Genomic DNA, 144,179 nt, shown 5'->3' on the forward strand with positions numbered 1-144,179 from the left:
TTTCTACTAGCTCGTTCTGATGGCCGTGAGAACGTAGCATTGTAAGGTGGGATGTTCCATGACTACCGCTCTACTGCACCTGGAGACACAAACGTTGAAGACTGCACCTTGGCCCTTGCGTCCCATGAGCTTCTGACAAACATGTCTAGTGAGGATGTTTGTAACTGTATCTGCAGGCAGTTTGGAACTGGGAAGGACCATGTTTCAGCTTATCTCCGAGCGGGAAGTTCCCCAAGAGAGAGCTTTCAGCTACGTTCTCAGGTTGGATGTTAGTATGTAGCTCCCATCTTAGGGAGGAATTCCTCAGAAGTCGCTGGATTTTACTAAGAGACACTTGGCTCTTGCAAAAATTGCATCCCGAATCGAACGAAATCCTTTGGAAGTGAAGCGTACAGGCGGTCAGCTTGTGGAAGGTACAAGCCATAAGCTCAAGCCAAAGGAGTGTGCATGCCTAGTAGGCAGCTGTCCGCTAGGCGCGATATTGACAAGGGAGACACTTGGTTTATACTCCGCTTCTCTCCCGTATACAACGAAATGCTGTGGAAGCCGAACTTTCAGGCAGTCAGGATTGGGGAGGTACATGCCATAAGCTCAACTCTCAGCAATGTGTATGCTTTGCAGGCTGATGTCTGCTAAACACTTATCGAAGCGAGGTATAGCCAAGCTACACTGTAATTGAACAAGGACGTTGGCAATCGCTGTATTGAAGTCAGATGCACGTGAGTACAGTCCTGGCACTTCCACTTGCATTTCTCCAACCTCTCCCATCATCTCACTTAAAGATGTTATCAGGTATGACTCTGGGCAGGCAGGATGCGGGAGGGTCCTGCCCTGAGCTCAACTCTCACAATAGAGCATGCCTAGAAGCCAGCTTTCAACTGGCTGCATTCTAATGGCCGTAAGATCATAGCAGTCTTCTAACTCAGGAGGTTCGAAGAATACCACTCTACTGCACTTGGAGACACCTTCCAGGCCTGCATTATTCCACTTGCTTCTCAGAAGCTTCTGACAAACGTCTCTGGTGAAAATGTTCAAAACTCATTTTGCAGGCAATGTGGAACTGTGAGGGTTTGGGTGTGAACTCAACTCTTGGAAGAGGGATGCTTTTGGACTTGGGGTTCAGCTTGCTCTCACGTATGGAACTTAGTATGTAGCACCTGTCTAAGACATGAATTACTAGGAAATCGCTGGATTGAGCTTCGAGGCCCTAGTCTTGTGTGCCAGGACTTTCGTCTTATCTCTCACAACACTTCAGTCACTCATCAAGCCTAGGTCTGTTACCAGTGCAGTGTACTTGGAGGAGGATGTGGGAAGTACAGGCCATAAGCTCAACTCTCAAAAGTGTGTACGCCTGGGAGGCTGATGTCTGCTACCCACTCGTACATTGGAGTTAGAAACTAGCTACACTCTGATTGAAGAAGGCCGTTTGAAATCGCTATATTCAACTCTGATAATGGTGAGTAGAGGCCTGATACTTCCACATGCAAATGGAATCGAAACAAATAGAATCACATCGAATAGAATCGAATAGAAAGAATCGGAAACTATCGTATCGATACGAAAAAAATGGAATTGAATCGAATCGAATCCAAAAGGATCGAATCGCATCGAATTGAAAAGAATCGAATCGAATCGAAAATAATTGAAACAAATCAAATAAAAAGGAATTGAATTGAAAAAATGGAATCGAAAAGAAATATATTGAATCAAATCGAAAAGAATCGAATTGAATCGAATCGAAAAGAATCGAATTGAAAAGAATTCAATCGAAGAGTTTCCATTCAATTCGAATTGAATCGAAAAGAATCTAATCGAACCAAAAAGATTCGAATGGAATCAGAAAGAAACGAATCAAAAAGAATCGAATCGATTCATAAGAATCAAATCTAGGGATCCCTGGGTGGCGCAGCGGTTTGGCGCCTGCCTTTGGCCCAGGGCGCGATCCTGGAGACCCGGGATCGAATCCCACATAGGGCTCCTGGTTCATGGAGCCTGCTTCTCCCTCTGCCTATGTCTCTGCCTCTCTCTCTCTCTCTCTCTCTCTCTGTGACTATCATAAATAAATAAAAATTAAAAAAAAAGCATCGAATCTAATCGAATCGAAAAAGTTTCGAATCCAAATGAATCTAACCGAAAAGAATGGAATCAAAAAGAATCGAATTTTTTCAGAAAAAAACGAATCGAAGTGAATCAAATCGAAAAGAATTGAATCGAATTGATTTTAGGGATCCCTGGGTGGCGCAGCGGTTTAGCGCCTGCCTTTGGCCCGGGGCGCGATCCTGGAGACCCGGGATCGAGTCCCACGTCAGGCTCCCGGTGCATGGAGCCTGCTTCTCCTTCTGCCTGTGTCTCTGCGCCTCTCTCTCTCTCTCTGTGTGTGTAACTATCATAAATAAATAAAAATTTAAAAAAAAAAAGAATTGATTTTAAAAGAAAGGAATTCGAATTGAAAAGACTCGAATCGAAAGATTCGAATCAAATCGAATCGAAACCAAAAGAATCGAATCGAATAGAATCGAAAAGAATCTAATCGAAAACTATCATATCGAAAAGAAAAAAATCGTATCGAATCAAAAAAATCGAATCGAATTATATCGAAAAGGATCTAATCAATTCTAAACGAATCAAAAAGAATCGAATCGAATCAAAAAGAATAGAATCGAATAGGAAACAATCGAAATAAATCAAATAAAAAAGAATCGCATAGAAAAAATCGAATCGAATCGAAAAGAATCAAATCTAATCGAAAAGAATTGAATCAAATCGAATCGAAAACAATCGAATCCAATCGAATCGAAAACAATTGAATCAAAGAGTTTCGAATCGAATCGAATTGAATCGAAAAGAATCTGATTGAACCGAAAAGATTCGAATGGTTTCAAAAAGAAACGAATCAAAAAGAATTGAATCGAATCGATTTGAAAAGAATCGAATCTAATCGAATCAAAAACTATTGAATCCAAATGAATCTAATCGAAAAAAGTGGAATCAAAAAGAATCGAATTGTTTCAGAAAAAAACGAATCGAATTGAATCGAATCGAATAGAATTGAATGGAATCGATTTTAAAAGAAAGGAATTCGACTCGAAAAGACTCGAATCAAAAGATTCGAATCAAATCTAATCGAAACAAAAAGAATCGAATAGAATCGAAAAGAAACTAATCGAAAACTATCATATCGAAAAGAAAAAAATCGTATCGAATCAAAAAAATCGAATTGAATCGAATCGAAAAGGATCTAATCAATTCTAAACGAATCAAAAAGAATCGAAATGAATCGAAAAGAATCGAATCGAATAGAATAGAAAATAATCGAAACAAATCAAATAAAAAAGAATTGAATAGAAAAACATCGAATCGAATAGAAAAGAATCAAATCGAATCGAAAAGAATTGAATTGAATGGAATCGAAACAATCGAATCCAATCGAAAACAATCGAATCGTAGAGTTTCAAATCGAATCGAATTCAATCGAAAAGAATCTAATCGAACCAAAAACATTCAAATGGAATCAAAAAGAAATGAATTAAAAAGAATCAAATCGAATTGAATCGAAAAGAATCGAATTGAATCGAAAATAATCGAATCCAAATGAATCGAGTCGAAAGGAGTGGAATCGAAAAGAATCGAATAGTTTAGAAAGAAACAAATCAAATTGAATTGAATCAAATAGAAAATAATTGAATCGAATCGCACCAAATCAAAAGAATTGAATCGAATGGAAGTGAAAATAATCGAATCAAATCGAATCGAATCAAAATAATTGAATCAGTGATCCCTGTGTGGTGCAGCGGTTTGGAGCCTGCCTTTGGCCCAGGGTGCGATCCTGGAGACCCACGATCGAATCCCACATCAGGTTCCCTGCATGGAGCCTGCTTCTCCCTCTGCCTATGTCTCTGCCTCTCTCTCTCTGTGATGACTATCATAAATAAATAAAAATTTAAAAAAATAAAAAATAAAAAAAATAATCGAATCAAATCGAATCGAAAAGAATCGAATCGATTCGAAAAGAAAGGAATTCAAATCAAAAACATTCGATTAGAAAGATTCGAATCGAATCGAATTGAATAGAAAAGAATAGAATCAAATCAAATAGAAAAGAAACGAATAGAAAACTGTCGAATGGAAATGAAAAAAATCGAATCGAATCGTATCGAAGAGAATTGAATCGAATCGAAAAAGATCGAATGGAATCGAATATAAAAATCTAATCGAATCGAATAAAAAAGAATCGAATCGAATCGAAAAGGATCGAATCGAATTTTATCGAATGGAAAAGAATCAAATCAAATCGAAAAGAATCGAATCGAATCGAAAAGAATCGAATCGAATTGAATCGAAAAGAATCAAATCAAATCGAAAGAATCGAATCAAATTGATTCAAAAAGAAAGAAATTCATATAGAAGAGGCTAGAATCGAAAAGAATCGAAATGAATCGAATCGAAAAATATCGAATCGAATCGCACCGTATCAAAAGAATCGAATCGAATGGAAGTGAAAATAATCGAATTGAATCGAATCGAATAAAAAAGAATCGAATCGAATCGAATCAAAAAGAATTGAATCGAATCGAATCGAAAAGAATCAAATCGAATCGATTCGAAAAGAAAGGAATTCAAATAAAAAACACTCGAATAGAAAGATTCGAATCGAATCGAATCGAATCGAAAAGAATCGAATCGAATAGAAAAGAAACGAATAGAAAACTATCGAATGGAAACGAAAAAAATCGAATCGAATCAGAGAAAATCGAATTGAATCGAAAAAGTTCAAATCGAATTGAATATAAGAATCGAATCGAATCAAATTGAAAAGAATCCAATCGAATCGAAAAGGATCGAATCGAATTGTATCGAATAGAAAAGAATCGAATCAAATCGAAAATATCGAATCGAATGGAAAAGAATCGAATCGAAAAGAATCTAATCGAATCGAATCGTTTGGTAAAGAAAGGAATTCGAATCAAAAAGACTCGAATCATAAGATTCTAATCGAATCGAATAAAAAAGAAACGAACCAAAAACTATCGAATTGAAACGAAAAAATCGAATCGAAACGAATCGAAAAGAATCGAAGAAATCTAATAAAAAAGAATTGAATCGAATCAAAAAGAATTGAATCTAAGAGTTTTGAATCGAATCGAATTGAATCGAAAAGAATCTAATCGAAACGAAAATATTCGAATAGAATCTAAAAGAAACGAATCAAAAAGAATCGAATCGAATTGAAAAGAATAGAATCTAATCGAGTCGAAAAGAATAGAATCCAAATAAATCAAGTTGAAAGGAGTGGAATCGAAAAGAATTGAATCGATTCGAAAAAAACGAATCGAATTGAATCTAATCGAATCGAAAATAATCGAATCAAATCGAATTGAAAAGAATACAAAAGAATCGAATCGAATCGAAAAGAATTGAATCGAATGCAATCAAATCGAAAAGAATCGAATCGAATTGAAAAGAATCAAATCGAATTGATTGAATCAAAAAGAATCGAATCGCATCGCATCGAATCAAAAATAATTGAAATGAATAAAAAATAATCAAATCGAATTGAATCGAGCATAATTGGAATTGAATTGAATCGATAATCGAATCGAATCAAATCAATTCGAAAAAAATCGAATCAAATTGCATCGAATCAAAAGTAATCGAATCGTATTGAATCGATTCGAATTGAAAAGAATCAAATCGAATCAAAAAGAATCAAATCGAATCGAATCAAAAAGAATCGAATCCAAAGAATCGAATTGTAGAGAATCTAATCGAAATGAAAAGATTCGAATCGAATCGAATAAAAAAGAATCGAATCTAAACGAAAAGAATCAAATCGAATCGAATTGAAAAGAATCGAATAGAAAAGAATCAAATCGAAAAGAATTGAATCGAAAATAATTAAATCAAATCAAATCGATTGAAAAGATCGAATCAAAAAAATCAAATAGAATCGAAACGAATCAAAACGAATCGAATCGAATTGAAAAGAATCATATTGAATCATATCGAAAAAAATCTAATCGAATCGTATCGAATCAAAAAAACAAATCGAATCAAATCGAAAAGAATAGAATCGTATTTAATTGAATCAAAATAATCGAATCGAATTGAATCGAAAAGAATCGAATCGAATCAAAACGAATCAAATCAAATCGAAAAGAATCGTATTGAGGGGATCCCTGGGTGGCGCAGTGGTTTGGCACCTGCCTTTCGCCCAGGGCGCGATCCTGGAGATCCGGGATCAAATCCCATGTCGGGCTCCCGGTGCATGGAGCCTGCTTCTCCCTCTGCCTGTGTCTCTGCCTCTCTCTCTCTCACTGTGTGCCTATCATAAATAAAAAATAAAAAATTAAAAAAAGAAAAGAATTGTATTGAATCGAATTGAATCGTAAAGAATCCAATTGAACGTAATCGATTCGAATTGAAAAGAATCGAATTGAAAAGAATCAAATCGAACGGAAAAGAAAGGAATCGAATCGAATAGAATCGAATCGAATGGTATCATTGAATCGAAAAGAATCGAATCATATCGAATTGAATTGAAAAGAATCAAATCGAATAGAATCGAAAAGATTCGAATCGAATCAAAAAGAATCGAATCGTATCGAATCAAATCGAATAGAATCGAGTCGAATACAATGAAAAGAATCAAAATGAATCGAAAAGAATCGAATCAAATCGAATCAAATATTATCGAATCGAATCGAAAAGAATCGAATTGAATAGCATCGAAATGAATTGAATCGAAAAGAATCAAATTGAATAGCATCGAAACGAATCGAATCAAAACGAAAAGAATCGAATCAAATCGAAAAGAATCTAATCGTATCGAATGGAATTGAAAAGAATCGAATCATATCGAATTGAATCGAAAAGAATCGAATCGTATCGAATTGAATTGAAAAGAATCGATTCCAATCGAATTGAATTGAAAAGAATCGAATCGAACAGTACCGAATCGAATTGATAAGAATCGAATCAAATAAAATTGAAAAGAATCTAATTGAAACGAAAAGAGTCGAATCAAATCGAATTGAAAAGAATCGAATCGAAAAAATCGAATCGAATAGAATCGAGTTGAGTTGAATCGAATAGAAAAGAATCGAATCGAATCATATCGAATTGAAAAGAATCGAATCGAATCGAATTGAATTGAAAAGAATCGAATCGAACTGAATCGAAAAGAATCGAATCGAAATGTAACAAATTGAATCCAAATGATCGAATCGAATCAAATCGAAAAGAATCGAATCGAAACGAAAAGAATCGAATAGAATCGAACTAAAAATAATAGAATCTAATCGAATCGAATCGAATAGAATCGAACAGAATTGAATCGAATGAAAAGAATCTTATCGAATTGAATCGAAAAGAATCGAATCGAATCAAATGGAGAAGAATCAAATCGAATCGAATCGAAAAGAATTGAATTGAAAAGAATCAAATCGAAGAGAATCTAATTGAAACGAAAAGAATCAAATCGAATCAAAAAGAATAGAATCAAAACGAAAAGAGACGAATTGAATCAAATCGAAAAGAATCGAATAGAAAAAATCGAATCGAATCGAATCGAAAAGAATCTAATTGAAAAGAATAGAATCGAAAAATTTGAATCGAATCGAATCGAAATGAATCGAATCGAATCAGATTGAAAGATCAAATCAAAAAACATCAAAGAGAATCGAAACGAATCGAAACGATCGAATCGAATTGAAAAGAATCGAATCGAATTTAATTGAAAAGAATCGAATCAAATTGAATTGAGTCAAAAAGAATTGAATCGAACAGTATCAAATCGAATTGAAAAGAATTGAATCAAATTGAAAAGAATCGAATCAAAACGAAAAGAATCGAATCGAATCGAATTAGAAAGAATCGAATTGAATTGAAATGAGAAGAATCGAATCGATTTGCATCGAAACGAAAATAATTGAATCGAATTGAATAAAAAATAATCGAATCGAATCAAATCGAAAATAATTGAAATTGAATCGAATCGATAATCGAATTGAATCAAATCGAGTCAAATCGAAAATAATCGAATCGAATCAAATGGATTCAAAAACAATTGAATTGAATCGAATCGAAAAGAATCGAATTGAATCGAAAAGAATCAAACCGAATCAAAAAGAATCGAAAAGAATTGAATCAAGAAGAATCGAAATGAATTGAATCGAGTAGAATCGAATCGAAGCTAGGGGAAAAGAATTGAATCGAATCAAAAATTATCTAAACGAATCCAATTAAATCCAAAAGAATTGAATCGAATCGAATCGAATCGAATCAAAAAGAATCAAATCGAAATGTAACAAATCGAATCCAAATGATCGAATCGAATCTAATCAAAAAGAATCGAATCGAAAAGAATCAAATTGAATTGAATCGATTCGAGAAGAATCGAATTGAATGGTATCGAATCGAAAAGAATTGAATTGTATCAAATTGAATCGAATCGAAAAGAATCGAATCGAAGAGAATCGAATCGAAACGAAAAGAATCGAATCGAATCGAATTGAAAAGAATCGAATCGAATTGAAACGAAAAGAATCAAATCGAAAAGAATGGAATTGAAAAGAATCAAATTGAAAAAATCGAATCGAAAAGAATCGAATCGAATCGTATCGAATCGAAAAGAATCAAATGGAATCGAATCGAATGAATCGAAAAGAATCAATCGAATCGAATTGAATAGAAAAGAATCGAATAGGGGATCCCTGGGTGGCGCAGCGGTTTAGTGCCTGCCTTTGGCCCGGGGCGGAATCCTGGAGTACCGGGATCGAATCCCACATCGGGCTCCCGGTGCATGGAGCCTGCTTCTTCCTCTGCCTGTGTCTCTGCCTCTCTCTCTCTCTCTCTCTGATGACTATCATAAATAAAAAATTTTTAAAAAATGTTTAAAAAAAGAATCTAATAGATTCGAATCGAAACGAATCGAAAAAATCGAAATGAATGGAATCATATCGAATGGAAAAGAATCCAATCGAATTGAAAAGAATCGAATCGAACGTAATCGAAAAGAATCGAATCGAAATGTAACAAATTGAATCCAAATGATCGAATCGAATCAAATCGAAAAGAATCGAATCGAAACGAAAAAAATCGAATAAAATCGAATTGAAAACAATCGAATCGAATCGAATGGAATAGAATCGAACAGAATTGAATCGAACGAAAAGAACCTTATCGAATCGAATCGAAAAGAATCAAATCGAATCGAATGGAGAAGAATCAAATCGAATCAAAAAGAATCGAATCGAAAAGAATCTAATCGAAACGAAAAGAATCAAATCGAATCGAAAAGAATCGAATCGAAATGAAGAGTCGAGTCGAATCGAATCTAAAAGAATCGAATAGAAAAAAATTGAATCGAATCGAATCGAAAAGAATCGAATTGAAAAGAATAGAATCGAAAAATTCGAATCGAATCGAATCGAAATGAATCGAATCGAATTAAATCAATTGAAAAGATCGAATCAAAAAACATCAAAGAGAATCGAAACGAATTGAATTGAATCAAATCGAATTGAAAAGAATCGTATCAAATCAAATCTAAAAGAATTGAATCAATCAAATCAAAAAGAATGGAATCGAATTGATTCGCATTGAAAAGAATCAATCGAATCATAGAATCGAAAAGAATCGAATCGAATCGAAAAGAATCGAATCGAATGGAATCGAATCGAATCGAATCGAAATTAATCGAAAAGAATCGAATCGAATCGAATTGAATCGAAAAGAATTGAATCGAAGAATATCAAATCGAATTGAAAAGAATTGAATCAAATCGAAAAAAATCGAATCGAAACGAAAAGAATCGAATCGAATCAAATTCGAAAGAATCGAATTGAATTGAAATGAGAAGAATCAAATCAAATTGCATCGAATCGAAAATAATTGAATCGAATTGAATAAAAAATAATCAAATAGAATCGAATTGAAAATAATTGGAATTGAATCGGATCGATAATCGAATCGAATCAAATCTAGTCGAATCGAAAATAATCGAATCGAATCAAATGGATTCAAAAACAATTAAATCGTATCGAATTGAATCGAAAAGAATCGAATTGAATCGAAAAGGATCAAACCGAATCAAAAAGAATCAAAAAGAATTGAATCAAGAAGAATCGAAATGAATTGAATCGAGTAGAATCAAATCGAAGCTAGGGTAAAAAGATTGAATCGAATCAAAAATTATCTAAACGAATCCAATTAAATCCAAAAGAATTGAATTGAATCGAATCGAAAAGAATCGAATCAAAATGTAACAAATCGAATCCAAATGATCGAATCGAATCAAATCGAAAAGAATCGAATCGAAAAGAATCGAATCGAATCGAAAATAATCGAATTGAATCGATTCGAGAAGAATCGAATCGAATGGTATCGAATCGAAAAGAATTGAATCGTATCGAATCGAATCGAAAAGAATCGAATCGAAGATAATATAATCGAAACGAAAAGAGTCGAATCGAATCGAATCAAAAAGAATCGAATTGAAACGACAAGAGGCGAAGCGAATCGAATCGAAAAGAATCAAATTTAAAAGAATCGAATCGGGGATCCCTGGGTGGCACAGCGGTTTGGCGCCTGCCTTTGGCCCAGGGCACGATCCTGGAAATCCGGGATCGAATCCCACATCAGGCTCCCGGTGCATGGAGCCTGCTTCTCCCTCTGCCTATGTCTCTGCCTCTCTCTCTCTCTGTGACTATCATAAATAAATAAAAAAATAAAAGAATCGAATCGAATTGAAAAGAATCAAATCGAAAAATCGAATCAAAAAGAATCGAATTGAATTGTATCGAATCGAAAAGAATCGAATCGAATCGAAAAGAATCGAATCGAATCGAATCGAAAAGAATTGAATCGAATTGAATAGAAAAGAATCAAATAGATTCGAATCGAAAAAAATCGAAACGAATCGAATCATATCAAATCGAAAAGAATCGAATCGAATCAAAAAGAATCGAATCGAACTGAATTGAAAAGAATCAAATTGAACAGACCGAAAAGAATCGAATCGAAAAGAATCGTATCGAATCGAATCAAATAGAATCGAAAGAATCGAATCGATTCCAATCGACTTGAATCGAAAAGAATCGAATCGAACAGTATCGAATCTAATTGAAATGAATCGAATCAAATAAAGTAGAAAAGAATCAAATCGAAACGAAAGGAATCGAATCGAATCGAATTGAAAAGAATTGAATCGAATCGAAAAGAATCGAATCGAAATGAAAAGAATCAAATCGAATCGATCGAAATGATCGAATTGAAAAGTATCGAATTGAATCGAATCAAATTGAAAAGAATCAAATCGAATCGTATCAAATCAAAAAGAATCAAATCAAATCGAATCGAAAGAATAGAATCGTATTTAATTGAATCGAAAAGAATTGAATTGAAAAGAATCGAGTCGAATCAAAATGAATCGAATCAAATCAAAAAGAATCGTATCGAATCGAATCGAATTGAATCGAAAAGAATCGAATCGAATTGAATAGAAAAGAATCAAATAGATTCGAATCGACATGAATCGAAAAAAATCGAAACGAATCGAATCATATCAAATCGAAAAGAATCGAATCGAATCAAAAAGAATCGAATCGAACTGAATCGAAAAGAATCAAATTGAACAGACCGAAAAGAATCGAATCGAAAAGAATCGTATCGAATCGAATCAAATAGAATCGAAAGAATCGAATCGATTCCAATCGACTTGAATCGAAAAGAATCGAATCGAACAGTATCGAATCTAATTGAAATGAATCGAATCAAATAAAGTAGAAAAGAAATCGAAACGAAAGGAATCGAATCGAATCGAATTGAAAAGAATTGAATCGAATCGAAAAGAATCGAATCGAAATGAAAAGAATCAAATCGAATCGATCGAAATGATCGAATTGAAAAGTATCGAATTGAATCGAATCAAATTGAAAAGAATCAAATCGAATCGTATCAAATCAAAAAGAATCAAATCAAATCGAATCGAAAGAATAGAATCGTATTTAATTGAATCGAAAAGAATTGAATTGAAAAGAATCGAGTCGAATCAAAATGAATCGAATCAAATCAAAAAGAATCGTATCGAATCGAATCGAATTGAATCGAAAAGAATCGAATCGAATTGAATAGAAAAGAATCAAATAGATTCGAATCGACATGAATCGAAAAAAATCGAAACGAATCGAATCATATCAAATCGAAAAGAATCGAATCGAATCAAAAAGAATCGAATCGAACTGAATCGAAAAGAATCAAATTGAACAGACCGAAAAGAATCGAATCGAAAAGAATCGTATCGAATCGAATCAAATAGAATCGAAAGAATCGAATCGATTCCAATCGACTTGAATCGAAAAGAATCGAATCGAACAGTATCGAATCTAATTGAAATGAATCGAATCAAATAAAACAGAAAAGAATCAAATCGAAACGAAAGGAATCGAATCGAATTGAAAAGAATTGAATCGAATCGAAAAGAATCGAATCGAAATGAAAAGAATCGAATCGAATCGATCGAAATGATCGAATTGAAAAGTATCGAATTGAATCGAATCAAATTGAAAAGAATCAAATCGAATCGTATCAAATCAAAAAGAATCAAATCGAATCGAAAAGAATAGAATCGTATTTAATTGAATCGAAAAGAATTGAATCGAAAAGAATCGAGTCGAATCAAAATGAATCGAATCAAATCAAAAAGAATCGTATCGAATCGAATCGAATTGAATCGAAAAGAATCGAATCGAATTGAATAGAAAAGAATCAAATAGATTCGAATCGACATGAATCGAAAAAAATCGAAACGAATCGAATCATATCAAATCGAAAAGAATCGAATCGAATCAAAAAGAATCGAATCGAACTGAATCGAAAAGAATCAAATTGAACAGACCGAAAAGAATCGAATCGAAAAGAATCGTATCGAATCGAATCAAATAGAATCGAAAGAATCGAATCGATTCCAATCGACTTGAATCGAAAAGAATCGAATCGAACAGTATCGAATCTAATTGAAATGAATCGAATCAAATAAAATAGAAAAGAATCAAATCGAAACGAAAGGAATCGAATCGAATCGAATTGAAAAGAATTGAATCGAATCGAAAAGAATCGAATCGAAATGAAAAGAATCGAATCGAATCAATCGAAATGATCGAATTGAAAAGTATCGAATTGAATCGAATCAAATTGAAAAGAATCAAATCGAATCGTATCGAATCAAAAAGAATCAAATCAAATCGAATCGAAAAGAATAGAATCGTATTTAATTGAATCGAAAAGAATTGAATCGAAAAGAATCGAGTTGAATCAAAATGAATCGAATCAAATCAAAAAGAATCGTATCGAATCGAATCGAATTGAATCGAAAAGAATCGGATCGAATCTTATATACTTGAATCAAAAAGATTCGAGTCGATTCGAATCGAAAATATCAAACCGAATAGAAAAGAATTGAATCGGGATCCCTGGGTGGCGCAGCGGTTTGGCGCCTGCCTTTGGCCCAGGGCGCGATCCTGGAGACCCGGGATCGAATCCCACGTCAGGCTCCCGGTGCATGGAGCCTGCTTCTCCCTCTGCCTCTGCCTCTGCCTCTCTCTCTCTCTCTCTGTGACTATCATAAATAAATACAAATTTTAAAAAAAATTTAAAAAAAAATAAATAATAAAAAATGAAAAGAATCGAATCGAAAAGAAAAGAATCGATTCAAATCGAAAATAATCGAATTGAATCAAAATTATTCGAATCGATACAAAACGAATCGAATCGAAAATAATAGAATCGAATCGAACCGAATCAAAATGAAAATAATCAAATTGAATCGAATTGAAAATAATCGAATCAAATCAAATCGAAAATAATTGAATCGAATCTAATAGAAAATAATCGATTCGCATTGAATTGAATCGAAAATAATCGAATTGAATTGAATTGAAAATAATGAAATCGAATTGAAAATAATCTAATCGAAAGTAATCTTATCGAATCGAAAATAATCAAATCGAATCGAAAATAATTGAACCGAATCGATCGAATTGAGTTGAAAATAATCGAATCAAACCGAATTGAATTGAAAATAATTGAATCGAATCGAATCGAAAAGAATCGAATCAAAACAAAAAGAATCGATCGAATCAAAAATAATCGGATCAAGTTGAAAAAAATTGAATCGAATCCAATCAAGTCGAATCGAAAATAATCAAATTGAATTCAAATGAATCGAAAATAATCGAATCGAACCGAAATGAATCAAATCAAATAAAAAATTATCGAATCGAATTGAATAAAAAATAATCGAATCTAATGCAATCGAATCGAATCGAAAATATTCGAATAGCATCGAATTGAATCGAAAATAATCCAATCGAATTGATAAGAATCGAATCAAATCGAATAGAAAATAATCGAATCAAACCATCGAATTGAGTCGAATCAAAAATAATCGAATCGCATTGAAAAGAATCAAATCGAATCGAATCGAATCGAATCGAATTGAAAAGAATCGATCAAATCAAAAAGAATCGAATCGAATCGAAAAGAATCGAATCGAAAAGTATCGAATCGAATTGAATCGAATCAAATCGAACAGAATTGAATCGAATCGAATCGAAAAGAATCAAATCGAATCGAAAAGAATAGAATCGAATCGAATTGAAAAGAATAGAATTGATTCAAAAACATTCGAATCGAATTGAATCAAACCGAAAAGAATCAAATCGAATCGAAAAAAATCGATTCGAATCGAAAAGAATCGAATTGAAACAAAAGATTTGAATCGAATTGAATCGATTCAAAAGGAATCGAATCGAATTGAAAAAATAGAATCAAATCGAAAGAATAGAATCGAATTGAATCGAAGAGAATCAAATTGAAAAGAATAGAATTGAATCGTATCGAAAAGAATCGAATCAAATCGAATGGAAAAGAGTCTAATCGAATCGAAAAAAATCGAGTCGAATTGAAAAGAATCAAATCGATTCATAAAGAATCGAATTGAATCACATCGAAAAGATTTCAATCGAATCGAACTGAAAAGAATCGAATTGAAACAAATCGAATCAAAAAGACTCGAATCGAATCGAATCAAATTGAATCAAATAGAAAAGAATCTATCGAATTGAAAAGAATCGAATCGATAAGAATCGAATTGAAAGAATTGCATTGAATCAATTCGAATCGAAAAGAATTGAATCGAATCGAATCGAAAAGAATCGAATCAAATCAAATCCCTAACCCTAACCCCTAACCCTAACACTAAACCTATCCTAAACCTAACTCTTAACCCTACCCCTTAACCCTAACACTTAACCCTAACCCTAACCCTAACCGTAACGCTACCCCTAACCCTAACCCATAACCCTAACCCTAAACCTACCCCGAACACTAACCCTAAACTTAACCTGTACCCTAACCAAACCCATACCCTAAACCTAACAGGTACACTAACACTAACCTGTACCCCAACCCTAACCCGGACCCTAACCCGTACCCTAACCCTAAGCCCGTCCCCTAACCCGTACACTAACCCGTCCCCTAAACCTAACCTAACCAGTACTCTAACACTAACCTGTACCCTAACCCGTACCCTAACCCGTATCCTAACCCTAACACTAACACGTACCTAACCATAACCCTAACCCTAACCCCTAACCCTAACACCTAACCCTAACCCTAACCCCTAACCACTAACCCTAACCCTAAACCAAAACCTAACCCTAACCCCTAACCTTAACCCCTACCCTACCCCTAACCAGAACCCTTAACCACTAATCCTAAACCTAACACTAACCTTTAATCCTAACCCTTAACCCTAACCCTAACCCTAATCTTAACACTAACCCAAACCCAACCCTAAACACTAACCCTAACCTTAACCCTAACACTAACACTAACACTAACCCTAACACCTAACCACTAACCCTAGCTCTACCCCCTAACCGCTAACCCCTAACCCTACCCCTAACCCTTAACCCTAACCCTTAACCCGAACCCTAACCCTAACCCAAAACCTAACCCCTAACCCTAACCAAAACCCGTAACCCCTAACCCTAACCCTAACCCTTAACCCTACCCTTAGCCTAACCCTAACCCAAACCCTAACCCCAAACCCTATCAGTAACCCCAAACCTTAACCCTAACCCTAACGCTAACACTACCCCTAACCCTAACACCTAACCCCTAACCCTAACCTCTAATGCTCTCCGTAACCCTTAAACTCAACACTTAACCCTAAACCTAACCCTAACCCTTACCCTAAACCGTACCCTAACCCTACCGAACCCTAACCGTAACCCGTACCCTAACCCTAACCCGTACCCTAACCCTGACCCATACCCTAACCCCAATCTTAACCCGTACACTAACCCTAACCCGTATCCTAACACTAACCCATACCCTAACCCTAACACGTAACCTAAATCTAACCCTGACCCTAACCCAAACAAAACCTAACCCTAACCCTAACCCGTGCCCTAACCCTTACACTAACCCCAACCCTAACGCTAACCCGTACACTAACCCTAAATGGTACCCTAACACTAACCCTAAACCGTACCCTAAACCTAACCCTAAAATTAACCCTAACCCGTACCCTAACCCTATAACATACCTTACCCTAACCCTAAACATAACCCGTACCCTAACACTAAAACTACCCCTAAACCAAACGCTAACTCTAATCATAACCCTAACCCTATCTCTAAACCTAATCCTAAACCTAACCTAACTGTAACCCTCACCCTAACCGTATCCCTAACACAGAAACTAACCCTAACCCTAACCCTAACCCATAAACTAAACCTAACCCTAACCCTAACCATAAACAGTGCCCTAACCCTAACCCTAACATGTACCTTAACCCTAACCCTAACCCTAAACCTAACCCTAAGCAGTACCCTAACCCTAACCCTAATCCGTACCCTAACCCATACCGTGACCCTAAAACTAACCCGTACCCTAAACCTAACCCAAACCCTAACCGTTACCAGTACCCTAACCCATAACTTAACCCGTACCGTAATCCATACCATATCTCTAAACCGCACCCTAAACCTAACCCGAACCCTAATCTGTACCCTAAACCTAAGCCTAAACCAAACCCTAATCATAACCCTAACACTAACCCTAACCCGTAGCCTAACCCTAACCCGAACCCTAAACATAACCCAAACTCTAACTCTAACCCTAACCCGTACTCTAACCCTAACCGTAACCCTAACCTGTAACCTAACCCTAACCCTAACGCTGAACAGTACCCTAAACCTAACCCTATCCCATACACTAACCCTAAACCTAACCCTAAACCTAACCTTAACCCGTACCCTAATCCTAACCCGTACCCTAACGCTTACCCTAAGCCTCACCCGTACCCTAACCCAAACTCTAACCCATACCCTAACCCTAATCTTACCCCAACCCTAAACCTAATGAAACCCAATCCCTAATACTAACCTTAACCCTTACCCTATCCCTAACCCTAACTCGTAACCTAACCCTATCCCTAAACAGTACCCTAACTTTAACCCTAACCCGTACCCTAACCCTAACCATAAACCTAAACCGAACCCTAACCCGTACCCTAACCCGTAACCTAACCCTAACCCTAAACCTAATCCTAACCCGTAGCCTACCCCTAACCCTAACCTGAACCCTAACCCTAACCCTAACCCTAAGCTTAAACAGGACCCTAACCCTAACCCTAACCCGTAACCTAACTCAAACTTTACAGTGTTGGAAGTCAGGTCGTTCCATGAATAAAGCTCTACTGCACCTGGAGACACAACCTTGAAGCCTGCAGCTTGCCCCTTGCGTCCCATGAGCGTCTGACAAACATGTCTAGTGAGGATGTTCGTAACTCCATCTGCAGGCAGTGTGGAACTGGGAAGGACCCCGTGTCAGCTCATCTTGCAGAAGGAAGTTCCCCAGAGAGACAGCTTTCAAATAGGTACTCAGGTTTGGAAGTTAGTATGTAGCTCCCTTCTGAGGGAGGAATTACTCAGAAGTTGTTGGATTGGGCTAGGAGACACTTGCCTCTCACAAAACTTGTGTCCCGTATCAAACGACGTCCTTTCGAAGTGAAGGTACAGGCGGTCAGCATGTGGGAGGAACAAGGCATAAGCTCATCCAAAGGAGTGTGCATCACTTGGAGGCAGGTGTCCGGTAGTCGCGAATTGACAATGAAGACACTTGGTTCTCACTTGGCTACAGTCCCGCATAGAAGGGAATGCTGTGGAAGCGATCCATACAGGCCGCCAGATTGTGGGAGGTACAGGCCATAAGCTCAACTCTGAGAAGCGTGTATGCCTTGCAGGCTCTGCTAGCCACTCTTTTATGGGAGTTAGAACCTAGCTACACTTTAATTGAACAAGGCTGTTGGAAATTGCTGTATTGAACTCAGTTACAAGTGACTACAAGCCTGAAATGTCTACATGCTTTTCACAACCTCTTCCAGCACCTAACATAAGGATGTTAGGACCTATGTCTACAGGCAGTCAGGTTGCGGGAGGGTCCTGCCCTCACCTCAACTCTCACAAGGAAGCATGTCTAGAAGCCAGCTTTCAACTAGCTGCATTCTTCTGGCCCTGAGAATGCAGCAGTATTCTAACTCAGGAGGTTCCAAGAATACCACTCTACTCCACCTGGAGACACCTTCCAGGCTTGCATTATTCCACTTGCGTCTCACAAGCTTCTGACAAGCTTCTCTGGTGAAGACGTTGGAAACACATTCTGCAGTCAGTGTGGAACTGTGAGGGACTGCGTGTGAGCCCAACTCTCGGATGTAAGTTGCCGTTGGATGCAGGGTTCAATTAGCTAGTATGGAACTTAGTATGTAGCACCAGTCTAAGACAGGAATTACTAGGAAGTCACGGGATTGACCTTGGAGGCACTACTCTTGTGGGCCTCACCTGGACGAGGTGACTGGTTCTCACCTGGGACTCAACTGGACCTGATAACTTCGCTCCACACTTTGGCCTCACCTGGCCCTGATGACTCTGGGCCCCACCTAGGCCTCAATCTGGACTTGGTGACTGTGGTCCCCACCTGGGTCTCACCAGGACCTGGTGACTCTCGTTCCCACATGACCCACACCTGGACCTGGTGACTGTGGTGTTCTTGTAGACACATTTACCTGGTGACTCCAGTCCCCACCAGGGCCTCACCTGGATCTGGTGACTCTGGCCTGCAGGTTGGCCTCACCTGGACCTGGTGAGTGGGGTTGCCACCTGGGCCTCACCCATACCTGGTGACACAGGTCCCCACGTGGGCCTCACTTGGACCTGGTGAATCTGGTCCTTACCTGGTCCTCACCCAGAACTGGTAACTCTGGTCACCACCTGGGCCTCACCTGGACCTGGTGAATCTGGTCCCCATCTGGGCCTCACCCAGTCCTGGTGACTTTGTTCCCCACCTGGACCTGATTGCTGTGGACTCCTTCTTGGCCTCACCTGGAACTGGTGACTCTGATCCTAACTGGGTCTCACCCAGATCTGGTGACTCTGGTCCTCACCTGTGGACCATTATGACCTGGATACTCTGTTCCACACCTGAACCTCACCTGGACATGATGACTCTGGATCCCCTCTGGGCCTCACCCTGACATGGTGACTCTGGTCCCCATCTGGATGTCACATGGACCAGGTGAATCTGGTACCCCTCTAGGCCTCAACTAGACCTGGTGACTCTGGTCCTCAACTGGGCCTCACCGGGACCTAGTGAATATGCTCCCCACCTGCGCCTCATCTGGACCTGGTGACTCTGGTTCTACGTGGGCATCATCGGGACATGGTTACTCTATTCCCCACTGGGACTGACCTGATCCTGGTAACTCTGGTCCTGATTTTGGCCTCTTCTGTACCAGGTGACTCTGGCTCCACCTGGGACTCAACTGGAACTGGTGACTCTGATCCTAAGCATGGCCTCACCTGACCTGGTGACTGTGGTTCCCATCGGGACCTCACCTGGACCTCATGTCTCTGGTCCCACCTGGGCCTCACCAGGACCTGGTGTCTCTGGTACCCACCTGGGTAGCATCAGGATATGGTTACACTGTTCACTAACAGTGACCCAGCTGGACCTATTAACTCTGGTCTTCACCTGGGCCACACCTGGACATTGTGACACTGGTTCCCACCTGGGTCTCACCTGGACCTGGTGAGTCGGATCCCCACCTGGGCCTCACCTGTAACTGGTGATTCTCGTTCCCACATGGACATCATGTGGACCTGGTGTCTGCAGTGTTTCTAGCTTCTCATGTGCCTCGTGACTCTGGTCCCCACCAGGGCCTCACAGGGACCTGGTGAGTGTGGTTGCCACCTGCACCTCACCTGGACCTGGTGATTCTGGTCTGCACCTGAGACTACCCTGGATCTGGTGACTGTGGTCCTCACCTGGGCTTCACCTGGATTTGGTGATTCCGATCCCCATCTGGGCCTCACCTGGCTCTGTTGACCATGGTCCTCAACTGGTCAAAATTGGGACCCGGTGACTGTGTTCCAAAACTGGACCTCACCTGGACCAGGTGACTTTGGTCCCCCTCTGGGTCTCACCATGCCCTAGTTACTGTGAACCCCACTTTGGCCTGACTTGGACCTGCTGACCCTGGTTGCCACCTGCGCTTAACCTCGAACTCTTGACTCTGGTTCTTTCAAGGGCCTCCCCTGTACCGGTGATCCTGGTCCCCACCTGGGCCTCACCAGGACGTGGTGACTCTTGTCACCACCGGGGACTCACCTGGACCTGGTTACTGTGTTCCACACCTGGGCCTCAAGTAGACCTGTTGACCATGGTCCCCAAGCCGGCCTCACATGGACCTGTTGCCTCTGATCCCCACCGGGGCCTCACGTGTACCTGGTAACTCTGGTCCTCACCTGGGCCTCATCTGGACCTGGTGACTCTGGTCCCCACCTGGGCTTCACCTGGATCTGGTGACTCTGGTCCCCACCTGGGCTTCACCTGGATCTCTTGACTCTGGTCCCCACCTGGACCTCTCCTGGACCTGGTGACTCTCTTTCCAACATGGACCTCACCTGGATCTGGTGACTCTGGTCCTCAGTTTGGCCTCACCTGGACCTGGTGTCTCTCGTCCCCACTTTGACCTAACTCAGAACTCCTGAATCTTGCCCCACCTAGGCCTCACCCAGACCTGGTGACTCTTGTCCCCAGCTATGCCTCAATTCGACCTGATGAATCTGGTCCTCTCGTGGGCCTCACATGGACCTGGGACTCAGCTGGATAGATGGCTCTTGTTCCTACAAGGGGCTCACCTGATACTGGTGACTGTGGTCTTATTCTATGCCTCACCAGGACCTAGTGATTCTGATCCCCATCTGGGCCCTGCATGGCCCTAGTGACTCTGGTCCTCACCCAGGCATCATTGGGACCTGGATACTCTATTCCACACCTGGGCCTCACTTTGACCAGGGACCTCTGGTCCCATTCTGGGCCTCAAACTAAAATGGTTACTCTGGTTCCCCCTTTGGGCCTCACCCTTACCTGGTGACTCTGGTCACCCCTTGGGCTTCACTTGGACCTGGTGAATCTGGTCCTTAGCTGGTCCTCACCTGGATCTGGTGACTGGTCACCACCTGGGCCTCACCTGGACTTGGTGAATCCTGTTGCCACCTGGGCCTCACCTGGACCTTGAGACTGTGGTCCCACCTGGACCTCACCTGGATCTGGTGGCTCTGGTTCCCATATGGGGCTCTCCTGGACCTGGTTCCTGTGGTCTCCATCTGGCCTCACCTGGAACAAAATGACTCTGATCCATATTTGGGCCTCACCTGGACCTGTTGACTCTGGTCCTTACCTGGGCATCATTGGGACCTGGTTACTCTCTTATATATCTGGGCCTCACCTGGACCTGGTGACTCTGGTCCCCCTCTGGATCTCACCCTGACCTGGTGACTGTGGTCTCACCTGGGCTTCACCTGGATGAGGTGACTGGTTCCCACAGGGACCTCACCTGGACCTGGTGACTCAGGTCCTCATATGGGCATCATGGGACCTGGTTTCTCAGTTCCACTCGGGGCCTCACCTGGACCTAGTGATTCTCGTCCCCCCCTGGGCCTCACCCTGACGTGGTGACTCTGGTCCCCACCTGGATATCACCAGACTGGGTGACTCTGGTCCCCCTCTGGGACTCACCCGGAGCTGGGGACACTGGTCCTCAACTGGGCTTCAACAGGACCTGGTGAATCTACTCCTCACTTAGGCCTTGTCTGGACCTTGTGACTCTTGTCCCACCTGGCATCAATGGGATATGGTTACTCTGTTCCCCACCTGGGCTTCACCTGGACATGATAACTTTGCTCCACACTTTGGCCTCACCTGGCCCTGATGACTCTGGGCCCCCAACCTAGGCCTCAATCTGGACCTGGTGACTGTGGTCCCCACCTGGGTCTCACCTGGACCTGGTGACCCTCGTTCCCACATGAACCACACCTGGACCTGGTGACTGTGGTGTTCTTGTAGACTTAAATTTACCTGGTGACTCCAGTCCCCACCAGGGCCTCACTTGGATCTGGTGACTCTGGCCTGCAGGTTGGCCTCACCTGGACCTGGTGAGTGGGGTTGCCACCTGGGCCTCACCCATACCTGGTGAGTCAGATCCCCACGTGGGCCTCTTGGACCTGGTGAATCTGGTCCTTACCTGGTCCTCACCCAGACCCGGGGACTCTGGTCACCACCTGGGCCTCACCTGGACCTGGTGAATCTGGTCCCCATCTGGGCCTCACCCAGTCCTGGTGACTTTGTTCTCCACCTGGACCTGATTGCTGTGGACTCCTTCTTGGCCTCACCTGGAACTGGTGACTCTGATCCTATCTGCACGTCACCCAGATCTGGTGACTCTGGTCCTCACCTGGGCATCATCCGTACCTGGTTACTCTGTTCCACACCTGAGCCTCACCTGGACATGATGACTCTGGAAACTCTCTGGGCCTCACCCTGACCTGGTGACTCTGGTCCCCATCTGGATGTCACCTGGACCAGGTGATTCTGGTACCCCTCTAGGCCTCAACCAGACCTGGTGACTCTGGTCCTCAACTGGGCCTCACCTGGACCTAGTGAATATGCTCCCCATCTGGGCCTCATCTGGACCTGGTGACTCTGGTCCCTACCTGGGCATCATCGGGACATGGTTCCACTGCATGGCCTACAGGCTGGCCTCACCTGGACCTGGTAACTCTGGTCCATACCTGGGCATCATCGGGACATGTTTCCTCTGCATGGCCTGCAGGTTGGCCTCACCTGGACCCGGTAACTCTTGTCCACACTTTGGCCTCTTCTGTACCAGATGACTCTGGCCCCACCTGGGCATTACCTGGAATGGGTGACTCTGATCCTCAGCAGCATGCCTCAAATGCACCTTTCCACTAGCTGCGTTCATATGGCCGTGAGAATGTAGCTACATTGTAAGTCAAGAGGTTCCATGTATACCACTCTACTGCACCTAGAGACACAAACATTGAAGCCTGCAGCTACCTCCTTTTGTCCTATGAGCTTCTGACCAACACGTCTAGTGAAGATGTTCGAAATTTCATCTGAAGGCCATGTGGAACTGTGAGGGACTGGAGATGAGCTCAAGTCTCAGAAGAAAGTACCCTTTGGACACTGCGTTCCACTAGCTTCTCATGTATGGGACTTACTATGTAGCACCAATCGTAGAGTGCAGCTCCTCACATATCTCTGGATTGAGCTTGGAAACACTAGGCGCGTGGGCAGGCACCTTGCACTAACCTCTCACAACCCTTCTGTCACGATTCAAGCCTAGGCCTGATAGGAGCGAAGTGTAACTGCAGTCAGCATGTGGGAGGTACAGGGCATAATTTCAACTCTCAGAAGTGTGTATGCTTTACAGGCAGATGTCTGCTAGACACTTATTGATGGGAGGTAGAACCGAGGTACACTCTAATTAAATAAGGACGTTGGAAATCGCTGCATTTAACTCAGATATATGTGAGTCAGGCCTGTCACTTCCACATGCTTTTCACACAACCTCTTCCAGCACCTAACATAAAGATGCTAGGACTTATGTCTACAGGAAGTCAGGATGCAGGACGGTCCTGCCCTGACCTCAGCTCGTACAAAGAAGCATGTCTAGAAGTCAGCTTTCAACTAGCTGCGTTCTTATGGCAGTGAGAATGTAGCAGTATTCTAATTCAGGAGGTTCCAAGATTACCACTCTCCTGCACCTGGAGACACCTTCCAGGCCTGCATTATTCCACTTGCGTCTCACAAGCTTCTGACAAACGGCTCTGGTGAAGATGATCAAAACTCATTCTGCAGGCAGTGGGAACTGTGAGGGACTGGGTGTGAGCTCAACTCTCAGAAGAGAGACTCTTTTGGACTCGGGGTTCAGCTAGCTTCTCAAGTATGGAAATTAGTATGTAGCACCTGTCTAAGACAGGAATTACTAGGAAGTCGCTGGATTGAGCTTGGAGGCACTAGTCTTGTGTGCCGGGACTATCCACTTACCTCTCACAACACTTCAGTCATGCATCGAGCTTAGGCCTTTTAGCAGTGAAGTGTACCTGCAGGCAGGATGTGGGAAATACAGGCCATAAGCTCAACTCTCAAAAGTGTGTACGCCTGGGAAGCAGATGTCTGTTACCCACTCGTTCTTGGGAGTTAGAAACTAGCTACACTCTTTGAAGAAGGCCGTTTGAAATCGCTGTATTCAATTCAGATAATCGGGAGTACGGGCCTGAAACTTCCACATGCATTTCACCGACCTCTCCCAGCACCTAACATAAGCATATTAGTAGGTACGTGTATGGGCAGGCAGGATGTGGGAGGGTCCTTCCATGAGCTCAGCTCTCAGAAGGAAGCATGCCTAGAAGCCAGCTTTTTACTAGCTGGTTCGGATGGCCGTGAGAACGTAGCAGCATTGTAAGGCAGGACGTTCCATGAATACTGCTCTACTGCACCTGGAGACACAACCATTGAAGCCTGCAGCTGGCCCTTGCATCCCATGAGCTTCGGACAAACATGTTTAGTGGGGATTTTCGTAACTGCATCTGCAGGCAGTGTGGAACTGGGAAGGACCGCGTGTCAGCTCATCTCTGAAAGGAAAGTTCCCCAGAGAGAGAGCTTTCAGCCAGGTACTCAGGTTTCAAAGTTAGTATGGAGATCCCATCTGAGGGAGGAATTCCTCAGAATTCGCTGGATGGAGCTAAGAGACACTTGCCTCTCACAAAACTTGCATCCCGTATCGAACGAAATCCTTTAGAAGCATAGCGTACAGGCGGTCAACCTGTGGGAGGTTCAAGTCCTAAGCTCAATCCAAAGGAGTGTGCATGCCTGGGAGGCAGCTGTCTGCTAGGCGCGAAATTGACAAGGCAGACACTTGGTTCTCACTCCGCTCCTCTCCTGCATACACCAAATGCTGTGGAAGTGGAACGTCCATGCAGTCAGGATCGGGGAGGTACAGGCCATAAGCTCAACTCTCAGAAGTGTGTACGCTTTGCAGGCCGATGTCTGCTAGACACTTATCGAGGCGAGGTATACCCGAGCTACACTCTAATTGAACAAGGACATTGGCAATCCCTGTATTGAACTCAGATACACGTGAGTAGAGTCCTTACACTTCCACTGGCATTTCTCCAAATCTCCCAGCACCTCACTTAAGGATGTTAGCAGCTATGACTATGGGCAGCCAGGATTTGGGAGGGTCCTGCCCTGAGCTCAGATCTCACAAGTGAGCAAGGCTAGAAGCCAGTTTTCCACTAGCTTTGTTCTAATGGCCGTGAGACCATAGCAGTCTTCTAACACAGGAGGTTCGAAGAATACCACTCTCCTGCACCTGGAGATACCTTCCAGGCCTGCATTATTCCACTTGCGTCTCATAAGCTTCTGACAAACGTCTCACGTGAAGATGTTCAAAACTCATTCTGCAGGCAGTGTGGAACTGTGAGGGACTGGGTGTGAACTCAACTCTTGGAAGAGAGATGCTTTTGGACTCGGGGTTCAGCTAGCTTCTGTCGTATGGAACTTAGTATGTAGCACCTGTCTAAGACAGGAATTACTGGGAATCGCTGGATTGAGCTGGGAGGCACTAGTCTTGTGTGCCAGGACTTTCCACTTACCTCTCACAACAATTCCGTCACGCCTCGAGCCTAGGCCTGTTTGCAGCGAAGGGTACCTGCAGGCAGGATGTGAGAAATACAGGCCATAAGCTCAACTCTCAAAAGTGTGTACGCCTGGGAGGCAGATGTCTGCTACCCAGTTGTACATGGGAGTTAGAAACTGGCTACACTCTTTGAAGAAGCCCGTGTGAAATCGCTGTATTCAACTCAGATAATCGTGAGTACAGGCCTGACACTTCCACAAGCATTTCGCCGCCCTCTCCCAGCACCTAACATAAGCATATTAGCAGTTACCTCTATAGGCTGAAGGATGAGGGAGGGTCCTGACCTGAGCTTAGCTCTCAAAAGTAAGCATGCCTAGAAGCCAGCTTTCTACTAGCTCGTTCTGATGGCCATGAGAACGTGACAGCATTGTAAGGAGGTACGCTTACAATGAATACCGCTTTACTGCACCTGGAGACACAACCTTGAAGCCTACAGCTGGCCCTTGTGTCCCATGAGCTTCTGAAAACCTGTCTCGTGAGGATGTTCATAACTGCATCTGCAGGCAGTGTGGAACTGGGAAGGACTGCGTGTAAGCTCATCTCGCAGAAGGAAATTCCGCAGAGAGAGAGCTTTCAGCTAGGTACTCAGGTTTGGAAGTTAGTATGTAGCACCCCTCTGAGGGAGGAATTCCTCAGAAGTCGCTGGATGGAACTAAGAGACACTTGCCTCTCGCAAAACTTGCGTCCCGTATTGGACGAAATCCTTTGGAAGTGAAGCATACAGGCCGTCAGCATGTGGGAGGTACAAGCCATAAGCTCAATCCAAAGGAGCGTGCATGCCTTGATGACAGCTGTCTGCTACGCACAAAATTGACAAGGGAGACACGTGGTTTTCACTCCGCTACTGTCCCGGATACAACGAAATGCTGTGGACGTGGAACATACAGGCAGTCAAGATGGGGTAGGTACAGGCCATAAGTTGAACTCGCAGAAGTGTGTTTGCTTTGCAGGCCAATGTCTGCTAGACACTAATCGAGACGAGGTATACAGGAGCTACACTCTAATTGAACATGGATATTGGAAATCGCTCTATTGAACTCAGATACATATGAGTACAGTCCTGACACTTCCACTGCATTTCTCCAACCTCTCCGAACACCTAATATAAGGATGTTAGCAGCTACAACTACGGGCAGGCAGGATGTGGGAGGCTCCTGCCCTGAGCTCAGCTTTCAAAGGAGGCATGCCTGGAGGCCAGCTTTCTACTAAATGCGTTCTGATGGGCATGAGAACGTGGCAGCATTGTAATTCAGGATGTTCCATGAATACCGGTTTACTGCACCTGGAGACACAACTCCGAGAGGGAAGTTCCCGAGAGTGAGCTTTCAGGTAGGTTCTTAGGTTTGGAAGTTAGTATGTAGCTCCCATCTGAGGGAAGAATTCCTCAGATGTTGCTGTATTGAAAAGAAAGAAAGAAAAAGAAAGAAAGAAAGAAAGAAGGAAGGAAGGAAGGAAGGAAGGAAGGAAGGAAGGAAGGAAGGAAGAGTGGCACCTGTGTGGCTCTGTCAGTTAAGCTTCTGCCTTAGGCTCAGATCATGATCCAGGTCCCAAGGCAGGCTCCCTGTTCAACAGAGAACCTGCTTCTCCCTCTCCCTCTTCCCCTCTCGCTCATGCTTTATCTCTACTCTCTCTCTCAAATAAATAACATCTTTGAAAAAGAAACAAACAAACAAATCCACAAGGAAGAGAAATTGCCCACGTAGAATAATTTCAAACAATTTGTGAAGACATTCCACCCTCAAGTTCATGAGCATAGCTTCCCACTCTTAAGTGTGGAATACACATAGTAACTTCCATCTACAAAATATAATATGAAAACTTTAAATAATAATGATAATATAATAATAATAATTAATAATAATAATAAAGATCAGTTTACTACTGAGAAAGCTGACAAACACTACTTCAGCAAGATGATCAGATCGATACCAAGACTGATAAATCATGTTGATAGTATCTATCCTTTATATGATATAATGAAAATGGCAGTATATCTCTGTATATAATCCACAAAAACAGTTCAGTCATGAGATAAACAACAGACATGTCCCAACTGAGGGAAATTTTACAAAATACTCTACTTGTCAAAGTGTTCCAGTTCAACAACAAGAAAAGGCTGAAAGACTGTCACAATCCAGATGAGCCTAAGGAAAGAGGACAAATGGAATGTGATTTGAGGATTGGTAACTTAGCAAAAACTAAGGAAATCTGAATAAACTATGGTCTTTGTTTTTTTTTTTGTCTTTGTTTAATGCTAATTTTTTAATATTGATTCATTAGCTCATATTTGTACCATACTAATATAAGATATCAATAATTGGAGAAATTGAGTGCAAGTGCATGCGAATGCTCTGTACTATCTTCTCAGTTTCCCTATAAATCTTTGTTTTTTTCCTATAAATAAGATTTATTTTGAAAATTGACTTAAATGAACCAGGCTCCAAGTGTGAAGACATTTTAAGAATAGTTGAATTAACTTTTTCCTTATTCTTAAAGAGTTCCTTTGATGGAAACAATTAAGAATTTTAGATCAAAGGAAAGAAAAACACTTAAGAACACGTATAATGCCTCCTCAACCTGAAAAGCAGGAAAGGATAATAAATAGCAAAAATCAGATAAAAATACTTCTAGTATAATAGACACCATATGCAAGTGCATTTAAAATTAGCAATGCATAACATTTATTTCCTTGACATTTGACTTCCAAAGAGTTCAAAGTGTTTCAGTGTCAGTTGAAACAGGGGAAGAATCTCAGGGAAGGATCCTTCACATAAATAATAGGACCATTGGTAATAATGTCTCTCAGTTCTTTCCAAATCGATAAAGATGCATTTCCTGATGAGTGACTGAGCTGTGAAGAAAGAGATGAGAAACCCTCATCCCTCTGAATTACTTGTGTCAGAATATTTTGACCATAGTACCACGGATAGTAAATTATCCTTATTAACAGGAAATATGTCTCAGATTGGAATCTGAGCAACCAGATGGGCAGAGAAAAAATGCTTTGACTCGCTCTTCATCTTTTAAAGACAAAGGAGAGCTTTTTTATGTACAAAGTCTATTGTCAAGATAGCCTTAGGGAATAAGAGTCTGCAGCATCGAATCCCCCTGCACATCTGGGAAGCCCGTGCCCCAGGTCTTCCTGATTCGAAATCCCTGGGCCTGTCCCCCAACACAGGCTGCCAGGCTGAGGTCATTTGCAATTGCTCTCTTAGGAGCTCTGGGGAAGGGGGAAGGAGCTAGATAGGATGTTACTGGAAGCATGGAGGCCTAGAAAATTAAGGCCATTCCAATTTAAATTCAGTGTTAGCACAAGTCCAGCCATCCCAGGTCCCTGTGAAGAACAGCTGAAATTAACATTACTTCAGTTACCGGAAAAAGCAAAAGTTTACAGCTTAATGTCCTAGAAAGCCCCACAATAGAAACAAAACTGAGTCAAGGCCAAGGACAGGAAGCCTCTATTAGAATGAGAACAGAGCTCAATGCCCTTGAATGTCCCATATCAAAATGTAAACAGAACTTGAGGAATTGCTCCACCCCTTCTGGAGGTCCCTTTAGCCAGCCCTTAATACTAAGCTAAAACCCACCTCGGGGTCCAAGTCCCTGCTCCACTCTGTCCGGTATACTTGCACACAAGCTCTAGCTTGTAAATAAACCCTCATGTGTTTGCATCAGTGTCGGCTTCTCGGTGGTTTCTCGGATTCACAATCTTGGGCACAACACTCTGAGATAAAAAAAACAAAGCCAAAAGAAGCTCAGACGCAGGTAGAGTAAATGCAGGGTTCTGAGAGAATCGGCGGAGACCCAGGGGCTTGGGAGCTCTTCTGTGGAGGCCCATGCAGACTGGGGGGCAGGATGCTCAGCCCCAGAGCCAGAGGACCCAGAGACCCCACCCGCATCCGGCCAATCAGGGGGGGTCTCAAGGAGCAGCACTGTGCTGCTCACTGGAGGCCAGAGGTGCTGATGCCCACCCCACCTCTGACCCCGCAGGTGCATCTACCACACAGATGTGCACCTGATAATCAGCGCCAGAGCCCATCCCCAGACCCTGCACAGACCACTCACTGCCACCAATTTGTCGGACCACAGAGGATGCATAGATTCAGCTCTGCCTGGAAAGTAGGATATAGCTTCCTTTGTACTTTGTGCTTTATTGTCATTTATTTTCCTTGATTTTTTTGTTAATTGACTTATTTTAATTTTATGTATGTACTTATATATTTCTTTCTTTCTTTTTTTTACCTTATATATTTCTTAATTTTACTTTCATGGTACTTTAATTGTGTTTCATATTTGGGGTTTAGAATCTTTTGAAATGCAGGCCAAAATAATCTGGTGTTTTTTTTGGAGAGCAGTTGTTATTGTTTTCCTTGGTTTTTCTTTTTCTTCCCTCTCTCTTTTCTGGAAAAGGTAATGAAATGGAGAAATTCACCTCCATAAAATAACATGAGATAGTACTCACAGCCAGGAAGTCCATCAATACACATATATGATGTCTAACTACATTTTAAAACAATGATTATGGGATCCCTGGGTGGCGCAGTGGTTTGGCGCCTGCCTTTGGCCCAGGGCGCTGATCCTGGAGACCCGGGATCGAATCCCACGTCGGGCTCCCGGTGCATGGAGCCTGCTTCTCCCTCTGCCTATGTCTCTGCCTCTCTCTCTCTCTCTTTCTGTGACTATCATAAATAAATAAAAATTAAAAAAAAATAAAACAATGATTATAAAGATAGCAGCTGGGCTGGATAAAGAGCACAGAAGAAAACTAGAGAATCCCTTACTGTAGAAGTAAAACAACTAAAATCTAGTCAGGCCAATGTTAAAAATGCTATAACTGAGATGCAGTCCCACGTGGAAGCCATAAAAACAAGAAAGGTTATGGACCACAGAGACAGACGTAGGGAAGTCAGCCACTTATTAAAAAATAACATTCATATCTTAGGAGACTCAGAAGATGAAGAGAGAGAACAGATGGGCCTTGCTCAGCCATTAAAAATGACAAATACCCACCATTTGCTTCAACGTGAATGGAACTGGAAGGTATTATGCTGAGTGAAGTAAGTCAATCAGAGAAGGACAAACATTGTATGTTCTCATTCATTTGGGGAATATAGATAATAGTGAAAGGGAATATAAGGGAACGGAGAAGAAATGTGTGGGAATATCAGAAAGGGAGACAGAACATAAAGACTACTAACTCAGGGGATCCCTGGGTGGTGCAGCGGTTTAGTGCCTGCCTTTGGCCCAGGGTGCGATCCTGGAGACCCGGGATCGAATCCCACATCGGGTTGCCGATGCATGGAGCCTGCTTCTCCCTCTGCCTATGTCTCTGCCTCTCTTTCTCTCTCTCTGTGTGTGTGACTATCATAAATAAAATTAAAAAAAAAAGACTCCTAACTCAGGGAAATGAATTAGGGGTGATGGAAGGGGAGGAGGGCGGGTGGTGGGGGTGAATGTGTGATGGGCACTGAGGGGGGCACTTGACGGGATGAGCACTGGGTGTTATTCTGTATGCTGGCAAATTGAACACCAATAAAAATAAAATTATTATTAAAATAAAAGAAAGAAATAAATAAAGAAGAAAGAAATAGAAAGAATGAAAGAAAGAAAGATGAAAGAAAGAAAGAAAGAAAGAAAGAAAGAAAGAAGAAAGAAAGAAAGAAAGAAAGAAAGAAAGAAAGAAAGAAAGAAAGAAAAAGAAAGAAAGAAAGGAGTGGCACCTGGGTGGCTCAGTCAGTTAAGCTTCTGCATTGGGCTCAGATCATGATCCAGGTCCCAAGGCAGGCTCCCTGTTTAGCAGGGAACCTGCTTCTCCCTCTCCCTCTGCCCCTCTTGCTCATGCTTTTTCTCCTCTCTCTCTCTCATATAAATAAATAACATCTTTGAAAAAGAAACAAACAAACTCAGAAGGAAGAGAAATCTCCCATGTAGAAGAATTTCAAACAATTCGTGCAGACATACCACACTCAAGTTCATGAGCATAGCTTCCCACTCTTATGTGTGGAAAACACATAGTAATTTCCTTCTGCAAAATATATTATGAAAAACCTAAAATAATAATGATAATATAATAATAATAATAATAATAATAATAATAAAAAAAGAATCACTTTACTACGGAGAAAGCTGACAAACACTACCTCAGCAAGATGATCAGATCGATACCAAGACTGATAAATCATGTTGATAGTATCTATCCTTTATATGATATAATGAAAATGGCAGTATATCTCTGTATATAATCCACAAAAACAGTTCAGTCATGAGATAAACAACAGACATGTCCCAACTGAGGGAAATTTTACAAAATACTCTACTTCTCAAAGTGTTCCAGTTCAACAACAACAAGGAAAGGCTGAAAGACTGTTACAATCCAGAGGAGCCTAAGAAAACAGGAGGACAAATGGAATGTGATATGAGGGATGGTAACTTAGCAAAAGCTAAGGAAATCTGAATAAAGTATGGTCTTTGGTTAATGCGAATATTTTAATATTGATTCATTAGCTCATATTTGTACCGTACTAATATAAGATATCAATAATTGGAGAAATTGAGTGCCAATGCATGCGAATGCTCTGTACTATCTTCTCAATTTCCCTATAAATTCCCTCAATTCCCTATAAATCTTTGTTTTTTTCCTAATAAATAAGATTTATTTTGAAAATTGACTCATTTCTTGATGAGTGACTGAGCTGTGAATAAAGAGATGAGAAACCCTCATCCCTCTGAATTACTTGTGTCAGAATATTTTAACCATAGTACTTCGGATAGTAAATTATTCTTAGTAACAGGAAATACGTCTCAGATTGGAATCTGAGCAATTAGATGGGCAGAGAAAAATAACTTTGACTCGCTCCACATCTTTTAAAGATAAAGGACAGCTTTTCTATGTACAAAGTCAGTTGTCAAGATAGCCTTAGGGAATAAGAGTCTGCAGCATGGAATCCCACTGCACAGCTGGGACGCCCATGCCCCAGGTCTTCCTGATCCCAAATCCCTGGGCCTGTCTCCCAACACAGGCTGCCAAGCTGAGGTCATTTGCAATTGCTCTCTTAGGAGCTCCAGGGAAGGGGAAAGAGCTAGCTAGGATGGGACTGGATGCAAGGAGGCCGAGAAAATGAAGGCCTTTCTACTTTAAGTTCAGTGTTCGAACAAGACCAGCCATCCCAGGTCCCTGTGAAGAAGAGCTGAAATTTACATTACTTCAGTTACAGGAAAAAAACAAACAAACAAACAAAAGTTTACAGCTTAATGTCCTAGAAAGCCCCACAATAGAATGAAACTGAGCCCATGCCAAGGGCTGGAAGCGCCTATTAGAATGAGAGCAGAGTTCAATACCCTTGAAGGCCCCATAACAAAATGTAAACAGAACTTGAGGAATTGCTCCAGCCCTTCTGGAGGACCCCGAGACAAGCCCTTAAAACTAAGCTAAAACCCACCTCAGGGTCCAAGTCCCTGCTCCACAGTGTTGGGTGTACTTGGACACAAGCTCGAGTTTGGAAATCAACCCTTGTGTGTTTGCATTGGTGTCAGCTCCTTAGTGGTTTCTTGGATTCGCAATCTTGGTCACAACACCCCCATGTCCCCTCCCACCTTGGTTGAACCGCTATCCCCTCCCACCCAGGGTGACACTCAGTCACCTCCCTCCCTACAACAGCTTGGCACAGGCTGTCACACATATCCCATGGGCACGGTGGGCACTCTCACCGTCCCTGGCCTCCCAGAGGAAGGAAGGAGGTTTTGGCAGTACCCACTCCATGGTGGCCCCAGGGCTCCCTGCCCAGGACAGACAGGTTAGGGTCTGTGTCCCTGATGCCAGCTCCTCCTCCCCGGTTTTCCCACAGGAAATGAAGGAGGAGGCCCTGGTCTCCTCTAGGGACATCACGCTGGGGGACCTGGACGTCAACAGGATATTCAGCAGTCACGTCATGTTTTGGGACTACTATGGGTTAGGGTGAAGCTGAGGGGCCAGGGGGATTGGGACCCAGGAGGACCGGGGGCTTCTGGGTAGGGAACATGGGGCTTCAGAGCCTGGGAGAAGAACAGCAGCCAACAACACACGGCTGCATGGTAGGTTGTTGGGGATAAACACTGTGCCCCCACCCTTGGGGTCTCAGGGATGAGGAGGCCACTAGGACGGGGCCTCCAGGGATTGCCATGTTAGCTGAACCCCAAAAGGGTGAGGGACAGCCCCCTGAAAAGCAGGGGGCTGGGGTGGGGGCCGTCGGGCCAGTAAGGGGACCTGGGGGCAGGGTGCATGGCCGTGACTGGAGGAAGACACACATTGATCTGATGAGGGTCGGACGGGTCAGGGTGATACCCACCCTCAGGACTTCATATATTTCTAAATTCTATGCATTAAATTTGAGACAATTTGAAATTTGTAAACATACATTGTATGATGACCCCCAGATAATGCCCCTGGTCCAGCCAGGGCCCTGTACTCACCACACGGGGCCCCAGGGGCAGGTGTCACAGCATACCCCAGACTGGGGTCGCCTTTATCTGTGGACGTCTCAGTGTGCATCTTAGAGAAAGAGGATGCCCTGTGTCCGCCGGCCCCCCACACCATCCTCCCATTCCCCAGACCCACACCATCCCCTAACATCATCATCCCCCATGGCATAGACCCTACACCATCCCCCTCACACACACACAGCCTCACACAATCCCCACCCGCACTATACTCAAACACCATCCCCCCTACACCATCCCCCACACCCCACCACCATCATACCCATGCCCCCACACCATCGGCCCTGAGCAAGGACCCAGTGCAGCTGCACCCTGTGGGACATGCTCAGACTCCCCGGGGTTCTCTGGATACCTGCTCCCATCAGAAGCCTAGGTGTCTCATTGAGTACCAGGGGTTGCAGGGAGGAGGGAAGGCAGCGAGCCCTGGACAGTGTGTGTGCAGGAGAGTGGTGCAGAGGACACACTGTGCCTGCCTCCACCCTCTGTCCCTCCTGGATGGTGGGACACCCTGCACAGGACACCAGGCCCTAACCCAGAGGGACCTGGGCTGACTTGGGCCCAGGTTCTGTGGGCGCTGGGTTGATTTGAGCCCACACCAGTCCCAACTCAAAGACTAATGGAATCAGGCCCCCATGGCCCTCGACAACCCTGGATTCTGGCGCCGGGCTCAGTGAGCCCTCTCAAAGCTGGATGTGGCCTACTGGGCCCTGGACATGTCACACAGATACAGGTCGCTTATCTAGGGCAGCCCTGGGGATCCCAGGACACACCAGTGTGGGGAGTGGAGGGGTAAGCCGGTGGGCCACACCCGCACCCACACCATGAGGCAGGCTCCTCCAGGTGCTGGGACCCTAGAGGGCCCGAGGCCGGGGTCCAGCTGCCCTGCGGGGACCCAGAGCAGGAGCCCATGAGCTACAGGTCCAGGTCAGCTCTGCTGTCCTCAGAACCGTCACTCAGGCTGAAACCTCAGGACACATGCCCCTACCCAGAGTCCACACATGCTCCCAGGTGGGGGACTCCAGCACCAGCCCACCCACCCCGTGTGATTCTTGCTTCCACTTAAAGGACAGAAAGGTCTCCTTCTCCAGGGGAAGGCACGCACCCACGGCTCTGAGCCCGTTTGCTGTAGAAAGTCAATAAAGTGATGTGGTGCAAAAATGCACAGCCAGCCCATTTTTGTGTCTCCCAGAACTCTGTGAACGGGGAGTAGAGAGACCCCCAGAGACGAGGAGGGGGCACCACCTAGGCCCCAACCAGCCCCTGCAGGGCCACCGCCAGGCAAACACAGCTGACGTCCCCACGTGCCTTTCAGGGAAGGCCTGACCCACTGCCGGACATGGGAATGTGGCCGAGCCGGAACTTCCAGCTCAGCTGACCCTCCAGCTGAAAGTTCCTGCACAAGTTAGCCCCGGCGTAGCCAGGAGAGCTCATCTAGCCGCCAAGCGCCAGCATCAGAAATGATATTCTGACAAACATTTTGGTTTTTTTTTTTTCCATTTTGGGGTTTTGGGTGACCCAGACAGAGGATCCGATAGCTGCATGGGATAGCTGCATGTGATAGACACACATGCACCTCAAAACCAACAAAAGTCAGAATCCCCCCAATGTTGTCAAACAGCAGCCAGATGGTTACATACACTAAGCCGTGGTCCCCAATAGGATACATGGAAAACGCTATAAGCCATGACTGCAGAGGTGCTGGAGGCACGTAGATGTGCCTGCTTGTGTTCCAACAAGGAGGGCAGAGGGGCAGGAAGCATCCTCCGGATGGGGGGCACTCCTAGGAAAGGAAATCAGGTCCCTATGAAGGCTACGGAGGGTGAAATCTGTCCTCCTCTCTTTCTGCTTCTGGTTTTCCTCCTAAATGCCATTTTCCTCAATCATATTAGCAAGAATTTTTTTTGTTGTTTTTAAATTTCTTTTTATTGGAGTCTAATTTGTATGAATTCTTTCTTCAGCAAGTGTGTCATTCAGGAGGGAAAGAGAGATAAAGATTTTCCCAGACAGGCAACATATAAAGGAGTTCAGGACCACTTAACCAGTCCAGTAAGGAATTTTAAGACGGACTCTTCTAGTGGGGGAAAAAGAGACAAAAAGCAACAAAGACGAGAAAGGCCCAGAGAACGTCACCAGAAACACCAACTCTTCCGGTAACACAAATGCACAAAGTTCATATCTTTGAATAATCACTCTGAATGCTGATAGACAAAATGCTTCAATCAAAAGATATAGGGTATCAGAGTGGCTTAAAAAGCAGGATCTGGGATGCCTGGGTGGCTCAGGGTTTGACCCTCTGCCTTTGACTCAGGGTGTGATCCTGGAGTCTGGGATCGAGTCCCATATTGGGCTCCTGGTGGGGACCCTGTTTCTCTCTCTGCCTAATTTTCAGCCTCTCTCTCTCTCTCTCTCTCACACACACACACTATCATAAATAACATTATTATTAAAAAACAACATCCATCTGTACGCTGCCTACAAAATGCTCACCTTAGACCTATAGACACCAACAGATTGAAAGTCAGGGGACAGAAAATCATTTATGATGCTAATAGATATCAAAAGAAAGATGGAGGACCCATACTTATATCAGACAAACGAGATTTGAAACCAAACCCTGGGGGACACCTGGTGGCTCAGTGGTTGAGCATCTGCCTTTGGCTCAGGGTGTGATCCTGGTATCCCAGGATCGAGTCCCACATCAGCCTCCCTTTGGGGAGCCTGCCTCTCACTCTGCTATGTTCCTTCCTCTGCTTCTCTGTGTATCTCTCATGAATAAATAAGTAATTTAAATTTCAAAAAAGAAAGAACAAATACTGTAAGAAGAGATGAAGAAGGGCATTATTTCATAATTAAAAAGACTCTCTATCAAGATCAAACAACTAAATATTTATGCTGCCAACATGGGAGTATCTAAATATAGAAACCACTGTTGGTGGGAATGTGAACTGGTGCAGCCACTCTGGAAAACTCTGTGGCAGTCCCTCAATGAGAAAAAAATAGACCTGCACAACGACCCAGAAATTGCACTGTTGGGGATTTACCCCAAAGATTCACATGCAATGAAATGCCGGACACCTGCACCCTGATGTTTATATTAGGAATGTCCACAATAGCCAAACTGTGGAAGGAGCCTCGCTGTCCATCAAAAGATAAATGGATACAGAAGATGTGGTTTATGTATACAATGGAATATTACTCAGCCATTAGAAATGACAGATACCCACCATTTGCTTCAATGTGGATGGAACTGGAAGGTATTATACTGAGTGAAGTAAGTCAATCGGAGTAGGACAGTGTGTGTTCTCATTCATTTGGTGAATATAAATAATGCTGAAAGGGAATATAAGGGAATGGAGAAGAATTGTGTAGGAATTATCAGAAAGGGAGACAGAACATAAAGACTCCTAACTCTGGGAAACGAACTAGGGGGGCTGGGAGGGGAGGAGGGCGGAAGTGTGGGTGAATGGGTGATGGGCACTGAGGGGGACACTTGATGGGATGAGCACTGGGTGTTATTCGGAATGTTGGTCAATTCAACATCAATACAAAATAAATTTATTAAAAAAAAAGATCCAACAACTAAATATTTATGCTGCAACATGGGAGTACCTAAATATAGAAACGAATTAACAACAAACATACAGGAACTCACTGATAATAATACAATGACAGGGGTTTTAACACCCACTTATGGCAATGGACCGATCGTCTATGCAGAAAATCAACAGGGGAACAATAGCCCTGACACACTGGACCACAGGGACTCAACAGATATAGTCTGAACATTTCTTTCTAAAGCAGAATACACATTCCTTTCAAGTGCACATGGGACATTCACCAGAACAGATCATATCATGGCCCACAAATCAGACCTCAACAGGTACAGCAGGTACAAGAAGGTTGATATAACATGCTGTACATTTTCGGAACACGATGCTATGAAACTCGAAGTCGACAGTAAGAAAAAAAAATTGGACAGACAAAAAATACGTGGAGATTATGAACATCCTACTAGAGAATGAATGGATCAACCAGGAAATTAAACAGGAAATTTAAAACAAATGAAAATGAAAATATGTTTTTCCAAAATTCTGGGTGTAGCAAAGGCAGTCCTAAGAGGTAAGTACATAGCAATACAGGACTACCTCAAGAAACAAGAAGTCTCCAATACACAACCTAACCCTACACCTAAAGGAGCTGGAAAAGAAATAGCAAACAAAGCCTAAAGCCTACAGAAGAAGGGAAAAAATAAAGATGAGAGCAGAAATAAACAATACAGAAACAACAAAACAGTAGAATGGAATAACGAATCTAAGAGCTGGTTCTTCAAAATAATTAATAAAATGGATCAAGCTCTAGCCAGCTTTATCAATGAGAAAAGAGAAAAGACCTAAATAAATAAAATAACAGATGGGAGAAGAGAGATCACAATCAACACCAGCAAAATTAGACAATTATAAGGGAATACTATGAAATTATACGCAAACAAACTGGAAGACCTGGAAGAAATGGACAAATCCCTAGAAATGTGCAAACGAGCAGAAGTGAAATAGGAAGAAATAGAAAATGTGAACAGACCCATAATGAGCAAAGGAATTGAATCAGCAAGGTACCTGGGTGCATCAGGGGTTGAACATCTGCTTTGGCTCAGATCATGATCCCGGGGTCCGGGGGAATCATGTCCAACATCAGGGCCCACTGGAGGCTCATTTTCCCTCTGCCTTTACCTCTGCCTTTCTGTGTCTCCCATGAATACATAAATAAAATATTTAAAAAAGGAAAAAGATAAAAAGTGAGAAAGGACCCAAATAAAATCACAAATAGGAAAAGAGAAATAACAACCAACACTAGAGAAATAGAAACGATTATAAGAGAACATTATGAAAAATTATATGCCAGCAACATAGAACCTGGAAGAAATAGATCAATTCTGGAAATATATAACATAGCAAAAATGAAAAAGGAAGAAATAAGGAACTTGAACAGACATATAACCAGCAGAGAAATTGAATAAGCAATCAAGGATCTCCCAACAGGAGACACTTAGATCAACAGAACAGAATGGAAAGCCGAAACAAGATACAAACCTGTAACTCTGTGATCCATTAATCGACAACAAGGCAGCAAGGAATATCCAATGGCACAAAGACAGTCTCTTCAACAAACCCTAACCCTGACCCCAGGAAAAGAACAAATAGTGTTGGGAAAACCAGGCAGCCACATGCAGAAGAATCAAAGTGGACCACTTTCTTACACCATATATATAAAAAATAAATTCAAAATGGATGAAAGACCTAAATGTTAGACCTGAAACCATATACAAAGAAGAAAAGATAGGCAGCAACGTCTTTGATATTGGCCATTGGATCTTCTTTCTAGATATGCCTCTGACGTGAGGGAAACAAAAGCAAAAATACTATTGGGACTTCATCAAATGTAAAAGCTTCTGCAAAGTGAAGGAAACAACCAAAGCTAAAAGGCAACATACAAAATGAGAGGAGATATTTATAAACAACCCATCCAATAAAGAGTTAGTATGCAAAATACATAAAGCAAACATAAATCTCAGCATCCTAAACACAAATTATCCAACTACAGATGGGCAGAAGAGATGAATGGACTTTGTCTCTGACAAGACTTCCAGATGGCCACCAGACACACGGAGAGACACTCAGCATCACCCATCATCAGGGAAATGCAAACCACAATGAGATGTCACCTGACAGCCGTCAGATTGGCTAAAATTAACAGCACAAGAAACAACAGGTGTTGGTGAGGCTATGGAGAAAGGGGAGCCCCCTTACACTCCTGGTGGGCATGCGAAAATGTACAACCACTGTGGAAAACAGTGTGGAGGGTCCTCGAAATTTTAAAAATAGGGGATCCCTGGGTGGTGCAGCAGATTGGCACCTGCCTTTGGCCCATGGCGCAATCCTGGACAGCTGGGTTTGAATCGTACTTCGGACTCTTGGTGCATGGAGACAGCTTCTCACTCTGCCTGTGTCTCTGCCTCTCTCTCTGTGACTATCATAAAAAAATAAAATAAAAAGAAGTTAAAAATAGAGCTAACCTATGATTCAAAAATTGCACAGCTAGGTATGTACCACAAGGATACAAAAGTAGTTTAGTAGATTGGAAGAGGGACACGCAGCCCAGTGTTTGCAGCAGCGTTATCAACAAAAGCCAATCTGTGGATACAGCCCAGATGTCCATCGACAGATGAATGGGCAGAGACGATGTGCTAAATATACACACTGTGACATCACTGGGTCATCAGAAGGGATGAAATGAAGCCATTTAAAATGATGTGGGAGAAGTGGAAAGGACTTATGCTAAATGAACTCAGTCAGTCAGAGACAGACAGATACCAAATACCATACAATGGCATTCACATGTGAATTTTAAAAAACCAAACAAACTGGCAAAGGGGCAGAGGGGGGGATGAGAGAAGCAAACCAAGATACACACTCTAACCAAAGAGAATAAACTAATCAACACCAGAGGATGGTGGGGGAAAGGGGAATCAGGGCATGGGGATACTGGAGGGCACCTGTGACCAGTACCAGGCGTTGTATCCAAGGGTTGAATCACTATGTGGTAAACCTGAAAGTATATCATACTGTGTTTACAAACAGGAATTCAAGTAAAACTTTAAAATGATAATTGGTAGGATTGATGAAACATGTGCACACAAGAGATAAAATCAGAAAGGCAACCGAAAATCCAAATAGAGTATTTAGAGGCACAAATCCCCTCCTTAGCTCAGCTCAGGAGAAGCCTGCCATGTCTATTCTGACCCCAGCAGAAGCCTGGATTTTGATTCTCTGGGGAGGCCACTGACTTGGTGGAGTCAGGCTATCTTTGAACCCAAAACCTAAATAGAGTGCATAAAACTAAACTGCCCAAGATACTAGGAGTCCCAGGGCAGGCACATGCCAAGACCCAAAGTCTAACCATACACAGACATAACCCTAACCCTACACTTAATCCTAATGTTAACCTAAACCTTAAACAAGATCCATCACTAATCAAAAACCAAACACAAACCCCAAGACCAAAACACATTCACTAAACCTTCCTGCCAACCCTCACCCTAACTCCTAAACCTATTCTGAACCCTTAGGCCTGACCCCTAACTTAAATCTAAACCTAAGCCTACCCTCTAACCCTAACCTTAACTTAATATACACAAATCCTATTCCTAACCTTAACCAGTACCCTAACCCTAACACTCTAATACTAATCCTATCTCATAACCCAAACTGTACCCTAACCTGTACCGTAAAACTAACCCCTAACCCACTCCCTAACCGTATCTCTTACCCTTTTCCAAATCCGTACCCTGACCCTGACCTGAACCTAAACCTAACCCCTAACCAAACACTAACCCTAACCCTAGCCCTAATCCTTATCTTAACCCTAACCCTAACCCTCGCCCTAACCCTAAACCTAGCCCTTCTTTAACTCTAACCCCTAACCCTTAACCCTAACCCTAACTCACACCCTAACCCCTAACCTTAAATGCAAACCTAAGCTCAACCCTAACTCTAACCATAACCATAACCCCAACTCCAAACCTCCTGCCCTAATCCCTAGAGCCTAAACCCTAACCCTAACTCTAAATCCTGTCCCTAACCCTAACCCCCATCCTAACTCTTAACTACTGACCCTTACACTTATGCCTCACCTAACCTCTAATCCATAACCATAAGCATAATCATAACTCCTAACATCTAACCTAAGCCTAACCACCAACTGCCTCCCCTCCCCTGACCCTACCATTTATTCTACCCATTCACTTACCCTATGGTTGTGAGTAGTCCCTTCTGATATGGACGTGGCCCCCAATGGCGCCTCCAGAGTCCTCCACGGGGTCCTGAGTAATCCAGGATCATGTGAGTGCGGACGTGGCCCCACATGTTCCTGAGTCATAGTCAGCAGGTCCTGAGGACGCTGGGTCTCCTATGACTGTGGACTATGCCTCACATCCTCTGGAACCCTCACAGCAGGTCCTTAGGAGGCCGGGGGGTCCTGTCAGCCTGGGCATGGCCCCACGTCCCCCAGAAAACTCACCGCAAGTCCTGAGGAAGGGCTCCTATCAGCATAGACACATCCCCATACGTCCCAAAGCCAAAGTGCAGGTGCTGAGGATGATGGGGGTCCTGTCACTGTGAATGCGGCACCCAGCTTCCAGAAGCCTCAACTTATGTCCGGAGGGGGCCTGGAGCTCCTGCCAGAGTGGAAGTGGTGCCACATATTCCTGAAGTGTCCCCCTGGGTCCTGAAGCAGCTCAGGGGCTCCTGTCAGCGTAGATGCGGGCCCACAATTTCCTGAAGCCTCCCCGAGGACCTGAGGCGGCCCAGGCCTCCTGGCAGCGTGATGCGGGCCCACATCTTCCTGAACCTCACTGCTGGTCCTGAGGAGACCAGGGCTCCTGTCAGCGTGAACGCGGCCCAATTTCCCCATGAGACTTCCCGCGGGTCCTGAGGAGGCTGGGATTCATCAGCGTGGACTCGTCCCCATGTCCTCCTCAGGCCTCCCCAGCACAGGCTGGCTCCTGTTAGTGAAGGCAGAGGAGGCCTACTGCACATGCGCACCCCTGGGTGGGGCCTGGAGTCGGGCGCCCCCTGCGGGACGCTCAGGCGCTGCAGGAGGCCATGCAGGAAGAGTCGGGTGCTCCAGAGGCCACACCTGCCTCATCCAGGTTCCAGCTGTGGCCTGTTAGCTTCCGAAACATCTCACTGAAATGGAGCCCAACACCCGGATTCCCCAGAAATACTTAAAGATAAGGAATTGTAGCCACAGGACACGAAATGAAATGTGGACCAGACTTTTACAACGTCCTGCAAAACTCACTCAACCCTCTTCCACTGTGGGTGGGACTGCGGGCTAGTGTAGCCGCCCTGGACAGTGTGGAGGCTCCTCAGGAAGTTACAAATAGAGCCGCCCTGCGACCAGCAGGTGAAAGGCCTGGAGCTCACTCCGAAGATACAGATGCAGTGAGACGTCAGACAACTGCACCCAGTGTCCACAGCAGCCGGGTCCACAGTAGCCACACTGTGGGAGGAGTCTTGGTGCCCTCAGGCAGATGATGGATAAAGAGGATTGGAGATAGATGATGGTCATAGAGAGAGGAATGGCACTCAGCTATCAAAGAGAAGGAAATCTTGCCATTTGCAATGACGTGGATAGAACTAGAGGGATCATGTTAAGTGAAATAAATCAGTCAGGAAAGAGAATGACCGTGTGGTGTCATTCATAGGTGGAATTAAAGAAGCAAAGCAGATAACAACTGTAAAGGGAAGGAAAAACAAATATGATAAAAACAGATGCAGGAAATACAGACTCTTAATGATAGGAAACAAACTGAGGGCCGCTGGAGGTTGGGGATAACAGGGGACCGGCATGAAGGAGGGCACATGATGTCATGAGCACTGCTGTTATCTCCAACTGGTGAATCCCTGAATTCTTCCTCTGAAAGTATAATACACTATACATTAATTAATTGGGTTTAAATTAAATTAAGTTAAAAAATCATTTGTATCAGAGCACATTTCCTTCTAGACTCTCAATTTTGCTCATTCAGCTTATACCGGGACCACCCACCGTGGGTCCTGTTTGTCTAAATAGGCTCCATGCCTCATCCATGGCCCAGCCCAGGGCTAGAACTCATGACCCCTGAGATCAGGACCGGAGGTGAGGTCAGGAGTCGGATGCTTAACCAACAGAGCCAGCTGGGGGCCCGAGAACCACACTGCTTTATCCTGTGTCTCTGTGACATCATTTGAAATAGGAAAGTGCTGCGTTCTGCTCTCTCCTGCTTCTCCAATACTGATTTGCTGTCCGGGGTCATTTGTGGGGGCAGATGGATGTTATGGGTTTTTTTTTTACTATATCGAAGATCTGCCACCATGATTTTGATAGGAGTGACATTGAATCTGAGGTTGGATTCAGGAACTGTGGACATTTTCACAAGATGAGGCTCTCACCCCACGAGCCCAGGATGGCCTCCCAGAGCCTGGTATGGCTCAGTGCAGAAGTCTTGTGCTCCTTTGGTTCAGTCTCATTATTAATTCTCCTTGATGCTCCTGAGAAGGGAGTCACAACTTCATTTTTTTCCTGAGTGCTCATTGTCGGGACACAGCAAGGCTACTCTGCTCTAGGGTCAGTTTGTGTCCATGACTTTACTGAACTCACTCCTTAGTTCTAACAGGTTTTGGTAGAGGCTCTCGGGTTTCCTTCTTCTAGCACCGCATCTTCAGCATATAGGGACAGTGTACGTCCCCCTTCCAGGTGTGGAACCTTTGCTGTTTACAATTTAATGTCCTAGAAAGCTCCACAATAGAATCAAAACTGAGCCCAGGACAAGGACAGGAAGGCCCTATTAGAATGAGAACACAGCTCAATGCCCTTGAAGGCCCCATATCAAAATGTAAACAGAAGTTGAGGAATTGCTCCAGCCCTTCTGGAGGTCCCCAAGACCAGCCCTTAAAACTAAGCAAAAACCCACATTGGGGTCCAAGTCCCTGCTCCACTCTGTCGGGTATACTAGGACACTATCTTGATCTTGTAAATAAACCCTCATGTGTTTGCATTCGTGTCGGCTTCTCAGTGATTTCTCGAATTCGCAATCTTGGGCACAACAGACTGAGATAAAAAACAAAACCAAAAGAAACTCGGATGAGGGCAGAGTGAAAGCAGGATTCTGAGAGAAGCAGCAGAGACCCGGGGGCTTGGCGGCTCTTCTGTGGTGGGCCTGCAGACTGGGGGGCGGGATGCTCAGCCCCAGAGCTAGAGGACCCAGCGTCCCCACCCGCATCCCTCCCATTAGCACGGAGTCTCAGGGAGCAGCACAGTGCCACCCGCTGGAGGCCGAGGCGCTGAAGCCCACCCCACCTCTGACCCCACAGGTGCATCTCCCAGGCAGATGTGCACCTGACAATCAGCGCCACGGGCCATTCCCAGACCACGCACAGACCACTTGCTGCCACCAAGTTGTTGGACCGCAGAGGCTGCAGAGCTTCAGCTGTGCCTGGAAAGTAGGGTCTAGCTTCCTTTGTACTTTGTGCTTTATTTTCATGTATTTTCTTTGATTCTAGTTTATAAATTGCCTTATTTTAAATTTTATGTATGTACCTTATATATTTCTTATGTTTAGTTTCATGGTACTTTAATTGTGTTTCTTATTTTGGGATTTAGAATCTTTTAACAAGCAGGCCAAAATAATCTGGTGTTCTTTTAGGAGGGCAAATTTATTGTTTTTCTTGGTTTTTCTTTTTCTTCCTTCTTTTTTTTTTTTGGAAAAAATAATGAGATGGAGAAATTCACCTTCATAAAATAACGTGAGGTAGTACTCACAGCCAGGAAGTTCATCCATTCACATATATGATGTCTAAATACAGTTTAAAACAATGATTATAAAGACAGCAGCTGGGCTGGAAAAAGAGCACAGAAGAAAACTGGAGAATCCCTTCCTGTAGAAATAAAACAACTAAAATCTAGTCAAGCCAACGTTAAAAATGCTATAACTGAGATGCAGTTCCAAGTGGAAGCCTTAAAAACAAGGAAGGTTATGGACCACAGAGGCAGACATAGGGAACTCAGCCACTTATTAAAGCAATAACATTCATATCATAGGAGACTCAGAAGATGAAGAGAGAGAAAAGGTGGGCCTTGATCAGCCATTATAAATGGCAAATACCCACCATTTGCTTCAACGTGGATGTAACTGGAAGGCATTATGCTGAGTGAAGTAACTCAATCGGAGAAGGACAAACATTGTATGTTCTCATTCACTTGGGGAATATAAATAATAGTGCGAGGGAATATAAGGGAAGGGAGAAGGAATGTGTGGGAAATATCAGAAATGGAGACAGAACATAAAGACTCCTAACTCTGGGAAATGAACTAGGGGTGATGGTAGGGGAGGAGGGCTGGGGTGGGGGTGAATGTGTGATGGGCACTGAGGGGGGCACTTGATGGGATGAGCACTGGGTGTTATTCTGTATGTGGGCAAATTGAACACACACACAAAAATAAATTTATTATTAAGAAAAAAAAAAAAGAAGGAAGAAAAAGTGGCACCTGGGTGGCTCAGTCAGTTAAGCTTCTGACTTAGGCTCAGATCATGATCCAGGTCCCAAGGAAGACTCCCTATTCAGCAGGGAACCTGCTTCTCCTTCTTCCTCTGCCCCTCTCGCTCATGGTTTTTCTCTCCTCTCTCACTCAATTAATTAAATAGCGTCTTTGAAAAAGACACAAACAAACCCAGAATGAAGAGAAATCTCCCATGTAGAAGAATTTCAAACAATTTGTGCAGACATTCCACCCTCAAGTTCATGAGCATACCTTCCCACTCTTATGTGTGCAATACACATAGTAACTTCCTTCTATAAAATATATTATGAAAAACCTTAAAAATAATTATAATATAATATTAATAATAATAACAATAACAATAAAGAATCACTTTACTACGGAGAAAGCTGACAAACACTACCTCAGCAAGATGATCAGATCGATACCAAGACTGATAAATTATGTTGATAGTATCTATCCTTTATATGATAATAATAAAAAATCAGTATATCTCTGTATATAATCCACAGAAACAGTTCAATCATGAGATAAACAACAGACATGTCCCACTGAGGGAAATTTTACAAAATACTCTACTTCTCAAAGCATTCCAGTTCAAAGACAACAAGGAAAGACTGAAAGACTGTCACAATCCAGAGGAGCCTAAGAAAACATGAGGACAAATGGAGTGTGATATGAGGAATGGTAACTTAGCAAAAGCTAAGGAAATCTGAATAAAGTATTGTCCTTGGTTAATGCGAATATTTTAATATTGATTCATTAGCTAATATTTGAACCATACTAATATATCAATAATTGGAAAAATTGAGTGCAAGTGAATGAGAATTCTCTTACTATCTTCTCAATTTCCCTATAAATCTTTGTTTTTATTCCAATAAATAAGATTTATTTTGAAAATTGAGTTAAATAAATCAGGCTCCAAGTGTGAAGACATTTCAAGAATAGTTGAAGTAACTTTTGCCTTATTCTTAGAGAGTTCCTTCATTGGGAACAAAGTAAAAATTTTATATCAGAAGGAAAGAAAAACACTTATGAACACGTACAATACATTCTCAACCTGAAAAGCAGGAAAGGATAATAAATAGCAAAAATCAGATTAAAAAACTTCTATTATAATAGACACCAATTTGCAAGTGCATTTAAAATTAGCAAGGCATAACATTTATCTCCTTGACATTTGTCTTCCAAAGAGTTCACAGTGTTTCAGTGTCAGTTGAAACAGGGGAAGAATTTCAGGGAAGAATCCTTCACATAATAATAGGACCATTGGTAATAATGTCTCTCATTTATTTCCAAATCCATAAAGATGCATTTTCTGATGAGTGACTGAGCTGAGAAGAAATAGTTGAGAAAGCCTCATCCCTCTGAATTACTAGTGTCAGAATATATTAACAATACTACTACGGATAGTACATTATCCATATTAAAAGTCAATACGTCTCAGATTGGAATCTGAGCAATAGGATGGGCAGAGAAAAAATGCTTTGACTTGCTCCTCATCTTTTAAAGGCAAAGGAGAACTTTTCTATGTACAAAGTCAGTTGTCAAGATAGCCTTAGGGAATAAGAGTCTGCAGCATCAAATCACGCTGCATAGCCGATACGCGGATCTCCAGGTCTTCCTGATCGCAAATCCCGGGGCTTGTCCCCCAACACAGGCTGCCACGTTGAGGTAATTTGCAATTGCTCTCTTAGGAGCTCTGGGGAGGGCGGCAGGAGCTAGAGAGTATGGGACGGGACGTGGGGAGGCCGAGAACATTACGGCCATTCCACTTTAAGTTCAGCATTTGCACACAGCCAGCAATCCCTGGCCCCTGTGAAGAAGAGCTGAAATTTACATTACTTCAGATACAGGAAAAAAACAAAAATTTACAGCTTAATGTCCAGAATGCCCCAGAATGGAATGAAAACTGAGCCGAATCCAAGGGCTGGAAGCCCCTATTAGAATGAGAAGAGTGCTCAATGCCCTTGAAGGCCCCATATCAAAAAGTGAACAGAACTTGAGGAATTGCTCCAACCCTTCTGGAGGTCCCCAAGACCAGGCCCTTAAAACTAAGTTAAAACCGTCCTCGGTGTCCAACTCCCTGCTCTACTCTGTGGGGTACACTTGGACCCATGCTCGAGTTTGTAAAACAACTCTCGTTTGTTTGCATCAGTGTCGGCTCCTTAGTGGTTTTTCGGATTCGCCATCTTGTGCACAACACCCCCATGTCCCCTTCCCACTTGGACTGACCTCCTGTCCCCTCCCACCCAGGCTGACCCTCAGTCACCTCCCCGCCCACAACAGCTGGGCACAGGCCCTCACACAGGTCCATGGGCACGCTGGGCACTCCCGCCGTCCCCAACTTCCCAGGGGAAGGAAGGAGGATTCCGCAGGACACAATCCCATGGTGGCCCCTGGGCTCCCTGCCCAGGATGGCACCTGGTGACATGTCAGGGTCTGAGTCCCTGACGCTGGCTCCTCCTCCATGGTATTCACACAGGAAATGAAATAAGAGGCCCTGGTCTCCTCCAGGGACATCAAGCAGGTGGACCTGGACATCAACATGACGTTCAGCAGTCACATCATGTTTTGGGACTACTACGGGGTAGGGTGAGGCTGAGGTGCCAGGGGGAATGGGACCCGGGGGAGGACTGGTGGCTTTTGGGAAGGGAACATGGGGCTTCTGAGGCCGGGGGAAGAACAGCAGCCAGCAAAACACAGCGGCATGGTAGGGTGCTGGGGATGACCTCCGTGTCTCTACCCCTGGTGTCTCAGGGATTAGGAGGACACTAGGATGGGGCCTCCAGGGGTTGCGATGTGAGCTGATCCCCAAAGGGGTGACGGACGGCACCCTGAAAATCAGGTGCCTGGGTGGGGGCCATGGGGGCATTAAGGGGACCTGGGGGCAGGTTGCATGGCTGTGACTGGAGGAGGACACACATTAATCCGATGAGGGTCTGAAGGGTCAGAGTGACACCCACCCTCGGTGCTTTATATATTTCTAAAGTCTATGCATTTAATTTGAGACAACTTGCAATTTGTAAACATACATAGTATGATGACCCCCAGATAATGCGCCCAGTCCAGCCAGGGCCCTGAACTGACCACACGGGGCCCCTGAGGCAGGTGTCACAATAAACCTAAGACTGTGGTCGCTTTTATCTGTAGATGTCTTGGTGTGCATCTTAGAGAAAGGGGATGCCCTGTGTCTGCAGGCCCCCCACGCCATCCCCTTCATTCCCCACCCACACACTATCCCCCTACATCATTATCCCTCATGGCATCCCCCCTACACCATCCCCCTCAAACCCACACACCCCCACACAAACCCCACCCACACTATACCCCAACACCATCCCCCATACACCATCCCCCTCAATCCACCACCATCATACCCCTGCCCACACACCATCCACTCACACACCATCGCCCCTCAGCAAGGACCCGGTGCAGCTGCCCCCTGTGGGACATGGTCAGCCTCCCCATGGTTCTCTGGACATCCTGCTACCATCAGAAGCCCGGTGTCCCATAGTGTATCCAGGGGTTTCAGGGAGGAGGAAAGACAGGGAGCCCCCGACAGGGTGGGTGAAGGTAGGTGGAGCAGAGGAAGCACTGTGCCCTGCCTCCTCCTACTCTTCCTCCTGGAGGGTGGCACAACCTGCACAGGACACCAGCCCCTAACCCAGAGGGACCTGGGCTGACTTGGGCCTAGGCTCTTTGGGGGCTGGGTTGATTTGAGCCCACACCAGTCCCAACTCAAAGACTAATGGAATCAGGCCCCCATGGCCCTGGCCAGCCCTGGATTCTGGCCCTGGGCTGAGTGAGCCCTCTCAGAGCTGGATGTGGCCTCCTGGGCCCTGGGCGTGCCCCACAGATCCAGGTCGCTGGTCTAGGGCAGCCCTGGGGATCCCGGGACACACCAGTGTGGGGAGAGGAAGGGTAAGCCGGTGGGGCCCACCCACACCCACACCAGGACGCAGACTCCTCCAGGTGCTCCAGCCCCAGAGAGCCTGAAGCCGGGGTCCTGATGCCCTGCAGGGACCCAGAGCAGGAGGCCATGAGCAACAGGTCCAGGTCAGCTCTGCTGTCCTCAGAACCGTCAATCAGGCTGAAACCTCAGGACACTTGCCCCCACCCGGAGTCCACACATTCTCCCAGGTGGGGGACTCCAGCACCCGCCCCCCCACCCCGTGTGATTCTTGCCCCCCCTTAAAGGACAGAAAGGTCTCCTTCCCCAGGGGAAGGCACGAACTCATGGCTCTGAGCCTTTGCTGTAGAAAGCCAATAAAGTGTTGTGGTGTGAAAATTCAGAGCCAACCCATTTCTGTGTCTCCCAGAACTATGTGCACGGGGCATGGAGAGACCCCCAGAAAGGAGGAGGGAGCACCACCTAGGTGCTAACCAGCCCCTGCAAGGGCACCTCCAGGCACACACAGCTGACCTCCCCACGTGCCTTCTAGGGGAGGCCGTACCCACTGCTGTACATGGGAATGTGGCTGAGCCGGAACTTCCAGCTCTGCTGACCTTCCAGCTGAAAGTTCCTGCATGAGTGAGCCCCATCATGGCAACAGAGCCCAGCTAGCTGCCCAGCGCCAGCACCAGAAATGATGTTCTGCCAACAATTTCGGGGTTTTGGGTGACACAGCCAGAGGATCTGATGGCTGCATGGGATAGCTGCATGTGATAGACACACACGCAGCTCAAAACCAACAAAAGTCGGAATCCCCCCAATGTTGTCAAACAGCAGCCAGATGGTTACATACACTACAATGTTGTCCCCAATAGGATATTTGGAAAACGCTATAAGTCATGACTGCAGAGGTGTTGGAGGTACGGAGATGTCTTTGCTGTGTTCCAGAAAGGAGGACAGAGGGGCAGGAAGCATCCTCCGGAGGCGGGGGGCCCTCCTAGGAAAGGAAACCAGGTCCCTATGAAGGCTACGGAGGGTGAAATCTTTCCTCCTCTCTTTCAGCTTCTGCTTTTTCAACCTAAATGCCATTTTCCTCAATCATAATAGCAAAAATTTATTTTATGTTTTTAAATTTCTTTTTATTGGAGTCCAATTTGTATGAATTCTTTCTTCAGCAAGGGTGTCATACAGGAGAGAAGGAGGGAGAAAGATTTTCCCAGACAGGCAAGATATAAAGGAGTTCATGACCAATTAACCAGTCCAGTATGGAATTTTAAGATGGACTCTTCTAGTGGGGGAAAAAAAGAGACCAAAAGCAACAAAGACGAAAAAGGCCCAGAGAACGTCACCAGAAACACCAACTCTTCCAGTAACACAAATGCACAAAGTTCATATCTTTGAATAATCACTCTGAATGCTGATAGACTAAATGCTCCAATAAAAAGATATATGGTATCAGAGGGGCTTAAAAAACAGGATCCGGGATGTCTGGGTGGCTCAGGGGTTGAGCATCTGCCTTTGAATCAGGGTGTGATCCTGGAGTCTTGGAACGAGTCCCATATTGGGCTCCTGGTGGGGAGCCTGTTTCTCTCTCTGCCTAATTTTCTGCCTCTCTCTCTCTCTCTCTCTCTCTCTCTCTCTCTCGCTCTCTCTCACACTATCATAAATAAAATTATTATTTTTTTTTCATAAATAAAATTATTATTAAAAAAACAACATCCATCTGTACGCTGCCTACAAGATGCTCACCTTAGACCTATAGACACCAACAGATTGAAAGTCAGGGGATAGAAAATAATCTATGATGCTAATGGATATCAAAAGAAAGCTGGAGGACCCATACTTATATCAGACAAATGAGATTTGAAACCAAACCCTGGGGGACACCTGGTGGCTCAGTGGTTGAGCATCTGCCTTCGGCTCAGGTGTGATTCTGGGATCCAAGGATCAAGTCCCACATCAGCCTCCCTTTGGGGAGCCTGCCTCTCACTCTATGTTCCTTCCTCTGCTTCTCTGTGTAATTCTCATGAATAAATAAATAAATATTTTAAATTTCAAAAAAGAACAAATACTGTAAAAGAGATGAAGAAGGGCATTATTTCATAATTAAAAAGACTCTCTATCATGATCAAACAACAAAATATTTATGCTGCCAACATGGGAGTACCTAAATATAGAAACCACTGTTGGTGGGAATGTGAACTGGTGTAGCCACTCTGGAAAACTCTGTGGAGGTTCCTCAATGAGATAAAAATAGAATGGCACAACGACCCAGAAATTGCACTGTTGGGGATTTACCGCAAAGATTCAGATGCAATGAAACGCCGGGACACCGGCACCTCGATGTTTATATTAGGAATGTCCACAATAACCAAGCTGTGGAAGTAGCCTCGGTGTCCATTGAAAATTGAATGGATAAAGAAGATGTGGTTTATGTATACAATGGAATATTACTCAGCCATTAGAAATGACAGATACCCACCATTTAATTCAACATGGATGGAACTGGAAGGTATTATGCTGAGTGAAGTAAGTCAATCGGAAAAGGACAAACAGTGTATGTTCTCATTCATTTGGGGAATATAAATAATAGTGATAGGCAATATAAGGGAATGGAGAAGAATTGTGTAGGAAATATCAGAAAGGGAGACAGAACATAAATACTCCTAACTCTGAGAAATGAACTAGGGGTGCTAGAAGGGGAGGAGGGCGGGAAGGGGGGGTGAATGGGTGATGGGCACTGAGGGGGACACTTGATGGGATGAGCACTGGGTGTTATTCGGTATGCTGGTCAATTCAACACCAATAAAAAAAATTTATTTAAAACAAAGATCCAACAACTAAATATTTATGCTGCCAACATGGGAGTACCTAAATAATAAAAACCAATTAACAACAAACGTACAGGAACTCACTGATAATAATACAATGACAGGGGATTTTAACACCCACTTATTGTAATGCACCGATCGTCTATGCAGAAAATCAACAGGTGAACAATAGCCTTGACACACTGGACCACAGGGACTCAACACATATAGTCTGAATATTTTTTCCTAAAGCAGAATACACATTCCTTTCAAGTGCACATGGGACATTCTCCAGAACAGATCATATCATGGCCCACAAATCAGCCCTCAACAGGTACAAGAAGGTTGATATCACACTCTGTACATTTTCGGACCACGACGCTATAAGACTTGAAGCCAAAAGTAAGAAAAAAAATTGGACAGACCAAAAATACGTGGAGATTATGAACATCCTACTAGAGAATGAATGGAGCAACCAGGAAAATAAAGAGGAAATTTAAAACAAATGAAAATGTAAACATGTTTCTCCAAAACTCTGGGATTTAGCAAAGGCAGTCCTAACTGGGAAGTACAAAGCAATACAGGCCTACCTCAAGAAACAAGAAGTCTCCAAAACACAACCTAACCCTATACCTAAAGGAGCTGGTAAAGGAATAGCAAACAAAGCCTAAAGCCTACAGAAGAAGGGAAAAAATAAAGATGAGAGCAGAAATAAACAATACAGAAACAACAAAACAGTAGAATGGAATAACGAATCTAAGAGCTGGTTATTCAAAATAATTAATAAAATGGATCAAACCATAGCCAGCCTTATCAATGAGAAAAGAGAAAAGACCTAAATAAATAAAATCACAAATGAGATAAGAGAGATCTCAATCAACAGCAGAAAAATTAGACAATTATAAGGGAATACTATGAAATTATATGCAAACAAATTGGGAGACCTGGAAGAAATGGACAAATCCCTTGAAATGTGCAAATGAGCAAAACTGAAATAGGAAGAAATAGGAAATGTGAACAGACCCATAACTAGCAAAGGAATTCCTAGCTAGGAATTGCACCTAGTCACCTAGGTGCCTCAGTGGTTGAGCATCTGCTTTGGCTCAGGTCATGTTCCCAGCGTCCTAGGGGATCACATCACACATCAGGCTCCCTGCATGGAGCCTCATTTTCCCTCTACATATACCTCTGCCTCTCTGTGTTTCTCATGAATAGATAAATAAAATCTTTAAAAAAGAAAAAAGATAAAAAGATGAGAAAGGACCCAAATAAAATCACAAATGAGAAAAGAGAAATATCAACCAACACTACAGAAAAACAAACGATTATAAGAGAACATTAAGAAAAATTATATGCCAGCAACCTAGAATCTGGAAGAAATAGATCAATTCCTGGAAATATATAACATAGCAAAAATGAAAAAGGAAGAAATAAGAAACTTGAACCGACATATAACCAGCAGAGAAATTGAATTAGCAATCAAGAATCTCCCAACAGGAGACACTTAGATCAATAGAACAGAATGGAAAGCCGAAACAAGATACAAACCTGTAACTCTATGATCCATTAATCGACAACGAGGCAGGAAGGAATATCCAAAGGCACAAAGACAGTCTCTTCAAGAAACCCTAACCCTGACCCCAGGATAAGAACAAATGGTGTTGGGAAAACCAGGCAGCCACATGCAGAAGAATGAAACTGGACCACTTTCTTACACCATATATATAAAAAATAAATTCAAAATGGATGAAAGACCTAAATGTGAGACCTGAAACCATACAAAGAAGAAAAGATAAGCAGCAACGTCTTTGACATTGGCCATTGGATCTTCTTTCTAGATATGCCTGTGAGGTGAGGGAAACAAAGCAAAAATACTATTGGGACTTCATCAAATTGAAAAGCTTCTGCAAAGTGAAGGAAACAAACAAAGCTAAAAGGCAACATACAGGAGGAGGGGCAAAAATGGCGGAAGTGTAGAGTCTCCAAATCACCTGTCCCCACCAAATTACCTAGATAACCTTCAAATCATCCTGAAAATCTACGAATTTGGCCTGAGATTTAAACAGAGCCCAGATCGAATGCTACAGTGAGAAAAGTTCGTGATTCTATCAAGGTAGGAAGACGGAAAAAAGAAATAAAGAAACTAAAGGCATCCAAGTATGAAGGGCCCTGAGAGGAGCCCAGCTAAGGCTGGGGTGAGTGTCCACAGGACAGAAGAGCTCTGTCCTGGGAGAAGGAGGAGCTGCACCAATCTTCCAGGGCGGAATGGCACCTTCAAGGAGTCAGAGAAGAACCCCAGGAGGGCGGGGATGCTATAGGGCTCCCTGGGACACTAACAGAGACCTGCACTCCCAGGAGAGTGCACCGAGCTCCCTAAGGGCTGCAGGGCACATGCATTGACCAGGGAGTAGCACTGAGGGGCTCCGGTGGTGGCTCTGCGTGTAGGAGTTTGAGCGGCCCCGGGAGAACCTTGGCGGTGGCGCCACCTGCAAAGGAAGAGGCGCCGTGTGGAGGGGGCTGCGCAGCTCCAGGAGGAACTTGGAGGGGCTCGAGCGGTGGCTCTGCAGTGAGGCAGCTGTATGGACAGGAGCGAGAATCCAACAGCGCAGGCCCCGGAGCACAGGGCGCCAGGACACAACCCAGGATTTGGCCTCTGCTGGGACAGGCAGAGGCACGGAGGGCCCAGGATAGCAAGGACGCTCCTGCTCAGAGCTGAGCAGATCAGCGGCCCTGCCCAAGAGCCTCCAGGCCCTGCAGATGGACTGCTCCTGAGTTACTGCGGGGGCTGAATAGAGGTTTCCAGAGCTGACCGCTGCCACTGGGGTTGTTCCTCCTGGGGCCTCACGGGGTAAACTAACTGCACTGAGCCCTGCACCAGGCAGGGGACAGAGCAGCTCCCCCACGTGCTAACACCTGAAAATCAGCACAACAGGACCCTCCCCCAGAAGACCAGCTAGACGGACAAGTCCAAGGGAGGTCAAGGGACTTAAAGTATACAGAATCAGAAGATACTCCCCCATGTTTTTTTTTTTATTTCTGATTGCTTCCCCCACCCTCTTTCTCCACTTTCTTTCTTTTCTTTCTCTTTTTTCCTTCTTTCTTCATTTATTCTTTTTCCTTTTTCTCTTTCTTTCCTTCTTTCTCTCCTCTCTTTTTGTCCTTTTCCCAATTCAATTTGTTTTTGGCCACTCTGCACTCAGCAAAATGACTAGAAGGAAAACCTCACCTCAAAAGAAAGAATCAGAAACAGTCGTCTCTCCCACAGAGTTACAAAATCTGGATTACAATTCAATGTCAGAAAGCAAATTCAGAAGCACTATAATACAGCTACTGGTGGCTCTAGAAAAAAGCATAAAGGACTCAAGAGACTTCATGACTGCAGAATTTAGATCCAGTCAGGCCGAAATTAAAAATCAATTGAATGATATGCAATCCAAACTGGAAGTCTAAAGGACGAGGGATAACGAGGTGGAAGAACGAGTGAGTGACATAGAAGACAAGTTGATGGCAAAGAAGGAAACAGGAAAAAAGAGACAGACAATTAAAAGACAAGGAAGACAGATTAAGGGAATTAAACGACAGCCTGAGGAAGAAAAACCTACGTGTAATTGGGGTTCCCGAGGGTGCCAAAATGGACAGAGGGCCAGAATATGTATTTGAACAAATCCTAGCTGAAAACATTCCTAATCTGGGAAGGGAAACAGGCATTCAGATTCAGGAAATAGAGAGATCCCCCCTAAAATCAATAAAAACTGTCCAACACCTCGACATCTAATAGTGAAGCTTGCAAATTCCAAAGATAAAGAGAAGATCCTTAAAGCAGCAAGAGACAAGAAAATCCTGACCTTTATGGGGAGGAGCATTAGGGTAACAGCAGACCTCTCCACAGTGACCTGGCAGTCCAGAAAGGGTTGGCAGGATTATTCAGGGTCCTCCATGAGATGAACATGCAACCAAGAATACTTTATCCAGCAAGGCTCTCATTCAAAATGGAAGGAGAGATAAAGAGCTTCCAAGAAGGGCAGGAACTGAAAGAATATGTGACCTCCAAACCAGCTCTGCAAGAAATTTTAAGGGGGACTCTTAAAATTCCCCTTTAAGAAGTTCAGTGGAACAATCCACAAAACAAGAGCTGAAAAGATATCATGATGACACTAAACTTATATCTGTCGATAGTAACACTGAACGTGAACAGGCTTAATGACCCCATCAAAAGGCGCAGGGTTTCAGACTGGATAAAAAAGCAGGACCCATCTATTTGCTGTCTACAAGAGACTCATATTAGACAGAAGGACACCTACAACCTGAAAATGAAATGTTGGAGAAAAATTTACCATTCAAAGGGTCCTCAAAAGAGAGCAGGGGTAGCCATTCTTATATCAGATAAACTAAAATTTACCCCGAGGACTGTAGTGAGAGATGAAGAGGAACACTAAATAATACTTAAGGGATCTATCCAACAAGAGGACTTTACAATCCTCAATATATGCCCAGAATGTAGGAGCTGCCAAATATTTAAACCAATTAATAACCAAAGTGAAGAAATACGTAGATAATAATACACTTATACTTGGTGACTTCAATCTAGCTCTTTCTACCCTCGATAGGTCTCTAAGGACAACACTTCCAAAGAAAGAAGAGCTTTAAATGATACACTGGACCAGATGGATTTCACAGAAATCTACAGAACTTTACATCCAGACTCAACTGAATACACATTCTTCTCAAGTGCACATGGACCTTTCTCCAGAATAGACCACATACTGGGTCACAAATAGGGTCTGAACCAATACCAAGGGATTGGGATAGTCCCCTGCATATTCTCAGACCATAATGCATTGAAATTAGAACTAAATCACAACAAGAAGTTTGGAAGGACCTCAAACATGTGGAGGTGAAGGATCATCCTGTTAAAAGACGAAAGGGTCAACCAGGAAATGAAGGAAGAATTAAAAAGATACATGGAAACTAATGAGAATGAACATACAACCGTTCAAAATCTTTGGGATGCAGCAAAAGCAGTCCTAAGGGGGAAATACATCACAATACAAGAATCCATTCAGAAACAGGAAACTACTCAAATACAAAAGCTAACCTTACACATAAAGGGGCTAGAGGAAGAAAAAGCAGATAGATCCTACACCCAACAGAAGAAGAGAGTTAATTAAAATTCGAGCAGAACTCAAGGAAATCGAGACCAGAAGAACTGTGGAACAGATCAACGGAACGAGTAGTTTGTTCTTTGAATGAATTAAGAAGATAGATAAACCATTAGCCATCCTTATTAAAAAGAAGAGAGAGAAGACTCAAATTAATAAAATCATGAATGAGAAAGGAGAGGTCACTACCAACACCAAGGAGATACAAACTATTTTAAAAACATTATGAACAGCCATACGCCAATAAATTAGGCAATCTAGAAGAAATGGACGCATTCCTGGAAAGCCACAAATTACCAAAACTGGAACAGGAAGAAATAGAAAACCTGAACAGGCCAATAACCAAGGAGGAAATTGAAGCAGTCATCCAAAACCTCTCAAGACACAAAAGTCCAGGGCCAGATGGCTTCCCAGGGGAATTCTATCAAACGTCTAAAGAAGAAACCATACCTATCCTACTAAAGCTGTTTGGAAAGATAGAAAGAGATGGAGTCCTTCCAAATTCGTTCTATGAAGCCAGCATCACCTTAATTCCAAAACCAGACAAAGACCCCACCAAAAAGAATTATAGATCAATAGCCCTGATGAACATGGATGCAAAAATTCTCAACAAGATACTGGCCAATAGGATCCAACAATAAATTAAGAAAATTATTCACCATGACCTAGTAGGATTTATCCCCGGGACACAAGGCTGGTTCAACACTCGTAAAACAATCAATGTGATTCATCACATCAGCAAGAGAAAAACCAAGAACAATGTGATCATCTCATTAGATACAGAGAAAGCATTTGACAAAATAGAGCATCCATTCCTGGTCAAAACACTTCAGAGCATAGGGATAGAGGGAACATTCCTCAACATCTTAAAAGCCATCTATGAAAAGCCCACTACAAATATCATTCTCAATGGGGCAGCACTGGGAGCCTTTCCCCTAAGATCAGGAACAATACACGGATGTCCACTCTCACCACGGCTATTCAACGTAGTACTGGAAGTCCTGCCTCAGCAATCAGACAACAAAAAGAAATAAAGGCATTCAAATTGGCAAAGAAGAAGTTAAACTCTCCCTCTTCACCGATGACATGATACTCTACATAGAAAACCCAAAAGCCTCCACCCCAAGGTTGCTAGAACTCATACAGCAATTTAGTAGCATTCAAGGATACAAAATCAATGCCTGGAAATCAATGGCATTTCTATACACTAACAATGAGACTGAAGAAAGAGAAATTAAGGAGTCAATCTCATTTAAAATTGCACCCAAAAGCATAAGATACCTGGGAATAAACCTAACGATGGAGTTAAAGGATCTATACCCTAAAAACTATAGAACACTTCTGAAAGAAATTGAGGAAGACACAAAGAGATGGAAAAATATTCCATGCTCATGGATTGGCAGAATTAACATTGTGAAAATGTCAATTTTACCAAGGCAATGTTCATCTTTAATGCAAACCCTATCAAAATACCATGGACTTTCTTCAGAGAGTTAGAACTAATTATTTTAATATTTGTGTGTAATCAGGAACCCTGGGTGGCGCAGCCATTTGGCACCTGCTTTTAGCCCAGGGCACGATCATGGAGACCCGGGATAGAATCCCATGTCAGGCTCCCAGTGCATGGAGCCTGCTTCTCCCTCTGACTGTGTCTCTGCCTCTCTCTCTCTCTCTCTCTCTGTGTGACTATCATAATAAAAAAAAGACTTGTGTGGAATCAGAAAAGACCCTGAATAGCGAGGCGAATTTTAAAAAACAGCCAATATCTGGGGCTTCACAATGCCAGATTTCAGGGTGTACGACAAAGCTGTGGTTCAAGACAGTGTGGTACTGGCACAAAAACAGACAAATGGATCAATGGAACAGAAGAGAGGACCCAGAAGTGTACCCTGAACTTTATGGTCAACTAATATTCAATAAAGGTGGAAAGACTATCGATTGGAAGAAAGACAGTCTCTTCAATAAATGGTGTTGGAAAAATGGATATACACATGCAGAAGAATGAAACTAGACCACTCTCTTTCAGCATACACAAAGATAATCGCAAAATGGATGAAAGATCTAAATGTGAGACAAGAGTCCATCAAAATCCTAGAGGAGAACACAGGCAACATGTTTTTTGAACTTGGCCACAGTAACTTCTTGGAGATACATCCACAAAGGCAAAAGAAACAAAAGCAAAAATGAACTATTGTGATTTCATCAAGATAAGAAGCTTTTGCATAGCAAAGGATACAGTCAACAGAACTAAAAGACAACCTAAAGAATGGAGAAGATATTTGCAAATGACGTATCAGATAAAAGGCTAGTTTCAAAGATCGATAAAGAACTTCTTAAAATCAACAACAAAGAGACAAAGAATCCAATCATGAAATGGGCAAAAGACATGAGAAATCTCACAGAGGAAGACATTGCCATGGCCAACATGAACATGAAAAAGTGCTCTGCATCACTTGCCATTAGGGAAATACATATCGAAACCACAATGAGAACCACCTCACACTACTGAATGGGGATAATTAACAAGGCAAGAAAAAACAAATTTTGGAGAGGATGCGCAGAAAAGGGAAGACTCTTACACTTTTGGTTGGAATGGGAACTGGTGCAACCACTCTGGAAAACTGTGTGGAGGTTCCTCAAAGAGTTAAAAATAGACCTGCCCTACGACCCAGCAATTGCACTGTTGGGGATTTACCTCAAAGATTCAGATGCACTGAAACGCGGGGACACCTGCACCCTGATGTTTATAGCAGCAATGTCCACAATAGCCAAAATGTGGAAGGAGGCTTGGAGTCCTTTGAAAGATGAATGGATAAGGAACATGTGGTTTATGTATACAATGGAATATTACTGAGCCATTAGAAACGACAAATACCCACCATTTGCTTCAACGTGGATGGAACTGGAAGGTATTACGCTGAGAGATGTAAGTCAATCAGAGGACAAACATATGTTCTCATTCAATTGGTTAATATAAATAATAGTGAAAGGGAATATAAGGGAATGGAGAAGAAATGTGTGGGAAATATCAGAAAGGGAGACAGAACATAAAGACTCCTAACTCTTAGAAAGAAACAAGGGATGCTGGAAGGGGAGGTGGGCAGGGGGTGCGGGTGAATGGGTGATGGGCACTGAGGGGGGCACTTGCCTAGATGAGCATGGGTGTTACTCTGCTTGTTGGTAAATTGAACACCAATAAAAAATAATTAAAAAAAAAAGTCCAAACAACTAAATATTTATGCTGCCAACATAGGAGTACCGAAATATAGAAACCAATTAACAACAAACGTAAAGGAACTCACTGATAATAATACAATGACAGGGGATTTTAACACCCATATATGGCAATGGACCGATCGTCTATGCAGAAAATCAACAGGGGAACAAGAGCCTTGACACACTGGACCACAGGGACTCAAAGATATAGTCTCAACATTTCATCCTAAAGCAGAATACACATTCCTTTCAAGTGCACATGGGACATTCTCCAGAACAGATCATATCATGGCCCACAAATCAGCCCTCAACAGGTACAACAGGTACAAGAAGGTTGGTATCACATCATATACATTTTTGGACAATGAGGCTATGAAACTCAAAGTCGACAGTAAGAACAAATTTGGACAGACCAAAAATACGTGGAGATTATGAACATCCTACTAGAGAATGAATGGAGCAACCAGGAAATTAAAGAGGAAATTTAAAACAAATGAAAATGAAAACATGTTTCTCCAAACCTCTGGGATGTAGCAAAGGCAGTCCTAAGAGGGAAGTACATAGCAATACAGGCCTACCTCAAGAAACAAGAAGTCTCCAATACACAACCTAACCCTACACCTAAAGGAGCTGGTAAAGGAATAGCAAACAAAGCCTAAAGCCTACAGAAGAAGGGAAAAAATAAAGATGAGAGCAGAAATAAACAATACAGAAACAACAAAACAGTAGAATGGAATAGCAAAACTAAGAGCTGGTTCTTCAAAATAATTAATAAAATGGATCAAGCCCTAGCCAGCCTTATCAACGAGAAAAGAGAAAACCTAAATAAATAAAATCACAAGTGAGAGAAGAGAGATCACAATCAACACCAGAAAAATAAGACAATTATAAGCGAATACTATGCAAGATTATACGCTAACAAACTGGGAGAACTGGAAGAAATGGACAAATCCCTAGAAATGTGTAAACGAGCAAAACTGAAATAGGAAGAAATAGAAAATATAAACAGACCCATAACTAGCAAAGGAATTGAATCAGCAAGGCACCTGGGTGCCTCAGTGGTTCAGCATCTGCTTTGGCTCAGGTCCTGATCCCGGGGTCCTGGGGAATCAAGTCACACATCAGGCTCCCCGCATGGAGCCTCATTTTCCCTCTGCCTATACCTCTGCCTCTCTGTGTCTCTCATGAATATATAAATAAAATCTTTAAAAAAGACAAAAAGACAAAAAGATGAGAAAGGACCCAAATAAAATCACAAATGAGAAAAGGGAAATAACAACCAACACTAGAGAAATAGAAATGATAATAAGAGAATATGATGAAAAATTATATGCCAACAACTGAGAACCTGGAAGAAATAGATCAATTCCTAGAAATATATAACATAGCAAAAATGAAAAAGGAAGAAACAAGAAACTTGAACAGACAGATAACCAGCAGAGAAACTGAATCAGCAATAAGGGATCTCCCAACAGGAGATGCTTAGATCGATAGAACAGAATGGAAAGCCAAAAAAAGATAAAAACATGTAACTCTATGATCCATTAATGGACAACAAGGCAGGAAGGAATATCCAATGGCACAAAGACAGTCTCTTCAAGAAACCATAAACCTGACCCCAGGATAAGAACAAATGGTGTTGGGAAAACCAGGCAGCCACATGCCCAAGAAGGAAACTGGACCACTTTCTTACACCATCTATATAAAAAATGAATTCAAAATGGATGAAAGACCTAAATGTGAGACCTGAAACCATACAAAGAAGAAAAGATAGGCAGCAACGTCGTTGACATTGGCCATTGGATCATCTTTCTAGATATGCCTCTGAGGTGAGGGAAACAAAAGCAAAAATACTATTGGGACTTCATCAAATTGAAAAGCTTCTGCAAAGTGAAAGAAACAACCAAAGCTAAAAGGTAACATACAGGAGGAGGGGCAAGATGGCGGAAGAGAAGTGTCCCCAAGTCACCTGTCCCCACCAAATTACCTAGATAACCTTCAAATCATCCTGAAAATCTAGGAATTTGACGTGAGATTTAAACATATACCAGCTGGAATGCTACAGTGAGAAAAGTTTGTGCTTCTATGAAGGTAGGAAGATGGGAAAAAGAAATAAACAAAAGGCATCTAAGGGGGAGAGGCCACCGAGGAGCCGGGCTAAGGCCAGGGCAAGTGTCCCCCGGTCAGGAGAGCTCTGTCCCAGAGAATCAGGAGCTGCACCAATCTTCCAGGGTGGAATGGCGCTCGCAACAATTCAGAGCAGGACCCCAGGAGGGTGGGGAACCCTTGGGGTCCATGGAACACTAACAGAGACCTGCACTCCCAGGAGAGTGCACCGAGCTCCCTAAGGGCTGCAGGGCACATGCATTGACCCAGGAGCAGCTCTGAGGGGCTCGGGTGGCGGCTCTGTGCGGAGGGGGCTGTGGGTCCCTGGAAGGAGCTAGGTGGCAGCACCTAGGGCAAAGGAAGAGGCTCTGTGTGGAGGGGGCTGCGTGGCTCCTGGAGCAGCTCAGAGGGGTTAGGGCGGCGGCTCTGTGGAGAGGTGGCTGCACGGCGGGGAGCGAGAATCCAACAGCGCTGGCCCCAGAGCACAGGGCGCCGAGACACAGCCCAGGATTCGGCCTCCCCTGGTACAGGCAGAGGCCCGGAGGGCCCAGGACAGCAAGGACGCTCCTGCCAAGAGCTCAGCAGACCAGCAGCCCCACCCCGGAGCCTCCAGGCCCTGCAGATGGATTTCTCCGGAGTTACTGCAGGGCTGAATACCGGTTTTCAGACCTGGCCACTGCCACTGGGGTCGTTCCTCCTTGGGCTTCACGGGGTAAACAACCTCCACTGAGCGCTTCACCAGGCAGGGGGAGAGGAGCTCCCCCAAGGGCTAACACCTGAAAATCAGCACAACAGGCCCCTCCCCCAGAAGACCAGCTAGACGTACAACTTCCAGGGGAAGTCAAGGGACTTAAAGTATACAGAATCAGAAGATACTCCCCCACGTTTTTTTTTATTTCTGATTGCTTCCCCCACCTTTTTTCTCCCCTTTTCTTTCTATAATTTCTCCTTTTATTCTTTTTAGCTTTTTTTCTTCCTTTTTACTTTTTTCTTTTTCTCTTCTCTTTCCTTCTTTCTCTCCTCTCTTTTTTTCTTAAGCCCAACAACTTGTTTTTGGCCACTGTGCACCGAGCAAAATGACTAGAAGGAAATGCTCACCTCAAAAGAAAGAAACAGTCCTCTCTCCCACAGAGTTACAAATCAGGATTACAATTCAATGTCAGAAAACCAATTCAGAAGCACTATTATACAGCTACTGGTGGCTCTAGGAAAAAGCATAAAGGACTCAAGAGACTTCATGACTGCAGAATTTTGATCCAATCAGGCCGAAATTAAAAATCAATTGAATGAGATGCAATCCAAACTAGAAGTCCTAATGACGAGGGATAAGGAGGTGGAAGAACGAGTGAGTGACATAGAATACAAGTTGATGGCAAAGAGAGAAACTGAGGAAAAAAGAGACAGACAATTAAAAGACCATGAAGATAGATTAAGGGAAATAAACGACAGCCTGAGGAAGAAAAACCTATGTGTAAATGGGTTTCCTGAGGGCGCTGAAAGGGACAGCGGGCCGGAATGTGTATTTGAACAAATCATACCTGAAAACTTTCCTAATCTTGGAAGGGAAACAGGCATTCAGATCCAGGAAATAGAGAGATCCCCCCCTAAAATCAATAAAAACCATCCAACACCTCGACATTTAATAGTGAAGCTTGCAAAATCCAAGGATAAAGAGAAGATCCTTAAAGCAGCAAGAGACAAGAAAATCCTGAACTTTATGGGGAGGAGCATTAGGGTATCAGGAGATGTCTCCAAAGCGACCTGGCAGGGCAGAAAGGGCTGGCAGGATATATTCAGGGTCCTCCATGAGAAGAACATGCAACCAATAATACTTTATCCAGCAAGGTTCTCATTCAAAATGGAAGGAGAGATAAAGAGCTTCCAAAAGGGCAGGAACTGAAAGAATAATGTGACCTCCAAACCAGCTCTGCAAGAAATTTTAAGGGGGACTCTTAAAATTCTACTTTAAGAAGAAGCTCAGTGGAACAATCCACAAAAACAAGAGCTGAAAAGATATCATGATGACACTAAACTCATATCTGTCGATAGTAACTCGAAACGTGAATGGGCTTAATGACCCCTTCAAAGGCGCAGGGTTTCAGACTGGATAAAAAAGTAGGACCCAACTATTTGCTGTCTACAAGAGACTCATATTAGACAGAAGGACACCTACAATCTGAAAATAATGTGTTGGAGAACGATTTACCATTCAAATGGTCCTCAAAAGAGAGCAGGGTTAGCCATCCTTATATCAGGTAAACTAAAATTTACCCCGAAGACTGTAGTGAGAGATCAAGATGGACACTAAATCATACTTAAGGATCTATCCAACAAGAGGACCTACCAATCCTCAATATATACGCCCCGATGTGGGACTGCCAAATATTTAAACCAAATAATAACAAAAGTGAAGAAATATTTAGATAATTATTATCTTATACTTGGTGACTTCAATCTAGGTCTTTCTACCCTCGATAGGTCTTCTAAGCACAACATCTCCAAAGAAACGAGATCTTTAAATGATACACTTGAGCAAATAGATTTCACAGATATCTACAGAACTTTACATCCAAACTGAATTGAATAAACATTCTTCTCAAGTGCACATGGAACTTTCTCCAGAATAGACCACATCCTGGGTCACAAATCGCATCTGAACCGATACCAAAAGATTCAGATCGTCCCCTGCATATTCTCAGACCATAATGCCTTAAAATTAGAACTAAATCACAAGAAGTTTGGAAGGACTTCACACACTGGAGGTTAAGGACCATCCTGCTTAAAGATGAAAGGGTCAATCAGGAAATTGAGGAAGAATTAAAAAGATTCATGGAAACTAATGAGAATGAAGACACAAACGTTCAAAATCTTTGGCATGCAGCAAAAGCAGTCCTAAGGAGGAAATACATCACAAAACAAGCATCCATTCAAAAACTGGAAAGAACCCAAATACAAAATCTCACCTTACTCATAAAGGAGCTAGAGAAAAAAACAGCAGCTACATCCTACACCCAACAGAATAAGAGAGTTAATGAAAATTTGAGCAGACCTCAAGGAAATCGAGACCAGAAGAAATGTGGAACAGATCAACAAAACCAGGAGTTGGTACTTTGAAAGAATTAATAACATACATAAACCATTAGCCAGTCTTATTAAAAAGAATAGAGAGAAGACTCAAATTAATAAAATCATGAATGAGAAAGGAGAGATCACTACCAACACCAAGGAAATACAATCGATTTTAAAAACATATTATGAACAGCCATACGCCAATAAATTAGGCAATCTAGAAGAAATGGACGCATTCCTGGAAAGCCCCAAACAACAAAAACTGGAACAGGAAGAAATAGAAAACCTAAACAGGCCAATACCCAGGAAGGAAATTGAAGCAGTCATCAAAAACCTCCCAAGACACAAAAGTCCAGGGCCAGATGGCTTCCCAGGGGTATTCTATCAAATGTTTAAAGAAGAAACCATACCTATCCTACTAAAGCTGTTTGGAAAGATAGAAAGAGATGGAGTACTTCCAAATTCGTTCTATGAAGCCAGCATCACCTTAATTCCAAAACCAGACAAAGACCCCACCAAAAAGGAGAATTACAGACCAATAGCCCTGATGAACATGGATGCAAAAATTCTCGACAAGATCCTAGCCAATAGGATCCAACAATACATTAAGAAAATTATTCACCATGACCTAGTAGGATTTATCCCCGGGACACAAGGCTGGCTCAACACTCGTAAAACAATCAATGTGATTCATCATATCAGCAAGAGAAAAACCAAGAACCATATGATCATCTCATTAGATGCAGAGAAAGCATGTGACAAAATAGAGCATCCATTCCTGATCAAAACACTTCAGAGCGTAGGGTAGAGGGAACAATCCTCGACATCTTAAAAGCCATCTAGGAAAAGCCCACTACAAATATCATTCTCAATGGGGCAGCACTGGGAGCCTTTCCCCTAAGATCAGGAACAAGACAGGGATGTCCACTCTCACCACTGCTATTCAACGTAGTATTGGAAGTCGTAGCCTCAGCAATCAGACAACAAAAGGACATTAAAGGCATTCAAATTGGCAAAGAAGTCAAACTCTCCCTCTTCGCCGATGACATGATACTCTACCTAGAAAACCCGAAGCCCTCCCCCGCAAGATTGCTATAACTCATAGCAATTTGGTAGCGTTGCAAGATACAAAAATCACTGCCCAGAAATCAATGGCATTTCTATACACTAACAATGAGACTGAAGAAAGAGAAATTAAGGAGTCAATCTCATTTACAATTGCACCCAAACCATAAGATACCTAGGAATATACCTAACCAAGGAGGTAAATGATCTATACCCTAAAAACTATAGAAAACTTCTGAAAGAAATTGAGGAAGACACAAAGAGATGGAAAAATATTCCATGCTCATGGATTGGCAGAATTAATATTGTGAAAATGCCAATGTTACCCAGGGCAATTTACACGTTTAATGCAATCTCTATCAAAATACCATGGACTTTCTTCAGAGAGTTAGAACAAATTATTTTAAGATTTCTGTGGAATCAGAAAGGACCCCGAATATTCAGTGGGATTTTATTTTATTTTTTTAAGATTTATTTATTTATGATAGACATAGAGAGAGAGAGGCAGAGACACAGGAGGAGGGAGAAGCAGGCTCCATGCAGGAGCCTGATGTGGGACTCGATCCCAGGTCTCCAGGATCACGCCCTGGGCTGCAGGCAGCACTAAACTGCTGCGCCACTGGGGCTGCCCAGTCAGTGGGTTTTTAAAAAAGAAAACCATATCTGGGGGCATCACAATGCCAGATTTCAGGATGTACTACAAAGCTGTGGTCATCAAGACAGTGTGGTACTGGCACAAAAACACACATAGATCAATGGAACAGAATAGAGAACCCAGAAGTGGACCTTGAACTTTATGGTTAACTAATATTCGATAAAGGAGGAAAGACTATCCGTTGGAAGAAAGACAGTCTCTTCAATAGATGGTGCTTGGAAAATTGGACTTCCACCTTCAGAAGAATGAAACTAGACCACTCTCTTTCACCATAAACAAAGATAAACTCAAAATGGATGAAAGATCTAAATGTGAGACAAGAGTCCATCAAAATCCTAGAGGAGAACACAGGCAACACCCGGTTTGAACTTGGCCACAGCAAGTTTATGCAAGGTACATCCATGAAGGCAAAAGAAACAAAAGCAAAAATGAACTATTGTGACTTCATCAAGATAAGAAACTTTTGCACAGCAAAGGATACAGTCACCAAAACTAAAAACAACCTTCAGCATGGGAGAAGATATATGCAAAAGACGTATCAGATAAAGGGCTAGTTTCCAGATCAATAAAGAACTTCTTAAAATCAACACCAAAGAGACAAACAATCCAATCATGAAATGGGCAAAAGACATGAAGAGAAATCTCACAGAGGAAGACATTGACATGGCCAAAATGCACATGAAAAAATGCTCTGCATCACTTGCCATTAGGGAAATACAAATCAAAACCACAATGAGATAGCACCTCACACCAGTGAGAATGGAGAAAATTAACAAGGCAGGAAACCGCAAATGTTGGAGAGGATGCGGAGAAAAGGGAACCCTCTTACACTGTTGGTGGGAATGTGAACTGGTGCAACCACTCTGGAAAACTGTGTGGAGGTTCCTCAAAGAGTTAAAAATAGACCTGCCCTACGACCCAAAAATTGCAGTGTTGGGGATTTATCACAAATATTCAGATGCAATGAAACGCGGGGACACCTGCACCCCGATGTTTATAGCAGAATGTCCACAATAGCCAAACTGCGGATGGAGCCATGGTGTCCATCGAAAGATGAATGGATAAAAAAGATGTGGTTTATGTATACAATGGAATATTACTCAGCCATTAGAAACGACAAATACCCACCATTTGCTTCAAAGTGGATGGAACTGGAGGGTAGTATGCTGAGTGCAGTAAGTCAATCGGAGAAGGACAAACTGTATGTTCTCATTAATTTGGGGAATATAAATAATAGTGAAAGGGAATATAAGGGAATGGAGAAGAAACGTGTGGGAAATATCAGAAAGGGAGACAGATCATAAAGACTCCTACCTCTGGGAAATGAACTAGGGGTGCTGGAAAGGGAGGAGGGCGGGGGGTGGGGGTGAATGGGTGACGGACACTGAGGGGGACACTTGACGGGATGAGCACTGGGTGTTATTCTGTATGTTGGTCAATTGAACACCAATAAAAAATAAATTTGTGATCCCTGGGTGGCGCAGCGGTTTGGTGCCTGCCTTTGGCCCAGGGCACGATCCTGGAGACCCGGGATCGAGTCCCACATCGGGCTCTCAGTGCATGGAGCCCGCTTCTCCCTCTCCCTCTGTCTGTGCCTCTGCCTCTCTCTCTCTCTCTCTCTCACTGTGTGCCTATCATAAGTAAATAAAAATAAATAAAAATAAAAAAATTTATTAAAAAAAAAGACCAAACAACTAAATATTTATGCTGCCAACATGGGAGTACCTAAATATACAAACCAATTAACAACAAACGTACAGGAACACACTGATAATAATACAATGATAGGAGATTTTAACAGCCACTTATGTCATGGACCGATCATCTATGCAGAAAATCAACAGGGGAACAACAGCCTTGACACACTGGACCACAGGGACTCAACAGATATAGTCTGAACATTTCTTCCTAAAGCAGAATACACATTCCTTTCAAGTGCACATGGGACATTCTCCAGAACAGATCATATCATGGCCCACAAATCAGCCCTCAACAGGTACAACAGGTACAAGAAGGTTGGTATCACATCATATACATTTTTGGACAATGAGGCTATGAAACTCAAAGTCGACAGTAAGAACAAATTTGGACAGACCAAAAATACGTGGAGATTATGAACATCCTACTAGAGAATGAATGGATCAACCAGGAAATTAAAGAGGAAATTTAAAACAAATGAAAATGAAAACATGTTTCTCCAAACCTCTGGGATGTAGCAAAGGCAGTCCTAAGAGGGAAGTACATAGCAATACAGGCCTACCTCAAGAAACAAGAAGTCTCCAATACACAACCTAACCCTACACCTGAAGGAGCTGGTAAAGGAATAGCAAACAAAGCCTACAGAAGAAGGGAAAAAATAAAGATGAGAGCAGAAATAAACAATACAGAAACAACAAAACAGTAGAATGGAATAGCGAAACTAAGAGCTGGTTCTTCAAAATAATTAATAAAATGGATCAAGCCCTAGCCAGCCTTATCAACGAGAAAAGAGAAATGACATAAATAAATAAAATCACAAATGAGAGAAGAGAGATCTCAATCAACACCAGAAAAATAAGACAATTATAAGGGAATACTATGCAAGATTATACGCTAACAAACTGGGAGAACTGGAAGAAATGGACAAATCCCTAGAAATGTGTAAACGAGCAAAACTGAAATAGGAAGAAATAGAAAATATGAACAGAACCATAACTAGGAAAGAAATTGAATCAGCAAGGCTACTGGGTGCCTCAGTGGTTGAGCATGTGCTTTGGCTCAGGTCATGATCCCGGGGTCCTAGGGGAGCACGTCCCACATCAGGCTCCCTGCATGGAGCCTCATTTATCCCTGCCTATACCTCTGCCTCTCTGTGTCTCTCATGAATACATAAAGGTGCAGCCACTGTGGAAAACAGTCTGGAGGGTCCTCGAGAAGTTAAAAATAGGGGATCCCTGGGTGGCACAGCCGTTTGGCACCTCCCTTTGGCCCAGGGCGTGATCCTGGAGACCCGGGATCGAATCCAACATCGGACACCCAATACATGTAGCCTGCATCTCCCTCTGCCTGTATCTCTGCCTCTCTCTCTGTGACTATCACAAAAAAACTTAAAAAAAAGAAGTTAAAAATAGAGCTACCCTACGATACCAAAATTGCACAGCTAGGTATTTACCCTGAGGATACAAAAGTAGTTTAGTAGATTTGAAGAGGAACACACAGCCTAGTGTTGGTAGCAGCATTATCAACAACAGCGAAACTGTGTATACATCCCAGATGTCCATCGACAGATGAATGGGCAGAGACGATGTGGTAAATATACACACTGCGACATCACTCGGTCATCAGAAAGGATGAAAGGAAGCCATTTACAATGACGTGGGAGAAGTGGAAGGGACCTATGCTAAATGAACTCAGTCAGTCAGAGAAAGACAGATACCAAATACCATACAATTGCATTCACATGTGAATTTTAAGAAACCAAACAAACTGGCAAAGGGGCCAAGGGAGGGATGAGAGATGCAAACCAAGAAACACATTTTAACCACAGTGAATAAACTAATAAATACCAGAGGAAGGAGGGGAGATGGGGAATCAGGGGATGGGGATAGTGGAGGTCACCTCTGACCAGAACCAGGCGTTGGATTCAAGGGTTGAATCACTATGTGTAAACCTGAAACTACATCATACTGTGTTTATAAAGAGGAATTCAAATAAATCTTTAAAATAATAATTGGGAAAAAAAATAATAATAATTGGGAGTATAGAGGAAACATGTGCACACAAGAGATAAAGTCAGAAAGGCAACTGAAAATCCAAACAAAGAGTCTTTAGAGCCACAAATCCCCTCCTTAGCTCAGCTCAGGGAATCCTGCCATGCCTATTCTCACCCCAGCAGAAGCATGGATTTTGATTCTCTGGGGAGACCACTGACTTGGTGGAGTCAGGCTATCTTTGAACCCAAAACCTAAATAGAGTGCATAAAACTAAACTGCCCAAGATGCTAGGAGTCCCAGTGCAGACACATGCCCAGACACAAACTCTAACCATACACAGACATAAGCCTAACCCTCCACTTAAGTCTAATGTTAACATAACCCTTCAACAAGAACTATCACTAATCAAAAACCAAACCCAAACCCCAAGACCGAAACACATTCACTGAACCTCCCTGCCAACCCTCACCCTAACTCCTAAACCTATTCTAAACCCTTAACCCTGACCCTTACCTTAAATCTAACCCTAACCCTAACCTCTAACCCTAACCTTATCTTAATGTACTCAAATCCTATTCCTAACCTTAACCTGTACCCTAACCCTAACCCTCTAATACTAATCCTATCTCATATCCCAAAGTGTACCCTAAACCTATCCTAAAAGAAATCCCTAACCCACTGCCTAACCCTCTCTTACCCTTTTCCAAAACCGTGCCCTGACCCTGACCTAACCCTAACTATAACCCCTAATCAAACACTAACCCTAACCCTAGCCCTAACCCCTATCCTAAAACTAACCCTCGCCCTAACCCTAAACCTAGCCCTAACTGTAACTCTAAACCCTAAACCTAACCCCTAACCCTAACTCACACCCTAACCCCTAACCCCAACTGCAAACCTAGCCTAAACCTAATTCTAACCATACCCCAAACCCCAACTCGTAACCTCCTGCCCTAATCCCTAAAGTCTAAACCCTAACCCTAACTCCTGTCCCTAATCCAAACCCCGATCCTAGCTCCTAACAACTGAACCTTACCCTTATCCCTCACCCTAACCTTTAATCCGTAACCATAAGCATAATCACTAACCCCTAACATCTAACCTAAGACTAACCACCAACTGCCTCCCCTCCCCTGTCTTACCATTCATTCTACCCATTCACTTACCCAGGGTTCTGAGGAGTCCCTTCTGACATGGACATGGCCCCCAACGGCGCCTCCAGAGTCCTCCAGGGGGTCCTGAGGAAGCCGGGCTCCTGTGAGTGGGGACATGGCCCCACGTGTTCCTGAGTCATAGTCAGCGGGTCCTGAGGACCCGGGTCTCCTGTCAACCTGGATTATGCCTCACATACTCTGGAAGCCTCACAGCAGGTTCTCAGGATGCTGGAGGCTCTTGTCAGCCTGGACACGGACCCACGTCCCCCAGAAAACTCACAGTGGGTCCTGAGGAGGCTGTGGGTTCCTGTCAGCCTAGACGCAGCCTCATGTGTCCCGAAGCCAAAGTGCAGGTCCTGAGGAGGACATGGCCCCACATTTTCCTCAGCCTCACCATAAGACTTGAGGAGCTTGGGAGCTCCTGTCAGCACGGACGTGGCCCCAAATCATCCCGATCCTTCACAGTGTGTCCTGAGGAGGCTGGAGACTCCTGTCAGTGTGGATTCAGCATCCACATCTTCCTTAGGCCTCACCACAGGCTCTGACAAGGCTGGGGTCTTCTTTCTGCATGGACGCATCCCCATATTTCCTGAAGACTACACCGGGTGTCCTGAGGACATCAGCGTCTGTTGTGTGGACGTGGCCCCACGTCCTCCCAAAGCGACACCGCAGGTTCTGAATGGCTGGGGCTCCTGTCACTTTAGATGCTGCCCCCAGCTTCCAGAAGCCTCAACTTATGTCCTGAGGAGCCAGTTAGCTCCTGCCAGAGTGGACACAGCGCCACATCTTTCAGAAGCCTCCAGGCATGTCCTCAGGTGGCCCAGGGGCTCCTGTCAGCGTGGATGCAGGCCCACATCTTACTGAAGCCTCCCTGCGGGTCCTGAGGCAGCCCAGGGGCTCCTGTCAGGGTGGGTGCGGGCCCACAATTTCCTGAAGCCTCCCCGCAGGGCCGAAAGTGGCCCAGGGTCTCTTGTCAGGGTGGATGTTGTCTCACATCTTCCTGAAGCCTCACCGTGTGTCCTGAAGAGACTGAGGCTCCTGTCATCATGAACGCTGCCCAATATCCCCCTGAAGACTCTGCGTAGTTTCTGAGGAGGCTGTGGCTCATCCACGTGGATGTGTCCCCACGTCTTCCTCAGGCCTCCCCAGCACAGGCTGGCTCCTGTTAGTGCAGGCAAAGGAGGCCTACTGTGCATGAGTGCCCCCTGGGCGGTGCCTGGGCTCAGGCACCCACTGCGGGATGCTCAGTCGCTACAGGAGGCTGTGCAGGAGGCAGCGTGCCCGTCTCTGGGCCAACCTCTGCCTCCTTCCAGGCTCTAGCTGTGGCCTGTTATCTTCAGAAACATCTGCCTGAAAAAGAGCCCAACACCCGGCTTCCCCAAAAATACTTAAGGAGAAAGAATTGGAGCCCAAAGGACGCGAAATGAAATGTGGACCAGACTTTTACCACGTCCTGTAAAACTCACTCAACCCTCTTCCACTGTGGGCGGGACCGTGGGCTGCTGCAGGCACCCTGGAAACAGTGTGGAGGCTCCTCAGGAAGTTGCAAATAGAGCCGCCCTGCGACCAGCAGGTGTACGGCCTGGAGCTCACTCCGAAGATACAGATGCAGTGAGACGTGGGACAACTGCACCCCAATGTCCACAGCAGCGGGGTCCACATTGCCACACTGTGGGAGGAGCCTCGGTGCCCTGTGGCAGATGAGGGATAAAGAGGATGGGAGATAGATGATGGTCATAGAAAGAGGAATGGTACTCAGCTATCAAAGAGAAGGAAATCTTGCCATTTGCAATGTCATGCATAGAACTAGAGGGATCATCCTAAGTGAAATAGGTCATTCGGAAAACAGAATGACCCTGTGGTGTCATTCATAGGTGGAATTAAAGAAGCAAAGCAGAACATCTGTGAAGGGAAGGAAAAACAAATAAGATGAACACAGATGCAGGAAATACAGACTCTTAATTATAGGAAACAGAGTGTTGCTGCAGGGGAGGGGACGGGGGAGGGGATAACAGGGGACCAGCATGAAGGAGGGCACGTGATGTCACGACCACTGCGGTTATATCCAACTGGTGAATCCCTGAATTCTTCCTCTGAAAGTATAATACACTATATGTTAATTAATTTGGTTTAGATTAAATTAATTTTAAAAAATCAGTTGTATCAGAGCACGTTTCCTTCTGGACACTCTGTTCTGCTCCTTCACCTTATGCTGGGACCAACCCTCGTGGGTCTGGTTTGCTTAGGTAGGCGTCAGGCCTCATCCATGGACCAGCCCAAGGTTAGAACTCACGACCCCGTGATCAGGACCGGAGGTGAGGTCAGGAGCCGAATGCTTAACTTACAGAGCCAGGTGGGATCCCGAGGACAACACTGCTTTATCCTGTGTCTCTGTGACATCGTTTGAAATAGGAAAGTGCTGCGTCCCGCTCTGTCCTGCTTCTCCAATACTGATTTGCTGTCCGGGGTCATTTGTGGGGGCGGATGGATGTCACAGGGTTTTTTTTTTTTCCTATTTATAGGATCTGCCACCATGATTTGACAGGAATGACATTGAAATTGACGGTGGCTTCAGGAACTGCGGACATTTTCACAAGATGAGGCTCCCAACCCACGAGCCCAGGACGGCCTCCCAGAGCCTGGAATGGCTCAGTGCACAAGTCTTGTGCTCCTTTGGTTCAGTCTCATTATTTATTCTCTGTGATGCTCCTGAGAAGGGAGTCATGTCCGTCATTTCCTTCCTGAGTGCTCATTGTCAGGACACAGAAAGCCCAACAGTAGAATAAATACTGAGCCCAGGCCAAGGGCAGGAAGGCCCTATTAGGACAGCTCTCAATGCCCTTGAAGGCCCCATATCAAAATGTAAACAGAACTTTAGTAATTGATCCACCCTTCGGGAGTTCCCCGAGACCAGCTCTTAAAACTAAGCTAAAACCCACCTGGGGGTCCAAGTCCCTGCTCCACTGTGTCGGGTATACTTGGACACAAGCTCGAGCTTGTAAATAAACCCTCGTGTGTTTGCATCAGTGTCGGCTTCTGATGGTTTCTCGGATTCGCAATCTTGGGCTCAACAGTCTGAGATAAAAAACAAAAACAAAAACAAAAGAAGCTCGGACACAAGTCGAGTGAATGCAGGGTTCTGAGAAAAGAGGCGGAGACCCGGTGGGGGCTTCTGTGGAGGCCCCAGCAGACTGGGGGGTGGGATGCTCAGCCCCAGAGCCAGAGGACCCAGCGTCCCCACCCGCATCCCACCCATCAGGGCCGGGTCTCAGGGAGCAGCACAGCACTGCCCGCTGGAGCCCAGAGACGCTGATGCCCACCACGCCTCTGCCTCCGCAGGTGCAACTCCCAGGGAGATGTGCACCTGACAATCAACACCACGGCCCATCCGCACACCCACACAGACCATTCGCTGCCACTAAGTTGTCGGACCACAGAGGCTGCAGAGCTTCAGCTCTGCCTGGAAAGTAGGGTCTAGATTCCTTTGTACTTTGTGCTCTATTTTCAATCATTTTCTTTGACTTTTTTTATTAATTGCCTTATTTTAATTTTTATGTATGTACCTTAGATATTTCTAATTTTTACTTTCATGGTACTTCATTGTGTTTTTTTTAATTTTTTTCAATTTATTTATGATAGTCACAAACAGAGAGAAAAAGAGAGAGAGAGAGAGAGAGGCAGAGACACAGGCAGAGGGAGAAGCAGGCTCCATGCACTGGGAGCCCGACGTGGGATTCGATCCAGAGTCTACAGGATCATGCCCTGGGCCAAAGGCAGGCAATAAACCGCTGCGCGACCCACAGACCACCTTAATTGTTTCTATTTTGGGATTTAGAATCTTTTAACAAGCAGGCCAAAATAATCTATTGGTTTTTTTGTGGGGGGGAGGGAAGTTGTTATTGTTTTTCTTGTTTTTTCTTTTTCTTCCTTCTTTCTTTTCTGGAAGAAATAATGAGATGGAGAAATTCACCTCCATAAAATAACATGAGGTTCTACTCACAGCCAGGAAGTTCATCAATACACATATATGATGTCTAACTACAGTTTAAAACAATGATTATAAAGATAGCATCTGGGCTAGAAAAAGAGCACAGAAGAAAACTAGAGAATCCCTTACTGTAGAAGTAAAACAACTAAAATCTAGTCAGGCCAATGTTACAAATGCTATAACTGAGATGCAGTTCCAAGTGGAAGCCTTAAAAACAAGAAAGGTTCTGGACCACAGACACAGAAGTAGGGAAGTCAGTCACTTATTAAAACAGTAACATTCATACCATAGGAGACTCAGAAGATGAAGAGAGAGAAAAGGTGGGCCTTGCTCAGACATTAGAAATGACAAATAACCACCATTTGCTTCAACGTGGATGTAACTGGAAGGTATTATGCTGAGTGAAGTAAGTCAATCAGAGAAGGACAAACATTGTATGTTCTCATTCATTTGGGGAATATAGATAATAGTGAAAGGGAATATAAGGGAATGGAGAAGAAATGTGTGGGAAATATCAGAAAGGGAGACAGAACGTAAAGACTCCTAACTCTGGGAAACAAACTAAGGGTGATGGAAGGGGAGGAGGGCGGGCGGTGGGGGTGAATGTGTGATGGGCACTGAGGGGGGCACTTGACGGGATGAGCACTGGGTGTTTTTCTGTAGGTTGGCAAATTGAACACCAATTCAAGAATAAAATTATTATAAAAAACAAGAAAGAAAGAAAGAAAGAAAGAAAGAAAGAAAGAAAGAAAGAAAGAAAGAAAGAAAGAAAGAGTGGCACCTGTGTGGCTCAGTTAGTTAAGCTTCTGCATTAAACTCAGATCATGATCCAGGTCACAAGGCAGGCTCCCTGTTCAGAAAGGAACATGCTTTTCCCTCTCCCTCTGCCCCTCTCGCTCATGCTTTTTCTCTCCTCTCTCTCTCAAATAAATAAAAAACATCTTTGCAGAAGAAACAAACCCACAAGGAAGAGAAATCTCCCATGTAGAAGAATTTTAAACAATTTGTGCAGACATTGCACCGTCAAGTTCATGAGCATAGCTTCCCACTCTTAAGTGTGGAATACACATAGTAACTTCCTTCTACAAAATATAATATGAAAAAGTTAAAATAATATTGATAATATAATAATAATAATAAAAATAATAATTAATAATAATAATAAAGAATCAGTTTACTGTGGAGAAAGCTGACAAACACTACCACAGCAAGGTGACGATATCGATACCAAGACTGCTAAATCATGTTAGTATCTATCCCTTATATGATATAATAAAAATGGCAGTATATCTCTGTATATAATCCACAAAACAGTTCAATTATGAGATAAATGACAGACATGTCCCAACTGAGGGAAAGTTTACAAAATAGTCTACTTCTCAAAGTGTTCCAGTGCAACAACAACAAGGAAAGGCTGAAAGACTGTCACAATCTAGAGGAGCCTAAGAAAACAGGAGGACAAATGGAATGTGATATGAGGGATGGTAACTTGGCAAAAACTAAGGAAATCTGAATAAACTATGGTCTTTGGTTAATGCGACTATTTTAAATTTGATTCCTTAGCTAATATTTGTACCGTAGTAATATAAGATATCAATAATTGGAGAAATTGAGAGCAAGTGCATGTGAATGCACTGTAGTATCTTCTCAATTTCTCTATAAATCTTTGTTTTTTTCCTAATTAATAAGATTTATTATGAAAATCGACTTAAATGAATCAGGCTCCAAGTGTGAAGACATTTTAAGAATCGTTGAATTAACTTTTGCCTTATTCTTAAAGAGTTCCTTTGATGGAAACAAAGTAAGAATTTTAGATCAGAAGGAAAGAAAGACACTTATGAACACGTATAATGCCTCCTCAACCTGAAAAGCAGGAACAGATAATAAATAGCAAAAATAAGATAAAAATACTTCTAGTATAATAGACACCATATTGCAAGTGCATTTAAAATTATCAATGCATAACATTTATTTCCTTGACATTTGTCTTCAAAAGAGTTCACAGTGTTTCAGTGTCAGTTGAAACAGGGGAAGAATCTCAGGGAAGAATCCTTCACAAAATAATCGGACCATTGGTAATAATGACTCTCAGTTCTTTTAAATCCATAAAGATGCATTTCCTGATGAGTGACTGAGCTGTGAAGAAAGAGATGAGAAACCCTCATCCCTCTGAATTACTTGTGTCAGAATATTTTAACCATAGTACTACGGATAGTAAATTATCCTTATTAACAGGAAATATGTCTCAGATTGGAATCTGAGCAATTAGATGGCCAGAGTAAAAACACTTTGACTCGCTTTTCATCTTTTAAAGATAAAGGAGAGCTTTTCTATATACAAACTCAGTTGTCTAGATAGCCTTAGGGAATAAGAGTCTGCAGCATGGAATCCCGGTGCACAGCTGGGACGCCCACGAGCCAGGTCTTCCTGATCCCAAATCCCTGGGCCTGTCCCCCAACACACGCTGCCAAGCTGAGGTCATTTGCTCTCTTAGGAGCTCCGGGGAAGGGGGAAAGAGCTAGATAGGATGAGATGGAATGCAAAGAGGCCGAGAAAATGAAGGCCTTTCTACTTTAAGTTCAGTGTTCGTACAAGTCCAGCCATCCCAGGCCCCTGTGAAGAAGAGCTGAAATTTACATTATTTCAGTTACAGGAAAAAAACAAAGTTTACAGCTTAATGTCTTTGAAAGCCCCACAACAGAATGAAACCGAGCCCATGCCAAGGGTTGGAAGCGCCTATTAGAATGAGAGCAGAGCTTAATACCCTTGAAGGCCCCATATCAAAATGTAAACAGAACTTGAGGAATTGCTCCAGCCCTTCTGGAGGACCCCGAGACAAGCCCTTAAAACTAAGTTAAAACCCACCTCGGGGTCCAAGTCCCTGCTCCGCTGTGTTGGGTGTACTTGGTCGCAAGCTCGAGTTTGGAAATCAACCCTTGTGTGTTTGCATTGGTGTCAGCTCCTTAGTGGTTTCTCGGATTCGCAATCTTCGCACAACACCCCATGTCCCCTCCCACCTTGACTGAAACCCTATCCCCTCCCACCCAGGGTGAAACTCAGTCACCTCCCTGCCTACAACAGCTGGGCACAGGCCGTCACACAGGTCCCACGGGCACGGTGGGCACTCCCGCCTTCCCTGGCCTCCCAGAGGTAGGAAAGAGGTTTCGGCCGGACACACTACCATGGTGGCCCCAGGGCTCCCTGCCCAGCACGGCACCTTGTGACAGGTCGGGTCTCTGTTCCTGACGCCTGCTCCTCCTCCCCGGTTTTCCCACAGGAAATGAAGCAGGATGCCCTGGTCTCCTCCAGGGACATCACACAGGTAGACCTGGACGTCATCAGGAAGTTCAGCAACCACATCATGTTTTAGGACTGCTAAGCGGACGGGTGAGGCTGCTGGGCCAGGGGCTTCCGGGCCTCGGAGGCTTTTGGGTAAGGTAAACGGGGCCTCTGAGGCCAGGGGGAGCAATAGCAGCCAACAACACATGGCTCCATGGTAGGGTGATGGGGATGACCACACCACCCCCCCCGGAGCCTCAGGGATGAGGAAGCCACAAGGATGGGGCCTCCAGAGGTTCCCATGGGAGCTGAACACCAAAGGGGAGAGGGACGGCCCCCTGAGAAGCAGGGGATGGGGTGTGAGACATGGGGGGTAGGAACCGGACCTGGGGGCCGTGCGGCATGTCCGCGGCTGAAGCAGGACACACATTGATCCCATGAGGGTCAGACGGTTCAGAGTGACACCCACTCTCAGTGTTTTATATATTTCTAAATTCTGTGCATTTAATTTGAGACAATTTGCAATTTGAAAACATACATATTATGATGACCCCCAGATAATGCCCCTGGTACAGCCAGGGCCTTGCACTCACCACATGGGTCCACAGGGGCAGGTGTTACAACAAACCCCAGAATGGGGTCACCTTTATTTGTAGACGTCTCTGTGTACATCTTAGAGAAAGAGGATGCCCTTTGTCTGCCGGCCCCCCACGCCATCCCCCCATTCCCCAGACCCACACCATCCCCCTACCTCATCATCCCCCATGGCATCGCCCCTACCCCATCCCCCTCAAACACACACAGACTCACACAATACCCAACCACAGTATACCCCAACATCCCCCCTACACCATTCCCCACATTCCACCACCATCATACCCATGCCCCCACACCATCCACCACCACACCATCGGCCCCGAGCAAGGACCCAATCTAGCTACCCCCTGTGGGACATGATCAGCCTCCCCGGGGTTCTCTGGATACCCTGCTCCCATCAGAATCCCGGGTGTCCCATAGAGTACCCAGGGGTTGCAGGGAGGAGGGACGGCAGGGAGCCCCTGACAGTGTGTGAGCAGGTGAGTGAATCAGAGGAACCACTGTGCCCTGCCTCCGCCCACTGTCACTCCTAGAGGGCAGGACACCCTGCACAGGACACCAGGCCCTAAACCAGAGGTACCTGGGCTGATTGGGCCCAGGCTCTGTGGGGGCTGGGTTGACTTGAGCCCCCACCAGTCTCAACACAAAGACTAATGGAATCAGGTCCCCATGGCCCTGGCCAGCCCTGGATTCTGGCCCCAGGCTGAGCAAGCCCTCTCACAGCTGGATGTGGCCTGCAGGGCCCTGGGCGTGCCCCACAGATCCAGGTCGCTGATCTAGGGAACCCCTGGGGATCCTGGGACACCCCAGTGTGGGGAGAGGAGGGGCAAGCTTGTGGGCCCCACCCACACCCACACCAGGAGGCAGGCTCCTCCAAGTGCTGGGGCCCAAAGAGGCTCCAAGGCCGGGATCCAGCTGCCCTTCAGGGACCCAGCACAGGAGCCCATGAGTTGCAGGTTCAGGTCAGCTCTGATGTCCTCAGTACCATCACTCAGGCTGAAACCTCAGGACACACGCCCCCACCCGGAGTCCACACATGCTCCCAGCTGGGGGACTCCAGCACCTGCTCCCCCACCCTGTGTGATTCTTGCCCTCCCCTTAAAGGACAGAAAGGTCTCCCTCCCCAGGGGAAGACACACAACCACGGCTCTGAGCCCGCTGCTGTAGAAAGTCAATAAAGTGTTGTGGTGCGAAAATGCACAGCCAGCCCGTTTCTGTGTCTCCCAGAACTCTGTGCACGGAGCGTGTAGAGACCCCCAGAGAGAGGAGGGGGCACCACCTTGGCCCCAACAAGCCCGTGCAGGGGCGCCACCAGGCACACACAGCTGAAGTCCCCGTGCCTTCTAGGAGTCTCCAGACCCACTGCCGGACATGGGAATGTGGCCGAGCTGGAACTTCAAGCTCAGCTGACCCTCCAGCTGAAAGTCACTGCACAAGCGAGCCCCAGCACTGCCAGGAGAGCCCAGCTAACTGCCCAGAGACAGGACCAGAAATGATTTTGTGCCAACCATTTCGGGGTTTTTTGGTGACCCAGCCAGAGGATCCGATTGCTGCACGGGAGCTGCATGTGATAGAGACACACACACCTCAAAAGCAACAAAAGTCGGAATCCCCCCAATGTTGTCAGACAGTAGCCAGATGGTTACATACACAACGCTGTGGTCCCCAATAGGATACATGGAAAACGCTATAAACCACGACTGTAGAGGTGCTGGAGCTGTGCCTGCTGTGTTCCAACAAGGAGGGCAGAGGGGCAGGAAGCATCATCCTGAGGGGGGGCCACTCCTAGGAAAGGAAACCAGGTCCCTGTGAAGGCTACGGAGGGTGAAATCCATCCTCCTCTCTTTCTGCTTCTGGTTTTCATCCTAAATACATTTTCCTCAATTATATTAGCAAGAATTTACTTTATGTTTTTAAATTTCTTTTTATTGCCATCCAATTTGTATGAATTATTTCTTCAGCAAGGGTGTCATTCAGGAGAGATAAAGATTTTCCCAGACAGGCAACATATAAAGGAGTTCATGACCACTTAACCAGTCCAGTAAGGAATTTTAAGAGGGACTCTTCTAGTGGGGGAAAAAAGAGACCAAAAGCAACAAATACTAGAAAGTACCAGAGAACGTCACCAGAAATACCAACTCTTCCGGTAACACAGAGGCACAAAGTTCATATCTTTGAATAGTCACTCTGAATGATGATGGACTAAATGCTCCAATAAAAAGATATAGGGTGGGATCCCTGGGTGGCACAGCGGTTTGGCGCCTGCCATTGGCCCAGGGCGTGATCCTGGAGACCCTGGATTGAGTCCCACATCGGGCTCCTGGTGCATGTAGCCTGCTTCTCCTTCTGCCTGTGTCTCTGCCTCTCTGTCTCCCTCTGTGTGACTATCATGAATAAATAAATAAATAAATCTTAAAAAAAGATATAGGGTATGGAGTAGTTAAGAATCAGGATCCAGGATGCCTGGGTGGCTCAGGGGTTGAGCCTCTGCCTTTAACTCAGGGTGTGATCCTGGAGTCTGGGATTGAGTCCCATATTGGGCTCCTGGTGGGGAGCCTGCTTCTTTCTCTGCATAATTTTCTGCCTCTCTCTCTCTCTCTGTCTCTCTGATAAATAAAATTATTATTAAAAAAACAACATCCATCTGTACGCTGACTACAAGATGCTCACCTTAGACCTATAGACACCAACAGATTGAAAGTCAGGGGATGGAAAATCATCTATCACGCTAATGGATATCAAAAGAAAGGTGGAGGATCCATACTTATATCAGACAAACGAGATTTGAAACCAAACCCTGGGGGACACGTGTTGGCTCAGTGTTTGAGCATCTGCCTTCGGCTCAGGGTGTGATCCTGGGATCCCAGGATCAAGTTGTCATCGGCCTCCCTTAGGGGAGTCTGCCTCTCACTCTGCTATGTTTCTTCCTCTGCTCCTCTGTGTATCTCTCACGAATAAATAAATAAAATATTTAAATTTCAAAAAAGAAAGAACAAATAGTGTAAGAAGAGATGAAGAAGGGCATTATTTCATAATTAAAAAGACTCTCTATCAAGATCAAACAACTAAATATTTATGCTGCCAACATGGCAGTACCTAAATATAGAAAACAATTAACAACAAACGTACAGGAACTCAATGATAATAATACAATGAAAGGGGATTTTTACACCCACTTATTTCAATGGACCAATCGTCTACACAGAAAATCAACAGGGGAACAATAGCCTTGACAAACTGGACCACAGGGACTCAACAGATATAGTCTGAACATTTCATCCTAAAGCAGAATACACATTCCTTTCAAGTGCACATGGGACATTCTCCAGAACAGATCATATCATGGCCCACAAATCAGCCCTCAACAGGTACAACAGGTACAAGAAGGTTGATATCACACCATGTATATTTTCAGAACACGACGCTATGAAACTTGAAGTCGACAGTTAGAAAAAAAATTGGACAGACCAAAAATACGTGGAGATTATGAACATCCTACTAGAGAATGAATGGAGCAACCAGGAAATTAACAAGGAAATTTAAAACAAATGAAAATGAAAACATGTTTCTCCAAACCTCTGGGATGTAGCAAAGGTGGAGGGGCAAGATGGCGGAAGTGTAGGGTCCCCAAATCACCTGTCCCCACGAAATTACCTAGATAACCTTCAAATCATCCTGAAAATCTATGAATTCAGCCTGAGATTTAAACAGAGACCAGTTTGAATGCTACAGTGGAAAAGTTCGTGATTCTATAAAGGTAGGAAGACGGGAAAAAGAAATAAAGAAACAAAAGGCATCCAAGGGTGAGGGGCCCTGTGAGGAGCCTGGCTATGGCCGGGGCGAGTGCTCACAGGGCAGAAGAGCTCTGTCCTGGGAGAAGGAGGAGCTTCACCAATCTTCCAGGGCAGAATGGCCCCTTCAAGGAGTCAGAGCAGGACCCCAGGAAGGCGGGGATGCCCTAGGGCACCCTGGGACACTAATAGAAACATGCACTCCCAGGAGAGTGCAGCGAGCTCCCTAAGGGCTGCAGGGCACATCCATTGACTGGGGAGCAGCTCTGAGGGGCTCAAGTGGTGGCTCTGCACAGAGGTGTTTGCACGGCCCAGGAGCAGCTTGACAGCGGCGCCTCCTGCAACGGAAGAGGCTCCATTCAGAGGGGGATGTGGAGCTCTGGGAGCAACTTGGAGGAGCTCGGGCGGTGGCTCCACAGTGAGGTGGCTGTACAGCCGGGAGCGAGAATCCAACAGTGCAGGCCCCGGAGCACAGGGCACCGGGACACAGCCCAGGATTCGGTCTCCCCCAGGACAGGCAGAGGCCCAGAGGGCCTAGGACACCAAGGACATTCCTGTCCAGAGCTGAGCAGATCAGCGGCCCAGCCCCAGAGCCTCCAGGGCCTGCAGATGGACTGCTCCTGTGTTACTGCGGGGGCTGAATACAGGATTCCAGAGCTGGTCGCTGACACTGGGGTTGTTCCTCCTGGGGCCTCACGGGGTAAACTACCCCCACCGAGCCCTGCACCAGGCAGGGGACAGAGCAGCTCCCCCACGTGCTAACTCCTGAAAATCAGCACAACAGGCCCCTACCCCAGAAGACCGGCTAGACGGACAAGTTCCAGGGGAAGTCAAGGAACTTAAAGTATACAGAATCAGAAGATAACCCCCATGTTGTTTTTATTTATGATTGCTTCGCCCTCCACTTCCCCCCTTTCTTTCTTTTTCTTTCTCTTTTTATTCTCTTTTTTCCTTCTTTCTTCCTTTATTCTTTTTCGTTTTTCTCTTTTCTTTCCTTCCTTCTCTCCTCTCTTTTTCTCCTTTTCCCAATACAATTTGTTTTCGCCACTCATCACTCAGCAAAATGACTCGAAGGAAAACCTCACCTCAAAAGAAAGAATCAGAAACAGTCGTCTCTCCCACAGACTTACAAAATCTGGATTACAATTCAATGTCAGAAAGCAAATTCAGAAGCACTATTATACAGCTACTGGTGGCTCTAGGAAAAAGCATAAAGGACTCAAGAGACTTCAGGACTGCAGAATTTAGATCCAATCAGGCCGAAATTAAAAATCAATTGAATGAGATGCAATCCAAACTAGAAGTCCTAATGACGAGGGATAACGAGTTGGAAGAATGAATGAGTGACATAGAACACAAGTTAATGGCAAAGAGAGAAACTGAGGAAAAAAGAGACAGACAATTAAAAGACAAGGAAGACAGATTAAGGGAAATAAACGACAGTCTGAGGAAGAAAACCCTACGTGGAATTGGGGTTACCGAGGGTGCCAAAATGGACAGAGGGCCAGAATATGTATTTGAACAAATCATAGCTGAAAACTTTCCTAATCTGGGAAGGGAAACAGGCATTCAGATCCAGGAAATAGAGAGATCCCCTCTAAAATCAATAAAAACTGTCCAACACCTCGACATTTAATCGTGAAGCTTGCAAATTCCAAAGATAAAGAGAAGATCTTTAAGCAGCAAGAGACAAGAAAATCCTGACCTTTATGGGGAGGAGCATTAGGGTAACAGCAGACCTCTCCACAGTGACCTGGCAGCCCAGAAAGGGCTGGCGGGATATATTCAGGGTCCTCCATGAGAAGAACATGCAACCAAGAATACTTTATCCAGCAAGGCTCTCATTCAAAATGGAAGGAGAGATAAAGAGCTTCCAAGTCAGGCAGGATCTGAAAGAATATGTGACCTCCAAACCAGCTCTGCAAGAAATTTTATGGGGGACTCTTAAAATTCCCCTTTAAGAAGAAGTTCAGTGGAACAATCCACAAAACAAGAGCTGAAAAGATATCATGATGACACTAAACTCATATCTGTCGATAGTAACTCTGAACGTGAACAGGCTTAATGACCCCATCAAAAGGCGTAGGGTTTCAGACTGGATAAAAAAGCAGGACCCATCTATTTGCTGTCTACAAGAGACTCATATTAGACAGAAGGACACCTACAACCTGAAAATGAAATGTTGGAGAAAAATTTACCATTCAAAGGGTCCTCAAAAGAGAGCTGGGGTAGCCATTCTTATACCAGATAATCTAAAATTTACCCCGAAGACTGTAGTGAAAGATGAAGAGGGACACTAAATCATACTTAAACGATCTATCCAATAAGAGGACTTAACAATCCTCAATATAAATGCCCCGAATGTGGGAGCTGCCAAATATTTAAACCAATTAATAACCAAAGCGAAGAAATACTTAGATAATAATACACTTGCTTACTTCAATCTAGCTCTTTTTTTAAAAGATTTTATTTCATCATGATAGACACAGAGAGAGAGAGAGGCAGAGACACAGGCAGAGGGAGAAGCAGGCTCCACGCAAGGAGCCCGATGTGGGACTCGACCCTGGGACTCCAGGATCACACCCTGGGTTGAAGGCAGGCGCTAAACTGCTGAGCCACCAGGGATCCCCTCAATCTAGCTCTTTCTACCCTCGATAGGTCTTCTAAGCAAAACATCTCCAAAGAAACGATACCTTTAAATCATACACTGGACCAGATGGATTTCACAGAAATCTACAGAACTTTACATCCAAACTCAACTGAATACACATTCTTCTCAAGTGCACATGGAACTTTCTCCAGAATCGACCACATACTGGGTCACAAACCGGGTCTGAACCGATACCAAATGATTGGGATTGTCCCCTGCATATTCTCAGACCATAATGCCTTGAAATTAGAACTAAGGTATCCCTGGGTGGGCGCAGCAGTTTGCCGCCTGTCTTTGGCCCAGGGCGCGATCCTGGAGACCCGGGATTGAATCCCACGTCGGGCTCCCAGTGCATGGAGTCTGCTTCCACTCTGCCTATGTCTCTGCCGCCCCCCCTATATCTCTCTCTCAGTGTGGCTATCATAAATAAATTAAAAAAAGAAAAAAAAAGAAAAAAACACACCTTTACTACAATCAAGCAATTGCACTGTTGGGGATTTACCCAAAGATTCAGATGCAATGAAATGCCGGGTCACCTGCACCACGATGTTTATAGCAGGAATGTCCACAATGGCCAAACTGTGGAAGGAGCCTGGTGTCCATTAAACATGAATGGATAAAGAAGATGTGGTTTATGTATACAATGGAATATTAATCAGCCATTAGAAAAGACAAATACCCACCATTTGCTTCAATGTGGATAGAACTGGAGGGTATTATGCTGAGTGCAGTAAGTCAATCGGAGAAGGACAGTGTATGTTCTCATTCATTTGGGGAATATAAATAATAGTGAAAGGGAATATAAGGGAATGGAGAAGAAACGTGTGGGAAATATCAGAAAGGGAGACAGAACATAAAGACTCCTAACTCTGGGAAATGAACTAGGGGTGCTGGGAGGGGAGGAGGGCGGGAAGAGAGGGTGAATGGGTGACGGCCACTGAGTGGGACACTTGACGGGATGAGCACTGGGTGTTATTCTGTATGTTGGTCAATTGAACACCAATAAAAAATAAATTTATTTAAAAAAAAAGTTCCAACAAATAAATATTTATGCTGCCAACATGGGAGTACCTAAATATACAAACCAATTAAGAACAAACATACAGGAACTCACTGATAATAATACAATGACAGGTGATGTTAACACCCACTTACGTCAATGGACCGATCATCTATGCATTAAATCAACAGGGGAACAATAGCCTTGACACACTGGACCATAGGGACTCAACACATATAGTCTGAACATTTCAACCTAAAGTAGAATACACACTCCTTTCAAGTGCACATGGGACATTCTCCAGAACAGATCATATCATGGGCCACAAATCAGCCCTCAACAGGTACAACAGGTAGAAGAAGGTTGATATCACACCCTGTACATTTTCGACCACGACGCTATGAAACTCGAAGTCAACAGTTAGAAAAAATTTGGACAGACCAAAAATACTTGAAGATTATGAACATCCTACTAGAGAATGAATGGAGCAACCAGGAAATTAAAGAGGAAATTTAAAACAAATGAAAATGAAAACATGTTTCTCCAAACTTCTAGGATGTAGAAAAGGCAGTCCTAAGGGGGAAGTAGAATAGCAATACAGGCCTACCTCAAGAAACAAGAAGTCTCCAATACACTACCTAACACTACACCTAAAGAGTCTGGAAAAGGAATAGCAAAAAAAGCCTAAAGACTACAGAAGAAGGGGGAAAAAAGGTGAGAGCAGAAATAAACAATTCAGAAACAACACAGCAGTAGAATGGAATAATGAAACAAAGAGATGGTTCTTCAAAATAATTAAGAAAATGGATCAAGCCCTAGCCAGCCTTATCAACGAGAAAAGAGAAAAGACTTAATAAATAAAATCACAAATGAGAGAAGAGATCACAATCAACACCAGAAAAATTAGACAATTATAAGGGAATACTATGAATGATTATACGCTAACAAACTGGGGGACCTGGAAGAAATGGACAAATCTCTAGAAATGTGCTAATGAGCAAAACTGAAATGGGAAGAAATAGAAAATGTGAGCAGACCCATAATTTGCAAAGGAATTGAATCATCAAGGTACCTTGGTGTATCAGGGGTTGAGCATCTGCTTTGGCTCAGATCATGATCCCGGGGTCCTGGGGAATCATGTCCAACATCAGGGCCAGCTGGAGCCTCATTTTCCCTCTGCCTTTACCTCTGCCTTTCTGTGTCTCACATGAATACATAAATAAAATATTTAAAAAAGAAAATATAAAAACTGAGAAAGGACCCAAATAAAATCACAAATGGGAAAAGAGAAATAACAACCAACACTAGAGAAATACAAACGATTATAAGAGAACATTATGAAAAATCATATGCCAGCAACCTCGAACCTGGAAGAAATAGATCAATTCCTAGAAATATATAACATAGCAAAAATGAAAAAGAAGAAATAAAAAACTTGAACAGGCAGATAACCAGCAAAGAAATTGAATCATCAATCAAGAATCTCCCAACAGGAGATGCTTAGATCAATAGAACAGAATGGAAAGCCGAAACAAGATACAAACCTGTAACTCTATGATGCATTAGTCGACCACAAGGCAGGAAGGAATATCCAATGGCACAAAGACAGTCTCTTCAACAAACCCTAACCCTGACCCCAGGATAAGAACAAATGGTGTTGGGAAAACCAGGCAGCCAAATGCAGAAGAATGAAACTGGACCACTTTCTTTTTTTTTTTTTTTTTCTGGACCACTTTCTTACACCATATATATAAAAAATAAATTCAAAATGGATGAAAGACCTAAATGTGAGACCTGAAACCATACAAAGAAGAAAAGATAGGCAGCAACGTCTTTGACATTGGCCATTGGATCTTCTTTCCAGATATGCATCTGAGGCGAGCGAAACAAAAGCAAAAATCCTATTGGGAGTTCATCAAATTGAAAAGCTTCTGCAAAGTGAAGGAAACAAGCAATGCTAAAATGCAAAATACAAAATGAGAGGAGATATTTGTAAACAACACATCCAATAAACAGTTAGTATGCAAAATACATAAAGCAAATATAAATCTCAGCATCCTAAATACAAATTATCGAACTACAGATGGGCAGAAGAGATGAATGGACTTTGTCTCTGACAAGACATCCAGTTGGCCACCAGACACACTGAGAGACACTCAGCGTCACCCATCATCAGGGAAATGCAAACCACAATGAGATGTCACCTGACAGCCGTCAGAATGGCTAAAATTAACAGCACAAGAAACAACAGGTGTTGGTGAGGCTATGCAGAAGAGGGAGCCCTGTTACACTCCTGGTGTGCATGCGAACAGGTGCAGCCACTGTGAAAAACAGTGTGGAGGGTCCTCGACAAGTTAAAAATCGGGGATCCCTGGGTGTCACAGTTGTTTGGCACCTGCCTTTGGCCCATGCACAATCCTGGACACCCAGGTTCGAATCGCACGTCGGACTCCTGGTGCATGGAGCCAGGTTCTCCCTCTGCCTGTGTCTCTGCCTCTCTCTCTGTGATGATCATAAATAAAAATAAAATAAAAAGAAATTAAAAATAGAGCTACCCTACGATTCCAAAATTGCACAGCTAGGTATTTACCACGAGGATACAAAAGTAGTTTAGTAGATTGGAAGAGGGACACGCAGCCCAGTGTTTCTAGCAGTGTTATCAACAAAAGCCAATCAGTGGATACAGCCCAGATGTCCATCGACAGAAGAATGGGCAGAGACGATGTGCTAAATATACACACTGTGACATTACTGGGTCATCAGAAGGAATGAAATGAAGCCATTTAAAATGACGTGGGAGAAGTGGAAAGGACTTATGCCAAATGAACTCAGTCAGTCAGAGAAAGACAGATACCAAATACCATACAATGGCATTCACATGTGAATTTTAAAAAACCAAACAAACTGGCAAAGGGGCAGAGGGGGGATGAGAGAAGCAAACCAAGATACACACTCTTAACCACAGAGAATAAGCTAATCAACACCAAAGGAAGGTGGTGGAATGGGGAATCAGGGGATGGGGATACTGGAGGGCACCTGTGACCAGTACCAGGCGTTGCATCCAAGGATTGAATCACTATGTGGTAAATCTGAAACCATATCATACTGTGTTTACAAACAGGAATTCAAGTAAAATTTTAAAATGATAATTGGTATGATTGATGAAACATGTGCACACAAGAGATAAAATCAGAAAGGCAACTGAAAATCCAAATAGAGTATTTAGAGGCACAAATCCCCTCCTTAGCTCAGCTCGGGAGAAGCCTGCCCTGTCTATTCTGACCCCAGCAGAAGGCTGGATTTTGATTCTCTGGGGAGGCCACTGACTTGGTGGAGTCAGGCTATCTTTGAACCCAAAACCTAAATAGAGTGCATAAAACTAAACTGCCCAAGATACTAGGAGTCCCAGGGCAGGCACAGGCCAAGACCCAAACTCTAACCATACAGAGACATAACCCTAACCCTACACTTAATCCTAATGTTAACCTAACCCTTAAACAAGAACTATCACTAATTAAAAACCAAACACAAACCCCAAGACTGAAACACATTCACTGAATGTTCCTGCCAACCCTCACCCTAACTCTTAAACCTATCCTAAACCCTTAAGCCTGACCCCTACCTTAAATCTAACCCTAAGCCTACCCTCTAACCCTAAACTTAACTTAATGTACTCGAATCCTATTCCTAACCTTAACCAGTACGCTAACCCTAACACTCTAATACTAATCCTATCTCATAACCCAAACTGTACCCTAACCTGTACCCTAAACCTAACCCCTTTCCCACTCCCTAACCGTATCTCTTACCCTTTTCCAAATCCATACCCTGACCATGACCTGACCCTAAACCTAACCCCTAACCAAACACTAACCCTAACCCTAGCCCTAATCCCTATCCTAACCCTAACCCTAACCCTCGCCCTAACCCTAAACCTAGCCCTTCTTTAACTCTAACCCCTAACCCTTAACCCTAACCCTAACTCACACCCTAACCCCTAACCTTAAATGCAAACCTAAGCCCAACCCTAACTCTAACCATAACGCTAACCCCAACTCCAAACCTCCTGCCCTAATCCCTAGAGCCTAAACCCTAACCCTAACTCTAAATCCTGTCCCTAACCCTAACCCCTATCCTAACTCTTAACTACTGACCCTTACACTTATGCCTCACCTAACCTCTAATCCGTAACCATAAGCATAATCATAACTCCTAACATCTAACCTAAGCCTAACCACCAATTGCCTCCCCTCCCCTGACCCTACCATTTATTCTACCCATTCACTTACCCTATGGTTGTGAGTAGTCCCTTCTGATGTGGACGTGGCCCCCAGTGGCGCCTCCAGAGTCCTCCACGGGGTCCTGAATAATCCAGGCTCATGTGAGTGCGGACGTGGCCCCACATGTTCCTGAGTCATAGTCAGCAGGTCCTGAGGACGCCGATTCTCCTATCACTGTGGACTATGCCTCACATCCTCTGGAACCCTCACAGCAGGTCCTCAGGAGGCCGGGGCTCCTGTCAGCCTGGGCATGGCCCCACGTCCCCCAGAAAACTCACCGCGAATCCTGAGGAGGCTGTAGGCTCCTGTCAGCATAGACGCATCCCCATACCTCCCGAAGCCAAAGTGCAGGTGCTGAAGAGGATGGGGGTCCTGTCACCGTGAATGGGGTACCTAGCTTCCAGAAGCCTCAACTTATATCCTGAGGGGGCTGGGAGCTCCTGCCAGAGTGGAAGCAGTGCCACATCTTCCTGAAGTGTCCCCGTGGGTCTTGGGGCGGCTCAGGGGCTCCTGTCAGCGTAGATGCGGGCCCACAATTTCCTGAAGCCTCCCCGCGGGACCTGAGGTGGCCCAGGGCTCCTGGCAGTGTGGGTGCGGGCCCATATCTTCCTGAACTTCAAGGCTGGTCCTAAGGAGACCAGGGCTCCTGTCAGTGTGAAACGCGGCCCTATTTCCCCCTGAGACTTCCCGCAGGTCCTGAGGAGGCTGGGATTCATCAGCGTGGATGCGTCCCCATGTCCTCCTCAGGCCTCCCCAGCACAGGCTGGCTCCTGTTAGTGAAGGCAGAGGAGGACTACTGCGCATGCGCACCCCTGGGTGGGGCCTGGGCTCGGGTGCCCCCTGCGGGACACTCAGGTGCTGCAGGAGGCCATGCAGGAGGAGTTGGGTGCTGCAGAGGCCACAGCTGCCTCAACCAGGCTCCAGCTGTGGCCTGTTAGCATCGGAAACATCTCACTGAAACGGAGCCCAACACCCGGTTTCCCCAGAAATACTTAAGGACAAGGAATTGGAGCCCACAGGACACGAAATGAAATGTGGACCAGACTTTTACCACATCCTGCAAAACTCACTCAACCCTCTTCCACTGTGGGTGGGACTGCGGGCTAGTGTAGCCGCCCTGGACAGTGTGGAGGCTCCTCAGGATGTTACAAATAGAGCCGCCCTGCGACCAGCAGGTGTATGGCCTGGAGCTCACTCCTAAGATACAGATGCAGTGAGACGTCGGACAACTGCACCCAATGTCCACAGCAGCCGGGTCCACAGTAGCCACACTGTGGGAGGAGTCTTGGTGCCCTCAGGCAGATGATGGATAAAGAGGATTGGAGATAGATGATGGTCATAGAGAGAGGAATGGTACTCAGCTATCAAAGAGAAGGAAATCTTGCCATTTGCAATGACATGGATAGAACTAGAGGGATCATGTTAAGTGAAATAAATCAGTCGGGAAAGAGAATGACCGTGTGGTGTCATTCATAGGTGGAATTAAAGAAGCAAAGCAGATAACAACTGTAAAGGGAAGGAAAAACAAATATGATAAAAACAGATGCAGGAAATACAGACTCTTAATGAAAGGAAACAAACTGAGGGCCGCTGGAGTTTGGGGATAACAGGGGAGGTGTTGTCACGTGCACTGCTGTTATCTCCAACTGGTGAATCCCTGAATTCTTCCTCTGAAAGTATAACACACTATACATTAATTAATTGGGTTTAAATTAAATTAAGTTAAAAAATCATTTGTATCAGAGCACATTTCCTTCTAGACTCTCAGTTTTGCTCATTCAGCTTATACCGGGACCACCCACCATGGGTCTGGTTTGTTGAAATAGGCGCCATGCCTCGTCCATGGCCCAGCCCAGGGCTAGAACTCATAACCCCTGAGATCAGGACCGGAGGTGAAGTCAGGAGTCGGATGCTTAACCAACGGAGCCAGCTGGGGGCCCGAGAACTACACTGCTTTATCCTGTGTCTGTGTGACATCATTTGAAATAGGAAAGTGCTGCGTCCCGCTCTCTCAGGCTTCTCCAATACTGATTTGCTGTCCGGGGTCATTTGTGGGGGCGGATGGATGTTATGGGGTTTTTTTTTCCTATTTATAGGATCTGCCACCATGATTTTGATAGGAATGACATTGAATCTGAGGGTGGATTCAGGAATTGCGGACATTTTCACAAGATGAGGCTCCCACCCCACGAGCCCAGGACGGCCTCCCAGAGCCTGGTATGGCTCAGTGCACAAGTCTTGTGCTCCTTTGGTTCAGTCTCATTATTAATTGAGAATGGTGAAGGGAGTCATATCCTTCATTTCCTTCCTGAGTGCTCATTTTCGGGACACAGCAAGGCTACTCTGTTCTGTAGGGTCAGTTTGTGTCCCGTGACTTTACTGAACGCACTCCTTAGTTCTAACAGGTTTTGGTGGAGGCTCTCGGGTTTCCTGCTTCTAGTACCGCATCTTCAGCATATAGGGAGAGTGTGACGTCCCCCTTCCAGGTGTGGAACCTTTGCTGTTTACAGTTTAATGTCCTAGAAAGCCCCACAATTGAATCAAAACTGAGCCCAGGACAAGGACAGGAAGGCCCTATTAGAATGAGAACAGAGCTCAATGCCCTTGAAGGCCCCATATCAAAATGTAAACAGAACTTGAGGAATTGCTCTAGCCCTTCTGTAGGTCCCCGAGACTAGCCCTTAAAACTAAGCAAAAACCCACCTTGGGGTCCAAGTCCCTGCTCTGCTGTGTCGGGTATACTTGGACACAAGCTATCTTGTAAATTAACCCTCGTGTGTTTGCATTCATGTTGACTTCTCGGTGGTTTCTCATATTCGCAATCTTGGGCACAACAGTCTGAGATAAAAAAACAAAACCAAAAGAAACTTGGACGAGGGCAGAGTGAAAGCAGGGTTCTAAGAGAAGCGGCAGAGACCCAGGGGCTTCGTGGCTCTTCTGTGGTGGGCCTGCAGACTGGGGGGCAGGATGCTCAGCCCCAGAGCAAGAGGACCCAGCGTCCCCACCCGCATCCCTCCCATCAGCGCTGAGTCTCAGGGATCAGCACAGTGCGACCCGCTGGAGGCCGAGGCGCTAAAGCCCACCCTACCTCTGACCCCGCAGGTGCATATCTCAGGCAGATGTGCACCTGACAATCAGCGCCATGGCCCATTCCCAGACCCCACACAGACCACTCGCTGCCACCAAGCTGTTGGACCACAGAGGCTGCAGAGCTTCAGCTCTGCCTGGAAAGTAGGGTCTAGCTTCCTTTGTACTTTGTGCTTTATTTTCATGTATTTTCTTTGATTCTATATTATAAATTGCCTTATTTTAATTTTTATGTATGTACCTTATATGTTTCTTATTTTTAGTTTCATGGTACTTTAATTGTGTTTCTTATTTTGGGATTTGGAATCTTTTAACAAGCAGGCCAAATAATCTGGTGTTCTTTTAGGAGGGCAGTTTTTATTGTTTTTCTTGGTTTTTCTTTTTATTCCTTCATTCTTTTTTGGAAAAAAATAATGAGATGGAGAAATTCACCTTCATAAAATAACATGAGGTAGTACTCAAAGCCAGGAAGTTCATCCATTCACATATATGATGTCTAAATACAGTTTAAAACAATGATTATAAAGATAGCAGCTGGGCTGGAAAAAGAGCACAGAAGAAAACTAGACAATCCCTTCCTGTAGAAATAAAAGAACTAAAATCTAGTCAAGCCAACATTAAAAATGCTATAACTGAGATGCAGTCCCAAGTGGAAGCCTTAAAAACAAGGAAGGTTATGGACCACAGAGGCAGACCTGGGAACTCGGCCACTTATTAAAGCAATAACATTCATATCATAGTAGACTCAGAAGATGAAGAGAGAGAAAAGGTGGGCCTTGCTCAGCCATTATAAATGACAAATACCCACCATTTGCTTCAAGGTTGATGTAACTGGACGGTATTATGCTGAGTGAAGTAACTCAATCGGAGAAGGACAAACATTGTATGTTCTCATTCACTTGGGGAATATAAATAATAGTGAAAGGGAATATAAGGGAAGGGAGAAGGAATGTGTGGGAAATATCAGAAAGGGAGACAGAACATAAAGACTCCTAACTCGGGATCCCTGGGTGACGCAGCGGTTTGGCGCCTGCCTTTGGCCCAGGGCGCGATCCTGGAGACCCGGGATCAAATCCCACGTTGGGCTCCCGGTGCATGGAGCCTGCTTCTCCCTCTCCCTGTGTCTCTGCCTCATTCTCTCTCTCTCTCTCTCTCTCTCTGTGACTATCACAAATAAATAAAAATTAAAAAAAAATACTCCTAACTCTGGGAAACAAACTAGGGGTGATGGTAGGGGAGGAGGGCTGGGGTGGGGGTGAATGTGTGATGGGCACTGAGGGGGGCACTTGACGGGATGAGCACTGGGTGTTATTCTGTATGTGGGAAAATTGAACACACACACAAAAATAAATTTATTATTAAGAAAAAAAAAAAGAAGGAAGAAAAAGTGGCACCTAGGTGGCTCAGTCAGTTAAGCTTCTGACTTAGGCTCAGATCATGATCCAGGTCCAAGGAAGGCTCCCTGTTCAGCAGGGAACCTACTTCTCCCTCTCCCTCTGCCCGTCTTGCTCATGGTTTTTCTCTCCTCCCTCTCTCAATTAATTAAATAACGTCTTTGAAAAAGACACAAACAAACCCGAATGAAGAGAAATCACCCATGTAGAAGAATTTCAAACAATTTGTGCAGACATTCCACCCTCAAGTTCATGAGCATAGCTTCCCACTCTTATGTGTGCAATACACATAGTAACTTCCTTCTACAAAATATATTATGAGAAACTTAAAAAAATAATGATAATGTAATAGTAATAATAATAATAATAATAAGAAGAAGAAGAACAATAAAGAATCACTTTACTACGGAGAAAGCTGACAAACACTACATCAGCAAAATGATCAGATCGATACCAAGACTGATAAATTATGTTGATAGTATCTATCCTTTATATGATATAATGAAAATGGCAGTATATCTCTGTATATAATCCACAAAAACAGTTCAATCATGAGATAAACAACAGACATGTCCCAACTGAGAGAAATTTTACAAATTACTTCTCAAAGCGTTCCAGTTAAACGACAACAAGGAAAGGCTGAAAGACTGTCACAATCCAGAGGAGCCTAAGGAAACAGGAGGACAAATGGAGTGTGATATGAGGAATGGTAACTCAGCAAAAACTATGGAAATCTGAATAAAGTATTGTCCCTGGTTAATGCAAATATTTTAATATTGATTCATTAGCTAATATTTGAACTGTACCAATATAAGATATCCATAATTGGAAATATTGAGTGCGAGTGCATGAGAATTCTCTTAGTATCTTCTCAATTTCCCTACAAATCTTTGGTTTTTTTCTAATAAATAAGATTTATTTTGAAAATTGACTTAAATAAATCAGGCTTAAATGTGAAGACATTTCAAGAATAGTTAACTTTTGCCTTATTCTTAAAGAGTTCCTTCGTTAGGAACAAAGTAAAAATTTTATATCAGAAGGAAAGAAAAACACTTATGAACACGTACAATGCTTCCTCAACCTGAAAAGCAGGAAAGCATAATGAATAGCAAAAATCACCTAAAAATACTTCTATTATAATAGACACCATATTGCAAGTGCATTTAAAATTAGCAAGGCATAACATTTATCTCCTTGACATTTGTCTTCCAAAGAGTTCACAGTGTTTCAGTGTAGTTGAAACAGGGGAAGAATCTCAGGGAAGAATCCTTCACATAATAATAGGACCATTGGTAATAATGTCTCTCAGTTATTTCCAAATCCATAAAGATGCATTTTCTGATGAGTGACTGAGCTGCGAAGAAATAGTTGAGAAAGCCTCATCCCTCTGAATTACTAGTGTCAAAATATTTTAACAATACTACCACGGATAGTACATTATCCATATTAACAGTCAATACGTCTCAGATTGGAGTCTGAGCAATCAGATGTGCAGAGAAAAAACGCTTTGATTGCTCCTCATCTTTTAAGGCAAAGGAGAACTTTTCTATGTACAAAGTCAGTTGTCAAGATAGCCTTAGGGAATAAGAGTCTGCAGCATCAAATCACGCTGCATAGCCGAGACGCCCGATCTCCAGGTATTCCCGATCCCAAATACCTGGGTTTGTCCCCCAACACAGGCTGCCACGCTGAGGTCATTTGCAATTGCTCTCTTAGGAGCTCTGGGGAGGGCGGCAGGAGCTAGAAAGTATGGGACGGGATGTGGGGAGGCCGAGAACATTACGGCCATTCCACTTTAAGTTCAGCATTTGCACAAGTCCAGCAATCCCAGGCTCCTGTGAAGAAGAGCTGAAATTTACATTACTTCAGTTACAGGAAAAAAACAAAAATTTACAGCTTAATGTCCTAGAATGCCCCAGAATAGAATAAAAACTGAGCCGAAGCCAAGGGCTGGAAGCCCCTATTAGAATGAGAAGAGAGCTCAATGCCCTTGAAGGCCCCATATCAAAATATGAACAGAACTTGAGGAATTGCTCCAGCCCTTCTGGAGGTCCCCGAGACCAGCCCTTAAAACTAGGCTAAAACCGTCCTCGGGGTCCAAATCCCTGCTCCACTCTGTGGGGTATACTTGGACCCATGCTCGAGTTTGTAAAACAACCCTCGTTTGTTTGCATCAGTGTCGGCTCCTTAGTGGTTTCTCGGATTCACCATCTTGTGCACAACACCCCCATGTCCCCTTCCCACCTGGACTGACCTCCTGTCCCCTCCCACCCAGGCTGACCCTCAGTCACCTCCCCGCCCACAACAGCTGGGCACAGGCCCTCACACAGGTCCATGGGCACGCTGGGCACTCCCGCCATCCCTGGCCTCCCAGGGGAAGGAAGGAGGATTCCGCAGGACACACTCCCATGGTGGCCCCTGGGCTCCCTGCCCAGGGTGGCACCTGGTGACATGTCGGGGTCTGAGTCCCTGATGCTGGCTCCTCCTCCCTGGTATTCCCACAGGAAATGAAGTAAGAGGCCCTGGTCTCGTCCAGGGACATCAAGCAGGTGGACATGGACATCAACATGACGTTCAGCAGTCACATAATGTTTTGGGACTACTACCGGGTAGTATGAGGCTGAGGTGCCAGGGGGGATTGGGACCCGGGGGAGGACTGGTGACTTCTGAGTCGGGAACATGGGGCTTTGAGGCCGGGAGAAGAACAGCAGCCAACAAAACACGGCAGCATGAAAGGGTGCTGGGGATGACCTCTGTGCCCCCACACCCAGTGTCTCAGGGATGAGGAGGTCACTAGGATGGGGCCTCCAGGGCTTGCCATGTGAGCTGATCCCCAAAGGGGTGACGGACGGCACCCTGAAAATCAGGTGCCTGGGTGGGGGCCATGGGGGGCATTAAGGGGACCTGGGGGCAGGTTGCATGGCTGTGACTGGAGGAGGACACACATCGATCCGATGAGGGTCGGAAGGGTCAGAGTGACACCCACCCACAGTGCTTTATATATTTTGAAATTCTATGCATTTAATTTGAGACAATTTGCAATTTGTAAAAATACATAGTATGATGACCCCCAGATAATGCGCCCGGTCCAGCCAGGGCCCTGCACTGACCACCCGGGACCCCTGGGGCAGGTGTCACAATAAACCCCAGACTGTGGTCGCCTTTATCTGTAGATGTCTTGGTGTGCATCTTAAAGAAAGGGGATGCCCTGTGTCCGCAGGCCCTCCACACCATCCTCCTCATTCCCTACCCATACACTATCCCCCTACATCATTATCCCTCATGGCATCCCCCCTACACCATCCCCCTCAAACCCACACACCCCCACACAAACCCCACCCACACTATACCCCAACACCATCCCCCATACACCATCCCCCTCAATCCACCACCATCATACCCCTGCCCACACACCATCCACTCACACACCATCGCCCCCCAGCAAGGACCCAGTGCAGGTGCACCCTGTGGGACATGTTCAGCCTCCCCATGGTTCTCTGGACAGCCTGCTACCATCAGAAGCCCAGTGTCCCATAGAGTGTCCAGGGGTTTCAGGGAGGAGGAAAGACAGGGAGCCCCCGACAGGGTGGGTGAAGGTAGGTGGAGCAGAGGAAGCACTGTGCCCTGCCTCCTCCCACTCTTCCTCCAGGAGGGCGGCACAACCTGCACAGGACACCAGCCCCTAACCCAGAGGGACCTGGGCTGACTTGGGCCCAGGCTCTTGGGGGTTGGGTTGATTTGAGTCCCCACCAGTCCCAACTCAAGGACTAATGGAATCAGGCCCCATGGCCCTGGCCAGCCCTGGATTCTGGTCCCGGGCTGAGCAAGACCTCTCACAGCTGGATGTGGCCTCCTGGGCCCTGGGCGTGCCCCACAGATCCAGGTCGCTGATCTAGGGCAGCCCTGGGGATCCCGGGACACACCAGTGTGGGGAGTTGAGGGGTAAGCCGGTGGGCCACACCCGCACCCACACCAGGAGGCAGGCTCCTCCAGGTGCTCCATCCCCAGAGATCCCAGACCGGGGTCTAGCTGCCCTGCGGGGACCCAGAGCAGGAGGCCATGAGCTGCAGGTCCAGGTCAGCTCTGCTGTCCTCAGAACCGTCAATCAGGCTGAAACCTCAGGACACTCACCCCCACCCGGAGTCCACACATGCTCCCAGGTGGGGGACTCCAGCACCCGCCCTCCCACCCCATGTGATTCTTGCCCCCCCTTAAAGGACAGAAAGGTCTCCTTCCCCAGGGGAAGGCACGAACTCATGGCTCTGAGCCCTTTGCTGTAGAAACTCAATAAAGTGTTGTGGTGTGAAAATGCAGAGCCAGCCCATTTCTGTGTCTCTCAGAACTATGTGCTTGGGGCATGGAGAGACCCCCAGAGAGGAGGAGGGGGCACCGCCTAGTCCCCAACCAGCCCCTGCAGGGGCGCCACCAGGCACACACAGCTGATGTCCCCACATGCCTTCCAGTGCAGCCAGACCCCCTGCTGGACATGGGAATGTGGCCGAGCCAAAACTTCCAGCTCAGCTGACCCTCCAGCTGAAAGTTCCTGCATGAGTGAGCCCCGGCGTGGGCAGGAGAGCCCAGCTAGCCGCCCAGCGCCAGCACCAGAAATGATGTTCTGCCAACCATTTCGGGGTTTTGCGTGACCCAGCCAGAGGATCTGATAGCTGCATGGGATAGCTGCATGTGATAGACACACACGCATCTCAAAACCAACAAAAGTCGGAATCCTCCCAATGTTGTCAAACAGGAGCCAGATGGTTACATACACTACACTGTGGTCTCCAATAGGATATTTGGAAAAATGCTATAAGCCATGACTGCAGAGGTGTTGGACACATGGAATGTGTTTGCTGTGTTCCAACAGGGAGGGCAGAGGGGCAGGAAGCATCCTCCGGAGTGGGGGGGGGGCCTCCTAGGAAAGGACACCAGGTCCTTGTGAAGGCTACGGAGGGTGAAATCTCCTCCTCTCTTTCTGCTTCTGGTTTTCATCCTAAATGCCATTTTCCTCAATCATATTAGCAAGAATTTATTTTATGTTTTTAAATTTCTTTTTATTGGAGTCCAATTTGTATGAATTCTTTCTTCAGCAAGGGTGTCATACAGGAGAGGCGTGAGAAAGATTTTCCCAGACAGGCAACATATAAAGGAGTTCATGACCACTTAACCCATCCAGTAAGGAATTTTAAGAGGGACTCTTCTAGTGGGGGAAAAAAAGAGACCAAAAGCAACAAAGACGAGAAAGGCCCAGAGAACGTCACCAGAAACACCAACTCTTCCAGTAACACAAATGCACAAAGTTCATATCTTTGAATAATCACTCTGAATGCTGATAGACTAAATGCTCCAATAAAAAGATATAGGGGCTTTAAAAAGAGGGGCTTAAAAAACAGGATCCGGGATGTCTGGGTGGCTCAGGGGTTGAGCCTCTGCCTTTGACTCAGGGTGTGATCCTGAAGTCTTGGATCGAGTCCCATATTGGGCTCCTGGTGGGGAGCCTGTTTCTCTCTCTGCATAATTTTCTGCCCCCCCCTCTCTCTCACTCTTGCTCTCTCGCACACTATCATAAATAAAATTATTATTAAAAAAACAACATCCATCTGTACGCTGCCTACAAGATGCTCACCTTAGACCTATAGACACCAACAGATTGAAAGTCAGGGGATGGAAAATCACCTATGACGCTAATGGATATCAAAAGAAAGATGGAGGACCCATACTTATATCAGACAAATTAGATTTGAAAACACACCCTGGGGGACACCTGGTGGCTCAGTGGTTGAGCATCTGCCTTCAGCTCAGGATGTGATTCTGGGATCCCAGGATCGAGTCCCACATCATCCTCCCTTTGGGGAGCCTGCCTCTCACTCTGCTATGTTCCTTCCTCTGCTTCTCTGTGCAATTCTCATGAATAAATAAATAAATATTTTAAATTTCAAAAAAGAAAGAACTAATACTGTAAGAAGAGATGAAGAAGGGCATTATTTCATAATTAAAAAGACTCTCTATCATGATCAAACAACTAAATATTTATGCTGCCAACATGGGAGTACCTAAATATAGAAACCACTGTTGGTGGGAATGTGAACAGATGCAGCCACTCTGGAAATCTCTGTGGAGGTTCCTCATGAGATAAAAATAGACCTGCACAATGACCCAGAAATTGCACTGTTGGGGATTACCGCAAAGATTCAGATGCAATGAAACGCCGGGACAACTGCACCCCGATGTTTATATTAGGAATGTCCACAATAGCCAAACTGTGGAAGGAGCCTCGATGTCCATCGAAAGTTGAATGGATAAAGAAGATGTGGTTTATGTATACAATGGAATATTACTCAGCCATTAGAAATGGACTGCTCCCGAGTTACTGCGTGGGCTGAATACAGGTTTCCAGAGCTGGCCGTTGCCACTGGGGTTGTTCCTCCTGGGGCCTCATGGGATAAACTAACTGCACTGAGCCCTGCACCAGGCAGGGGACAGAGCAGCTCCCCCAAGTGCTAACACCTGTAAATCCGCACAACAGGCCCTTCCCCTGGAAGACCAGCTAGATGGACAAGTTCCAGGGGAAGTCAAGGAACTTAAAGTATACAGAATCAGAAGATACCCCCCATGTTTTTTTTATTTATGATTGCTTCCCCCACCCTTTTTCCCCATTTTCTTTTTTTTTCTTTATTTTTTTATTCTCTTTTTTCCTTCTTTCTTCCTTTATTCTTTGCCTTTTTCTCTTTTCTTTCCTTCTTTCTCTCCTCTCTTTTTCTCCTTTTCCCAATTCAATTTGTTTTTGGCCACTCGGCACTCAGGAAAATGACTAGAAGGAAAACCTAACCTCAAAATAAAGAATCAGAAACAGTCGTCTCTCCCACAGACTTACAAAATCTGGATTACAATTAAATGTCAGAAAGCAAATTCAGAAGCACTATTATACAGCTACTGGTGGCTCTAGAAAAAAGCATAAAGGACTCAAGAGACTTCATGACTGCAGAATTTTGATCCAATCAGGCCGAAATTAAAAATCAATTGAATGATATGCAATCCAAACTGGAAGTCCTAACGATGAGGGATAACGAGGTGGAAGAATGAATGAGTGACATAGAACACAAGTTGATGGCAAAGAGAGAAACTGAGGAAAAAAGAGACAGACAATTAAATGACCAGGAAGACAGATTAAGGGAAATAAACGATAGCCTGAGGAAGAAAAACCTACGTGTAATTGGGATTCCCAAGGGCGCCAAAATGGACAGAGGGCCAGAATAAGTATTTGAACAAATAATAGCTGAAAACATTCCTAATCTGGGAAGGGAAACAGGCATTCAGATGCAGGAAATAGAGAGATCCTCCCCTTAAATCAATAATAACCATCCAACACCTCGACATATAATAGGGAAGCTTGCAAATTCCAAAGATAAAGAGAAGATCTTTAAACAGCAAGAGACAAGAAAATCCTGACCTTTATGGGGAGGAGAATTAGGGTAACAGCAGACCTCTCCATAGCAACCTGGCAGCCCAGAAAGGGCTGGCAGGATATATTCAGGGTCCTCAATGAGAATAACATGCAACCGAGAATACTTTATCCAGCAAGGCTCTCATTCAAAATGGAATGAGAGATAAAGAGCTTCCAAGACAGGCAGGAACTGAAAGAATATGTGACCTCCAAACCAACTCTGCAAGAAATTTTAAGGGGGACTCTTAAAATTCCCCTTTAAGAAGAAGTTCAGTGGAACAATCCACAAAAACAAGGACTGAATAGATATCATGAAGACGCTACACTCATATCTGTCCATAGTAACTCTGAACGTGAATGGGCTTAATGACCCCATCAAAAGGCGCAGGGTTTCAGACTGGATAAAAAAGCAGGACCCATCTATTTGCTGTCTACAAGAGACTCATATTAGACAGAAGGACACCTACAACCTGAAAATAAAATGTTGGAGAAGTATTTACCATTCAAAAGGTCCTCAAAAGAAAGCAGGGGTAGCCATCCTTATATCAGAAAAACTAAAATTCACCCCGAAGACTGTAGTGAGAAATGAAGAGGGACACTAAATCATACTTAAGGGATCTATCCCACAAGAAGACTTAACAATCCTCAACATATGCCCCGAATGTGGGAGCTGCCAAATATTTAAACCAATTAATAACCATACTGAAGAAATACTTAGATAATAATACACTTATACTTGGTGACTTCAATCTAGCTCTTTCTACCCTCGATAGGTCTCTAAGCACAACATCTCCAAAGAAAAAAAGAGCTTTAAATGATACACTGGACCAGATGGATTTCACAGAAATCTACAGAACTTTACATCCAAACTCAACTGAATACACATTCTTCTCAGGTGCACATGGAACTTTCTCCAGAATAGACCACATACTGGGTCACAAATAGGGCCTGAACCGATAACAAGGGATTGGGATCATCCCCTGCATATTCTCAGACCATAATGCCTTGAAATTAGAACTAAATCACAACAAGAAGTTTGGAAGGACCTCAAACACATGGAGGTGAAGGACCATCCTGCTAAAAGATGAAAGGGTCAACCAGGAAATTAAGGAAGAATTAAAAGCTTTCATGGAAACTAATGAGATTGAACATACAACCGTTCAAAATCTTTGGGATGCAGCAAAAGCAGTCCTAAGGGGGATATACATCGCAATAAAAGCATCCATTCAAAAACTGGAAAGAACTCAAATAAAAAAGCTAACCTTACACATAGAGGAGCTAGAAAAAAACAGCAGATATATCCTACACCCAACAGAAGAAGAGATTAATTAAAATTCGAGCATGGGATCCCTGGGTGGCGCAGCGGTTTAGCGCCTGCTTTGGCCCGGGACGTGATCCTGGAGACCCGGGATCGAATCCCACGTCGGGCTCCCGGTGCATGGAGCCTGCTTCTCCCTCTGCCTATGTCTCTGCTTCTCTCTCTCTCTGTGACTAAAATAAATAAATAAATAAATAAATAAATAAATAAATAAATAAATAAATAAAAAATTCGAGCAGAACTCAAGGAAATCGAGACCAGAAGAAATGTGGAACAGATCAACAGAACCAGGAGTTGGTTCTTTGAACAAATTAATAAGATAGATAAACCATTAGCCAACCAGATTTAAAAGAAGATAGAGAAGACTCAAATTAATAAAATCATGAATGAGAAAGGAGAGATCACTACCAACACCAAGGAAATACAAACGATTTTAAAAACATATTATGAACAGCTATACGCCAATAAATTAGGCAATCTAGAGGAAATGGGCGCAATCCTAGATAGCCACAAACTACCAACTGGAACAGGATGAAATAGAAAACCTAAACAGGCCAATAACCAGGGAGGAAATTGAAGCAGTCATCCAAAACCTCCCAAGACACAAAAGTCCAGGGCCAGATGGCTTCCCAGGGGAATTCTATCAAACGTTTAAGGAAGAAACCATACCTATCCTACTAAAGCTGTTTGGAAAGATAGAAAGAGATGGAGTACTTCCAAATTCTTTCTATGAGGCCAGCATCACCTTAATTCCAAAACCAGACAAAGACCCCACCAAAAAGGAGAATTACAGACCAATATCCCTGATGAACATGGATGTAAAAATTCTCAACAAGATACTAGCCAATAGGATCCAACAGTACATTAAGAAAATTATTCACCATGACAAAGTAGGATTTATCCCCGGGACACAAGGCTGGTTCAACACTCGTCAAACAATCAATGGGATTCATCGTATCAGCAAAGAAAAACCAAGAACCATGTGATCCTCTCATTAGATGCAGAAAAAGCATTTGACAAAATAGAGCATCCATTGCTGATCAAAACACTTCAGAGCGTAGGGATAGAGGGAACATTCCTCGACATCATAAAGGCCATCTACGCAAAACCCACAGCAAATATCATTCTCAATGTGGAAGCACTGGGAGCATTTCCACTAAGATCAGGAACAAGACAGGGATGTCCACTCTCACCACTGCTATTCAACATAGTACTGGAAGTCTGAGCCTCAGCAATAAGACAACAAAAATAAATAAAGGCATTCAAATTGGCAAAGAAGAAGTCAAACTCTCCCTCTTCACCGATGACATGATACTCTAACTAGAAAACCCAATAGTCTCCCCCCAAGATTGCTAGAACTCATACAGCAACTTGGTAGCGTGGCAGGATACAAAATTAATGCCCAGAAATCAATGGCATTTCTATACACTAACAATGACACTGAAGAAAGAGAAATTGAGGAGGCAATCTCATTTACAATTGCACCCAAAAGCATAAGATACCTAGGAATAAACCTAACAAAGGAGGTAAAGGATCTCAACCATAAACATTATAGAATGCCTCTGAAAGAAATTGAGGAAGACACAAAGAGATGGAAAAATATTCCATTCTCATGGATTGGCAGAATTAATATTGTGAAAAAGTCAATGTTACCCAGAGCAATGTACACGTTTAATGCAATCCCTATAAAAATACCATGGAATTTCTTCAGGGAGTTAGAACAAACTATTTTAATATTTGTGTGGAATCAGGAAAGACCCCGAATAGCCAGGGGAATTTTAAAAAATAAAACCATATCTGGGGGCATCACAATGCCAGATTTCAGGTTGTACTACAAAGCTGTGGTCATCAAGACAGTGTGGTACTGGCACAAAAACAGACTCATAGATCAATGGAACAGAATAGAGAACCCAGAAGTGGACCCTGAACTTTATGGTCAACTGATATTCAATAAAGTAGGAAAGACTAATCATTGGAAGAAAGACAGTCTCTACGATATATGGTACTGGGAAAATGGACATCCACACTCAGAAGAATGAAACTAGACCACTCTCTTTCACAATACACAAAGATAATCTCAAAATGGATGAAACATCTAAATGTGAGACAAGAATCCATCAAAATCCAAGAGAACTCAGGCAACACCCTTTTTGAACTCGTCCACAGTAAATTCGTGCAAGGTACATCCATGAAGGCAAAAGAAACAAAAGCAAAAATGAACTATTGTGACTTCTTCAAGATAAGAAGCTTTTGCACAGCCAAGGGTACAGTCAACAAAACTAAAAGACAACCTACAGAGTGGGAGAAGATGTTTGCAAAAGACGTATCAGATAAAGGGCTAGTTTCCAAGATCTATAAAGAACTTCTTAAACTCAACACCAAATAAACAAACAATCCAATCATGAAATGGGCAAAAGACATGGATAGAAATTTCACAGACAAAGACATAGATATTGCCAACATGCACATGAGAAAATGCTCTGCATCACTTGCCTCAGGGAAATACAAATCAAAACTACAATGAGATACCACCTCACACCAGTGAGCATGGGGAAAATTAACAAGGCAGGAAACCACAAATTTTGGAGAGGATGTGGAGAAAAGGGAACCCTCATACACTGTTGGTCGGAATGTGAACTGGTGCAGCCACTCTGGAAAACTGTGTGGAAGTTCCTCAAAGAGTTAAAAATAGACCTGCCTTACGACCCAGCAATTGCACTCTTGGGGATTTACCCAAAATATTCAGATGCAATGAAATGCCGGGACATGTGCACCCCGATGTGTTTAACAGGAATGTCCAAAATAGCGAAACTGTGGACGGAGCCATGGTGTCCATCGAAAGATGAATGGATAAAGAAGATATGGTTTATGTATACAATGGAATATTACTGAGCCATTAGAAACGACAAATACCCGCCATTTGCCTCGACGTGGATGGAACTGGAGGGTATTATGCTGAGTGAAGTAAGTCAATTGAAGAAGGACAAACATATGTTCTCATTCAATTGGTTAATATAAATAATAGTGAAAGGGAATATAAGGGAATGGAGAAGAAATGTGTGGGAAATATGAGAAAGGGAGACAGAACATAAAGACTCCTAACTCAGGGATCCCTGGGTGGCTTAGCAGTTTAGCCCCTGCCTTTGGCCCAGGGCGCGATCCTGGAGTCCCAGCATCGAGTCCCACATCGGGCTCCCGGCATGGAGCCTACTTCTCCTTCCTCCTGTGTCTCTGCCTCTCTCTCTCTCTCTCTCTATGTCTATCATAAATAAATAAATATTTTAAAAAAAAGACTCCTAACTCTGAGAAAGGAACTAGGGATGCTTTAAGGGGAGGAGGGCGGTGGGTGAAGGTGAATGGGTGAAGGGCAGTGAGGGGCGCCATTGCCGGGATGAGCACTGGGTCTTATTCTGTTTGTTGGTAGATTAAACACCAATAAAAAATAAATTCATTTAAAAAAATGTTCAAACAACTAAATATTTATGCTGATACATGGGAGCACCTAAATATAGAAACCAATTAACAACAAACATACAGGAACTCACTGATAATAATACAATGACAGGGGATTTTAACACCGACTTATGGCAATGGACCGATCGTCTATGCAGAAAATCAACAGGGGAACAATAACATTGACACACTGGACCACAGGGACTCAACAGATATAGTCTGAACATTTCTTCCTAAAGCAGAATACACATTCCTTTCAAGTGCACATGGGATATTCTCCAGAACAGATCATATCATGTCCCACAAATCAGCCCTTAACAGGTACAACAGGTACAAGAAGGTTGATATCACACCCTTTACATATTTGGACCATGACGCTATGAAACTGGAAGTCGACAGTAAGAAACAAAATTGGACAGACCAAAAATACGTGGAGATTATGAACATCCTACTAGAGAACGAATAGAGTAACCAGGAAATTAAAGAGGAAATTTAAAACAAAAAAAAATGAAAACATGTTTCTCCAAACCTCTGGGATGTTGCAAAGGCAGTCCTAAGAGGGAAGTACATAGCAATACAGCCTATCTCAAGCAACAAGAAGTCTCCAATTCGCAACCTAACCCTACACCCAAAGAGGCTGGAAAAGGAATAGCAAACAAAGCCTAAAGCCTACAGAAAAAGGGAAAAAATAAAGATGAGAGCAGAAATAAACAATGCAGAAAAAACAAAGCAGTAGAATGGAATAACGAAACTAAGAGCTGGTTCTCCAAAATAATTAAGAAAATGGATCAAGCCCTAGCCAGTCTTATCAATGAGAAAAGAGAAAACCTAAATAAATAAAATCACAAATGAGAGAAGAGAGATAACAATTAACACCAGAAAAATAAGACAATTATAAGGGAATACTATGAAAGATTATACGCTAACAAACTGGGAGACCTGGAAGAAAAGGACAAATCCCTAGAAATGTGCAAACGAGCACATGTGCAAAACTGAAATAGGAAGAAATGGAAAATATGAACAGACCCATAACTAGCAAAGAAATTGAATCAGCAAGGCACCTGGGTCCATCAGTGATTGAGCATCTGCTTTGGCTCAAGTCATGATCCCAGGGTCCTGGGGGATCATGTCCCACATCAGGCTCCCCGTATGGAGCCTCATTTTCCCTCTGCCTATAACTCTGCCCCTCTCTGTCTCTCATGAATAAATAAGTAAAGGTGCAGCCACTGTGGAACAGTCTGGAGGGTCCTCGAGAAGTTAAAAATAGGGGATCCTTGGGTGGCACAGCGGTTTGGCGCCTGCCTTTGGCCCAGGTCGTGATCCTGGAGACCCGGGATCGAATCCCACGTCGTGCTCCCGGTGCTTGGAGCCTGCTTCTCCCTCTGCCTGTGTCTCTGCCTCTCTCTCTGTGACTATCATAAAAAAAATTTTTAAAAAAAGTTAAAAATAGAGCTACCCTATGATTCCAAAATTGCACAGCTAGGTACTTACCCTGAGGATACAAAAGTAGTTGAGTAGATTCGAAGAGGAACACGCAGCCCAGTGTTGGTAGCAGCATTATCAACAACAGCGAAACTGTATAGAGCCCAGATGTCCATCGACAGAAGAATGGGCAGAGACGATGTGGTAAATATACACACTGCGACATCACTCGGTCATCAGAAGGGATGAAAGGAAGCCATTTACAATGACGTGGGAGAAGTGGAAGGGACTTATGCTAAATGAACTCAGTCAGAGGAAGACATATACCAAATACCATACAATTGCATTCACATGTGAATTTTAAGAAACCAAACAAACTGGCAAAGGGGCAGAGGGGGGATGAGAGAAGCAAACAAAAAAACACACTCTTAACCACAGAGAATAAACTAATAGATACCAGAGGAAGGTGGGGGGGATGGGGAATCAGGGGATGGGCATAGTGGAGGTCACCTCTGACCAGAACCAGGCATTGTATTCAAGGGTTGAATCACTATGTGGTAAACCTGATACTATATCATACTGTGTTTACAAAGAGGACTTCAAGTAAAAGTTTAAAATAATAATTGGTAGTATTGATGAAACATGTGTGCACAAGAGATAAAATCATAAAAGCAACTGAAAATCCAGAGTCTTTAGAGCCACAAATCCCCTCCTTAGCTCACCTCAGGAGAAGCCTGCCATGCCTATTCTCACCCCAGGAGAAGCATGGATTTTGACTCTCTGTGGAGGCTGCTGACTTAGTGGAGTCAAGCTATCTTTGAACCCAAAATCTAAATAGAGTGCATAAAACTAAACTGCCCAAGATGCTAGGAATCCCAGTTCAGGCACATGCCAAGACACAAACTCTAACCATACAGAGACATAACCCTAACCCTCCACTTAAGCCTAATGGTAACCTAACCCTTAAACAAGAATTATCACTAATCAAAAACCAAACACAAACCCCAAGACTGAAACACATTCACTGAACCTTCCTGCCAACCCTTACCCTAACTCCTAAACCTATTCTAAACCCTTAACCCTGACCCTTACCTTAAATCTAACCCTAACCCTAACCTCTAACCCTAACCTTATCTTAATGTACTCAAATCCTATTCCTAACCTTAACCTGTACCCTAACCCTCTAATACTAATCCTATCTCATACCCCAAACTGTACCCTAATATGTACCCTAAAACTAATCCCTAACCCACTGCCGAACCCTCTCTTACCCTTTTCCAAAACCATACCCTGACCCTGACCTGACCCTAACCCTAACCCTAGCCCTAACCCCTATCCTAAACCTAACCCTCGCCCTAACCCTAAACCTAGCCCTAACTTTAACTCTTCCCCCTAACCCTAACGACTAACCCAAACTCACACCCTAACCCCTAACCCTAAAGGCAAACCTATCCCAACCCTAACTCTAACCATAACCCAAACCCTAATTCCTAACCTCCTACCCTAATTTCTAAAGTCTAAACCCTAAACCTAACCCTAACTCCTGTCCCTAACCCAAACCCCCTTCCTAACTCCTAACCACTGACCCTTACCCTTAACCCTCACCCTAACCTCTAATCCATAACCATAAGCTTAATCACTAACCCCTAACATCTAACCTAAGCCTAATCACCAAATGCCTCCCCTCCCCTGACCCTACAATTCATTCTACCCATTCACTTACCCTATGGTTCTGAGGAGTCCCTTCTGACATGGACGTGGCCCCAACGGTGCCTCCAGTGTCCTCCAGGGGGTCCTGAGGAAGCCGGGCTCCTGTGAGTGCGCACGTGGCCCCATGTGTTCCAGAGTCATAGTCAGCAGGTCCTGAGTACGCCAGGTCTCCTGTCACCGTGGAGTATGCCTCACATCCTCTGGAAGCCTCACAGCAGGTTCTCAGGAGGCCGGGGGCTCCTCTCAGCCTGGACATGGCCCCACGTCCCCCAGAAAACTCACCGCGGGTCCTGAGGAGGCTGTGGGTTCCTGTCAGCCTAGACGCAGCCCCATGTGTCCCGAAGCCAAAGTGCAGGTCCTGAGGAGGACGGGGGTCCTCTCAGTTTTGACGTGGCCCCATATTTTCCTCAGCCTCACCATAAGACCCGAGGAGGCTGGGGGCTCCTGTCAGCATGGACGGGGCCCCAAATCATCCCAATCCTTCACAGTGTGTCCTGAGGTGGCTGGAGACTCCTGTCAGTGTGGATTCGGCATCCACATCTTTCTTAGGCCTCACCGCAGACTCTGACAAGGCTGGGGTCTTCTGTCCACATGGACGCATCCCCATATGTCCCGAAGTCTACACCAGGGGTCCTGAGGACATCAACGTCCAGTTGTGTGGACGTGGCCCCACATCCTCCCGAAGCGTCACCGCTTGTTCTGAGGTGGCCGGGCTCCGGTCACTGTGGATGCAGCCCCCAGCTTCCAGAAGACTCAACTTATGTCCTGAGGGGCCCGTTAGCTCCTGCCAGAGTGGACGCTGCGCCACATTTTTCAGAAGCCTCCCCGCGTGTCCTGAGGCAGCCCAGGGGCTCCTGTCAACGTTGATGCGGGCCCACATCTTACTAAAGCCTCCCCGCGGGGCCTGCAGCAGCCCAGGGGCTCCTGTCAGGGTGGGTGAGGGCCAACAATTTCCTGAAGCCTCACTGTGTATTCTGAGGAGACCAGGGCTCCTGTCAGTGTGAACGTTGCCCAATATCCCCCTGAAGGCTCCACGCAGGTTCTGAAGAGGCTGTGGCTCATCAGCGTGGATGTGTCCCCACGTCTTCCTCAGGCCTCCCCAGGAAAGGCTGGCTCCTGTTAGTGCAGGCAGAGGAGGCCTACTGTGCATGCATACACCCTGGGCGGTGCCTGGGCTCAGGCACCCCCTGTGGGATGCTCAGACGCAGCAGGAGGCTGCAGGAGGCAGCATGCCAGTCCGGGTCACACCTCTGCCTCCTTCCAGGCTCCAGCTGTGACCTGTTACCTTCGGAAACGTCTGATTCAAAAGGAGCCCAACACCCGGTTTCCTCAAAAATACTTAAGGAGAAGGAATTGGAGCCCAAAGACGCGAAATGAAATGTGGACCAGACTTTTACCACGTCCTGTAAAACTCACTCAACCCTCTTCCACTGTGGGCGGGACCACGGGCTGCTGCAGCAGCCTTGGAAACAGTGTGGAGGCTCCTCAGCAAGTTACAAATAGAGTCGCCCTGCGACCAGCAGGTGTACGGCCTGGAGCTCACTCTGAAGATACAGATGCAGTGAGATGTGGGACAACTGCACCCCAATGTCCACAGCAGCCGGGTCCACAGTAGCCACACTGTGGGAGGAGCCTCGGTGCCCTGTGGCAGATGATGGATAAAGAGGATGGGAGATAGATGGTGGTCATAGAGAGAGGAATGGTACTCAGCTATCAAAGAGAAGGAAATCTTGCCATTTGCAATGACGTGGGTAGAAGTAGAGGGATCATCTTAAGTGAAATAGGTCAGTGGGAAAAGAGAATGACCATGTGGTGTCATTCATAGGTGGAATTAAAGAAGCAAAGCAGATGAACATCTGTGAAGGGAAGGAAAAACAAATAAGATGAACACAGATGCAGGGAATACCGATCTTAACAATAAGAAACGAACTGAGTGTCGCTGCAGGGGAGGGGATGGTGGAGGGAATAACAGGGGACCTGCATGAAGGAGAGCATGTGATGTCACGAGCAATGCGGTTATCTCCAACTGGTGAATCCCTGAATTCTTCCTCTGAAAGTATAATACACTATACATTAATTAATTGGGTTTAAATTAAGTTAAAAAATCAGTTGTATCAGAGCACGTTTCCTTCTAGACTCTCTGTTCTGCTCCTTCAACTTATGCTGGGACCAACCCTCATGGGTCTGGTTTGTTTAAGTAGGCATCAGGCCTCATCCATGGACCAGCCCAGGGCTGGAACTCACAACCCCGAGATCAGGACCGGAGGTGAGGTCAGGAGTCGGAGGCTTAACCGACAGAGCCAGGCGGGGTCCCGAGGACAACACTGCTTTATCCTGTCTCTGTGACATCATTTGAAATAGGAAAGTGCTGCGTCCTGCTCTGTCCTGCTTCTCCAATACTGATTTGCTGTCCAGGGTCATTTGTGGGGGCAGATGGATGTTATGGGGTTTTTTTCCTATTTATAGGATCTGCCACCATGACTTGACAGGAATGACATTGAAATTGACGGTGGCTTCAGGAACTGCGGACATTTTCACAAGATGAGGCTCCCAACCCATGAGCCCAGGACAGCCTCCCAGAGCCTGGTATGGCTAAGTGCACAAGTCTTGTGCTCCTTTGGTTCAGTCTCATTATTTATTCTCTGTGATGCTCCTGAGAAGGGAGTCACATCCGTCATTTCCTTCCTGAGTGCTCATTGTCAGGACACAGCAAGCCCCACAATAGAATAAAAACTGAGCCCAGGCCAAGGGCAGGAAGCCCCTATTAGAACAGATCTCAATGCCTTTGAAGGCCCCATATCAAAATGTAAACAGAACTTGAGGTATTGCTCCAGCCCTTCGGGAGTACCCCGAGACCAGCCCTTAAAACTAAGGTAAAACCCAACTCGGGGTCCCAGTCCCTGCTCTGCTGTGTCAGGTATACTTGGACACAAGCTCAAGCTTGTAAATAAACTCTCATGTGTTGCATTGGTGTCGGCTTCTCAGTGGTTTCTCGGATTTGCAATCTTGGGTACAACAATCTGAGATAAAAAAACAAAACCAAAAGAAGCTCGGACACAGGTAGAGTAAACGCAGGGTTTTGAGAGAAGCGGCGGAGACCCAGGGGCTTGGCAGCTCTTCTCTGGAGGCCCCAGCCGACTGGGGCGCGGGATGCTCTGCCCCAGAGCCAGGGGACCCAGAGACCCCACCTGCATCCCGCCCATCAGGGCCGGGTCTCAGGAGCAGCACAGAGCCACCCGCTGAGCCCAGATGTGCTGATGCCCACCCGCCTCTGACCCCCACAGGTGCATCTCCCAGGCAGATGTGCACCTGACAATCAGCGCCACGGCCCATCCCCAGATCCCACACAGAGCATTTGCTGCCACCAAGTTATTGGACCACAGAGCCTGCAGAGCTTTAGCTCTGCCTGGAAAGTAGGGTCTAGATTCCTTGTACTTTGTGCTCTTTTTTCATTTATTTTCTTTGATTCTTTTTTATTAATTGCCTTATTTTAATTTTTATGTATGTACCTTTTATATATTTTATTTTTATTTTCATAGTACTTTTAATTTATTCTTAATTTAATTTATTCTTTTTAATTTTTTTTCAATTTATATATGATAGTCACAAACAGAGAGAAAGAGAGAGAGAGAGAGGCAGAGACACAGGCAGAGGGAGAAGTAGGCTCCATGCACTGGGAGCCCGATGTAGGATTCGATCCAGAGTCTATAGGATAGTGCCCTGGGCCAAAGGCAGACACTAAACCGCTGCGCCACCCAGGGATCACTTTAATTGTTTCTATTTTGGGATTTAGAATCTTTTAACAAGCAGGCCAAAATAATCGGTTGTTTTTTTTTTGTTTTGTTTTTGTTTTTATTTTTGTTTTGGGAGGGCACCTGCTATTGTTTTTCTTGGTTTTTCTTTTTCTTCCTTCTTTCTTTTCTGGAAAATATAATGAGATGGAGAAATTCACCTGCATAAAATAAAATGAGGTCTACTCACATCCAGGAAGTTCATCAATACACATATATGATGTCTAACTACAGTTTAAAACAATGATTATAAAAATAGCAGCTGGGCTGGAAAAAGAGCACAGAAGAAAACTAGAGAAACCTTTACTGTAGAAATAAAAGAACTAAAATCTAGTCAGGCCATCGTTAAAAATGCTATAACTGAGATGCAGTCCCAAGAGGAAGCCTTAAAAACAAGAAAGGTTATGGACCACAGAGACAGACGTAGGGAAGTCAGCCACTTATTAAAACAATAACATTCATACCATAGGAGACTCAGATGAAGAGAGAGAGAAGGTCACCTTGCTGAGACATTAGAAACGACAAATACCCACCATTTGCTTCAACGTGAATGGAACTGGAAGGTATTAAGCTGAGTGAAGTAAGTCAATCGGAGAAGGACAAATATTGTATGTTCTCATTCATTTGGGGAATATAGATAGTAGTGAGGGAATATAAGGGAAGGGAGAAGAAATGTGTGGGAAATATCAGAAAGGGAGACAGAACATAAAGACTCCTAACTCAGGGAAATGAACTAGGGGTGATGGAAGGGGAGGAGGGCGGGCGGTGGGGGGTGAATGTGTGATGGGCACTGAGGGGGGCACTTGACAGGATGAGCACTGGGTGTTATTCTGTATGTTGGGAAATTGAACACCAATAAAAAAATAAAATTATTATTAAAAGAAAGAAAGAAAGAAAGAAAGAAAGAAAGAAAGAAAGAAAGAAAGAAAGAAAGAAAAAAGAAAGAAAGAAAGAAAGGAAGGAAGGAAGGAAGGAAGGAAGGAAGGAAGGAAGGAAGAAAGAAAGAAGAGTGGCACCTGTGTGGCTCAGTTAGTTAAGCTTCTGCCTTAGGCTCAGATCATGATCCAGGTCCCAAGGCACGCTCCCTGTTTTGCAGGGAACCTGCTTCTCCCTCTACCTCTGCCCCTCTCGATCATGGTTTTTATTTCCTCTCTCTCTCAAATAAATAAAAAAAATCTTTGAAAAAGAAACAAACAAACCCAGAATGAAGAGAAATCTCCCATGTAGAAGAATTTCAAACAATTTGTGCAGACATTCCACCGTCAAGTTCATGAGCATACCTTCACACTCATATGTGCGGAATACACATAGTAACTTCCTTCTACAGAATATAATATGAAAAAGTCAAAGTAATATTGATAATATAATAATAATAACATAATTAATAATAATAATAAAGAATCAGTTTACTACGGAGAAAGCTGACAAACATTACCTCAGCAAGATGATCAGATCGATACCAAGACTGATAAATCATGTTGATAGTATCTATCCTTTATATGATATAATGAAAATGGCAATATATCTCTGTATATAATCCACAAAAACAGTTCAATCATGAGATAAATGAAAGACATGTCCCAACTGAGGGAAATTTTACAAAATACTCTACTTCTCAAAGTGTTCCAGTTCAAGAACAACAAGGAAAGGCTGAAAGACTGTCACAATCCAGAGGAGCCTAAGAAAACAGGAAGACAAATGGAATGTGATATGAGGGATGGTAACTTAGCAAAAACTAAGGAAATCTGAATAAAGTATGGTCTTTGGTTAATGTGACTATTTTAATATTGATTCATTAGCTAATATTTGAACCATACTAATATATCAATAATTGGAGAAATTGAGAGCAAGTGCTTGTGAATGCACTGTACTATCTTCTCAATTTCCCTATAAATCTTTGTTTTTTTCCTAATAAATAAGATTTATTTTTAAAATTGACTTAAATGAATCAGGATCCAAGTGTGAAGACATTTTAAGAATAGTTGAATTAACTTTTGCCTTATTCTTAAAGAGTTCCTTTGATGGAAACAAAGTAAGAATTTTAGATCAGAAGGAAAGAAAAACACTTATGAACACGTATAATGCCTCCTCAACCTGAAAAGCAGGAAAGGATAATAAATAGCAAAAATCAGAAAAAATACTTGTATTATAATAGACACCATATTGCAAGTGCATTTAAAATTAGCAATGCATAACATTTATTTCCTTGACATTTGTCTTCCAAAGAGTTCACAGTGTTTCAGTGTCAGTTGAAACAGGGGAAGAATCTCAGGGAAGAATCCTTTACATAATAATAGGACCATTGGTAATAATGTCTCTCAGTTCTTTCCAAATCAATAAAGATGCATTTCCTGATAAGTGACTGAAATGTGAAGAAAGAGATGAGAAACCCTCATCCCTCTGAACTACTTGTGTCAGAATATTTTAACCATAGTACTACAGATAGTAGTAAATTATCCTTATTAACAGGAAATACGTCTAAGATTGGAATCTGAGCAATCAGATGTACAGAGAAAAAACGCTTTGATTCGCTCCTCATCTTTTAAAGACAAAGGAGAGGTTTTCTATGTACAAAGTCAGTTGTCAAGATGGCCTTAGGGAATAAGAGTCTGCAGCTTCGAATCCCGCTGCACAGCTGGGACACCCACGCTCCAGGTCTTCCTGATCCCCATCACTGGGCCTGTCCCCCAACACAGGATGCCACGTGAGGTCATTTGCAATTGCTCTCTTAGGAGCTCTTGGGAAGGGGGAAGGAGCTAGATAGGATGGGAAAGGACGCATGGAGGCCGAGAAAATTAAGGCCATTCCAATTTAAATTCAGCATTAGCACACGCCCAGACATCCCAGGCCCCTGTGAAGAAGAGCTGCAATTTACATTGCTTCAGTTACAGGAAAAAAACAAAAGTTTACAGCTTAATGTCCTAGAAAGCCCCACATAAGTATCAAATCTGAGCCCAGGCCAAGGGCAGGAAGCCCCTATTAGAATGAGAACAGAGCTCAATGCCCTTGAAGGCCCCATATCAAAATTTAAACATAACTTGAGGAATTGCACCATCCCTTCTGGAGGTCCCCGAGACCAGACCTTAAAACTAAGCTAAAACCCTCCTCGGGGTCCAAGTCATTGTTCCGCTGTGTCGGGTATACTTGGATAGAAGCTCGAGCTTGTAAATAAACCGTCGTGTGTTTGCATCAGTGTCGGCTTCTCGGTGGTTTCTCAGATTCGCAATCTTGGGCACAACAGTCTGAGAAAAAAAAAAACAAAACCAAAAGAAGCTCGGACGCATGTAGAGTGAATGCAGGGTTCTGAGAGAAGCGGCGGAGATCGGGTACTGGGGGTCTCTTCTCTGGAGGCCCATGCAGACTGGGGAGCGGGATACTCAGCCCCAGAGCCACAGGACCCAGATTCCCCACCCACGTCCCGCCCATCAGGGCCAGGTCTCAGGGAGCAGCACAGCGCTGCCCACTGGAGGCCAGAGGCGCTGACGCCCACCCTGCCTCTGACCCCCGCAGGTGCATATCCCAGGCAGATGTGCACCTGAAAATCAGCGCCACATCCCATCCCCAGACCCTGCACAGACCACTCGCTGCCACCAAGTTGTCAGACCACAGAGGCTGCAGAGCTTCAGCTCTGACTGGAAAGTAGGGTCTAGATTCCTTTGTACTTTGTGCCCTATTTTCATTCATTTTCTTTGATTCTTTTTTATTAATTGCCTTATTTTAATTTTTATGTGTGTACCTTAGATATTTCTAATTTTTACTTCCATGGTACTTTAACAGGAAAAGAAAATAGGAGGTACAGGAGGAAAGATGACAAACACTACCTCAGCAAGATGATCAGATCGATACCAAGACTGATAAATCATGTTGATAGTATCTATCCTTTATATGATATAATAAAAATGGCAGTATATCTCTGTATATAATCCACAAAAACAGTTCAATCATATGATAAAAAGACATGTCCCAACTGAGGGAAATTTTACAAAATACTCTACTTCTCAAAGTGTTCCAGTTCAACAACAAGGAAAGGCTGAAAGACTGTCATAATGCAGAGAGCCTAAGAAAACATGAGTGGTATGGAGTGTGATATGAGGGATGGTAACTTAGCAAAAACTAAGGAAATGTGAATAATGTATGGTCTTTGGTTACTGCATATATTTTAATATTGATTCATTAGCTAATATTCATACCGTCATGATATAAGATATCAATAATTGGAGAAATTGAGAGCAAGTGCATGTGAATTCTCTGTACTTTATTCTCAATTTCCCTGTAAATCTTTGTTTGCTTTCTAATAAATAAGATTTATTGTGAAAATTGACTTAAATGAATTAGGCTCCAAGGGGGAAGACATTTTAACAATAGTTGAATTAACTTTTGCCCTATTCTTAAAGAGTTCCTTCGATGGGAACAAAGTAAGAATTTCAAATCAGAAGGAAAGAAAAACACTTATGAACACGTATAATGCTTCCTCAACCTGAAAAGCAGGAAAGGATAATAAATGCAAAAATCAGAAAAAATACTTGTATTATAATAGACACCATATTGCAAGTGCATTTAAAATTAGCAAGGCATAACATTTATTTCCTTGACATTTGTCTTCCAAAGAGTTCACAGTGTTTCAGTGTCAGTTGAAACAGGGGAAGAATCTCAGGGAAGAATCCTTCACATAATAATAGGACCATTGGTAATAATGTCTCTCAGTTCTTTCCAAATCCATAAAGATGCATTTCCTGATGAGTGACTGAGCTGTGAAGAAAGAGAAGACATTCCCTCATCCCTCTGATTTACTTGTGTCAGAATATTTTAACCATAGTACTACGGATAGTAAATTATCCTTATTAACAGGAAATATGTCTCAGATTGGAATCTGAGCAATCAGAAGTGCAGAGAAAAAACACTTTGACTCGCTCTTCATCATATAAAGAGAAAGGACAGCTTTTCTATGTACAAAGTCAGTTGTCAAGATAGCCTCAGGGAGTAAGAGTCTGCAGCATCGAATCCCGCTGCACAGCTGGGATGCCCAGGAGCCAGGTCTTCCTGATTCCAAATCCCTGGGCCTGTCCCCCAACACACGCTGCCAGGCTGAGGTCATTTGCAATTGCTCTCTTAGGAGCTCCAGGGAAGGGTGAAGGAGCTAGACAGGATGGGAATGGATTCAAGGAGGCCGAGAAAATGAAGGCCTTTCCACTTTAAGTTCAGCATTCGAACACATCAAGCCATCCCAGGACCCTGTGAAGAAGAGCTGAAATTTACATTACTTCAGATACAGGAAAAAAACAGAAGTTTATAGCTTATTGCCCTAGAAAGCCCAACAATAGAATAAGAACTGAGCCCACGCCAAGGGCTGGAAGTGCCTATTAGAATGAGAACAGAGCTCAATGCCAATGAAGGCCCCATATCAAAATGTAAACAGAATTTGAGGAACTCTTCCAGCCCTTCTGGAGGTCCGTGAGACAAGCCCTTAAAACTAAGCTAAAACCCAACTCGGGGTCCAGGTCCCTGCTCTGCTGTGTTGGGTTCGGGTGTACTTGAACGCAAGCTTGAGTTTGGAAATCAACCCTCATGTGTTTGCATTGGTGTCAACTCCGTAGTGGTTTCTCAGATTCGCAATCTTGGGCACAACACCCCATGTCCCCTCCCACCTGGGCTGAACCCCTCTGCCGTCCCACCCAGGCTGACCCTCAGCCACCTCCCTGCCTACAACAGCTGGGGACAGGCCCTCACACAGTTCCACGGGCACGGTGGGCACTCCTACCATCCCCAGCCTCCCAGAGGAAGGAAGGAGGATTCTGCAGGACACACTCCCACGGTTGCTCTAGGGCTCCCTGCCCTGCACATCAGCTCGTGACAGGTCAGGGTCTGTATCCCTAATGCCTGCTCCTCCTCCCCGGTTTTCCCACAGGAAATGAAGGAGGAGGCCCTGGTTTCCTCCTAGGACAACACGCAGGTAGACCTGGACGTCAACAGGACATTCAACAGTCACATCATGTTTTGGTACTACTACAGGGTAGGGTGAGGCTGAGGGGCCAGGGTGGATCGGGCTCCGGGAGAGGACCAGAGGCTTCTGGGCCGGGAACACAAGGCTTCCGAGGCCGGGAAAAGAACAGCAGCCAGCAACACATAGCTGCATGGTAAGGTGCTGGGGATGAACCCCGTGCCCACTCCCCTGGGGGCTCAGGGATGAGGAGGCCACTAGGATGGGGCCTCCAGGGGTTGCCATGTGAGCTGAACCCCAAAGGTGTGAGGGACGGCCCTCTGAAAAGCAGGGGGCGGGGTTTCGGGCCGTGGGGGACAGTAAGGGGACCTGGGGGCTGGGTGTATGGCTGTGACTGGAGGAGGACACACATCGATCCAATGAGGGTCAGACGGGTCAGGGTGACACCTCCCCTCAGTGCTTTATATATTTCTAAATTCTATGCATTTCATTTGAGACAATTTGCAATTTGTAAACATACATAGTATGATGACCCGAGATATTGCCCCCAGTCCAGCCAGGGTCCTGCACTGACCACACGGGGCCCCAGGGGCAGGTGTCACAGCAAACCCCAGACTGGGGTCGCCTTAATTGGTAGACGTCTTCCAATGCATCTTAGAGAAAGGGTTTGCCGTGTGTCTGCCAGCCCCCCAACCCATCCCCCCATTTCCCAGAAACACATCATCCCCCTACATCATCATCCCCCATGGCATCGCCCCTACACCATCCCCCTCACACACACAAAGCCCCACACAATCCCCACCCACACTATACCTCAACACTATCCCCCCTACACCAGCCCCCAACTCCACCACCATCATACCCATGCCTCACAACATCCACCCTCACACCATCAGCCCTGAGCAAGGACCCGGTGCAGCTGCCCCCTGTGGGACATGCTCAGCCTCCCCGGGGTTCTCTGGATACCCTGCTCCCATCAGAAGCCCGGGTGTCCCATAGAGTACCCAGGGGTTGCAGGGAGGAGGGAAGACAGGGATCCCCTGACAGGGTGTGCTCAGGTGAGTGGTGCAGAGGACCCACTGTGCCCTGCCTCCGCCCACTGTCCCTCCTGGAGTGCGGCACACCCTGCACAGGACACCAGCCCCTAACCTAGAGGGACCTGGGCTGACTGGGCACCAGGCTCTGGGGAGCTGGGTTGATTTGAGCCCCAACCAGGCCCAACACAAAGACTAATGGGATCCAGCCCCCCATGGCCGTGGCCAGCCCTGGATTCTGGCCCTGGGCTGAGCGAGCCTTCTCACAGTTGAATGTGACCTCCTGGGCACTGGACATGCCCCACAGATCCAGGTCACTGACCTAGGGCAGACTGGGGGATCCTGGGACACCCCAGGGTGGGGAGAGCAGGGTTAGGCTGGTGGACCCCACCCACACCCACACCAGGAGGCAGGCTCCTACAGGTGTTGGGGCCCCAGGGATCCCGAGGCCGGGGTCCAGCTGTCCTACAGGGACCCAGCACAGGAGACCATGAGCTGCAGTTCCAGGTCAGCTCTGCTGTCCTCAGAACCGTCACTCAGGCTGAAACCTCAGGACACACGCCCCCAACCAGAGTCCACAGATGCTCCCAGGTGGGGGACTCCAGCACTCGCCCCCCCACCCCATGTGATTCTTGCTCTCCCCTAAAGACAAAAAGGTCTACTTCCCCAGGGGAAGGCACACACCCTCTGCTCTGAGCCCATTTGCTGTACAAATTCAATAAAGTGTTGTGGTGGGAAAATGCACAGCCATCCCGTTTCTGTGTCTCCAGAACTCTGTGTATAGGGCGTGGAGAGACCCCCAGAGAGGATTAGGGGGCACCACCGAGGCCCCAACCAGCCCATGCAGGGGCGCCGCTAGGCACACACAGCTGACGTCCCCACGTGCCATCCAGTGGTGGCCGGACGCCAGGGTCAGGCCTCACAGACTTTACTGGGACTCAGCCTGTGCCTTGTCGGCCAGAATGGGCAGGACAGAGTGACAGCCAGGGAGCCTCAGGTCACCAGGGTCTGTGCAAAGTGACCTCAGAGGTCACCTCCCTCTGTCCAGGGGGCCGGGCCTGGCCGGGTTCCAGGGCACTTCCTCCCCTCCCCGCATCCCTGTGCCTGGGTGTCTTGGGCACAGAGGGCCTGCGGGGCGGTCAGCGTGGCCATGGAAGTGATATCAGGACAGCAGGCCCTTGTGTTGTGCCCAAGATTTCGAATCCGAGAAACCACCAAGGAGCCGACACCGATGAAACTCCCGAGGGTCTCTTTACAAGCTGGAGCTTGGGTCCAAGTGCACCAGACACATTGGAGCAGGGACTTGGACCCCGAGACTAAGGGACGAGGCAGCTTTATAGGGGCCAGTGGACCATGGGATACGCAGAAAGTTGCACAGTCATGTCGGTCCACATGTAGTTGGCCGATTGAATTACACCTTACCCTATAGTATCCACTTGAGCTGGTCTATTACTTTGGTCAGAATTGGTGCATGATTTTGGTGGGCACAAAGCAGGGTTACATTGTTATGAGCTGATTTCCAATTAGGGTGTGCCCAGCAGCCTGACTAGGGTGGGGCAGCGCCTTAAGCCATAAATAGGTCATTTGGGGGTCATAGGGGAGGTGGCGTGTGTAGCACAAAATGGAATAAGTCCTGCTCTGTTTGTCCAGGGGTAGGGGATTTTTATTAAATTTCCAGGGTCCCACACTTGCAGCTCATGCACCTGGGCCACCCTCACCAGGTGGACTCAGCGTGCACACCCTGTGGTACTGGATCTCTCACACCAACGTGTGGAGGGCACCCTCCTTGCCCGAGTGAGTAGGGGGTGGGTGAGCATGGGGCTCGGCCTGAAGGCCAGTCAGGACAGGGGACCGACAACCCCAGCCCCATCCCCACCCTGACTCCTACATACAGGCAGCCCCATGGCTCCCCGCCATGGGCAGCCGGCTCCTCAGGAGCTCCCCCCAAGGGTGGCCCGAATGTCTGGCTCCCTGCTGGAGAGGCATTGGGGAGAAGAGAAGCAGCCAGCGCTTGGCAGGACCCACTGCCAGACATGGGAATGTGGCCGAGCCAGATCTTCCTGCTCAGCTGACCCTCCAGCGGAAAGTCACTGCATGAGCAAGCACCAGGGTGGACAGGAGAGCCCAGCTAGCCACCCAGCGCCAGCACTAGAAATGAGGTTTTGCCAACCATTTCGGGGTTTTGGGTTACCCAGGCATAGGATCCAATAGCTGCACGTGATAGCTGCATGTGATAGACACACACACACCCCAAAACCAACAAGTCGTAATCCCCCCAATGTTGTCAAACAGCAGCCGGATGGTTACATACAAGACGCTGTGATCCCCAATAGGATACATGGAAGACGCTATAAACCATGACTGCAGACGTGCTGGAGGCACGGAGATGTGCCTGCTGGGTTCCAACAAGGAGCACAGATGGGAAGGAAGCATCCTACGGACAGGGGGGATCTCCTAGGAAAGGACACCAGGTCCCTGTGAAGGCTACAGAGGGTGAAATCTCTCCTCTTCTCTTTCTGCTTCTGGTTTTCCTCCTACATGCCATTTTCCTCAATCATATTAGAAAGAATTTATGTTTTTAAATTTATTTTTATTGGAGTCCAATTTGTATGAATTCTTTCTTCAGCAAGGGTGTCATTCAGGAGAGAAGGAGAGAGAAAGATTTTCCTAGACAGGCAACATATAAAGGAATTCATGACCACTTAACCAGTCCAGAAAGGAATTTTAAGAGGGACTCTGCTAGTGGGGGAAAAAAGAGACCAAAAGAAACAAAGACTAGAAAGAACCAGAGAACATCACCAGAAACACCAACTCTTCTGGAAACACAAAGGCACAAAGTTCATATCTTTGAATAATCACTCTGAGTGCTGATAGACTAAATGCTCCAATCAAAAGATAGAGGGTATCATAGGGTCTTAAAAAACAGGATCCAGGATGCCTGGGTAGCTCAGGGGTTGAGCCTCTGCCTTTGACTCAGGTTGTGATCCTGGAGTCTGGGATCGAGTCCCATATTCTGTTCCTGGTGGGGAGTCTGCTTCTCTCTCTGCCTAATTTTCTGCCTCTCTCTCTCTCTCTCTCTCTCTCTCATAAATAAAATCATTATTAAAAAAACAAGATCCATCTGTATGCTGCCTACAAGATGCTCACATTCATAGACACCAGGAGATTGAAAGTCAGGGGATGGAAAATCATCTATCACACTAATGGATATCAAAAGAAAGCTGGAGGCCCCATACTTATATCAGACAAATGAGATTTGAAACCAAACCCTGGGGGACACCTGGTGGCTCAGTGGTTGAGCATCTGCCTTCGGCTCAGGGTTATCCTGGGATCCCAGGATCGAGTCCCTCATCGGCCTCCCTTTGAAGAGTCTGCCTTTCCCTCTGCCTATGTTTTGCCTCTGCTTCAATGTGTATCTCTCATGAATACATAAATAAAATATTTAAATTTCAAAAAAGAAAGAATAAATAGTATAAGAAGAGAAGGGCATTATTTCATAATTAAAAAGACTTTCTATCAAGATCAAACAACTAAATATTTATGCTGCCAACATGGGAGTACCTAAATATAGAAACCAATTAACAACAAACGTACAGGAACTCACTGATAATAATACAGTGACAGGGGATTTTAACATTCACTTATGGCAATGGACCAATCGTCTATACAGAAAATCAACAGAGGAACAATAGCCTTGACACACTGGACCACAGCGACTCAACAGATATAGTCTGAACATTTCAACCTAAAGCAGAATACACATTCCTTTCATTTTTTATTATTTATGATAGTCACAGAGAGAGAGAGTGAGAGAGGGGCAGAGACATTCGCAGAGGGAGAAGCAGGCTCCATTCACCAGGAGGCCAATGTGGGATTTCATCCCGGGTCTCCAGGATCGCGACATGGGCCAAAGGCAGGCGCTAAACTGCTGCACTACCCAGGGATCCCTACACATTCCTTTCAAATGCACATGGGACATTCTACAGAACAGATCATATCATGGCCCACAAATCAGCCCTCAACAGGTACAACAGGTACAAGAAGGTTGATATCACACCCTGTACATTTTTGGACCACGATGTTATGAAACTTGAATTCGACATTAAGAAAAAAAAATTGGACAGACCAAAAATACGTGGAGATTATGAACATCCTACTAGAGAATGAATGGAGCAACCAAGAAATTAAATAGGAAATTTAAAACAAATGTAAATGAAAACATGTCTCTCAAAACCTCTGGGATGTAGCAAAGGCAGTCCTAAGAGGGAAGTACATAGCAATACAGGCCTACCTCAAGAAACAAGAAGTCTCCAATACACAACCTAACCCTATACCTAAAGGAGCTGGAAAAAGAATAGCAAACATAGCCTGAAGCCTACAGAAGAAGGGAAAAAAATAAAGATGAGAGCAGAAATAAACAATGCAGAAACACAAATCAGTAGAATAGAATAACGATACTAAGAGCTGGTTCTTCAAAATAATTAATAAAATAGACAAAGCCCTAGCCAGCCTTATCAACGAGAAAAGAGAAAAGACCTATATAAATAAAGTCACAAATGAGAGAAGAGAGATCGCAATCAACACCAAAAAAATAAGACAATTTTAAGGGAATACCATGAAAGATTATACGCTAACAAACTGGGAGACCAGGAAGAATTGGAAAGATCCCTAGAAATGTGCAAACAATAAAAACTGAAATAGGAAGAAATAGAAATGTGAACAGACCCATAACTAGCAAAGGAATTGAATCAGCAAGGCACCTGGGTGCCGCAGTGGTTGAGCATCTGCTTTGGCTCAGGTCACGATCCCAGGATCCTGGGGCATCAAGTCCCACATCAGGCTCCCCACATGGAGCCTCATTTTCCCTCTGCCTATACCTCTGCCTCTCTGCGTCTTGCATGAATTGAATACATAAATAAAATCTTTAAAAAAGGAAAAGATATAAAGATGAGAAAGGACCCAAATAAAATCACAAATGAGGAAAGAGAAATAACAACCAACACTAGAAATACAAACGTTTAAAAGAGAACATTATGAAAAATTATATGCCAGCAACCCCGAACCTGGAAGAGATAGATCAATTCCTAAAAATATATAACATAGCAAAAATGAAAAAGGAAGAAATAAGGAACTTGAACACACAGATAACCAGCAGAGAAATTGAATCAGCAATCAAGAATCTCCCAACAGGAGACACTTATATCAATAGAATAGAATGGAAAGCCAAAACAAGATACAAACCTGTAACTCTATGGTCCATTAATCGACAACAAGGCAGGAAGGAATATCCAATGGCACAGAGACAGTCTCTTCAACAAACCCTAAACCTGACCCCAGGATAAGAACAAATGGTGTTGGGAAAACCAGGCAGCCACATGCAGAAGAATGAAACTGGACCACTTTCTTACACCATATATATAAAAAATAAATTCAAAACGGATGAAAGACCTAAATGTGAGACCTGAAACCATACAAAGAAGAAAAGATAGGCAGCAACGTCTTTGACATTGGCCATTGGATCTTCTTTCCAGATATGCATCTGAGGCGAGCGAAACAAAAGCAAAAATCCTATTGGGAGTTCATCAAATTGAAAAGCTTCTGCAAAGTGAAGGAAACAAGCAATGCTAAAATGCAAAATACAAAATGAGAGGAGATATTTGTAAACAACACATCCAATAAAGAGTTAGTATGCAAAATACGTAAAGCAAATATAAATCTCAGCATCCTAAACACAAATTATCCAACTGCAGATGGGCAGAAGACATGAATGGACTTTGTCTCTGTCAAGACATCCAGATGGCCACCAGACACACGGACAGACACTCAGCGTCACGCATCATCAGCGAAATGCAAACCAAAACCACAATGAGATGTCACCTGACAGCCGACAGAATGGCTAAAATTAACACAAGAAACAACAGGTGTTGGTGAGGCTATGGAGAAGGGGGAGCCCCCTTACACTCCTCGTGGTCATGTGAACAGGTGCAGCTACTGTGGAAAACAGTGTGTTGTGTCCTCAAGAAGTTAAAAGTAGAAGTACCCTATGATTCCAAATTTGCACAGCTAGGTATTTATCTCGAGGATATAAAAGTAGTCTCTTAGATTCAAAGAGGGACACGTAGCCTAGTGTTTGTAGCGGCGTTATCAACAATAGCCAAACTGTGGTTACAGCCAAGATGTGCATCGACACATGAATGGGCAGAGACGATGTGGTAAATATACACACTGCGACATCACTCGGTCATCACAAGGGATGAAATGAAGCCATTTACAATGACCTGGGAGAATTGTAAAGGACTTATGCTCAAGGAACTCAGTCAGTCAGAGAAAGACAGATACCAAATACCACACAATTGCATTCACATGTGAATTTTAAGAAACCAAACAAACTGGCAAGGGGATCGATGGGGTGGGATGAGAGAAGCAAACCAAGAAACTCACTCTTAACCACAGAGAATAAACTAATAGATACCAGAGGAAGGTGGGGGGATGGGGAATCAGGGGATGGGGATAGTGGAGGGCACCTGTGACCAGTACCAGGCGTTGCATCCAAGGGTTGAATCACTATGTGGTAAACCAGAAGCTATATCATACTGTGTTTACAAACAGGAATTCAATAAAAGTTTAAAATAATAATTGTTAGTATTGATGAAACATGTGTGCACAAGAGATAAAATCAGAAAGGCAACTGAAAATCCAAATAAAGAGTATTTAGAGCCACAAATTCCCTCCTTAGCTCAGCTCGGGAGAAGCCTGCCATGTCTTTTCTGACCCCAGCAGAAGCCTGGAGTTTCATTCTCTGGGGAGGCCACTGGCTGTTGGAACCAAGCTATCTTTGAACCCAAAACCTAAATAGAGTGCATAAAACTAAACTGCCCAAGATACTAGGAGTCCCAGTGCAGGCACAGGCCAAGACCCAAACTCTAACCATACACAGACATATCCCTAACCCTACATTTAAGCCTAATGTTAACCTAAACCTTAAACAAGACCTATCACTAATCAAAAACCAAACACAAACCCCAAGATCGAACACATTCACTGAACCTACTTGCCAAGCCTCACCCTAACTCCTAAACCTATTCTTAGGTTTCCTTAACCCTGACCCCTACCTTAAATCTAACCCTAACCCTAAACTCTAACCCTAACCTTAACTTAATGTATTCAAATCCTATTCTTAACCTTATCCTGTACCCTAACCCTAACTCTCTAATACTAATCCTATCTCATACCCCAAACTGTACCCTAACCCGTACCCTAAAACTAACCCCTAACCCACTGCCTAACCCTATCCCTTATCCTTTTCCAAAACCGTACACTGACCGTACCCTGACCCTGACCTGACCATTACCCCTAACCAAACACTAACCCTAATCCTAACCCCTAACCTAACCTTACCACTCACCCTAACTCTAAACTTAGCACTAACTTTAACCCTAACCCCTAACCCTAACAACTAACCCTAACTCACTCCCTAACCCCTAACCGCAAACCTAATCACAACCTTAACACTAACCATAACCCTAACCCCAAATCCTAACATCCTGCCCTAATCCCTAAGCCTAAACCCTAACCCTAACTCTAAATCCTGTCCCTAACACTAACTCTAACCCCTTTCCCTAATCCCTAACCCCCATCCAACTCCTAACCACTCACATTTACCCTTATCCCTCACGCTATCCTCTAATCCATAACCATAAGCATAATCACTAAACCCTAACATCTAACCTAACTTAACCACCAACTGCCTCACCTCCCCTGACCCTACCATTCATTCTACACATTCACTTACCCTGTGGTTCTGAGTAGTCCTTTCTGATGTGGACGTGGCCCACAATGGCGCCTCCAGAGTCCTCCAGGGGGTCCTGCGGAAGCCAGGATCCTGTGAGTGTGGACATGGCCCCACGTGTTCCTGAGTCATAGTCAGCGGGTCCTGAGGACGCCGGGTCTCCTGGCACTGTGGACTATGCCTCACATCCTCTGAAAGTCTCACAGCAGGTCCTCAGGAGGCCGAGGGCTCCTGTAAGCCTGGACATGGCCCCATGGCCCCCAGAAAACTCACCGCGGGTCCTGAGGGGGCTGTGGGCTCCTGTGAACATTGACACAGCCCCATATATCCTGAAGCCAAAGGGCAGGTCCTGAGGAGGCCGGAGACTCCTGTCAGTGTGGATTTGGCACCCACATCTTTCTTACGCCTCACCACAGGCCCTGACAAGCCTGGGGTCTCTGTCTGCATGGAAGCATCCCCATATTTCCCAAAGTCTACACCGGGGGTTCTGAGGACGTCAGCGTCCTGTTGTGTGGGCGTGGCCCCATGTCCTCCCATACCGTCACTGCGGGTTCTGAGGGGGCCAGGACTCCTGACACCGTGGATACAGCCCCCACCTCCCAGAAGCCTCAACTTATGTCCTGAGCGGCCTGGGAGCTCCTGACAGGGTGGACGCAGCACCACAGCTTCCTGAAGCCTCCCTGCAGGTCCTGAAGCGACCCAGGTATTCCTGTCAGGGTTGATGCGGGCCCACATCTTCCTGAAGCCTCACCGCAGGTCCTGAGGAGACCGGGGCTCATCAGTGTGGATGCGTCCCTATGTCCTCCTCAGGCCTCCCCAGCACATGTGGGCTCCTGTTAGTGCAGGTGGGCGAGGCCTACTGAGCCTTCGAGGCCCTTTTGGGCCAGGCCTGGTCTCGGGCGCCTCCTGCGGGACACTCAGGCACTGCAGGAGGCCATGCAGGAGGCAGCGCCCCTGTACACGGGGCCACACCTGCCTCCTTCCAGGCTCCAGCTGAGGCCTATGAGCTTTGGAAAAGACTCACTGAAACAGAGCCCAATACCTGGCTTCCCCAGAAAGACTTAAGGACAATGATTAGAGCCCACAGGACACAAAAAGAAATGTTTATCAGACTTTAACAACGCCCTGCAAAACTCACTCAACCCTCTTCCTCTGTGGGCGGGACCGCAGGCTGGTGCATCCACCCTGGAAACAGTGTGGAGGCTCCTCAGGAAGTTACAAATGCCCTGGGACCAGCAGGTGCACAGCCTTAGCTCACCCCGAAGATACAGATGCATGAGACTCGGGGACACCTGCACCCCAATGTCCACAGCAGCCGGGTCCATAGTAGCCACACTGTGGGAGGAACCTCGGTGCCCTCAGGCAGATGAGGGATAAAGAGGATGGAAGATAGATGATAGATAGTTAGATGATAGGAATGGTACTCAGCTATCAAAGAGAAGAAAATATTGCCATTTGCAATGACGTGGATAGAACAGAACTAGAGGGATCATGTTAAGTGAAATAAGTCAGTCAGGAAAGAAAATTACCGTATGGTTGCATTCATAGGTGAAATTAAAGAAGCAAAGCAGATGGGCATCTGTGAAGGGAAGGAAAAATAAATAAGATGAAAACAGAGATGGAGGGAAAAAAGACTCAATCACAGGAAACAAACTGAGGGTCGCTGGAGGGGAGGGAGTGGAGGGACAGGGTAACTGGTAGAGGGGCATGAAGGAGGGCACGTGATATCATGAGCCCTGGTGTTATCTCCAACTGTTGAATCCCTAAATTCTACCTCTGAAAGTATAATACACTATACTGTTAATTAATTGGGTTTAAATTAAATTAAGTTTAAAAAATGAGTTGATGGTATCGGAGTGCATTTTCTTCCAGGCTCTCTATTCTGCTCCTTCATCTAATGCCAGAACCACACCCCTGTGACTTTGGTTTGTTTAAGTAGGCTCCATGCCTCGTCCACAGTTCAGCACAGGGCTAGAATTCATGACCCCGAGATCAAGACCAAGGGTGAAGTCAGGAGTCGGATGCTTAACCAATGGAGCCAGCCGGGACCCGAGAACCACACTGCTTTATCCTGTGTCTCTGTGACATTGTTTGAAATAGGAAAGTGGAGGGAGGGGCAAGATGGCGGAAGAGTAGGGTCCCCAAATCACCTGTCCCCACCAAATTACCTAGATAATCTTCATCATCCTGAAAATCTATGAATTAGGCCTGAGATTTAAAGTAGACCAGCTGGAATGCTACAGTGAGAAGAGTTCACACTTCTATCAAGGTAGAAAGAGGGGGAAAAAGAAATAAAGAAACAAAAGGCATCCAAGGGGGAGGGGCCCCACGAGGTGCCGGGCTAAGGCTGGGGCGAGTGCCCCCAGGACAGGAAAGCTCTGTCCCGGAGAAGCAGGAGCTTCGCCAATCTTCCTGGGTGGAAAGGCACCCGCAGGGAGTTGGAGCAGGACGCCAGGATAGTGGGGATGCCCTCGGGCTCCCTGGAACACTAACAGACACCTGTGCACCCAGGAGACTGCACCATACCCCACGGCTGAGCTCCCTAAAAGACTGCAGGGCCCACGGCTGAACCTGGAGCAGCTCGGAGGGGCTCGGGCGGCGGCTCCGCATGGAGGGGGCTGCGAGGCCAGGAGCAGCTCGGAGGGGGCTCTGGCAGAGGAAGAGGATCCCTGCGGAGAGGGCTAAGGGGATCTGGGACCAGCTCAGAGGGGCTCGGTCGGCGGCACCTCAGAGGCGGCTGTGTGGCTGGGAGGGGGAATCCAACAGCGCAGGCACTGGAGCACAGGGCGCCAGGACACAGCCGAGGATCTGGCCTCCCCCTGGGGCAGGCAGACCCCGGGAAGACCCACAACAGCTAGGACGCTTCTGCCCATAACTGAGCAGATCAGCGTCCCCGCCTTGGCACCTCCAGGCCCTGCAGAGGGAGAGCTCCATAGTTACTGTGGGAGCTGAATCCAGGGCTCCAGAGCTGCCGGTGTCACTGGGATGGTTCCTCCTGGGGCCTCATGGGTTAAACAACCCCCACTGAGCCCTGCATCAGGCAGAGGGCAGAGCAGCTCCCCCAAGAGCTAACACCTGAAAATCAGCACAAATCCCCTCCGCCAGAAGACGAGCTAGACGGTCAAGTTCCAGGGGAAGTCAATGGACTTAAAGTATACAGAATCAGAAGATACTCCCCCATGGTTTTTTCTTTTCTTTTCTTTTTTCTTTTCTTTTCTCTTCTCTTCTCTTCTTTTCTTTTCTTTTCTTTTTTCATTTCTTCTTTCTTTTTGATTTGTTTGCATCCCCCACCCTTTATTCCTTTCTTTCTTTTTCTTTCTCTTTTTCTTCTCTTTTTTCTTTTTTTCTTCCTTTTCTCTTATTCTCTTTTCTTTCCTTCTTTCTCTCTCTTTTTCTCCTTTTCCGAATACATTTTTTTTGGCCACTCTGCACTGAGCAAAATGAATAGAAGGAAAACCTCACCTCAAAAGAAAGAAACAGTCCTCTCTCCTAAGAGTTACAAAATCTGGATTACAATTCAATGTCAGAAGGCCAATTCAGAAGCACTTATACAGCTACTGGTGGCTCTAGAAAAAAGCATAAAGGACTCAAAAGACTTCATGACTTCAGAATTTAAATCCAATCAGGACGAAATTGAAAATAAATTGAATGAGATGCAATCCAAACTAGAAGTCCTAACGATGAGGGTTAATGAGGTGGAAGAACGAGTGAGTGACATAGAAGACAAGTTGATGGCAAAGAGGGAAACTGAGGAAAAAAGAGACAGACAATTAAAAGACCAGGAAGACAGATTAAGGGAAATAAATGACAGCCTGAGGAAGAAAAACCTACTTGTAATTGGTGTTCCTGAGGGCACTGAAAGGGACAGGGGGCCAGAATATGTATTTGAAGAAATCCTAGCTGAAAACATTCCTAATCTGGGAAGGGAAACAGGCATTCAGATCCAGGAAATAGAGAGATCCCCCCCTAAAATTAATAAAAACCGTCCAACACCTCGACATTTAATAGTAAAGCTTGCAAATTCCAAAGATAAAGAGAAGATCCTTAAAGCAGCAAGAGACAAGAAATCCCTGACCTTTATGGGGAGGAGCATTAGGGTAACAGCGGACCACTCCATAGAGAACTGGCAGTCCAGAAAGGGCTGGCAGGATATATTCAGGTCCTCAATGAGAAGAACATGCAACCAAGAATACTTTGCCCAGCAAGGCTCTCATTCAAAATGGAAGGAGAGATAAAGAGCTTCCAAGACAGGCAGGAACTGAAAGAATATGTGACCTCCAAACCAGCTCTGCAGGGAATTTTAAGGGGGACTCTTAAAATTCCCCTTTAAGAAGAAGTTCAGTGGAACAATCCACAAAAACAAGGACTGAATAGACATCATGATGACACTAAACTCATATCTGCGATTAGTAACTCTGAATGTGAACAGGCTTAATGACCGCATCAAAAGGGCAAGGTTTCAGACTGGATAAAAAAGCAGGACCAATCTATTTGCTGTCTACAAAAGACTCATTTTAGACAGAAGGACACCTACAGCCTGAAAATAAAAGGTTGGAGAACCATTTGCCATTCAAATGGTCCTCAAAAGAAAGCAGGGGTAGCCATCCTTATATCAGATAAACTAAAATTTACCCCGAAGACTGTAGTGAGAGATGAAGACTGACACTACATCATACTTAAAGGATCTATCAAACAAGAGGACATAAAAATCCTCTACATATATGCCCCGAATGTGGGAGCTCCCAAATATTTAAATCAATTAATAACCAAAGTGAAGAAATACTTAGATAATAATATACTTATACTTGGTGACTTCAGTCTAGCCTTTTCTATACTCGATAGGTCTTCTAAGCACAACATCTCCATAGAAATGAGAGCTTTAAATGATACACTGGACCCGATGGATTTCACAGAAATCTACAGAACTTTACATCCAAACTCAACTGAATACACATTCTTTTCAATTTCAAGTGCACATGGAAATTTCTCCAGAATAGACCACATACTTGGTCACAAATCGAGTCTGAACTGATACCAAAAGATTGGGATCGTCTCCTGCATATTCTCAGACCATAATGCCTTGAAATTAAAACTAAATCATAACAAGAAGTTTGGAAGGACCACAAACACGTGGAGGTGAAGGACCATCCTGCTAAAGATGAAAGGATCATAGGAAATTAAGGAAGGATTAAAAAGATTCATGGAAACTAATGAGCATGAAGATACAACTGTTCAAAATCTTTGGAATGCAGCAAAAGCATTCCTAAGAGGGAAATACATCACAATACAAGCATCCATTCAAAAACTGGAAAGAACTCAAATGCAAAAGCTAACCTTACACATAAAGAGGCTAGAGAAAAAAAAAGCAGATAGATCCTACACCCAACAAAAGAAGAGAGTTAATTAAAATTTGAGCAGAACTCAAGGAAATCGAGACCTGAAGAAATGTGGAACAGATAGACAAAACCAGGAGTTGGTTCTTTGAAAGAATTAATAAGATACCTAAACCATTAGCCAGCCTTACTAAAAAGAAGAGAGTGAAGACTCAAATTAATAAAATCATGAATGAGAAAGGAGAGATCACTCCCAACACCAAGGAAATACAAAGGATTTTAAAAACATATTATGAACAGCTATACGCCAATAAATTAGGCAATCTAGAAAAAAATGAAGGCTTTCCTGGAAAGCCAGAAACTACCAAAACTGGAACAGGAAGAAATAGAAAACCTGAACAGACCAATAACCAGGGAGGAAATTGAAGCAGTCATCCAAAACCTCCCAAGACACAAAAGTCCAGGGCCAGATGGCTTCCCAGGGGAATTCTATCAAACTTTTAAAGAAGAAACCATACCTAACCTACTAAAGCTGTTTGGAAAGATAGAAAGAGATGGAGTACTTCCAAATTCGTTCTATGAGGCCAGAATCACCTTAATTCCAAAACCAGACAAAGACCCCACCAAAAAGGAGAATACAGACCAATATCCCTGATGAACATGGATGCAAAAATTCTCAACAAGATACTATCCAATAGGATCCAACAATACATTAAGAAAATTATTCACCATGACAAAGTAGGATTTATCCCCGAGACACAAGGCTGGTTCAACACTCGTAAAACAATCGATGTGATGCATCATATCAGCAAGAGAAAAACCAAGAACCATATGATCCTCTCATTAGATGCAGAGAAAGAATTTGACAAAATAGAGCATCCATTCCTGATCAAAACACTTCAGAGCGTAGGGATAGAGGGAACATTCCTCGAAATCTTAAAAGCCATCTACGAAAAGCCCACAGCAAATATCATTCTCAGTGGGGCAGCACTGGGAGCCTTTCCCCTAAGATCAGGAACAAGACAGGGATGTCCACTCTCACCACTGCTATTCAACATAGTACTGAAAGTCCTAGCCTCAGCAATCAGACAACAAAAAGACATTAAAGGCACTCAAATTGGCAAAGAAGGAGTCAAACTCTCCCTCTTCACCGATGACATGATACTCTACCTAGAAAACTCAAAACCCTCCCCCCACAAGATTGCTACATCTCATACAGCAATTTCGTAGCATGGCAGGATACAAAATCAATGCCCAGAAATCAATGGCATTTCTATACACTAACAATGAGACTGAAGAAAGAGAAATTGAGGAGGCAATCTCATTTACAATTGTACCCAAAAGCATAAGATAGCTAGGAAAAAACCTAACCAAGGAGGTAAGGATTTCAATCATAAACACTATAGAATGCTTCTGAAAGAAACTGAGGAAGACACAAAGAGATGGAAAAATATACCATGCTCATGGATTGGCAGAATTAATACTGTGAAAAAGTCAATATTACCCAGGGCAATGTACATGTTTAATGCAATCCCTATCAAAATACCATGGACTTTCTTCAGAGAGTTAGAACAAACTATTTTAATATTTGTGTGGAATCAGGAAAGACCCCGAATAGCCAGGGGAATTTTAAAAAAGAAAACCATATCTGGGGGGAACACAATGCCAGATTTCAGGTTGTACCACAAAGCTGTGGTCATCAAAACAGTGTGGTACTGGCACAAAAACAGACTCATAGATCAATGGAACAGAATAGAGAACCAGAAGTGGACCCTGAACTTCATGGTCAACTGATATTTGATAAAGGAGGAAAGACTATCCATTGGAAGAAAGACAGTCTGTACAATATATGGTGCAGGGAAAATGGACATCAACAGTCAGAAGAATGAAACTAGACCACTCTCTTTCACCATACACAAAGATAAACTCAAAATGGATGAAACATCTAAATGTGAGACAAGAGTCCATCAAAATCCTAGAGGAGAACACAGGCAACACCCTTTTTGAACTCAGCCACAGTAACTTCTTGCAAGATACATCCACGAAGGCAAAAGAAACAAAAGTAAAAATGAACTATTGGGACTTCATCAAGATAAGAAGCTTTTGCACAGCAAAGGATACAGTCAACAGAAGTAAAAGACAACCTAAAGAATGGAGAAGATATATGCAAAAGTCGTATCAGATAAAGGGCTAGTTTCCAAGATCTATAAAGAATGTTTTAAACTCAAACCCAAGGAAACAAACAACCCAGTCATGAAATGGGCAAAAGACATGAAGAGAAATCTCACAGAGGAAGACATTCACATGGCCAACATGCACACGAAAACATGCTCTGCATCACTTGCCATCAGGGAAATACAAATCAAAACCACAATGAGATACCACCTCACACCAGTGAGCATGGGGAAAATTAACAAAGCAGGAAACCACAAATGTTGGAGAGGATGTGGAGAAAAGGGAAGACTCTTACACTGTTGGTGGGAATGTGATCTGGTGCAGCCACTCTGGAAAACTGAGTGGAGGTTCCTCAAAGAGATAAAAATTGACTTGCCCGACGACCCACCAATTGCACCTTTAGGGATTTACCCCAAAGACTCAGATGCAAGGAAACGACGGGACTCCGGCACCCCGATGTTTATAGCAGAATGTCCACAATAGCTAAACTGTGGAAGGAGCCTTGGTGTCCATTGAAAGATGAATGTGTAAAGAAGATGAGGTTTATGTATAAAGTGGAATATTATTTAGGCATTAGAAACGACAAATACCCACCATTTGCTTCAAAGTGGATGAAACTGGAGGGCATTATGCTGAGTAAAGTAAGTCAATCGGAGAAGTACAAACAGTGTATGTTCTCATTCATTTGGAGAATATAAATAATAGTGAAAGGGAATATAAGGGAATGGAGAAGAAACGTGTGGGAAATATCAGAAAGGGAGACAGAACATAAATACTCCTAACTCTGAGAAAGGAACTAGGGATGCTTTAAGGGGAGGAGAGTGGGGGTTGCGGGTGAATGGGTGAATGGCACTGAGGGGGGCCCTTGCCGGGATGAGCACTGGGTGTTATTCTGTTTGTTGGTAAATTGAACACCATAAAAAATAAATTTATTTTAAAAAAAAGTTCAAACAACTAAAAATTTATGCTGCCAACATGGGAGTACCTAAATATAGAAACCAATTAACAACAAACGTACAGAAAGTCATTGATAATAATACAATGACAGGGGATTTTAACACCCACTTATGGCAATGGACCGAACGTCTATAAAGAAAATCAACAAGGGAAAAATAGCCTTGACACACTGGACCACAGGGACTCAAGAGATATAGTCTGAACATTTCAACCTAAAGCAAAATACACATTCCTTTCAGGTGTACATGTGACATTCTCCAGAACAGATCATATCATGGCCCACAATTCAGCCCTCAACAGGTACAACAAGTGATATCACACCCTGTACATTTTTGGACCACGACACTATGAAACTCGAAGTTGACAGTAAGAAAAAATTTGGACAGATCAAAAATACGTGGAGATTATGAACATCCTACTAGAGAATGAATGGAGCAACCAGGAAATTAAAGAGGAAATTTAAAACAAATGAAAATGAAAACATGTTTCTTCAAACCTCTGGGATGTAGCAAAGGCAGTCCTTAGAGGGAAGTACATAGCAATACAGGCCTACCTCAAGAAAGAAGAAGTCTCCAATACACAGCCTAACCCTACACCTTAAGTAGCTGGAAAAGGAATAGCAAACAAAGCCTAAAGCCTATAGAAGAGGGGGAAAATAAAGATGAGAGGAGAAATAAATAATACAGAAACAACAAAGCAGTAGAATGGAATAACGAAACAAAGAGATGGTTCATCAAAATAATTAAGAAAATGGATCAAGCCTTAGCCAGCCTTATCAACGAGAAAAAAGACCTAAATAAATAAAATCACAAAGGAGAGAAGAGAGATCACAATCAACACCAGAAAAATAAGGCAATTATAAGGGAATACCATGAAAGATTATACGCTAACATACTGGGAGACCTGGAAGAAATGGACAAATCCCCAAAAATGTGCAAATGAGCAAAACTGAAATAGGAAGAAACAGAAAATGTGAACAGACCCATAACTAGCAAAGGAATTTAATCAGCAGGGCACCTGGGTGCCTCATGGTTGAGCATGTGCTTTGGCTCAGGTCATGATCCCGGGGTCCTGGGGAATCAAGTCCCACATCAGGCTCCCCACATGGAGCCTCATTTTCCCTCTGCCTATACCTCTGCCTCTCTGTCTCTCTCATGAATCCATAAATAAATCTTTAAAAAATGCAAAAATATAAAAAGATGAGAAAGGACCCAAATAAAATCACAAATGAGAAAAGAGATATAACAACACTAGAGAAATACACACGATTATAAGAGAACATTATGAAAAATTATATGCCAGCAACCTCGAACCTGGAAGAAATAGATCAATTCCTAGAAATATATAACATGGCAAAAATGAAAATGTAAGAAATAAGAAATTTGAACACACAGATAACCAGCAAAGAAATTGAATCAGCAATCAAGGATCTCCCAACAGGAGACGCTTAGATCAATAGAACAGAATGGAAAGCTGAAACAAGATACAAACCTGTAACTCTATGATCCATTAATCGACAATGAGGCAGGAAGGAATATCCAAAGCACAAAGACAGTCTCTTCAAGAAACCCTAACCCTGACCCCAGGATAAGAACAAATGGTGTTGGGAAAACCAGGCAGCCACATGCAGAAGAATGAAACTGGACCACTTTCTTACACCATATATATAAAAAATAAATTCAAAATGGATGAAAGACCTAAATGTGAGACCTGAAACCATACAAAGAAGAAAAGATAGGCAGCAACGTCTTTGACATTTGCCACTGGATCTTCTTTCTAGATATGCCTCTGAGGTGAGGGAAACAAAAGCAAAAATACTATTGGGACTTCATCAAATTGAAAAGCTTCTGCAAAGTGAAGGAAACAACGAAACCTAAAAGGCAACATACAAAATGAGAGGAGATATTTGTAAACAACACATCCAATAAAGATTTAGTATCCAAAATACATAAAGGAAATATAAATCTCAGCATCCTAAACACAAATTATCCAACTGCAGATGGGCAGAAGACATGAATGGACTTTGTCTCTGAGAAGACATCCACATGGCCATGAGACACACGGAAAGACACTCAGCGTCACCCATCAGCAGGGAAATGCAAACCAAAACCACAATGAGATGTCACCTGACAGCCATCAGAATGGCTAAAATTAAGAACAGAAGAAACAACAGGTGTCATTGAGGCTATGGAGAAGAGGGAGGCCCCTTACACTCCTGGTGGGCAGGCGAACAGGTGCAGCCACTGTGGAAAACACTGCAGAGGGTCCTCGAGAAGTTGAAAATAGGGGATCCCGGGGTGGCTCATCAGTTTGGCACCTGCCTTTGGCCCATGTCGCGATCCTGGAGACCCGGGATCGAATCCCATGTCGGACTCACAGTGCATGGAGCCTGCTTCTCCCTCTGCCTGTGTCTCTGCCTCTCTCTGTGTGACTATCACAAAAAAATTTAAAAAAAAGAAGTTAAAAATAGAGCTACACTACGATTCCAAAATTGCACAGCTAGGTATTTACCCCAAGGATACAGAAGTTGTTTAGTAGATTCGAAGAGGGACATGCAGCCCAGTGTTTGTAGCAGCATTATCACCAAGAGCCAAACTGTGGATACAGCCCAGATGTCCATTGACAGATGAATGGGCAGAGACGATGTGGTAAATATACCCACTGCGACATCACTCGTTCATCAGAAGGGATGAAGTGAAGCCATTTACAATGACGTGGGAGAAGTGGAAAGGACTTATGCTCAATGAACTCAGTCAGAGGAAGACATATACCAAATACCACACAATTGCATTCACATGTGAATTTTAAGAAACCAAACAAACTGGCAAAGGGGCAGAGGGGGGATGAGAGAAGCAAATAAAAAAACACACTATTAACCCCAGAGAATAAACTAATAAATACCAGAGGAAGGTGAGGGGATGGGGAATCAGGGGATGGGGTAGTGGAGGACACCTGTGACCAGTACCAGGCGTTGTATCCAAGGGTTGAATTACTATGTGGTAAACCAGAAACTATATCATACTGTGTTTACAAACAGGAATTCAAGTAAAACTTTAAAATAATAATTGGTAGTATTGATGAAACATGTGCGCACAAGAGATAAAATCAGAAAGGCAACTTAAAATCCAAATAAAGAGTCTTTAGAGTCACAAATCCCCTCCTTAGCTCAGCTTGGGAGAAGCCTGCCATGTATATTCTGACCCCAGCAGAAGCCTGGATTTTGATTCTCTGGGGAGGCCACTGACTTGGTGGAGTCAGGCTATCTTTGAAACCAAAACCTAAATAGAGTGCATAAAACTAAACTGCCCAAGATACTAGGAGTCCCAGTGCAGGCACATGCCAAGACCCAAACTCTAACCATTCACAGACATAACCCTAACACTACACTTAAGCCTAATGTTAGCCTAAACCTTAACAAGACCTATCACTAATCGAAAACCAAACACAAACCGCAAGACCGAAACACATTCACTGAACCTTCCTGCCAAACCTCACCCTAAGTCCTAAACTTATTCTAAACCCTTAACCCTGACCGCTACCTGAAATCTAACCCTAACCCTAACCTCTAAACCTAAACTTAACTTAATGTACTCAAATCCTATTCCTGACCTTAACCTGTACCCTAACCCTTACCCTCTAATACTAATCCTATCTCATACCCCAAACTGTACCCTAACCCGTACCCTAAAACTAACCTGTAACCCACTCCCTAAATGTATCTCTTACCCTCTTCCAAAACCATACCCTGACCCTGACCTGTCCCTAACCCTAACCCCTAACCAAACAATAACCCTAACCCTAGTCCTAACCCCTATGCTAACCCTAACCCTCGCCCTAATTCTAAACCTAGCCCTAACTATAACCCTAACCCCTCACCCTAAACCCTAACTCACACCCTAACCCCTAACCCTAACTGCAAACCTAAGCCCAACCCTAACTCTAACCATAACCCTAACCTCAACTCCTAACCGCCTGCCCTAATCCCTAGAGCCTAAACCCTAACCCTAACATTAAATCCTGTCCCTTACCCTAACCCCATCCTAACTCTTAACTACTGACCATTACCCTTATGCCTCACCTAACCTCTAATCCGTAACCATAAGCATAATCACTAACATCTAACATATAACCTAAGGCTAACCACCAATTGCCTCTCCTCCCCTAACCTTACCATTCATTCTACCCTTTCACTTAACATGTGGTTCTGAGGAGTCCCTTCTGATGTAGACGTG

The 144,179-nt window shown here is 44.2% G+C and overlaps 1 protein-coding gene across 6 annotated transcripts; it reads right to left on the minus strand.

Annotated features, from left to right (window-relative positions):
• Window positions 1-24,651: 24,651 nt before the first annotated feature.
• On the minus strand, window positions 24,652-114,559 carry LOC144288148 (uncharacterized). 6 transcript variants are annotated; one of them, XR_013356148.1, is made up of 8 exons: window positions 93,384-93,888; window positions 76,460-76,595; window positions 73,533-75,211; window positions 29,716-29,852; window positions 28,210-28,272; window positions 26,796-26,994; window positions 26,085-26,140; window positions 24,652-25,384 (listed from the first exon to the last, which is right to left on the minus strand). XR_013356148.1 is itself a non-coding variant. In XM_077855859.1 (8 exons), the coding sequence occupies exons 1-3, from the start codon at window positions 113,184-113,186 to the stop codon at window positions 74,964-74,966; spliced, it is 627 nt and encodes a 208-aa protein (XP_077711985.1). In that variant the 5' UTR covers window positions 113,187-114,559; the 3' UTR covers window positions 24,652-25,384; window positions 26,085-26,140; window positions 26,796-26,994; window positions 28,210-28,272; window positions 29,716-29,852; window positions 73,533-74,963. The 6 variants fall into 6 exon arrangements, 4 of the variants coding, with proteins under 4 accessions (XP_077711985.1, XP_077711982.1, XP_077711984.1 ...); XR_013356147.1 differs by having other exon boundaries at window positions 93,115-93,888; XM_077855859.1 differs by lacking the exon at window positions 93,384-93,888 and adding an exon at window positions 112,944-114,559.
• Window positions 114,560-144,179: the final 29,620 nt, after the last annotated feature.

The sequence above is a fragment of the Canis aureus genome, chromosome 17 (genome assembly GCF_053574225.1).
Source record: "Canis aureus isolate CA01 chromosome 17, VMU_Caureus_v.1.0, whole genome shotgun sequence".
Classification (NCBI taxonomy): Eukaryota; Metazoa; Chordata; class Mammalia; order Carnivora; family Canidae; genus Canis; species Canis aureus.

What these genes read in the sequence shown, in the direction of transcription:
- LOC144288148 (XM_077855856.1), bottom strand. Translation starts at nt 113,186, where the DNA reads ATGTCCAGGCTGAGAGGAGCCCCCGGCCTCCTGAGAACCTGCTGTGAG. An exon ending in GGACTCCTCAGAACCATAGG is followed by an intron (nt 76,596 to 112,943) that starts GTAAGTGAATGG and finishes TTTTTATCTCAG; the next exon opens with ACTGTTGAGCCCAAGATTGC. An exon ending in GCAGGGACTTGGACCCCCAG is followed by an intron (nt 74,683 to 76,459) that starts GTGGGTTTTAGC and finishes CTGCACTAACAG; the next exon opens with GAGCCAGCCTGTGCTGGGGA.